Consider the following 140,377-nt stretch of genomic DNA (forward strand, 5'->3'; position numbering starts at 1 on the left):
CACAGTCCTCACACAGCCATGGTGGGCCCGCTGAGCACACGCTCCCACCATCCTCTGGACAGATGACCAGGCCCGTTCCCTGTCGTGGCCAGACCAAGGGCCAGAATGGCTCTCTTGGCGGTGGGTGCCTGGTGGCCACGCCCCTTCGTGCCTGCGGTTGTTTCCAGCGGTGTGAGGGTGTAGCGGACACTTCCGAGACCGTGAGGCCAGGCTCGGGTTCTTCCTTTCCCAGCAGAGAAAAGGGGAGATCAGTGGGTGCACTTGAGGGCTCCACACAATTCAAGCCCAAGAGTCACAGCCTGGGCAACCCCAACCTCCCTGGTCATGCCCCAACCTGCAGGCAGCCTGGAGGGTGGGGCTCACTGTCCAGTGACCTGGCCACTGCCACTTACTTGTCATGAGCCTCACTGCACCACAGACAGGCCCAGTCCAGATGTGGAGGCTGGCTGTGGGGAGGGAGGGCCGTTGGCAGGGAGACTGGGTGCCTACGTATGGACCCTCTGTTTCTTTCCTGGGGGTGGATCCCACAGGGTGGCCACCCCCCCCCCCCAGGCTGGCCTCCCTTTCTGGTCTGTCCAGCCAGACCTCGATCCACCATCCCTTTGTCTTTGTGCCCCTCCCCCCATTTTGTCCATCCCAACGGGTGAGGCCTGGGCCTGCCCCCACATAGTGGTCAGGGTAGAGTGACCGCAGGGCCCCTCCTGCATGCTGCCGTGGCATTGGGCTTCTGGCCCCCAGGGCCTCTCTAGAATGGTTGGTAGCCAGTGGTTCCTTCTCCCTTTGTCCCCTCCCTGCATGTGTCCTGCAGTGACTGTTAAGACAGAGGGATTGTATTTGGTAGCACTAAATCTTCTGTTTTGAGGTTTACATTTCTGGTATAATTTGATTTAACAAGTGTAATTTAGCTTGGGACTTTTGGAAAGCTTTTTTCCTTCTTTCCTTTCCCTCCTTTCAACCGTTACTGGTTCTGCTTCCTATATAACTACTATGCAGACCAGTTTCAATGTTTCTATTTACTTCTGCCCCAGTGCTGGCCCTGTGACTTGGGAAAGGCTTTGCATCTGTGTGGGATCCACTCCTGACTCCAGGTTAAATTTACATAACATATGCCAAGGTGGCCATAACCGCTTAACTGTGCTTTCCCCCACACCAACTGACAAAGCCGAACTGTAGAAAATTCCATTACAGGCTTAAAAAATTTACATCCTGACTAGAAAATATAAAACTAAAGATGAAACAAAGATTCAGGGCATTAGTTTTCAGCAGACTCTGCCAAGCCGACTCTCCTCTTACTTTAATAAATCTTCTCTATTTCTATCCGACGTGAATTCTTTCACTGCCTGCCAGTGAACAGCCACCACAGAATGGGTAATGCATTCTGAGGCCTGCACCTGCTTCTCTCCCCATTGGCTTTCCTTGCTGGGAGGCCGGGTAGCTAGACCCCCCTCCCTTCACCCCGATTCCTCAGCTTCCTGCCTCCTTGCACAGAGCCTGGCTGGCTCATGCTCAGTCCTAGGAGGGGACAGGGAACGCGGGGAAGCACCAGTGAGGCCCAGGCACTGGGCGCATGTGCAGTGGGGGGTTTGCTGTCCATGACCCCAAGAGCAGGCGTCTGTGCCTGGTTGGAGTCCCGAGGCAGCCACCTGACCCACCAGACCAAATGTGGGTCTGCTGCTGCCTGGGGGAGGGCAACTCCGACAAACCCCAACAGTTCTGTCCTGCCTGGCACAGTGGCCAGTGTCCCTGGCTTGAGCTTGGGGGTAAGCCAGGAATGGAACGTTTTAAAATGAGACTAAAAGAAAAGCACACGAACTTCTTGCTCAGGATGGTAGGCGCGGCAGGGGCTGGCACTCGTCCAAGGTGCGTCACAGGTGGGGTGGGGGCGGGGAGTGCCTCTCTCCAAATCGGTCCGGGAGGGTTCCTGGACGTCCACGAGCTGTGACCAGGGCGTCGCGTGGGTAGGCGCGAGGGGACTGCGGTGGGGGGGGGCGGTTCAGTGGGAGCTGCAGCCGGCTGCGGGGTGGTCCACTGGGGGATGGGGCAAGGCGCTGGGGTCGTGGTCCAGGGCTGCGGTCCGAGGGAGGGTTGGTCCCGCGGGGGCTTGGGACGGGGCTCCGGGAGAGTGGTCCAGTGGGGGCTGCAGTTGGATCCGGGGGACGCACCGGGGTGAGCCAGGCACCCCGTGCTGCGCCTAGGCCTGCGCCACGAGGGGGCCGCGTGACCTGGAGGGTGACGAGGGCGGGCCGGTAGAGACTGCGACACGAGACGCGACGGCATGCGTGTGTGACCCCACGAGATGGCCTATCCGACCGCAGGAGCGCTGTCACCAGCGTGCTTGCCGCGGAGATGTGACCAGCGACTGCGACTCCGCCTATTTCTCGGGCAGCGGCGCGGCTGCAGAGCATTGTGGGTGTTGTGGTGCGCGCCCTGGCGGGAGCACCCGGCGCAGCAGGGTCCGGGGCTCCGCTACCAAGGTAATTGGCCTGCAGGCCCGGGGTGTGGGGGCGCGGGCCCGGGGCTGCATGTGTCTGGGGGACCCTGGAGTGAATGCGTGGGGCGCGGGTTCTGTGTCTCAGGGGTGAATGCAGAGGGGTGCAGGCCTTGGGGAATGGAGCGGGCGCGGGTTCTGGGTCTTCGGAGTGAATGCAGAGGAATAAGGGCCAGGGGAGCGGGGTGAATGCAGGGGCGCGGGTCAAGGGGCTGTGTGCAGGGCGCCCTGGGCGCATGGTGACACGGACCCGTTCCCGCCAGCGGTGGCCGGGGCCCCACGTGCAGCCCCCGCCTCTGCCCACGTGGGGACCCAGGGCTTGCCCAGCCGCGCCTGCTGCCGCATTTCTGCCCTGTGCTTTGGGCGCCCACGCTCTGAACCTCGTGACAGGGCGGGCTCATCTCCCTACCGGGTCTGGCAGAGAAAAAAAGGGTGAGGGTGAGAAAAATTCAAGCTTTAGCAGTGGTGTTATAGGCGGTCCTTGCTACCCTGGCTGATCATACCTTCCCACGGGGAGGTGGGATTCCCGCGTTCTTACTCAACCCTTGTCCGAACTGTCATGGCGATTGGGGGTGGAGATTTCTCCTGCAATACTAATACTGTTACAGTCCTTTACAATGAGCTGTAGCTGCACCTTTTCTTAAGAATGATCTCAGCTCCTCTCCTTGTCTCCCCCCCTCACGTCCTCCTTCCTTCCCTCCCTCCCTCCACTCTCTCCCTGTAGCCCTATTCTTTCTGCCTACGGTAACAGGGTAACACGGCTAGTTGGTGCTGAGTGTCGCCCCTAGCCGTGAGTGTTGCCTGGACCCTTCTCTGGCCCAGCGGACCTCCGGGTGCCTCCTCGGGTTGGGGCAGAACAGCTTGGACACCGCACGCGCTCTGGCACGTTGCTGCGATGGAGCCTGCTGGAGCTCTGCGAATGCGTCGTTTGGGCAGGAAATGGGGGGCGGGGAACCCCGCCCACCCATGCGCCTGTGTGGTCCCTGACGCCCTGCCTGTCCTATGCCGGCTCTTGTTCGCCTCCTGCGCGCCTAAAGCTCTGTAAGTGCCGAAGAATTTCCCCATGGAGCAGCTCTGGGCGCGGGTGGCACTGAGCGCGCTGTGCTCGAGTGCCTGCAGCCCTTTCCCTAGTGGGTCCTTCCAACCCCTGTACTGTCCCCGAGGGTACTGGCTGCTTCCCTGTGTGAAGCGCTTGTTCTGGAAAATCCAGAGGAGTGGCTCAGACGCACGCTATGCATTCATGTAACGGGGTGTCTAGCCCCAGCCTGCCTGGTCTCAGGATACCGGTTAGAATCTGAGCTGGCTCAGAAATCTAGAATGCATCTAAAAGCTGTTTTCGAGGCTGCCCAAAGAGCAGGTGGGATACAGTTTTTGCGGCCGGCTGCTGGGTGCCCTGCAAAGCAGTGACCAGGCACCCCTGCCCTAACGCAGACTGGAGCACCCCCTGCAGCCCAGGTTGAATTTGCAAAACCAGTGTCTCTGGCCCAGCCCAATGGCCTCCCTCTGCAGGTCTGGGAGCCCAGTGCCCAGGCCCCAGGGTTCCCCGATGGCGTGTCTCCTGCTGCCTCAGCCGGACTGCACCCCTTCACCTTTGGGCCCACCTGCGCTGGCACTGCTATCGCTCCCTTTGAAAGTGCTTGGTGCTGGGTAGAGATTACCAATGCCTCCGGGTGTCTTACACTTGTGAGTTGGGTGTCTACAGCAGTGGTGGCCAGAGGGCTTAATTTTACTCTTTGGAACACAACTCTGCCATGTGATTTGGGGCGAGGGTGCAAAGGTTTTTTCTTTTTCACTGTCAGTTGTTTTTAAAATGTAAGGAACCTCCCTGGTTAACTTGCAAGAGTAGTAGCTGGTGTAAAACGAAATGAGAGAGGTGCCATTTGCTTTTGTTGCGATCCTGGGTCCCAGGTGCTGCTGGGAGGAGAACTAGGAGAGCAGCCCCACACGCCCCCAGGGCAGGTGCAGATGGGGGTGGTGGTGCCGTGAGAGCCTTCTGAAGGCAGGCATGCAGGTACATGGGGCTGGGCTGCGGTCAGCACATGTGGGGTCCAGGCCAGGCCTGCCACCCGCTGGCCCTGAGTTCAGGCACCTCACTAGCCTTCTGTGCCCGTTTCTGTGCTGTGAGTATGAGAGTCCCCCCACCTCACCTTCCTGGAGCAGAAGGCTGGGAGGGCCTGTGTGTTCAGAAGAGCCGTCTGCTTTCCAAGCAGAGGACTTTGGGGCTTAGCTGGGGCAGCTGACTGCCTACCAATGTTGGCGATTATGCTTACGTGAGTTGCATAAACAGCCAGAATAGTCTCAAGGCAGACGAACACCACCGTGAATGGGCAGGGCCCAGCCTGGCTCCTGTGTCAGTGCTTTTCTTTGGACTTCAGTCCCCACACAGGTGGCCGTCCTCCTGGAGATGCTGAGTCATTACTAAGCATGGCTTGAGGCCATCCGCGGTGCCCGGCTGGAGTCTGCTCTGTAAACACCCTTTGGTCCTGAGGTGCTCCACATGTTTTTCATAATGGCCAGTGTTAAAAATGGATTTCAGATAAAACCCTGGAATTTTGGCCCCTGCTCCTGCGTGGTCACCAGTGCTCCTAGAATACGGTCCTGCCTTCCCCCGTAATCCCATTCTGCGGGGCCACCCTGTCATCCAGCCCTCAGCGTGTTTCATAAGTTTCTGAAGGGGTGTGTACAACAGTGCCAGCATAGTACAGGAAATGCACACGGGAGAGAGGCACATTCCAGAGCGGACACAAGCCTTGAGTCCCCAGGACATCCCTTTAATTCAAAGAAGTGTAATCACTGGCGCCCCATGTGGCGGTCTTGCCCAGGCCTGCAGGGCTAGCTCGTCATGGGGGACTGTGGTGTTTATGTGGCCCAGCAGGTTGAGCCCTGCCTGCACTGGGCAGTGTTCCAGGTTGCAGGATTGGAGTGGGAGGAGTGGCCTGTGAGGCCAGGCACTTGATGGGATCAGCCCTGAGGGGGCTGAGAGGGAGGGGGGCAGAGCTTATAGGACTGAGGAGGCAGCTTGGGGAGCCATCAGGAGAGTCCCATGTGAGCTCCCAGCCCTCCTGCCCAGGTCCTTGACATCTGCAGATAGTCCCCCCACTCTCTGAGCTCCACCCATATTAGGGGCTCCCTGGCCATCACCTGGGGTGGCTCCTTGCATGTCCAGCCTTCTGGGGAGTGAGGCTGGTCCACCTGCATTGTCACCCTGGAGAACTCGGGGCCCATCTGAGTGGCAGTTGGGGGTCGGGATTTTCCTGCAGCCTGGATTCTGAGTGTCCAGGTGGCACACTCGTCCAGACCAGCCAGGACTCCTGAGGCAGTGTCTTCCAGGTTTGTTTGGAGCCTGCGCGATCACCCTCCAGGCGTGCCTGAGGTAAGGTGCAGACTCCTGGGCCACACCCCAGACATTCAGACAGCCACCTGGGGTGGGGCCCTGAGCCCATTTCCAGTTCTCACTAGTTTGAGAAGCAGCAGCTGTGGGTTTCAGAAGCTACAGGAATGCAGGATGTAGAAATGAAACCATGTGTGCTTGGCACTGGTGCCTGAGACCTGTGCCATTGCCCCAGGATGTTGTGGCACAGAGTAGGGGAAGTTCCCATCGCTTCTGGAGACGACGCTTTCTGGAGAGTCAAGTATGCAGGGCTCCCGGAGACCCTGGGGGATGGGGACGGTGGGGCCCTGCTTCTGGGGACCTTGGACCTAGTTAAGTTCTTTGTTGTTTGTCATGGCCAGGTAGGTGAACCTGGATGACCGTTCCGTTGCTCTGACATCGGGGAACAGTGCACTAGGAGTGGGAAAGTGAACAGAGTGGGCGTCTTTGGGCTGGAAAGGGGTGTCGGGAGTGTGTGTACCCAAGGTGCTCTTCGTGTGTGCACCCTGAGGCGGGGGAGGGGTTGCCCCACTGCCCCAACCCCCATTGTCGAAGGGGCCAAGGCTTTCCCAGCTGTTTGTACAAACTCCAGGGGGTTTGGAAAAGCAGCTGGGGGGGGGGGGGGGGTCTGTGAGCTCTGGGAGGCCACCTCTTTCTTGGGTGCCTCTGGGTGCCTGGGGAGAGGGCCGAGTTTGTGCTCCCTGCCTGGCTAATTGTTTCATTTGGCTCGATGAAATGGTGGGGAGCCGTCCCACAACCCTGTAACTACTGGGACTCCTATGGCTGCCCCTTGCCCCCACGCTGCCTTTCCTTGTGGCCCCACAAACCCATCAGGCCTGGCTTCTTGAGGGGTTTCACTATCACCCCTTCCCCCTGAGTCACAGAAATAAACACAGGGGCTTAAAAGGTGAGGGAATTTCGCTCATCGGGACACAGTCCCTTTGCTGAGGCCCTGGGCCTGGCAGCATAATCAGCCTGAGGGCGAGGGCTCACTCTGCCCTTGGTGGCCCCTGGGGTGTGCTGTCACCTGGCTTCTCGGCCTCATCCTGGGAGGACTGTGGGAGCACCTCCTGCTCAGGTGATCTCTGAGCCACATGTGTTAAGTGCAGAGGACCGGGGGCTTTTCCAGAGCACCCAGGCTGGTCCCACATCGGAGGGAGTTTTTATGCCCCAAGAACCCGGCCGTCTGCGGTGGTCCTCTGGACAGGCTGTGCAGGACGGAGCACTGAGCTTTGCCAGCATCTTGCAGCCCAGCCCCTCTCTGCACCCAGGCTCTCCCCACCACGTCTTAGCCACGGGGAGTAGGCTCCTCCTCACGCTCTGTGTCTGCTTAGCGTGGTGCCCTTCTTTGCCTGACACGGTTTCCATGGCAGCGTGGTTTTTGACTCACTTAAAAGGAGCTTTATATCAGTGCCTTAATGGGCAACCAGGTCATGTGGCATATAGACAAAAATAAACAGCAGGTAAGTATTGGGATGAACAAGCACGTTAACAGCCCCTCTGTCAGCAGGAGTGATGGGTGACCCCAGGAAAGGGGCTTTCAGGCCTGCTCCAAACGGAGGCTTCTGGAAAGAACCAGAAAGCCCTCTAGCTGGCGCTGCTTCTGGCGCCACCCCAAGTGCCCCCGGGCGAGGCTGCCCTGCTTCCAGGCTCAGGTCTGGGCCTCTGTCCCCTGCGGCCCCTTCCTGTCATGGGCCCGCCCCTCATGGGCTCCTGCCTTCCCTTTGCGCCCTTGTCTGCTCTGGACTCTATCTGCAAAGCCCATCCGTCACCCAGTCTTGTTCATGAAGCCCCCTGGGGCCAACAGGAAGGCCAGATCAGGCTGTCCCTGAGCCCTCCCTGGGGGGACGTGGGCCCACCCCAGCAGCCACAGCAACCTGCTGTGAGCACTTGAAATGAGTCTGCTATGCCCAGGAACCCATTTTTAAATTACATTGAGTTTTAGTTAACATTTAGTTAACCACAAGGCTGGTGGCTGTCATGTGGGACTGCAGCTTTGGGGACTCCTAGAGGTGGGGACAGCCTGGTCTGGGTAGACCTGGCATCGGATTGTTACCAGCTCCAGGTTGAGAGCTCAGCATGGGGCTGAGGTCTCCATGTAGGGTCCTGATTGAGTGAGAAGTGGGTTCCCTTTCAGCCAAGGTCTGGGGCGCAGAGGAGGTGTCTGCGGGTTGCTGGCTGAGCTGCCCTGACTCTCGGCTTTTCTTTGCAGAGGCCATGGGGGGCCTGGACAGCATGGTGCCCTCTGGCCAGGTGGTGGAGAAGCCAGTGGCTCTGGAGGCCGGGCCGGGCCGCGAGCTGAAGTCCCAGTGGTTCCTGGCGTCCTTCCTCTGCTTCTATGGATTTGTGACCCAGATGCGGCCCGGGGAGAGCTTCATCACGCCCTACCTCCTCAGCCCCGACAAGAACTTCACACAGAAGCAGGCACGTGTGTGCAGTAGGGCCAGGACTTACCTGGGGACCAGGGGACCGGCAGGCAGTGCTCCCCGGATGGGGAACAGCCGAGGCTGCAGAACGTAGGCAGCCATGTGGTGTCCTGGGCCCTGCCCCGTCCCCCCGGGGTGCTGAGGGGCCCCTCACTTAGTGACCAGGCCACTTGAAGAGTGGCAGTGGCCATAGAGGCTCCGCGTAGCTGTGGGTCTGAAGGAAGAGTGTGGGCTGACGCCCACCTGCCCAACACCAGCTCCCAGCAGAGGCCTAGCAGCCATTTGACTAAAGAGTTTATGAGGGGGACCCACAAGGGGACAGAGGACCTATTGGAACCTGACTGGTAAACTTACCGCAGAGGTAAGTCCTGGGGAGAGGAAAACGGGGCAGGCAGGCTCCAGCCCAGGGTTTGCTTCTCCATAAAATAAAACAACAAAGGAGGCTGGGGCTGATCACGCAGTCAGGGCTTCTGTCCGAGCCCATCTACCTGCAGACCAAGCGCTGCCCCAGAGCTGGTCCCGGGCTGCCCACCCCAGGCCCTCAGCCTCCATCTGCTCCTCCAGCATAACCAACAGCCTCTGTACCCTATGTTGCTGTCGCTGGACACTGCTGTGCCCCTTGATTTCTTTGGGAAGCTCCTGCCTCTCCCTTGCCCAGAGCTCGGCCCCTACCCCTTGTAGACCCACGAATTGTTTAAGTCAAATGGAGCGGCCGTGCAAACAAGGCCTGTCTCCTCAAGGCAGCCATCTTTAAGATGGAAATGCCCACGTAACTGGCCCACACGAATTCAGAGTCCTGCCAGTGTGTGACTGCATCTGATCCCATGGCCAGTGCTAACCTCCCAGCTGAGGCCAGGGGTGGGGGGCTTGGATATCTGTGCCCCCCCGACCCTCCCGGTGCTCCTCTGAGTAGCCAGTCCCTCACACCCCTCGCTCTGATCAGGAGAGGGCTCTCCTTCCTTAGAACAGTGTCCTGACCTTACAGGCGGCCGTCATCTGCTGTGCAGATTCCTTAGGGGGCTCACCATATGTGTGGCTGTCTGTTAAGAAACAGTAGGAAGAGCTCCATAGCAGACAAGTTGTAAGTCCCATCCGCCTGCCTCTGGGTGCAAATTAACTGATTACATAGTAGGTGCCAGAAATTAAGCCGTTCCACCAATCTTGGATGCCATTGGAGGGACAGCAGGCTTGTTTCCGGGAAGTAAGGGCACGTGAGCAGGGCTGCTGGGCCTGGCTTGGGACATTACCCCCATGGGCTAAGGACGTAGGGGATCAAACCAGAGGTCACCCAGTGTCTCTGCTCCAGTTTGTCACCCCTCCGGGAAGGCTGCTGTCACTTTCCACCCATCTGATAGCTGCTAGATTTGCATTTCCTCGATTTGTGCCGCGGTGTTTCCTGGCCTCCCTGAGCCGTGCCCTCTCATGCCGTGGGGTGCCCTGGTGCTTGTGTGGGTCACATGTTGCTTCCTGCAGGCCAGTGTTGTCCTCGGCTGGAGCTTCCAGCTTCCTCTCAGCCACATTTCCCTCCTGGTGCTTTACTGGTGCTGCCTCACGTGCCCTCCCTGATGCGTGACACCCAGGGTCTGCACCTGAGCTGCGGGTCAAGTCCCGCAGTCCCGCCCCACAGGCAGTCCTTCCCGACCCGTGCCCGATACCTCCAATCACTGGCGGGATCCTTGGCATCCTCTCCACGTGGTCCCTGTCCTGTCCCTCCAGTCAGGGGGCTCAACGCCTCTCCAAGTGCTGATAGGTGTCAGCTACTGATGCCTCCTCTTGGATTGCCAGTCATCTGTGGCCTGGCCCTGCCCTGTTCCCTTCATCCCACTGGTCCTCAGAACCCATCCTGGCACCTCTCCCTCCCCACGGCCCTGGCCCCACCCCCTGCCTGTCCTGGCAGCCTTGGTCTCCAACCGAGCCTCCCCCCTTCAGAGAACCGGCCCTGAAGCCCCCTGGATTTAGATCTGGGCACAGCTCCCATGCTCTCCTGCGCTCTGCCCAGCAGCCTCGGCCTTGCCATCCAAACACTCAGGTGCTGGGAATGCATGCAGGAGACTCGGCGTGGGCCAGTAGGAGGAGGCTGACTTGGTACAGATGCAGGGTCACTTGACAGACACCACCTGCCCCAGGGACTTCATGGGCGCCCACTCCCCAGCGCCTTCCAAGTTTGATGTGGTTGGCCTCCCTGTCCGTTTGCCAGAGGGAGGACACAGAGCTGCAGTGGGGAAAGGGAGGAGATGGAGTTGGGGGAGGTGGGGAGGGGAAACACCAGCTGATCCTCTGCTCTGAACCCACCCTGCCCCTTGGGCTCTGACAGCAAGCCCCCCACCCCCCCACTTCCGAGCAAGTGCTCTGCCAAGAAGTCTCATTGAGGGGCTGTTTGATGTTCCCAAAGTTTTATAAAACCACGGTCTATGGCTCTCTGTGACCCAGCGCAGGTTATTCAGCTCCCCCAGGGGATGGACCAACATTCAGAATGTTCCAGAATTCCCAGGCTTTCCGTGCTCCATGTTGTAGGAACCACAGCCTTTGGGGTCAGCCTTGGTTTCCCATGGGCATGTGGGTTCAAAGCTTCCAGGCAGGGAGCTTTGGTCGGGGTCTTCCCCTAGCCTCCCTCTAAACCTGTGGAGGATTGGCGTGCATGTCACTTGGAGTCCTGGGCACAGACTTTGACGTGCTGCACCAGCCGGCTGGTCAGGCAGGTGCCCAGGCTGTAGAAACCATGGGTGAACTGGCTGGAATGTGGGGGTCCAACCAGCCTCCCAGCAGCTGGTAAGCAGTGGGTGGGGCAGGGTCCCACGTGCTGACCGGCGCTTGACTCTGGCCCTCAGTTTCCATCTGTGCAGTGGGGCCTGGGGACCTGCTGGCCTTGCGGGGCCAAGGGCCACCTGCGCTGGTGTTATGGGTTACCAGGCCTGAGGGAGGAGGGTTAGGGCCCTGGGTCAGGTGGCAGGAGGGAGGCCACATCTTCATGCTCATCAAGGCCAGCACCTCATCTGGTGCCCACCTGGACGGATCTGAGCCATGGCTGGGGCCCCTGGGTGGGGTCTGGTGGAGCCACCTGCTAAAAGCCACCAGGCCTGGGCCTCGGCTTCGGGAGATGCTTCAAGCACAGGCACCTTTCATGGCCACCCCAGGAAGCGGGCAAGGCCAGGGACCTGGGCCTCATGAGGCTGGGGCCGCCTCTTCCAGAGCAGGCCAGGTGGGCCCAGGACAGCCCCTCCCTGGGCAGCTAGGGGGACGTTTGGCTCTCGCTCTGGGTGAGCCTGCAGTCGTGCCCTGCACCCCTCTTCCCGTCTCACTGTGCTTTTCTCTGTTCCTTGCCTTCATGTTGTCCATAACCCCTCACATGAAGTCGCCCGTTATCTTTCTGCTGTCCTTATCTGAGTCTCATTTCTGCCTGTCCTTCCACAACTGAGGCAGCTTGTGTTAGTGAGTGTATGTTGGTTACAGCTCTGTTTCCCTTGTTGTTAGATTTAATGTGAAATCATGTCTTTATTCTATTAATAACAGGTAAGCCTAGAGCAGCATGACCCAGCATGCCATTGATTATTTTCGTGGTCATCACCAGTTTGGACAGGCAGACGTGTCTTCACTAGGCTAACGTGTCAGTGCCCTGCCGCTGTGACAAGCACGCCTGTGGGCCAGGGTGCCGTCGGGGTGGAGGGAGGTTTGGGGACCCGGCTGTCTCTCTCTCTCCCCCAGCAGCCCTGGACAGTCCTGACAGCTGAAAGGCCTGCGCTGGCGCTCTTGCGCGGGCCCGGTGGGGCTGCCCAGGAGCATGGCAGCGGCTGCAGCGCCCAGCCACCCGGCGTCAGCAGCCCGCTCTCCCGCAGATCACCAACGAGATCACGCCGGTGCTGTCCTACTCCTACATGGCGGTGCTGGTGCCCATCTTCCTGCTGACCGACTACCTGCGCTACAAGCCGGTGCTGGTGCTGCAGGGCCTGAGCTACGTGTCCGTGTGGCTGCTGCTTCTGCTGGGCACGACGGTCCTGCACATGCAGTTCCTGGAGTTCTTCTATAGCATCACCATGGCTGCGCGCATCGCCTACGCCCCCTACATCTTCTCGCTCGTGCAGCCGGTGCACTACCAGCGCATGGCCGGCTACTCGCGGGCGGCCGTGCTGCTGGGCGTCTTCAGCAGCTCGGTGCTGGGCCAGCTGCTCGTCACCGTGGGCGGAGTCGACTTCACCAATCTCAACTACATCTCGCTGGGCTTCCTCGTCTTCAGCCTGCTCCTTGCGCTCTTCCTGAAGCGCCCGAAGCGCAGCCTCTTCTTCAACCGCAGCGAGCCTGTGCGCGGCGCGGCCTGGCCCTCCGAGGTGGACCACATGCACCCGGGCCCCGGGCCGCCCTCCCGCAGGAAGCTCGGCCCGCTGCGGGCGGCCTGGCGGGACTGCGTCCTCGTGCGCATGCTCCGCGAGCTGGGGACCAGCCTGCAGGTGCCGCAGCTGCGCCTCTGGAGCCTCTGGTGGGTCTTTAACTCGACTGGCTACTACCTCATCACGTACTACGCGCACATCCTGTGGGCCGTGGTCCACTTCACCCCAGACTCCAAGGCGGTCTACAACGGCGCGGTGGACGCCGCCGCCACGTTGCTAAGTAGGCCCGCAGCCCCGCCCCGCCCCGCCCCGCGCCCCGCCTCCCGCCCCGGAGACGCAGCAGTGACGCGCCCTGTCTCCCCAGGTGCCCTCACCTCCTTTGCCGCTGGCTTTGTGGAGATCCGCTGGGCCCTGTGGGCGAAGCTGGTCATCGGGGTCGTGACGGCGGTGCAGGCCGGGCTGGTCTTCCTCTTGTCCAGCACGAGCAACATCTGGCTGTGCTATGCGGCCATCGTGCTCTTCCGTGGCTTTTACCAGTTCCTCGTGCCCATCGCCACGTGAGTTGGGCGGTGCGGGGTGGACGCTGGCCCCTGGCCCAGTCCCTGGTGGACAGCAGGTCCCTGGAGGGCCACGCACTGCTGTTCTGTGGGGTGTGGACTGGCGGGCGTCTGTGTGTTCTCTCCGTTCCAGAACCTTGGGAGGAGAAGGGCTGTATGCCAGGCAGTGCCACGCAGATTTGGTGGTGGGAGGAGCCGTGAACCCTGGACACCTTTGGCCAGGGGCCGTTGCCCCCTTGTCCATAGTGTGACCACCCAGGCTGTCTGCCGTGACCTTGAGGCTCAGCAAGGAGCCCTCCCTGTGTGGCATAGCCTCTTCCTCCTACCGAGGCCACTTGGCACCCACAGGACTGGTCCTTAAGAGGTCATTTCCCAGGCCCCAGGCCCTGCTGCAGTCCCATCTTGGGGAGCCCCACGGCCTTTCTCATACTCCCTGCTCCCACTGTGGCAATGGCGGCTCACGGCCAGCGTGACCAGCTGTCCCAGCTCACCTTCTGCCCAGGGCTCTCCTCACCCTGGGGACCCTCCTGTACCTGCCCAAGGACGTCCTGAGAGCTGCCCATTGGCCTACCTGTGCTTTCCAGGACCTTCCCCCACCCTGCTTGCTCTTAAGACCCTCTATGTTCCTTTGAACTGATCTTCCCACAAAGCTGCACGGTCACCACACACGCTCATGCCACACAGGCACCCAGGAGCCTGCCTCCCACCCCTAGCAGTTGTGTCTGTCACCATCGCACCCCCCGCCCCCCTGGCATCTCCAGTCCTGTCCTCCCAGTAACACCTGTTTCAGGACATCGTATGCTCCTTGTCTTGTGCCCAAACAGTGTCCTCAGCCTCCTGGCTCAGTGCAGCCAACCTCCATGGTGTGGTGGCCTGTCCCCTGTGCCAGCTCCCAGAAGCACCCAGCACCCACATTTCCCTCTCCCCTTAGGCCCGCACCTCCCCTGTCTGAGAGCCTGTAGCAAACCCTGCTCCCTCGCAGCTCAGGCTGATCTCGGTCTGCTTTCCCCTTCAGTTTTCAGATCGCGTCTTCTCTCTCCAAAGAGCTCTGTGCCCTGGTCTTTGGAATCAACACGTTGCTTGCCACCATCCTGAATACCATCATCACCCTCATCGTCTCCGACAAGCGGGGCCTGGGCCTCTCAGTCCACTCACAGGTCAGTTCCCATGTCAGGCCTGCTGCCTCAGGGAGGGAGGCCTCTGGTGCCCACCCAAACCGCAGTGTTGCCCCCTCTGTGGGACCCAGACCACAGATCCACCAAGGGCAGGGGGCATGCCAGGGTGGCCTGGGCACCTCCAGCTGGATGCGCTAGACTTAGTGGATCAGAGCAGAAGCAGGAAGTGAGAGGCCCCAAGCAGGGAGGCGAGGGTCAGAGGGCAGGGTGCCAGGAAGCCACGATCTGGCCACCGCTGTGCCCACCTGCTCTGCTCCCTCCTGGGGCCCAAGTTAAGGCTGTAACGTTCCCCAGGTCTGGCCAAGTATGGCGTCCGAGTGTGGTCTGGGTGCAGGTCACTTCTGGAGGTCTTCCTGGCCCTGGGTGTCCCCACACTGGCTGACATCACGGGAAGGATGGAGGTGTGCTGTGAGCCATTTCCCTGTGCTGTCATAGCTCATTGCCCTCATTTCAGGTCTCTGCCTATGATGTTAAGACCTGTTAGACCTGGGCCCTGGGTCACGTGGCACCTGTTTGTCTTCTTTACAGAGGACTGGTGAAAGCAGGGCCGGTGGGCTTGGCATTGGTGTGTGCGGGGTCCTCTCCAGCTCCCCTCCCTTTGCCCAAACCTAGTCAGGTTCTTGGTGCTCCTGAGAAGAGCTTGAGAACGCCTGTCCTCTGTGAGGTGGGGACACGCACACGTGGGATTCCTGGTGTCCTCAGCCAAGGCACGACCTCTCTGAGCGAGCTGGTTAGCAGAGGACGGCCAACACGAGGGTCGTACCTGGGTCCTCAGTAACTGGCCTGTGGGGGACACAGGTTCCACCTGCTTGGAGCCTGGGCCTCACTGGTGGGACGTCTGTTGAGCTTGGTGGGCCCACGAGATGTCCTGACCCTCAGTCAGCACTGCCTCAGGGACCCTGTAGCCGATCAGGAAGGAGGCAGGTGGGGCAGACACTCCTGACTGGAAACAGGCTTTTTAGATGGCGGAGTTTGGAAATGCCCTTTAGGTGAAAAACATCAGAACCTCTCGCGCCCCGTGTCCACGCAGGCAGGCGGGTCTCTGCTTGTACAGGGCCCTCCAGGCACCTGCCCCAGCCTCCCCGGCTGAGTGCGGGCACTGATCACCCCAAGCGGGCTGTCCAAGCTGGAGTCCACAGGTGTGTGCAGCTGCACCTTTGGGATGGCGTGAGCCCTGTGCCCAGGAGAGAGCTGGCCAGTCGGGGCCTCCTTCACAGATGCTATTCCTCACCACCACCCCACCTCCCCAAAAGGGGCAGAACCCTTGGCCTGGGCCTTTCCATGGAGCCTTGCCTGGCAGCCATCCAGCTGGCCTGGGAGAGGCCCCAGCACCTGTCCTCACAGCCCCTTCCCTTCTGTGGAGCCCCCAGTTGTCCCTGCTTGGCAGTGGAGCTTCCGGGGGGAGGGGGCCCATGGCTGGGTGAGAAGGGCCTAGAGAGTCTTCCCCAAGGGCTAGGCCTTCCTCAAGTGCGCTGGTCGCAGCCCCTCCCACATGGCGGCTCAACGTTGGGTCAAATCGAGAACAAGATGTTGGTTTTTCTCTGTCTGGTTTCATGTCTGAGTTAAAAAGTAGCTCTAGAAGTGGGGCAGTTATTTCATAATCAGCAATACTGATGGGGTCCAGGAGGTCAGTCCTCCAGCTCACCCTGCACTTCCTTCCTGTTCAGAGCTCTGTGTGTCCCTTCACTTCATCCTGAATACTGAGAACAGAGGCAGGTGTTCAGGCTTAGAGGGGCCACAGCGCGTGGGGTCGGTGGCCTGGGGCTGGCCTGGCGTGCTTGTCTTTTAAAGTAAACTTTTTAGTTTTGGATAACTGTTCATTCACACGCAGTGTAAGAGGGAATGCAGAGATCCACATACCCTGTTCCCAGGGTCCCCACTGGTCACAACCTGCAGTTCTCTGGTGCAATATCACTACCAGGATATTGACCGTATGAGGTCAAGAGACAGAAGGTTCCCTCCCCTCAGGGTCCCTCAGGCTGCCCTTTCACGGCCATACTACCTGACCCCCATTCCATCTCCTCCCCAACCCCTGGCAACCACAGGCTACCGCTATTTCTATAATTTTCTCATGTCCAGAGTGTTATTTAAATGGAATCACATAGTACGTAACCTTTGGGGACTGGTTTTTTGCACTCAGCCTAGTTGCCGTGAGATGGATCCAGGTCCTGTGTGCATCTAATTCATTCCTGTTCAGTGATGCTCCGTGGTGTGAGTGGCCACAGCTTGCTTATGCCATGAAGGACTCTGGGTGTGTCTGGCTCTTGGCTGTTATGAATAAACCTGCTACAAAACAAACTTGTTACAGGTTTTCTGTGAACGTAGTTCTTCATTTCTCTGGATAAATGTCCAGAAGTGCAGTTGCTGAGTTCTATGGTAGTTGCATGTTTTTTTAGAAACTGCCAACCTGTTTTCCACAGCTGCACCATTTTACGTTCCCACAAGTCGTGTGTGAGAAAGCCAGTTTCTCTACATCCTTGTCAGCTTTTGGTGGTGTCACTTTTTTGCTTAGCCATTCTGATAGGTATGCAGTGATAGTTCTGTGGTTTTAATTTGCCTTTCTCTGATGGCAAGTGATGTTTCTCTCCCCGTGCTGGTTTGCCATCTGTACATCCTCTTTGGTGACATGTTTCTGCACCCGCCTTTTCAGTATGCCTTTTATTTCCTTTTCTTGCCTTATCGCACTGGCTGGAACTTTGCTTTTATAACTTACTTTCTTCTGCTTGCTTTGGGTTTATTTTGCTCTTTTTCTGGGTTGGGAGCTTAGATAATGATCTGAGACTTCTTTTCCAGTGTTTGCATTTAGTGCTATACATTTCCCTCAGCACTGCTTTAGCTGCATCCCACAGATTTTGATTTGTTTTATTTTCATTTTCATTCACTTCTTTGTATTTTTGAAATCCCTGAGACTTTCTTTTTGACCTATGATTATTTCAAAGTGTATTGTGTAGTTTGCAAGTGTTTTGGTATTTTTCTGTTATTTTTCTGTTACTGATTTCTATTCTGATTCTGCTTTGTGGTCAGTCTATGTGATTTCAATCATTTTAAATTTGTTCAGGTTTGTTTTATGGCCTAGGATGTGGTCTATCTTGTTACATGTTCCATGGACACTTGTCATTGCGCAGAGTGCTCTGTAAGTGCCAGTTAGATCCTTTTGTTGATTTCTTCTCCATCCTTGTGTATTTTCTGTCAGGTTCTATTGTTGAGAGAGGGGTGTTGATATCTCCATCTATAATTATGGATTTGTCAATTTCGTCTTTTAGTTCCATCATGATTTTGCTTCACCTTTGCAGCTCTTTGATTTGTTGCGTATAAATTTGGGATTGTTGTGTGTCTTGGTGGACTGAGCCTTTTATCAGCATACAATGTCCTTCTGTCTCTGGTCATTTTCTTTTCTCTGAATTCTACTTTACCTGATTAATAAACAGGGTACTTCTGCTTTCCTTTGATAAATATTCACATTATATATCCTTCTCCATACTTTTTTTTAAATCTGACTATATTATGTATTTCTGAATTGAGTTTCTTGTAGACAGTATATAGCTGTCATTTTTTAAAATCTACTTGGCTAATCTCTGTCTTATAATTGGGGTACTTAGGTCATTTATATTTAGTGTCATTGTTGATCTGTTAGAGCTTATGTCTGCCATTTCATTTTTTGTTTTCCCTTTATTCTGTTTTTTGTTTGTTTTCTTTTTTGTGCATTCCTATGTGCTGACTGCACATTCTTTAGGGTTTTATTTTGGTTTATCAGTTGTGTTTTTGAGTGTCTCTCTTGTTAGAGCATTTTTTGATGATGGCTTTATGTATTGAATGGCCAGTTTGAGTGAAGTGTAGAAATCTTACCTCCTTTTAAGTCACCTTTCCCCCACTGTTTTATAGTACAGCTGTCCTGTTGTAAGTCTTGCTTTAACCATTAAATTCAGGAAACGAGAGGAGGAAGGTATTCTATTTACCCCTGATTTTGCCCACTGTGGTCTTTCCCCTTCCTGTTGCTCCAAGGCTGCTTCTTTATCATTTCTTTTCAGCTTAGAAAACCTCCTTTAGCCATTATTTTCATTTCAGGGTAGGTGTGCTTGTGACAAACTCCTTGCTTTGTTTTTTTCATCTGGGAAAGTCTTGATTTCATCCTTAAGGATGCTGTCATTGGATATAGGCTTTGGGGCTGAGAGTTTTCTTCAGCTTATGAAAAATGTGTCACTTCCTTGTGGCCTTCATGGTTTGTTGTGAAAAATTCTGTCATCCTAATTGTTTTCCCCGTAAGGTATCATTTGTTTTTTTCATAGCTACTTTCAAGATTTTTTTTCTCTTTGTCTTTAGTTTCCAGAAGCTCGAATATGGGGTAGGCTATCCTCACTACTGCTGGGTGAGTCCACAGGGGTGGGGTTGGGGGTCATTACCACCTGGTAGGAATGAAAGGCCAGACTTTCCATGTGGTCTCTGCAGACTGACCGTTCCAGGTCCCCACTGGCCCTTGAGCAACCTCACCACCCTCCTTACAGCCTGGGGAACGAGAGTGGGGTCTGGGATCAGGGCAGTTCCTGTCACTTCCTGTCCTGCTGAGCTGTCCCTGTCCTGGTCCGTTGACAGAAATAACAGCTTCTTTTGGGCTTTTTTCTGCGTTTGTTGGCATTTCTGTGTTGCTGGCTTCTTTGGTCCCAAAATACCTACTGCAAAAAGGAAAGAAAGCCTGGGACCTGTAACACGTCATCATACTGCGCCTCAGGCTCTGGGGGTCTCTGACTGGGCTGCCTCCACCTTCAGAGTCTTATATGTGCTCTGCAGCATCTAAGGTTTTGGTCACACTGGGAAGAATAAGGGAAACCCATCGACTCCATCTTCCTGGAGCAAAGACCTCCAGTTCCCGTCTTGGTTTTGTTGTGAGACAAGCAGTTTTCCTAAAAGAGCTGAGGACACTGGTGCTGGGAAGGGTTTGGGGTGGGACTTGAGCCTGATCTGGCCCACAGACACTCCACCCCCACCCCGACCTGTCTCCTCATGGTCGTGACAATCAGGAGGGACATTTCCACGGGCTGAGCATGCATCCCTTTGCGTTCCTACTGTGCAGCTTGACCCGTCACCAGGGTGGCCACTGGCTCCGCGCACAGGGGCTGCCTAGGTCTCAGGCTGCCTGTCCTCGACCGGGCTCCAAGGCACGCATGGATATCCACAGCCCTTAGCAGTGTGGGAACTCTGCCGATGGAATGAAGTGCACGGTTGTAGTCACGCAAAATGAGCAAAGTGCCTGGGGGGGACCACAGAGGCCACATGGGGGCAGCAAAGTGCTGGGGGTCTCCGTGAAAGCAGTGGGAGCCCCTCAGGGCGGTGTCCCATGTGGCAGGAGCAAGGCAGAGGGCAGGCCTTGTGCACTATGGGAGCTGCTCCTGGGCTGGCCTGACCACTGGGCGCCCACACCACCCCTGCAGGGGTCCCCTGGCTGGTGTCCTGGCCTCTGAGCGGGAGGAGGGAGAGGGAGGGCGGGATCCGCAGGGCCTGGCCCCAACTGTTCCTCCCCTTTCCCATGGCCCCTGCCCCCGGGGCCGTGTCACGCTGCCCTTCACCCACCACCCTGCACCTCTTTCTTACAGTTCCTTGTCTACTTCGTGTACTTCCTGGTGCTGTCTGTTGCCTACTTGGGGGCTGCGCTCAGGAGCCTGTGGCACTTCCAGCGGGGCCGCCACCAGTCCTTGCCCGTGTCCCAGGAGCTGGGGAGCCCCTTGGAGAAGAAGGCTACCCAGGCGCTGAGCATACAGGACGGGGACCTCCACAGTTTGCCACCCGAAGCCCCGCCACTGATCCCCAAGGACAGGACGCAGCCCTTAGGACCAGCCTCCAGGGAGCAGAGCCAGCAGCCTGAGGCCGAGGCATGACCCGCCTGACACCAGAGGCAACCTGCCATTGGTCCTCCAGCATCCCCCTCACTGAGCTTGGGGTCTTCACATCTCAGGTGACATCTCAGACTGTCACGTCCCTGGCAAGCTGCCCGTCGTCTTGGAGTCAGCAAGCTAGGTTGAACGGCATTGTTGGAATTCCACTGTTCAGATTATGGACCTGATGACCAGTGGGGCAGGCCCCTGTGTGGTCTGTCCCCGTGCCACACACCTCGGGGGACACACACGTCAGCCCGAGCCCTGTGGCCCTCAGGCTTCATGTTCTGACAGTACCTGTACCCCGCTGGGGCCACTCCAGCAGCTGCTGGGCCACTGTGTCCCCTGCCTACACGTGTCCACCAGGCCTTCACCCCCCCTTGGAAGGCAGATCCTACTTGTCCTTGGGGACCGGTGAGGTGGCTCCAGATGCCAACCCAGGGAACATCAGCCTCTGCAGAGTGTCATGGGCCCTGTAGGGAGGGTGGAGGTGGGAGCCCAGATTCCAGGGGCCTACGGCTAAACTGACACTTCTGGTGTCTAGGTACTCGCATTTTAAACACCGCTGCCTTCCTTTGTAGTCTTAAGTGACATAAATGAGAATCCTCATTGGGCTTCTGTTTCTGTGGGAGAAGCTGGGTGCGGAGTCTTAGTCCCCCCCCTTCCTGAAGTGGGTTAACACTCACCTCCCTCATGGGTGACAGGGCCGCGTGGGGCTGCTCTCAATGCCAGCCTGGAGGACATGCCACCTGGATGGAGCTCTGTAAACCAGCCTTGCTCTGAAATGTGAGACCTGAAACATTAAACAAACCACACCACCCGAGAGTGGGAGGGGCGCGCATTCTGTGCCGGCCTGCGGGGAGAGGGGGCGGTCCATTGGGCGGCCAAGAAAGGGCCCAGGCCCAAGCAGGGACCCACACCCACCCCTGTGCCTGAGCAGGGCAGGGCTGCTGAGGGGCTCCTACTCCGCCTAGGTCTGAAGTCAGGGCTGCTGCTTCCTATGCAGCCACTCTGCACTGGCCTGCTGTCCTGCCTCTGCCTCCAGGTCCCAGCCCCTCCGGGTCAGACCCTGGAGCCTGGCGGGCTGCAGCAGCTGTGGGGGTACACAGCGGGTTCCATCCCAGGGCAGATACCTGCACGGCCGGGAAGTAAGCCTGAGGGCTGCTGCCCCCCAGGGAGACCCAAGCGAAGGTCATCCACGCACATTGGGTACATCGTGTGCACCCATGGTCTTACACACACACCCACAAATGGCCATATCACTCTGCACCCGTGCACCACTGTGCTCTGCCACCTCGGTGTTGTAAGGGTGGTTCCAAGGACTCGGCTCATAATGGCTGCTTGCAAACCAGTGTCTGTGGAAATGGTCATTTTTCTTGGGAGCCTATTTGGAACCATGTCAGCCACCAGGATGGCCCCTTCGGTCCAGATGGTTGGGCTCTGACCCACCACCCCTCCCGGTGCGGCTACCAACAGTGACCCCTGCCAGCTCCCCCAGAGATACCCATATGCACCCCAAATGTCTAAGTCTTCCCACAAGGATGAGAACATGGGTCTGAAGTGCAGACAGTGGTGAGCTGGGGCTGAGTACATGTGGCCTGCTCACGGACATGGCCCAGTTGCATCCTGCACCAGCCACAACCCCTCCACACAGCCTCTGTCCGGGGCTCCACGGGGTAGGCCGCATGCTGGCTGTGCTGTGTCCTTGTGGGGAGGAGGGGCACACGTGGCTGTCCCCTTTGCTTCTGTGGTTTCTGAGCGCCATGGCCTACAGTGACAGCTCCCCAGGTGCTGCCTCAGAAGGAGGCAGTTTGACCAGGGACCTGGGGGGGTCCCCAGATATGCTCCTGGGAAGAGCTGGGCAAGCGCGGGCATTGGGGATCCTTACCCTGCAAAAGGAGTGCTGGGTGTGGGGTTGGGGCCTGGGGACAGGATGCTGCCACACCCTGGTTCATGGACCCCGCACAACACCCCGCACAGCCTTGGCTCTGCGCTGGGCTTGACCTCATAGACCACCTCGGAAGCCAGCATGGGACAGAGACCCCTAGGGACAAGGCTGGCTCCAGGAGAAGGATGCACCAGCCACCTGTGCATAAAACATCCAGGGGCAAGGGATCCCCCAGGAGCCGGGGTCAGCAGGGGGCGCTGAGCCTGGAAACTGCTCCAGCCAGGGGGTTGCTGCAAGGGGCCAGGAGAACGGGTCTGCTGGTGTAGCTCCTGGGCCAGGCCGGGAGGGAGGAGAGAGGCCGTGGCTGGACTGCAAGCAGGTCTGGGCTTTGTGCACAAGAAGGGCTTCCAGGCAGGAAACAGCCACCTCCCCAGGGTAGTGAGTGAGTGAGTTGGCCTCTTGCTGTAACGGAGCTGGGTGTACCCCCTGGTCTGATACGAGCCAAGATGGCTCCACGGGCACCGAGGACAGCACCCTGCATGACCAGGCCAGGCCAGCTGGGGCTTGTGGCAGAGGGTGGGACAGGAGAAAAAGTCTTGGCACCAGGCTTTCGGTTTTAGACTTTTTAAAAAATACTCTTTGGCTTCCTTTTATTTCTGGAGGATTACATGAAATGTGAGCCACACAGGAATGTGTCCCAGCCGGGTCCCCACCCTGGGGTGCCCGCCGACACTCCCTCCCGGCACTGGGGGCTTCTCCACTGCCCCGCCACCTGGCCTCCTCCCCGGCCGTCTGTCTATCCATCCATCCAGCTGTCCAAGCGCGCTGGCACAAGCCCTACTTGGAGGAGGAGGTCGTAAAGCTGTTCTCCACGCAGAGGACGATGAAGGCATTGTGGCAGCTCACGGCTTTCTGTCCCAGCAGCTTGCCCTCCAGCAGCGAGGACGCCTGGCCTGTGGCCGTGCCAGCCTCAGTCCGCCAGGTCTCACAATAGCTGTCGGTCAGCCGGCGCCCACTGGGATCTGAGCCATGCCACACGCTCTTCTGGGGCCTAGAGGGTACAGCAGCCCTCAGTCACCTGGGCCCTGCTCCTCCCCGGGCAGAAAGGGCGGAGGTGGTGGCAGGCTGTAGGGGTCGCTGGGAGGGACGTGCCCAGCCACGGGGGCACCGCCTCCCAGACGGCACTCGTGCTGCCACTGCTTTTGGAGGCACAGCCTGGGGCGCAAGACCGCTAACCTTGAGGGCTGGTCCTTGGGGGCTGGACACTTCTCAGTGAGGGTGGGGCCATGCACTAGTCTGACACCCAAGCCACCCTTTTGAGAGCATGAATGTTGGGGGAACAGGCACCTCACACCTGGCCAGAGGAGGGACGACAGGTGTGGGCAACCAGCACTTCTGCCAGCATTTGAGGTGCACATGTCCTGATGTGAAAATTCCATGTTGGGGGATTTACAGTAGAAATGACTGGGTGTGAGGTCCAGGTGACAGACAGGGGAGCCGGGTGGCCATGCAGGCCGGGTGCTGTCAGTCTCGCCGGGCTCCCCTACAGGAGGGGTGGAGCCTGCCTGAGAGCAGCTGGCGAGGCTGTTTTGTACACCACCACAAAGAACGCTTTTTATTATTCCTGCTCTTCAGGATTTTGTGAGCTTTAAACAGCAATCACAGGTCAGGTGTAAGGTCAGACCAGACCCGGGGGCCCCCACTGCTGTGCTCCCTCGGGGGGCTCCTACCAGGTAGGGTGCTGCAGGACGTCTCTGCCATCAAAGGAGAAGATGCGGGCCCCGGGCTTCAGCTGGCCCTGCGAGCCGGAGAACAGGGCCCCCCAGCTGGGAAACAACTCCTCGTCCTGTGGAGACAAGTGGGGCGTGCTCATTCTGACCCCAGCCATCCCCGCCACAGCACGTGGCTAGGCACCTGTCCGAGGGTGGGCAGCTACCAGCACTGTCCCCAGCCTGGACCCCAGATCTGGGGCAACCCCACCGCCTACAGCCTGAAACGGTCGTGCTCCACAGCACCCAATAGGCAAATGATGGTGCAGAGCCACGGGATGAGGCCACGTGCAGGGCAGGGGCACGGGACTCCGGCAGTGGCCGTGGCACTACACATGAGTGAGGGCAGCCCAAGGACATTTCCTGACCCCGATGTCTTCCCCGAAGCCCAGGCCCCTCCTGCAACTCGGGGTGTCCCACGCACCCTGAGGTTGACGATGGGCACGGAGGAGCGGTCGGCACGGCGCACGATGCTGTAGAGGTCCTGCAGGCGCGAGGATAGGAAGGCGCGGAAGGTGCCGGCCAGCCCCGCGGCTCGCGCCTGCTGGAAGCACTGCAGGTCGGCACCACGGATGCCGCGGAGGCCGCCAGGCTGCGGCCCGTTGAGCGCGGCCAGGTGCAGCTGTGGGGGAGCTGTGGTCAGTGTGCTCAGGCCTGGGCGCCGCCCCCACTCCGAATGGACGGTAGGGGTCAGTCGGAGCGGAGGCCAGGCCCCGGACACCCTGCCCGAGGTCCCTCGGCACAGGCGGCAGATGTGCACTGGGGGCCAGGGAGCAGGCAGCGGTCTGCGTGGAGTGGACACCCTCCCTGGTCCACCTCCTGAGCAAGGCTCTGCAGGGTCCATGTGCCCAATGCTGCCACCTCCACTGGCCAGGCTTCTCCAGGACATAAGCAGGGACTGACGTCGGCGAAGGAGGCAGGCAGCAGAGGGCAGTCCCAGGCCAGGAGAACCCACCCTGTGAGTTCGGGCTGGTGGGCACACAGCCCCTGGGGCCACTCACCACAGGCTGGAAGTCCTGGTGGGTGTGGGCAGGAGCGCCAGTGGGGCGGGCTGGCCGGGGGTGCACGTAGGCGCCGTGGTGTGGGACTCCAGGGTAGGGCTGGGGCTTCGGCAGGCGCGGGGGGCTGGCCAGGATGTCGTCTGCCCGCCAGGACCGCACTGTGGAAGGAGGTGGCTCCCACCGGGGGTGTGGGTTGCCCTCGTGCAGCTGCACCAGAGGTGGCTGCAAGGCGGCCACTTCATTGTCCTGTAGACCGAGGGGTGGACAGCACATGGGCTCCTGCACATGTCAGCCCCAGTGAGGCCCTGCGCTGCTCTCGGCCTCCACTCTCCTGCCTGGGCCCAGGGCAGCCCTTCACCTGCACTCCACTCGTGCTCTTGGTGGGGAGAGGGCTGCACTGCTGTGGGGAGCCGGGGGTGCCGGGCGGGGGAGCCGGGGGTGCCGGGCGGGGGAGCCGGGGGTGCCAGGCGGAGGAGCCAGGGGTGCCGGGCGGGGGAGCCGGGGGTGCCGGGCGGGGGAGCCGGGGGTGCCGGGCGGGGGAGCCGGGGGTGTCGGGCGGGGGAGCCGGGGGTGCCGGGCGGGGGTGCCGGGCGGGGGTGCCGGGGGTGCCGGGCGGAGGAGCCGGGGGTGCCGGGCGGGGGAGCCGGGGGTGCCGGGCGGAGGAGCCGGGGGTGCCGGGCGGGGGAGCCGGGGGTGCCGGGCGGGGGAGCCGGGGGTGCCGGGCGGGGGAGCCGGGGGTGCCGGGCGGAGGAGCCAGGGGTGCCGGGCGGGGGAGCCGGGGGTGCCGGGCGGGGGAGCCGGGGGTGCCGGGTGGGGGAATCCCAGCCAGCCTGTTCACACTGATGGCCCCCTGCTCATGAACCCCCGGCTCCACTGCTCTTGGAAGCCACCTCCTTGTGACGGCCTGGGGCCCTTGGGCGACCACACGCCCTGACCTCGAGGCTTCCTGGCCACAGCGCAGACACTGGGCTGGGACGCCCGCGGGAGCCTGGGCTCCACTCCCACTGCAGAGGCCACCTCCACCTTATAGTCCCAACCCTGGGCTCCCACCTGAGCCCCAACTGTCTTTCTCCCCACAGCACTGAAAGCCAGACACGCCACATAACTCATTCCTATTACCTACATACCTATTAGGCACCTATCACCTGTTTATAATACGATTATAGTTCATACAATACACTTACACATATTTATATAAAATACATTTATATAATTATGCATCATGCTTCATGTAACAAAATGACAAAGCTATTATCTTTACTGCCCATTTCCCCTGCACAATGTTGGCGGGGGATGGGAGGTGAGGGAAGGGGCTTTGCCTGGTTCGTGCACAGCTGGACCCTGTGTCCAGAACAGCGCCCTGCATGTGGGAGGGGCCCAACTGCGCTGAATGAATGAACAGCAAATGGATGAACCAGAGGGAATGGACTTGCCACTGGCTCACACAGAACCCCTAACTCGCTACTTGACACGGCCTTGTCCTGGGCCATTTGAGTTGTGACTTCTACTCAAAGACCCCACAGTAGTGGGACGAAAAGTGACTCAGCCCATCCATCTACCCTGCCCCCTCCCCTCTGGCCACCCTAGAAGGGTCTGTCCCTGCGCCCTGCACTCTGGATGAGGGACAACAAACACAGATGGCCAGTGTGGGTTGAAGGGAGCCCCTCATGGTCTGTGCAGGCCCCTCTCCAGCCAGGGTGACCCCAGGGCCCCAAAGCGCCATGTGGCTCTGGCCGAGCCCCCAGGCCGGGCACCCAGGCCTGCCCCTCAGGCTTGGAGACACGCACGGCTCGGCTGGAGCTGTGGAGAAGAGCTTACCATCCGACGTGGGAGGGGCGTCCGGGCCTCCAGCTGGAAGAAGACACAGACAGGGTCAGTTCAGCCCAGCGAGCTGAGTGCCAGCACCCCAGCCGGCGGCCCCCTCCCACGGGAGGCCTGCCTGTGGCGCCCACCCACTGCCTGGCAGCCCCACATCTACTGCGTCCTTGTAAACAGTGTGAGAGAGGGTCACTGATCCACACACCTGGAACTGCTCAGAAGAGTCTACTGATGTAATGAAAGCCTGTGAGGAGTGCTGGCTGTCACCTGTCACCTGCCCCCGCGTGGGCGTGGTGCCCACCCAACAGGATGGGTCTGAGGGTCCTGGGGCGTGGGGCCCACCTCCTCTACCAGGCCCTCCCCACCTTGCCCTCCCCTTCTCCCACGTCCTCCCCCAAAACATGAGGGCGGAGGCCACTGCCCCTTCCATGTGCAGGGAAGGCCGTCCACAGAACTCACCAGCACCTTCCGGAACCCGTTCCGGACGCGGACGTACAGCTCCTCCCTCTCGGCCACGAACATGAGCCAGCCCTCCGGCACCTCAGGGACCTTGTCCAGCATGGCCTGGTACGTGGGCCACATCCTGACCTGCGGGAGGCCCAGTCCGTGGGGACCCACTGACACCCAGGCAGGATGGGCTCACAGGTGGGGGGGGGGTCGGGGGCTGAGTTTGCACATTTCAGGGTGCAAGGCCGGGGACGCAGACGCCCTGACAAGGGACAGTGCTTAAGACTTAAGTGGGCACCGTGTCGTCAGGCTGGCCCCTGAGAACGCCCTGCAAAGGCCGGGTGGCGGAGGCCGTCCTCGGGAAGATGAGGGCTTGGCACCAAGTCCACAGTTACCCATGAGCACCGCGAGCCCCTGGGCCACCAGCCTCTACACAGTGGCCCAGGGACGGTCCTCCCCCTGCATCTCAGTCCCAGCTTGTACCCCACTTCTGCTTCCGAAACCACAGCTCAGGGCTTCTGTGTGCCTGTCCAGGGCAAAGCAGCCTCGTGTTGGGGTCCCTATGGGGTCCACCCAGGGCTCCGCTGAGGCAGTCCCACCCACAGTGAGGGTCTAACGGGGAGAGGCACTTACCCCTGAGGAGGTGCCCATGGTTCCAGGGGGGCCTGGGGGGCCAGGTGGACCCGGGGGACCAGGAACGCTGATAGCTATGAGAGAGAACCAGAGGTGGGAACATGGCAGCCCCAGCTGGACCACGCTGGAGCCCAGGCCCACTGCCCACTGGACTTACTCTGCCTGTAAGGGCCAGGGAAGGAAGGAGGTCCTGGGGGCCCTGGGGGGCCTGGGGGCCCAGGAGGCCCCTGGCGCCCCTCGTAGCCGATGCCAGGGGGTCCCTGAGGTCCAGGTGGGCCGGGCTGGCCCCTGATGCTCTCTCCTTTAGGACCCTAGGGTGGACAAAACACATGGCACTGTCACCTAGGTCCCCTCAGCAGGGATACAGAAGTCTGCGGGGCTGGGTTGTACCTGCAGGGGGCATGGTCTCTGAGCCGCTTCAGCCCCCTGCCCAGGCCTGAGTCTGGGACGCCCGGCCCCACCCAACCCACACCCCTTTGTTGGGCTTCGATCGCAGCACACAGACCATAGCAGCCCCAAAGCAGAGGCACTCAGGCCCCCTCCATCCCCCAGGAAGAGTTGGGCCTGCTGTCCCCTGGAGTCTTTCAGTGCAATGGTCCCCGACGGACCTCCATGGGTCCTTCTCTGGAAGAACAGTGCCAGCAGGTAAGGCACGAGGACCCTGTCCCCCCACTGCCTCCACTGCTGGAGGCACCCCGGTCAGTGTGCCTACCCTGACAGGCCGTGGCTGTGTCCCCACTGGGCCTGCCACCTGCCCCCACAGGGGCAGGGAACACGGATGGGGTATTTGGGGGCGAGCTTGTGGGACTCAGCGGCCGTCCAGGCCGGGTTGGCCCTGCCCTGGGCTCCTGGTCCCAGGGATGTCCAGTGACTTGGGCTCTGGCACAGGGCTGGCCTGTGTGTGGGCACCTGCGGGGCAGCCTGGGGCCCAGACTTACCGGGATCCCAGGGTAGCCTGGCGGGCCGGGGGGTCCAGGTACGCTGGAGCCAAAGAAGCCACCCCCTCCGGGCTCTCCCCTCTCTCCTTTCTGCCCGGCATCGCCTCGGTCGCCCTTCTCCCCCTGTGGGTGGAAACGCTCGTCTGCGACAGCCCAGCTCTCCGTGCTGGCGTGGGGAGGGGCGGGGGCTGAGCTCCCGAGCTGTGGGGGCAGCACGAGGCAGCGGGAGCTCCTGGAGCCCAGGCCTCCTGCTGCCCCTCATGGGGTGGGCAGAGGGTCGTGCTGGGGGATGCGGTCTGAGGGCTGAGCACAGGGACCGGCCGTGTCACCTACCTTCAGTTCAGCCCCCAGCTGGAGCATGTCCAACAGGAACTGCCCTACAGAGGAGATTGGAGGGGCTCAGCGAGATGTCTGTGCAGGCAGGTCTGTGCACCCCCAGCCCAGCCCTACCTACGGCTTCTTTCTCTAATCTCTGTGGTGACCGATACTGATTTTGTTACATTTACTCCCAGTTAGCTGAGTTTTGGGGTGTTCTCGTTAACGGTGCCTTTTTTATTTCAGGTTTATTGACACCACTGTAAGTTACGGTGTGCGGCTGAACGGCTTGACTTAGCGCACTAAGTGATCGGCACAGTTTAGCGAACTTCGTCCTCTCGTGCGGGTCAAAGAGAAAAAGTGTTTCTTTCCCTTGTGAGAGAACTTGAAGGCTCCACTCTCCTAGCAGCGAACACACCACACAGAAGTGTAACTGTAGCCCACGCCATGTGTCACCCCCCAGGACTCATTCATCTTAGAACTGGAAGCTGCCACCTGTTGCCCCTTTCATCCGATCCCATCCCCCCGCTTCTGGTAACCACCGAGCTGATCTCTTCTTTTCCTAAAAGGTGCCCTTTAAAAATTTCAGTGTTTACGGCTGGTCATGACTCTATAAATGGCTCTGTGACCTTGGTAAATTTTTAACAGTTTATCTGTAGCTCCTTTTGGGTTGATGTTGGGTTGATATTCAAAAACGTCACCTGTGAAAATGGTAGGTTTATTTCTTCCCTTCCCAAAACGCACACCACATATTTCCCACCCCTGCCTCTGTCCTGGGGCCCGACCACCTGCAGTGATGGTCAGACACCCACTTCACGCCCGGTGACATGTCACCAAACCATCCACGGAGCTGTCTCCCCCATCACTTGCTGCCTCTCTTTCCTTTGTCAGTCTGCAAGGGCATGTTAGTATCATTAGTCTTTTCAAAGGGCTCACTTTTGATGTTTTCACTTGTTGATGCTTCCTGTTACATATTTTTTCATTCACTTCTGATCTTTACTATTTCTTCCCATCTGTTTGCTTCAATTTAAATTTGCTATTTGTTTTCTAACTTCTTGATCTGGATACTTAGAAAGGTGATTTTGTGAATAGTTAACAAAGTGACCTTGGGTTAACCTTCTCCCACGGCCTTCCCCCTGGACACCTAACAGAGCTGGAAGGCGGGACCACTGGGTGACAGCGCAGGGCCTGGGAGGGCTGGTGGGAGCCCCAGCTGTTCTGTGCTCATCTCAGCTGTTACGCGCTAGTCCATGCCCACACAGGGAGCCAGCTGACATGCTGTCACCGGCTCCGGTTCTGGGTCCTCCCCACTGTGTGGGGGGGTCCCGCTACGCCAGGGCCACTGCGGGCACACAGCGAGGGCTGAGAGCCCCTGCGTGCTAGCGTCCTCTCCTTCAGTGCAGGGTGTTCAGCTTCTGCTTGGTTCTGCAGTGTCTGTCTGGAAGGTACCACACCGTGGGCACTTTCCAGTTATGTCCCTGGTGTGACCTCCTGCTTTGTCCACTGCTCAGAGAACAGAATCTGCATGATGTCACCTCTTCACAACTTGTAGACTTGCTCCCGCCTGGTGTGGGCCCCTATGGTGAGCATGCCATGTCCCCTGTGTTGGTGCCAGGGTGTCACCTCCATCTCCCGACTGACCTGTCCTGTATCTCCTGGTCCTATCACTTAACTGAGAGCCGGGTTAAAATTTCCCTTATAATGGTTGGTTTGTGTGTTTTCCTTTTAGTTCTGTTGTTCTTGCTTTTTATATCTTGAACCTGTTGTGAAGTGCACACAGATTTGGACTGGCTGTATTCCCCCTTTTCGCTGGGTTTTCCTGTGCCATTGGAACGTTTTATTTCTGGCAATGTTTCTGCCTTAAGATACTCACGTCTGAGTCTTGCACTTGCAATACACACTCGCGTCCTCCCACTTCGGGAGTGTCTGGTCAGCAGCAGAGTTTCGTTTGCAGCTTACTGATTCTCGTCTGCTAATAGGCACAGTCAGCCTATTCAGGTTTCGTGCACTTACTGGTAACTTTGGGTTAAATCAACGTTTACTTCCCATTTCCTACGTGTTCCACCTGCTCTGTGCTCCTTTTTCCTTTTTTCTTGCCATCCTTTGGGACAAGCCTTCTGTGCTGCTCTTCCTTTCTGCTCGGCTATGAGCTGCATGTTCCTTTTCCACTCTTGGCTCGCCCCAGGGGATGGCACATCCCCGACATGGGGTCCCGTGTACATGAGGGCAGGGTCGGTCTCAGAGCCTTGCACACCCACTGCCGTGCCTTGAATGTGCCGGCAGCCACCTGGCTTCATCCCGCATCTCAGCAGCACGCTGCCTCCTCCCAGGGGCCCCTCACCATCACGGCTGGTATCCCGGACGGCCTCGCCGCCTCCTTCATGCTCCTTATGAAGTCAAGTCAGCAGTTACTTTCTCGGCACATTTGAAACCTTTTATCATCTCTGGCTTGTCTCATTTTGTTGGGAACTCCTGTTGGTCTTGTCAAGCCTTTGTGTAAAGTGCTCCTTGAATCTGTCCTCAGTTTGGGGAAACTTGGCCGTTTTGCCTTCACATGCTCTTGTGCTAGTGGCCATCCATTCCTGGCCCGCCGGCCGCGTGTCCTTCCTCCCTCAGGACTGTCCATCCCGAGCATGTGCCGGATGGTGCTGACCTCCGGGCCACTCTGTTCCACCCCGTGTCATCTGCACAAACTCAGCAGAGCCCTCAGGTCTGGGGGCACAGTTTCAGTTCCAGAACTAGACCTGATTTGTTGCTGCGGGTCATAGCTCTCTGCCCACGTGTCATCTTCTGTTGACCTTGTACATCATTTCAGGGAAGCCCAGGTCTGGAAACGCTGTTAGCTGTGGTCTGTCTGTCATCTGCTTTCCCTCTTGAATTCTGGCCCATCCTGGCCGCGCTGTGTGCCTGCTTGGTCCCACCCTGCTCTGTGCTGCAGTCCCTCGTCACCGGGCCACCTTGTAGTCGGCAGTGCCGGGGGTCAGGAGGGCCTGCTTCCCCCCAACATCACACATTTGTTTCTTGTATTTTATCCAGCAGCAGATTCTCACCATCTGAGGGAACGTCACCCATGGACGGCCTGCTCCAACGAAGCCCTGTACAGCCCATAAGAAAGGGGCACCCCAGGACCCTGATGCTCAGGGGGTGCCCTGCTCCTCAGTGGGTGGGGTGACAGGACACCCTGCCTGGCCACTACCTTGGCTCCACTGTCCTTGCAATGCCCCGCCCCCTGGGCCGTGGGGGCTGTGGGGCCAGCCCAGCCGGGAATCCCCGAGTCCAGCCCCAGCCCGAGGTCCTGTTAGGGCTCCGGGCGCCCACAGGGGGCTTCCTTCCTCCAGGAGGGAGGGACAGGTAAGCACACGTGCAGCCCCTCGGCCTGAGGCTGCCCAGACCACTCACCTGGTGAGCCAGGCGGGCCCACTTCTCCTTTGTCACCCTTTGGTCCTGAAGGCCCCGGCAGCCCTGTAGGGACAGACACCCCAGTGCCCATTACTGACTGTGTGACAGGGACATACCCTTTTCCCTGGTGGGCACTGAGTGCATGGGGAAGGGTCTGGACCCAGGAACGGGACAGTATGGGGACTTGGGGACCATCAGAGCAAGATGAGCAGAGGCACTCTGCAGTGGCGCCCAGAGGCCACTCCTATGGGGCAGACACAGGCTGGGTGTCTCCACCCCAGCTTGGCAGCGAGCGAATCTAAATTGTGGACAGCACGGGGTGGCTGCTTAGTGTCCCCTCCTGCCCACAGTCAGGCCCTGGGGAATCCACGCTGCCTCAGAGCTGGGGGAGCAGGACGCGCCATGTCCTAGAGCCTCTAGCACCCCAGCTGTCCCCAGGCCCCCAGAGCCCTCACCTGGCAATCCCGGAGGTCCAGCGGGGCGAGACTCCACAAACGCCTGCAAACAAGGCCAAAGATGGCCACTGAGGAAGACGCTCTGGAACCGAGGTCACGACCCTCCTGGGGGGTCTCTGAGCCCAGAAGTCCCAGCACCCTCTGGGAGGCCACACAGACACCCCACCCCTCAGCCACCCCCACACAAGACAGGGTTCAGAGAAGGGAAGGGAGGACATGGAGTTTGTAATCAGGAGTTCTGGCTGTGACATGACACGCTCCTCAGGGTCACTTCACGTCTGAGCCTTGTGAAACGGGGAGGTCGCCCTCCTAAGGACCACGGGGCTCGGGGCTCAGCAGTCCAGGGCCAGGCAGCCCTCCCTGCCCCCACCTTGCACTTCCCCAGGGGTTTGTCTTCTGTGACAACCATGAGACGGGCGGCTTGGGTCCCACCACCCAGCTCCCTCCCAGAAGCCCCCCACCCCCCACGGTTTGGGCTGTCCCTTCCTGGAGGTTGGCGGTGGCAGTGGGAAGGCAGGCAGCAGCCACAGAGGTCTCTGTACGAGGAGCACGGGGGTGGGGCGGTGGGAAGGGTGAGTGCTGAGTGACTTACATTGCTGTCATACACAGGGGTCCCCGGGAGGCCTGGGGGCCCAGGAGGTCCTGGGGGGCCAGGTGGACCCTGAATGGGGGGAACAGAAAGCTGTGGTCAGCCATGCTCACAGCCAGGCCATCAACATTGGCCAGCGTGGCCGATGTGGGCAGCGGCGGTCTGACAATCAGTGGTCACTCCCTGAGCCATTGTCGGAGCGGCCAAGGAGGGAGGGACAGGCAGCAGGACGGGAGTGGGACCACCTGCAGGAGCAGGTGCATGAACAGCCACGTCATGTCTGCCTCCGAGACTCAAGCCAAAGAGAATTCTAGAGTCTGTGTTCCTGACGACAAATGTGGCCTAGGGTTCTGCTGCTGCCTCAGAACCTGCAAAATGTCACCTCTGCTCCTGATTTCTCACGGATGACAGCTGAGTTTCAGTCCACAAGAAGGAAGGACGCCTCGGTGGAGAACTAGCCACAAAGGAAAAACCAGAAGAGTGGACTGCCTGAAACCCTGAGCTCAGGACCCCGGTCCCCGGCCCAGGCTGAGCTCACAGGAGTGTGTGTGGGGGCCTGGGCCAAGGTGGGGAGCGGGTTCACAGACCCGGGCTGGACCTCCAGGAGAGAGCACAAGTGTGGCAGGCAGGGTGCCAGCATGTCACAAGCATGCTGAGTCTCGGGTAGACACAGCTACAAGTGCCTTTCACTGCCGACATTACTGAAATAAAACCCGTGGCTCAAAGGGCGGCAGAGTCACTGCGAGTTATAACGTGGTGTTGAGTGATGAGAACCCACAGCTCAGACTCACAGCCGCCTGGATGCCCTTGTGAGAAAACCACGCTGGTTATCTGTTCCCTGTGTGCTGTGTGCGTGGGCATGGCGTCCACCTGTGTGTGGCAGAGGACCAGCACACAGCGGTCATCACGGGGTCGCTCAGAAGCACCCTCCTGAGGACGAGCCTGGGAACCCAAGGCCGTTCCCACCAGGCCGTTCCCACCAGGCCATTCGGGTCCTGGGCGTCCCAGGCGTGCCCGCCCACCACTTAACGGGACACTCACCCTCACACCAAATCCGACACTGGCTTCTCCCGGCTCCCCTTTCTCCCCTTTGAATCCGTTCATCCCGGGGCGACCCTGGGGAGAGCATGGTGGAGGGCTGCTGGGATCTGGCCAGCGCTGCGTCCTCAGCTGGCATCTCGGACCCCACCGGGTGTCTGGCCCACACCCAGCCTTGCACACCCCAGCCCTCGGCCCAGCAGCTCCTGTCTACACACAGGGCCTCTGGGGGTGTCAGCCCCTCGGGGCCCGAGCTGCCCATGAGCAGGGCCAGGCCTCCTGGCCCACGCCCCAGAGAGCTGTGCGCACTCAGACAGGGCCGCCCGGGGCAGGACAATGGGCAGGGCACAGGCCACCCCCCCGGGCCTGGGCCGCCCCCTGCCTGCCTCCCCCACAGGAGGCCCCGGTCCTTACCGGCCGCCCGGGGAAGCCGATCTCGCCCTTGTTTCCAGGCCGTCCGTACGGACCCTGTGGACAGGAAGCGCCCGGTGAGGGGAGCAGACACGACCTGTTGCTTTCCCGCCAACACCCGTCCCGAGCTTTAAAGGTGCAGCTGGGATGTGAAGTCCAGCCACTCAGCAGTCTGGCGGTAATGGGCGCCTTTCTGACACGTGTGACATTGGGGGGGGGGGGTGGCCTACTCACCGGGGGTCCTCGGGAGCCAGGCTCTCCCTGAATAGAAGGAACCAGAAGCAGTGTTAGGTGGCTGCAGGCCATCCTGCCCCAGGCAGCCCCCGAGAGGTCACTGTGCCCATCTGGAGGGCCCCAGGCTGCACCCAAAGTGCTGACCACCAGGGATGGACGGAAACGGCAGAGAGCCTTGTGTGGGGTGCAGGCGCACGGATGAGGTGCACCCTGGGCCCTGAAGCTTGGGAGGGTTGCCCTGCAGTGCCCTGGCTGCGTAAGCACAGCATCAACCTCACCTATGCTGCCAGGTGGGGCTGGCAGTTCTCTCGGCCTGGGGTCCAAGGTCCCATTGTCCTTCCCAGCAATCCTGGGGGGCCTTGGGGCCCCAGCAAGCTTATACCCACAGCCACCCCCAGCTGCTCCCCAGGACCGCATGCCTGAGGGTCAGATGCTGGGGGCAAGGCACCCAGGGCATGTGCCCCTCAAGTAGCCCACTTCTGGCCCGTCATGCTTGGCTCCTGCTGGAGGAAGGAGGGCTCCTGCCCCCCACAGTAGTCCCCAGAGGCCGAGGGGCAGCTCCCGGTGGGCAAAACTGGGGGCTCCAGCTCCTGCAGGCGACGCCAGGCCGAGGAGTGAGCCCAGAGCTGTGGCCCCGAGTTCCCCAGTCCCTCTGCAGGGCGGGCTCAGCCTACAGGGGCAGGGGACGACCAGGGGCTGGCCGGGCCTTGGCCACCTGAGCATGCAGGCTTGGGGGCCTTGAGGGCCCTCCCAATGCGGTTGTGTGAGAGGAACAGACAGGGAAGGGCAAGGGGCCCAGGCTGCGGAAGGTTCCGGAATCCTGCCTAGGAGAGGCTCCTGTGCATGGCATGAGCTGTCCCCTCTCAGGAAGATAACTCCCCATGCTGTCTCTACAGCTCCTGGAAACCCCGCCTGCCGCCTCCCCCTTCCCCGGCTTGGACAAGGGGTGAAACGCCAGGTAGCTGCCTCACCTTGGCTCCTTTCTGGGCAGGGGCCAGCACTCTGCCGTCGGGGCCAAAGACCACGCCCGGTTCACCCTTCTCACCCTGGAACATCAGGTGGCAGGGTCAGGGAGGGGCTCTCACACCCACCGCAGCGAAGCCTCAACTCGGCGTCCACACCAACACCCAGAACAGGCAGTGAGCAAGCCTCCCCTTCTGGGGGCTCTGTGGTCGGGCATCTTGGCAGGTCCTCCATGGGTCACAGTGAAGTGACCGAGAGGAGAACCCATGTCAGAATCGTCACAGGCTTTGTCTGGGTTGGCTACGGGGGCTGCCGGGTCCCCACCACAGAGAGTGGTCACGTGTGCAGACTGAGACTGCCCCTCAGGGTCACAAAGGGGGCCCTGAGGTGATGGCGCCGAGCCCCTCACCTTGGGTCCTGGGGGTCCCTGCTGGCCTCTGGACCCCACATCTCCCATTGGCCCGGCCGGTCCCTGCAGAGAGACAGGCAGGAATGAGGGGCTGCGCCAGTGACCCCATCCCTGCGATGGCCACTCTCTCTCCCAGGAGTGCCTGCCTCTCGGTCCTGACCAGTTACAGGCAGAGGAGGACGTGCTCCACCTGGCCCGACACCCCCACACTGGACCCGGGGGCTTCTGCTCAGGGACCAGAAGGGTCTTCAGCCTTGCAGGCACCCACCGGGCGCTGGGCTCCCTCACCACATGGAGAGCCCCTCTCCGCCGGGGCAGAGCGGGGGCTGAGGCTACTTACGGGGAGACCCGCATACCCCGGCTGGCCCTGTGGGAGACAGTGACAGCGTCAGTGGGCGACATGAGACGCCGACAGCGGCTGCACCCCCGGTCAACCGCACTCCAGACGGGACGGCACGTACCTTGGCTCCATGGGTGAGCGCCACGGCTCTCTGTCAGCACAGCAGCAGAAACACAGGATAACAGGAAAGGAAAGCCACATTTACAACTCAGATTCCACTCTCGTTATATCACCGCCACAAGACCCAAGAACACCACCAGAAATTAAATGTGGGACACAATCTTGCTTTCAATAGTCTCTCTGGCTTTTGCCTCAAAGTCCCTCGGACGAAAAGTGAAACCATTCTTGGGAGGCCACCTCCTGTACCGTCCATGACCTGGGACCAGGGGACCAGTGCCCTGCCTCCCATGCTGTGTGTGGGGGGTTAGAGGGGACACATCAACGTCTGGAGGGGTGATACTTGGACAAACGGGATGCGCTGCCAACAGGGCAGCTCAGGAAGGCCCTGCTTCGATGGCCGAGAAGCCCCCTTAGAACCATAGACTGGACAGCACGGTGCTTTGGGGGCCGCCCTATGGGGGGAGGGCTGATGGCTCAACTGACATCCTCTTAGCCCCCATTGGAGTCAGAGCGTGGTCCCTGGGGGTCCGGGCAGAACACGTGCCCACCCATGCTGTGTCCTTACGTCCTGCTCTGGCAGGTAGATGATGGGGCCTGGAGCTCCGGGTGGTCCGGGGGGGCCTGGCTTCCCCACCCCATCCTTCCCTGGGTCGCCCTGGAAAAGGAAGCCCACGTTCAGCTGGGAACCCACAGTCCACCCAAGACTTGGGAGGGGTTCCCAGTGCCCCGTTCCCAGGCTGTGAGGAGGTCCTCTGAGAGGCCCCCAGCCTTGAGGGGCCCCAGAGGGTCCTCAGGTGCTGTGGGACAGAGGGCAGCCCCCAAGGCCCCGCCTGCGCACCCTGAGCCCCCACTCACTTTCTCTCCCTGGGTCCCCTTTTCTCCTTTTGGACCCTGCAGACAGGAAGGAAATGTTTCATCATAAACAGAACATGAGCCCTCTTCCCAGAGACCCAGACCGAACGCAGTGGGAGGGAGGCAGGCGGCTGCAGAAAATCCCCTCGGGCAGCCTGGACCTCTCACTCAACCCACCGAGTGGGGTCTCTGGGCCCCTTGGGGGTGCAGAGAACTGGGTTGGGGGACCCTATGAGACACTGGGGTGCCAGATCTCATCTTCAGGGTGTCACACCCCCCCTAGCAGCCCTGGGCAGTCGCCTACCTGGGCTCCGGCCACGCCCTCTCTTCCAGGGAGGCCAGGGAATCCAGGGGGCCCGTCTGCACCAACCTCTCCCTGCAGAAGACACGAGGAGAGGGCCGTGTGTCAGGCACTGCCCGTGACCTGGCCTTGGGGAGGTGACAGGCCGGGGCTTCTGTGGGTCACTAGCTCACACCCAAGGGTGATTCAACCTGGTTGGACTCCTCGGAGCACGTGCGGGCTGGGGACGTGGGGTGTCAGAGGACTGGTGTGGCTCCCACAGCGCTGGGAGCCAGAAGAAGCTGGTCCAGGACTTGGGAAAACCTGGGGTGGGTGCCCTTGGCACAGGCATGTGTTCAATTCTAAGGACTGAGTCAGGGCCCAGGTGACACAAGGATGAGCCAGGGGACAGGGGGAGAACGACGCTGAGCCCGGCTCGAGGGGGGCCCTGTGTAGACTCACCCATTACTGAGGCTCCGAGGGGGCCCAGACCAGATCGGGCTTCAGGCCCAAGCCTGGGGACCCCTCCCTGCCCCAGACCAGGGCTGGGAAAGAGCCGATTTCGTGAACCCAAAAAGAGGTTCTTACCTTGGGCCCTGTTGGCCCAGCTATTCCAGGATCCCCCTACAGTGGAAAAGGGGCTGTGTGAGTGCAGTGCTGGGCTGGCCCCCCACAGCGGTGCCCACCCGTCCTCCAAAGGAAAGCAGGAGAGGGTTAGTCAGGGGGCCTCTCACACTGCTCCCCTCCCCCAGCTCAGGGCTGCGGGTCCCCGGGACACTGAGCAGCGTGTGCAGGAACCCCTGCATGGCTGGGGGTCGGCCACACTCTAAGGGCACACGGACCGATCTGGAGCCCATGCCGTCATCTCTTTCTAGATGACTTCATTTTGTACAATTTAAGAAAGCTACCAAGTACATCCTTCTAAAAACTCAACTTTCAAAATGTCCCAAAGTTTTGTGCCAATCAAAGCAAAACATTCTAAAAGAAAGGGGTGTGAGAGCAGGGGTTGGTCTGACAGTGGGCCCTGCAGCCTTGAACCCATGCGGGTGGCAGAAGCACAGAGTGGCCTGAGGGGGGCCCCTCCCACTCTCACCACCCGCGGGAGGGGCACCTGCCAGGGAGAAGGGCTGGTGTCTTCAGGGCAGGTGGAGGAGCAGAGAGCAAGCAGGCAGGAGGAAACATGGGGGGCAGCGCAGAGGAGCCCCCAGGGTCTCGGGGTGCCATCTGCTCTCCTGGAGGCTGTGGGGGTTCCTTCCCAAAGCCCCTCTGCTCCCCAAGCCAGCGAACACTTCAGATGTATGAAGCCAGGGGTCTTGAGTCACGCAGGTTTAGAAAGATAGACCAGACACCCCCCAACATGCAAGCTCTGAGACGGGGGAGTGTGACGGCCGTCCCCCCTTGGGCTTTTCTGAAATCTGCCATTTCCCACGTAACTCCTAGCGGGGGCAGTGCGGCAGGGGAGGCAGCTAACTAATCTCGCACTGACCTTGATTCCAGGCAGGCCGGGGGGTCCCTGCGGGCAGGAAAGGAAGAGGCCTCAGTGTAGCCTGGAGGACCCTTCTCCCACAAGCCCAGGCCTTCCCAGTGCCACCGGCTCCCAGTGGACGCGGGGAACACAGACTGAGTCACCAGGCGCCAGCACCCATCCCCAAAACACCACAAGAGGGTGGCCTGTCCTCAGCACCACCTATAGCCAGCTGTTCCGATTCCTGACCGTGTCCAGGTCAGGGCAGAACAAGGCGGCACATCCACAGGAGCGCCCCATTTATTTAATTAAAAGTCTACTCAGATTGAAAACGTGTTACCTCCCCAAGTTAGAACCATAGGAGAACTCGGTAGCTGAGACGTCACAGGAGCCAACTCTCGGGGATCACTGTGCCCGTTTCTCAGCTTGGCCACTAGGCCGTTTCCCACGCGGGACAGGTGGCCTCGCCAGCTGTGCAAGGCCACTCCTGGTCCCCACTCCAGCCGGTCCCAGGGATGCCCCTGCCCCAGGTGTGCCCACCCCGAGCTGACCAGGCCAGTGGTCAGTGAGGCAGTACCTGCAGCCCGTCAGCGCCTCGGGCTGGCGACCAGAAGGGTCCCCCGGAGCCTTCCATGTCGTCCTGGAGGAACGCACAGGAGGGACACAAGGGTTTGCATCTCCTCTTATAGGAAGATGCCCTCCCCAAGGCCGGCCGCTGGCCCAAGGCAGAGACCCAGCCACAGCTCAGCAGGGCAGGCCCCAAGGGCCGGGTGGCCTGACAGCAGCCAGCCGTCCTCGTCCTCGGATGAGAAGCGCCTGCCCGCGGACAGGGGCTGCTGGGTGGGCACCGGTCCAGCCTCTCCTGGGTTTAGGTTTTTATTCCTGGTGTGCCGGGGGTCTGGCTGTGCGATGATGTTTAGTTTATGCTTTTGTCCCTTCGAGCAGCCTTTCAGCATCACACAGGACATGGTCCTGCTCCCAGCCACTGCCCAAGGCTCCACCACCGGGCAGGAGGCACCCGCACACCCACTGCACCCTGAGACCAACCAGCCTGTCCTGCTGAGCCCTCACAGCGGCTCACAGGCCACATGTGAGGACTCTACGCGGGGCCAGGGGGCAACATGCGTTTGGCTAATGCCCAGAAGTGCCAGTCAGAATGGGATGCCAAGAGGGAGCTATGGGGTGCAGACCCACTTCCTGGGGGCCAGGAGCAGCTGGTACTCACAAACCCTGCAGCCAGTCCTGGTCCTGGGGGCCCGGGGGGGCCGGGGGGCCCTGGTGGTCCTGTTGGTCCAGGAGGTCCTGTCAAGCCGTTCTCCCCAGGAGCACCAATGGGGCCGGGGTCCCCCTTGGTTCCCTGCACAGGTGGGAAGGAGAATGTCATCACTGTCAGCCATCAGGGTGTCAGCTGAACCCCGAGTCAGCCACTGCGCCCCCAACACACCTACGTTCCGTACAGAGCCTTCTATAAATCTGCAGAACCAGATATACACAAAATGCCTTGAAGCAAGCAGACCTCATAGCACGAGGTGCTGTGGCAGGTAAATGGGGAGGGCGCTGCTGGGAGGAGCCAGGGAGGAGGCAGGAGGGGGGGCTGGGACCCCAAAACCACTGCGAGGTTGGGGCTGGGGTGTGGGGGACACGAGGCACAGACTCAGGGAAGAGCAAGAGCCAGAGGCACGTTTGACATGAGGCTCAAGCCTGACGCAGACTTGCCACTCAGAGCATGAAGGTCCCAAGGGCCAGGCTCGGAAGCAGGGTGGGGATGCTGGGACACGAGGCAGGGACACCCTCATGACAAGTCGTCAGCAAGGCACAGCCCCACCCCTATGGCCACCTAACTCCTCAGCATGTTTCCTCATCTGTAAATGGTGATAAGGGATGAACCGAGCGCACTGGCCCACAGCAAGGGCATGAGCGTGACCCCTGGCTACCGTCCCAAGGCCCGGGCAGTGCCAAACCTCCATGGCCTGACCGCCAAGGTCCTCCCAGAACCCCTCCCCATGCGCTGCCTGGTCAGCTCCACTTCCTCCACTGGCCCCACAGTGAGGAGGGGGCCCCTCACCGCTTCCTCTGCAGGGGCCCCATGGGCGGGCCTGGCTCTCGCCTGCTGCTCTGCCCCCCAGCTTCGCCCATCAGCACCGTCAGTCCCCACCTCCTCGGCCTTGTCCGGCTACATCTTAGCCCCGCTCAATGTCTGTTTCTATTTTAACAGATATTTAATATTTTTGGCTTTTTACCACCCACTTTACCTAAGGGCTAATTTTATTAGAATCTCTAATTATATCGCCTCATCCTATATTTAAAAATCTCATCGAATTTTTGATCTTTAAAAGAATCCCATTAAAAAGGTTGTTCTTTGAAACCTCTGTGTAGTCCAATGCTTCCCCCCACCCGTTTCCCACGCAGGTTGCAGGGACCTAGAATTGCCTTTCCCACTGCTCAAGGTTTTTCTCTGCTGTCTTCGTATCTGAACATCACTTTGGTGTTCAGGGCCCTCAGGCATAAGTACAGCGGGATCTGGTCTCGGGCTGCAGCCTCACCTCTGCTCCCAGCTGCAGCCTCCACCCTGGCATAACCCTCAGCATCCAAGGCCTGTAGTTGCGTGTGTGCACACGTCTACACATGCACACGTGCACACACATCTATGCACACACACGTCTACTCTGACGCTCCTCCTGACCTCTAACCCGCTGTTCCGATGCCACCCTCCTCCTCACATTGGGCAGCTTCCCCGGGTGACGGCCCCTTGGATGAGCTGGGGAAGTTTCCGGTTAGGCCCATCGGGTCTGGCCCACAGAGGGGTGGGATCCTCGAGGGGACCTCAGGGCTGGCTGTGGGGGTGGCATGGGTGCAGCAGTGGGGCCTCTGCTGGAGTGGCCTCCCTTGTGAGAACATCAGGGACCCACTCTGGACCAAGCAAGGCAAGCGTGGGGCCCACCTCCAGGGCAGTTCCCAGCCCCTCGGCCGGTGCTGGGGCTCATGGGCCAGACCCCACGACCAGCACCACGGAGAGCACCCACAGCCACCTGCCCCGCCCCGGCGCCCTCAGGGAGGCACTTCCTCCAAGGGGCCAGTCCCGACCTGGAAGACTCTGTACCTTAGGTCCTGGGGTGCCCGCTTTGCCCTGTGGGGAAAAGAGAACAATTACTACAAATCAGGCCAGTGTGCAGCCAGCAAGAGAAAAGCACGAGCGCTGCGCTCACTCATGCCGGCCACGAGGCCCGTTTCCCACCTACGCGGAGTTCATTGCTTCTGAGTTTCCTCTCCTGGTCCTGGGAGCTGCTGCCTGAGCGCCGCTCCCGGAACACGTGCGCCTGAAACCCCAAGTGCACCTATCGGTGCTGGCACCTCGGGCTGTTCACGCCATCGCCTCGTGTCAGGGGGAGGGTCGGCATGGGGGGGGCAGGACTGACCCACTGCCATGAGCGTGCCCCCCTGTCACCCCGAGACTGGGTGCTGAGCTGCAGATGCTTCCCCAGGACGCGAGCCCTTCCAGCTCAGTTGCTGCCAAAACAAAAGCATTGGCCAGATAGGGTTCACTTAAAATGCGTCCCCTTGGCTCAGTGCAAAGCAGCTAGGTGCCAACGGAAGGTTCCACATGAAGTGTCTCCAAATGGCTGCAGGTCGGCACCTCAACCCACCCCCCACCCCAGTTTCATCACCGGAAACCACAGCAATGGTTCGAAGTTTATGCAGCCTCATAAGTGTCTCTGTTATCAATGCAACCAGAATTGAAACTTGAAATAAAATTTCCAAATCAAGTGAAGCATCAATATTTTTTAAAAAACCACTAGTCCAACTCTCATGAAGAAGCAGTGACAATGCGGTCTTAGTTTCCACACGAGCCCCAGCTAGCCGCAGCTCTAAGCAAACTTTGGAAGCCCCAGGCCCCCAGCTGCTGCACCATGATGGCAGTAGCGGGCAGCAGTTATATGTTGAAGTGAAGCCACCCACAGCATTGGGTGACCTTATGGCATTTCTCCCCCACGAGGTTACCATGGCCTCACCCCCACACGCCCAGGGTTTGGTCACTCTCTGGCTCCACTATGTGGCTCTAGGTCACATCCACCCTGGACACCCAAGGAAGTGACTTACGAGGCTGCCTTTCTGGCCGGCTTCTCCTGGTCGCCCATCTTTTCCTGGAATACCCGGGGGTCCCTGGTGGGGAGAAAGCAGAGTGTGGGCCCTGATGAATTCAGCCACTGAGAAAGAGAGGTGGGTTAGCCGGTGACCTGGGCGTCCACAGAGCTCCTGGGAATTGCAGCCACGTCACAGAGTCCAGTGGCTACAGGAGACCCCACAGTAACACGGGTTAGTGTACTCATGCCACTCTCTGCTCAGTTTTTAAATTTCTAAATTTCTTTCTTTTTTTTTTTTTTTTGAGTTGCTGACCAAACTGTGGGGAGGATGGAAAGGGCTGCCAGCCCCACGGAGCGGGGCTGCCTCACCCGTGATGTCAGGAGGACTCTCACTAAGGTGGAATCGTGGCCCGAGTACAGTGTCGAGTGGAAACCAGGCTGCGCACACCTGGTTCCGTGACCCGATTGCAACAGTGACATCCGTGGGCACCCCCAGGCCACTGTGTCCCCAGTGCTGGGAGCAGGGGGTCGGCCAGGCTCTGAGGTCCCCGTGAACAGTGAGTTGGCCAAAGGCGGGCTTCCACGGCCCCCATGCTCGGGCAGTGGGGCCCACCCTGACCCATGGGAAACACTCCCAGCGATGGCTTCTGTGAGGCCAGCTGAGCCATGAAGGCCGGAGAGGTGAGCAGCATTGCATGCGGTCACCCAGCGGGTCAGGCTCAGCCCCACACTGGGGCCCAGAGGTGGGAGCAGTGGAAAGGGCTGTGGAGTAGATGTGGTGAGTGGGGCTTATGCCCAGACAGGAAGAGAACCCCACCCTGGCGTTCACCCCTATTCCCAGTCGACCTTGATGGGGAAAAGGGCAGCTGAGGGAGGCAGGCCTTACCTGGGGGCCAGGGATCCCAGGGCGCCCGTCCCGCCCAGGCACACCGGGGAGGCCTGCGGGTCCTGAGATGACCGAGCTGTTCATCCCAAAGCGGCCTGGCTCTCCGGGCATGCCGGGGACGCCGGGGGGCCCTGGGGGGCCGGGGAAGCCTCTTGGGCCCTGGACAGGGAGAAACAGGGAACAGGCATGCAGGCAGCACGCGCCAAGGGGTGACCCCAGCCCGATCAGGCCCCTGCCATCCCCACGGGGTCCACTTGTGCACGGACATGGCGGGGCAGCAGCCACCAGGCTGAAGGGCACTCACTCGGAGGCTCTCCAGGTCACCGCCGAAGCCGGACCCCTCCATGTCAATGAAGGTCTGCGGGAAAGAGCCCAGAGACGCGTCACCCAGGCCCAAATCCAGCCACCTGTCCACCCGCCCTGCACACAGCGCTGTCCCATGTCTCCAACAGGTCAAGACGTTTACAACGGGAAGCAAAGAGTGAGCGAACACGGGCTCCTCACCAAGTGAAAGAGGCCCACCTGAGGCCCAGATGGCCCAGAGGGCTCTGGCACACCTGAGGCCACGCCTGGGCGCTGGGGAGCCCCACACACAGGCGCCAACTCCCCTGGGCCAGGACACCTGGGGAGGCCGGTTATGGATTTGAGGGGCGAGGCACTGAGAAGCTAAGCAGGGGACGGGAGGGTCCCTCCTCTAGGACAGCAGGCCAACCTCCAGGGAGAAAAAGGACAGACTCACCAGCTTGTCAGGTCTGAAAGAGGGTCCTGGTGGCCCTGGAGGCCCTCGGGGCCCTGGGGGTCCTCTGGCCCCAACTCCAGGATCCCCCTGAGAACAGAAGACACCCGTCACACCAGGAAGCATAGCCCTACAGTGGGTCGGGGGGGTCGAGACAGTAACACGCTCCCCCCTTGGCCCCAGCCAGGGTGCTTGCTCACCTTCTCACCCTTGGGGCCCATGTCTCCTGGGGTTCCCGGGAAGCCCTGTGGCCCAGTGTCACCCTGGAAGACAGGCAGGCAGCCCCGTCAGGGAGAAGGCACCTCTGCCACCACCATCCAAGCACCAGACACGTGGCTTTGTACCCTGAATGCCCACTGCCCCACAGAGCACCTGGGAGAGGCTGCAGAGCTCACTGCGGCGTCCTGTGGACGACCTCAGCAGAGAGCAGGGCTCTGCCAGTTATGTGTGCAAGCGCGTGTGTGTGTGCCGTGGGCAAGTGGGCAACAGGCCTTCACGGCCTAACTGACCGTCAATGTGTTTGAATGTCCATGTGCACTGGGAGCGGACTGTTCAGGGTTTGTGAGTGTGAAGTGTTAACACTCTGCTAGAGCGAGCCAGTTATCTGAGTCATTTGGGTCCTGAGCTGCACGCACACCGGCACCACACGCATGCTCATGCACAGGCACGCACACACACGCTCACGCCCGCACTGTCAAAGCCCCCACAACAGCACTGGCCACTCTCCTTGCACACCTTAGAGGTCTCGTTGCAAAGCTTTGCCGTCAGTTGTGAAGTCAGGAAGGGTCATTTGGGTGTCAACATGAAACAGCCCTTCTTGTTCGGAATGTTGTTAAACTCGAGTTTTGCACGTCCAGGGCTGCTTGTGCAATGTGCTTTCCTGCCTTCTCTGCCCATTTGCTGATCTGTTGCTTCTCAGAACCTTTAGTTGTGACCTTTTTGTGTCATTTTATTGTGTTTCTTGGAAATAGCATTTGTTGGTTTTTAAAAATGCAAACTAAGTGTTTTAAGATAGAAAGTCTCACATCGACTGTGACGGCTAAGTCTGCTCTGACGCTTGCAGATGTGTGTTCTGTTCATTGAGCTGTGCTCCCCTCGCCCCACAACGGGCAGCCTTGCTACCTCTGTTATGTGTGTTTTCCCTCTGAAAACCTGGAAGCTGTACTTCTTAGTTCTTTCCTTGTCTTGTTTTCTGGTAGTTAGCCTAAACATCTCAATTTTTCTATCAACAGTTACATTTGTTTTTTAACACAGTAAAGTTGCATTTGCAGAATGGCTTCATTGCAAAATCTCTTCACTGCACTGTTTTAAGTGTCACAGGATGAAATAGGTCTTATACAAACGTCACAGAAAACATCTGGCTCTGAGAGAAGAGCAAACTTACAGGTTTTCCGTCTTCCCCAGGATCACCCTGAAATGTGTAGGAGAAACCATTAGTGATGGAATTCCAGGCTCCATTCCCCCACGTGATCTGACATGGAAATGTGTCCGGGGCTCCAAAGCCTCTGCAGACCTGAGTCCCACGGGAGAGCTGTCTGTGGGTTTGAGAACCTTCCAGCTAACATCTGACTGCCATCGTCCGCAGTGGGCTGGCCTGAGCTGGCTCTGCCTCCTGCCTGCCCGACACCCTCCAGCTCTCCCACAGCAGGGGAGCAGCCAGCGCAGGACGTGCCATCTTGGGGTCTCCAGGGTCCTCAGAGCCGAGCTGTTCTGCCACACTCTCTCCCCCTCCAGTCAAGCCTCCTGCCCCAGCTGAACCGAGGGGAGATGTGTACTCACCGGCTCACCGTCCCTTCCAGGGGCGCCATCCTTCCCTGGTGGCCCTGGGGGTCCCGGGGGTCCCTGTGGCCCGGGGACAGGCTGTGCACCAGGCCTCTGCACCACTGGGCCTACAGGACCCTGGGAGGAGCAGAGGGCACAGGCTGGGGGGCCCAGCTTCCCGGGCTGGGCTCAGGGACACACAGAGTAGACACGCATGGGCGAGGCTGGTGGCACTGACACCAACAGGGGTCTGCCCTACCCCTGCCCACATGCTCCTCGTGCTCGGGCCCAAGCCTCCCCAGCCACACCCACTGGTGCCAGGCATGGGTGGAGGTGGGGACAGAGAAGAAGGGTGTGAGCCCAGGGCTTTGTTAGGTCGCCAGGGACCAGAGGCACCGACTGCTCTGGGGCCCCTCGGTTCTGAGTCAGGGAGGTGGCCTCACCTCTTCCATGCTGTCCCCAGGGCTCCGGACACTCTCGTCCCAGGAGGTGACTGCATTTGAGCCAGGGAGTGTCTGAGCTGAGGGGGTGGGGGGGCGCGAAGAGGTCAGACCCCGAGCGGTGGCCCTGCTCTCGGCTCTGTCCTGCCCGGAGCCCAGCGCCCCTTAGCACACACTTCAGCTCTCGCTCACACTCACACACACGCACACTCATACTCTCTCACTCACTTGCACACTTGGCCACTTCTTGCTGTGCCACCCAAGAGTCCCTTGCATTTATCACCACCCTTCCCATCTGAAAGTCACATGTCTCCTGAGAGCGAGGACGTTTTCTGTCAACCTGATGGTCACATTACAGAAACTCAGCGTTGTCACATACAGTGACCTAACAGCCCAGCAGTGTCCTTTGTAGGTTCTTTTTGGTGGATGATGACAGTGGGGGAACCAGGGCCTCACCGAGGGTCCTGCCTGGGGGCCAACTCCAGCCAAATCAGCCCCCTGAGGGGCGTATATCTCCAGAGAGATGACGACACCGCCAGCAGAGGGGAAGAGCCAGGTCCGAGATGCCAGCAGCAGTGTTTGGGCCTGGCCCCACCCTCCCTCGGCCCTGCCCCTTCCTGTCCCCAGTTCCTCCATTTCTTCATTGGGGGCAGTGTTGACATCTTCCTCTCTGTGACTGACAAGTAATTTGTGGAGTGAAATTTGAAGCCGTTTCCCCAAACTTTTCACCTAGCAGCGTCAGCACCACTGAGTCACGGGAAAAACACAGGCCTCCTACCACACTGACAGGCCGCGGGCTCCTGGGGCTGGTGGACACCCCATCTGCCAAGGGCGGTTTGCAAGAGTGTCTGCCCTGCCCAGAGTCCGATCAGCACGCTGGGGACAGAGCTCACGGAGTGAACAGGATTTGAGGCCTTTCAGCCCAAGTGGACCAGATGACTCCCAAGGAAGCACGCTGGTGGAGCTGCACCAGCGTCTCCATGAGTTCAGCTCTGAGGGCACCTGCCCCATTTCCAGCTATACCCATGTGTAGCCTCTGCGCTTGCTCCACAGTGGGGGGCGGCAACCCCCCTGCGACCAGCACATTACCCTCTCACTCTGCTCAGAGCCCCGCCTCCTGGCCCTGGCTGAGGCCTCAACCAGCACGAAGCCCCCGCCCCAGGACCCAGCATGAGTCACAAGCCGGCCAGGGAAGCAGCCCAGCCCCTTCCCCATGGATGGCGTGAGGCTGAAACCGCCCTGGCGGTTTCTAAGTATTGGCATGATTTCAGGCAAACTTAAACCCCTGCCGGGAGGAACTGCAAGACGTCACTAAGAGAAGAAGAGATAGCCAAGACCTGAGGACACAGGGAGATGGTGCGTGTTCCTGGGTCTGGAGATTCAATCGTCTTGAAACGTCCGCGCCCCTCTCCCAGCCCTGATTTACGGATTCAACGACATCCAACCCAAACCCCAGCAGGCTGCTTTTGTAGAAAGTGACAAACTGATTCAAAGCTTCCTACAAACATGCCAAGGACACAGAACTCTGTGAAGGGCGGGCAAATGCACAGGACGCAGCAACATGGCAGCGTGTCTTGTCGTCACGACAAGTAGTCGTGGCCATAGTAGAGTCCAGAAACAGGCTTCCGATACAGGAGCTGGAACAAGTGGACGTGTGGATGCGAAAGAGAAGAGCTTAGACCCAGCCCTTCCACCTGGACGGCCCTGAGCTGGGACCGCAGGCTGCACAGCACAGCAGGGCAGGGGCTGGGTGCCCCTCACTCAGGACTCCGAGGGGCTGGACACTTCACCCCCCTCCCCAGCCTGTTGTGCCCGTGGGAAGTATGTCCGTGACAAATGCCACAGGCACCACGTCCTCGGGGGCTGACGGCTGGCTCTGTCTCGTGCATTGTCTTCCGCTCCTAAGCTGGCTGCACTGAACATGTTTTATTGCTGTAATTTAAAAAGCAGTCAGTGCTCTTATTGAAAACAAAAACAAGTCTATATAAGTGTCTAAAACCTTGACATCAGTGCGCCGGCAGCAGTGTATGATGTGTGTGTGTGTGTTAATGTGTGGCACGTGGGAGTCTGTGCCGGCAACAGTGTATTGTGTGTGTGTGTGTTAATATGTGGTACGTGGGAGTCTGTGCCGGCAGAAGTGTACACATGTCTCGAGATCTCTGTCCCCGCTTATGCAGTGGGACACCAGCCTAGGCTCTGCTGAGAAGGGACTTTGCAGATGTAATTGGCTACTAACTAGCTGACTTTAAGACAGGGCGATTATCCTGGATTATCAGGGTGCAACCCAGTAATCGCATGAGGCCCCAACACAGAAGGGGAAGGCGGGAGAGGTGAGGCGGGAGAGGAGGTCCTGAGGAGGGGGAGCCGGAAGAGGGGACAGGAGCTGAGGAAGGTGGGACCTGAGAACGGTCCCTGGCAGAGCAGCAGGAACCTGGACCTCATCCTACAGCCGTGGAGACCGACCCTCCCTGGGGCCCCCAGCAGGTCTGCGCTGCTGCCCCCTTGGGCCAGCCCACCTCCAAGGCCACGGGGGGAATCCCTGCCCCCAAATGGTGACCCATGCGGGCCCATTTCACAGAGGTCCTGGGCAGAGCCGTCTGTGCTCCCAGGCCACCTCCACCATCACCACCCCCTCTCATGTCCTCCTTTCGCCCCGCTGGCCCCAGGCTGGGAAGAGGCATGTCACTGCAGCAGCACCCTCAAGACGGTGCCACAGGTCCTCCGAAACAAGAAACAAACCAGGAATCCACGCAGCCGCTCTACCCTGACGTCTCCTGGGGCAGCTTGTGCTGTGGACGACCCCACAGCCAGGGCGGCGAGGGAACCAGGCAGGTGCTGACCACCCCCAGGCTGGGGTGTGTTGTGATGGGAGCCCTTCACTTGGCCACACACAGCACACGGCACACGGCACATACCACACGGCACACGGCACACAGCACACAGCACACAGCACACAGCACACCCAGAAGTGAGCTTTACCTCCTAATGAAGACACTGTGGTATTCTCCTCGATTTCTTCAGTTCTGGAATCTTCTGAGTTGCTGCCTCCGGCCATGGGTGGAGATGTGACTGGGAGAGCGGCGGGGAGGCTGGGTTTTAGGGACGTGCCCTGGAGGGGGAGAGAGGGACAACAGCTTTGCTACTCAGCAAAGGCAATGACCTATGAACACATGTGCTGGCAAATGTCAGGTTTAGGCTTGTTTGCAAAATAAGTGTTTTCCAGATTTTAGGAAAAATAAGAAGCCATGAGGACTTCATCTGAGGCAGGAATAAGTTTCAGGTCATCTGACCCTGGAGGGCTGTCATGGGTCACCACCCACTGACCTGGGTCTCGGGACCTTCCAGGCACCAGACCCTACACGCACGTGGGCGTGCATCCTGGCACTGCTTCCCAAAGAGGGGCAGGCCCCCCTCCACCGGACAAGACCAAGGGTCCCCACGCCATGCTTGGGGGTCCGCCCGCCATCCAGCCCATTTTGGTGCCAAGCCCTGGGAAGAAACGTGAGACACATGGCGGGAGCAAAGGGGCTGGCCCCTTTCACATCCCTGACACACCCCTTCTGCTGTCACCGCCTCCTGTTGTCTCCGCCTCCTGTGTCATTTCGGGTGGCATGAGCTGGGGACACTCACTGATCGGGCCTTGCCTGCTGCCCACACAGCTTTCCCCTCCTGACTTACCGACCCACTAGTACCTTGGGGCCCTACCAGCTATTGGGATCCCATTCAGAATGTCAAGGTCACCTCAGAGACCCAAGGAACATTTAGAATCAGAAACCAACTTTCAAAGAGCATTCCTGTGCCAAGATGAGAGGAAGCCAGCCCAGGCTGGGATGGGCCTGGAGACCCTGCCGGGTGCTAGCAGGGTGGTTTGGCTTCAGCACTCACCACTTCCTCCCTGAGCAGCTCCTGGTTCTCCGCCTGCCCGCTTCCGAAGTCTCCTGACACCTGAAAGGTTCACAAGGACAGGAAGCAGCTGCTGATTGAAGCCCTTGCCCCAGCAGGGCCTAGAGAGCAAACCAGCCCAGCTGGTGGGAGGCGGAGGGAGTGGGGTCCTTGAGTGGCTGTGGGGGGGGGGGAGTGCAGCCCTCCCCTGCGTGGTGTCAGCTGGTCATCAATGAGGCACAACCAATCAGACCAATTAGAACGACCCTTTGGAAATCAGTTTGGCTCCTGGCCAGACATTCAGAGAACCGTGAAAAACATGTTCCTTTCTTTCCACTTGCGATCCTACTCCTGGGACACTGTCCTAGGAAACGGCCCAGAGGAGAGGCCCAGCCAAGGGGTGCTTGGGCACGCGTCTGTCCACGTGTAGGACGCACAGTGGGCACGGAACAGAAAGCAGGCGGCCCTGGGGCTGCGACTGGACGACCTCACTCTAGTCACAGCTGTGTCCCCGGGTGATGTGTTTTGTGATCTGAAGCCTCCCTGGGGACACATCTGTCCTCCGGTCCTGACCTGCACACCCGGGAACAGGTGGACTTACTTTTCCTCAGATCCCATGGGACTGTGTGCATGCACACTATCAGGCACACTCACACACACTCCACACACACTCTCAGGCACACACACACTCTCAGGCACACTCACACACACACCCAGGCACACTCACACACACTCAGGCACACTCACACTCCACACACACTCTCAGGCACACTCACACACACCCTCAGGCACACTCACACACACACTCTCAGGCACACTCACACACACACACTCAGGCACACACACACTCTCAGGCACACTCACACACTCCACACACACACTCTCAGGCACACTCACACACACTCTCAGGCACACTCACACACACTCTCAGGCACACTCACACACTCCACACACTCTCAGGCACACTCTCAGGCACACACACTCTCAGGCACACTCACACACACACACACACTCTCAGGCACACACACACACACTCCACAGTCTGTGATAAACACACTCACACTCATTCTGATAAAAAACATTCCCTCACACTCACAACCGGTGATAAACACTCACTCATGCACACTCAGTCTGTGACAAACATCCTCACACACACAGTCTCCAATAAACACACTTGCACTCACTCCTTTGCCAGGTGACTGCTATCGCCTGTGCCACCCACTGGCATGCTGGGGCAGTTTCCCACATTTGCTTTACATTCTGTGTGTTCTGCAGGGAAGGGGAGGCTCTTTCTGACGCTACAGGTAATTAAAAATGTCACCATGGTCCTGTACCCAAAATGGCATCTTTCAAAGAGACCATTCTGGTCCCATCACTTCGGGTTCCTGGGGAAAGGCCAGCCCCTCTGCCTTGGTCACCTTCCACGGGGTGGAGGGAGGGGAAGAGAGACTCACCCCGTCGTCATCGTCATCATCGTCATCGTCCAGGCAGTGCTGGGGGCCCACGTGGGGGTCCCCACGCACCCTCAGCTCTGCGATCCTGCCCTGGACACAGAGGGACAGAGAAGTCACTGGCAGCCAGCTTGGAGCCTGGCACCATTCGAGGTCAAGATTTCAGCAGGTGATATAAACCGGAATGAGAGGGGCCCCTGAATGGGTCCGACCTCAGACGCACCAGGAAACAGCGTCAGATTAACTGGGCGGAATCCTGACGCCACCTTCTTGTAAAACGAAAGTCAGATACCGAGGAGAAAACTGAGCCCACAGCACTGGGAACACAGCTCTGGGTTCTCCAAGCGCACGCGTCACTGTCACTCACTCACTCGCTCGCTCGCCCTCTCTACCCCTCCGCACATGCTCTCTCACGTGAGGCACCAGGCCGCGGCAGGGACAGGGCCCTGGGTGAGGAGAAGAGGGGAGCAGCCCAGGCAGGGGTCAGAGCGGGACGAGGCATGTTGGTAGATGTGCTGCCCTGAGGGGTGTGAGGCGCTGCGCGGGGAGGGCAGCAGGGAAGCAGACGCAGCCAGACGACGTCCTCAAGTGTGAGTGCAGAGGGTCCAGCGTACATACGGAGAGGACACAGGACCCCCGCCTCAGCAGGAGGCCCCCAGCCTGAGTCAGGGAGCAGGGGACAGCCACTGGCGAGGGCAGCGTGGGTGACGAGGACCTGAATCACTGCACCAGGGCCTTCTCCGCGAGGCTCCGTGGTCCCTAAAGGGCAGGGATGACGGGCCTGCAGGCGAGGCTGTGGACCCTGCAGTCCCCCAGCACCCTCAGGGCTCCCACAAAGCGAGGTGGACCCTGCGCCTTTGGCAGGTGACGTCCCCAGGACACAGAAAATAGGCCAAGCTGCTCATGATTTTGTCTCGGATGCCACTTGCTGAAAGGTTCTCCCCACTGGGAAATTATGAATGTGTTCACATGCTTTTTCTGCATTTTCTGTTTTTCACTTAACTTTTTCATCCACTGGGATTGACTTCAGTGCATTGTTTCCTAACAGCGAGCATGTTTCGCCAACTGTAAGGTGCACATTTTAACCACCCTTACAGCAGAAAGGCCTGGGTCAGAGGGCAGCAAACACTCTCTGTGAAGGGCAGACGGTCAGCACGTCCAGGCCTCTGTCACAAGGACTGTGTTGTACCCAGTGATCGATGAGGATAATAAGTAAAAGACGGGAGTGGCTGTCAGTCAAACTGTAGGGACACTGAAATTCTTATTTCATACAATTTTCACCTGTCACAAAACATTCTTTTTTCCCAACCACTTAAACATGTGAAGGCTTTCCATCGCACAGGCTGTGTGGAAACAGGCAGCCGGCTGGATGTGTCCTCGGGCCCTGTGCTGATAACCACCTAGGTCATTCTGTTTATTCCTCCAAATGCCCTTTATCAGCTGACCTTCAACCTCACGACCTTCCTGCTCCACACCAAGAAACATGTGACAACAAAACAAACAAACACCCCCGAGTGTCCCTAGCTGAGCCCTCGCTTGAAGGCTCCACTGTCTCTGGTCTCTCAGCTTGGCTCAGGCTGCCTCCTCCAGGAAGCATTCCTGGACTCCCTCCTGCGGAGGGTTAGGCCCTCTGGGGGCCAGTTCTCCCTGATTCCACAGCGCCCACTCCACCCCCACTGCTCACGGTGAGGCCTGTGGGACGGCAGGAGGGGCCAGATGCTAAAATTCTAGAAAACCACACTTCTAAACATTCCTTAGAGACACTCTGTATGTGGGAAGAGGGCAGGGGCACTCTGGCAGGTGGGGGGTCAGGGTGCTGGATGTCCCACTACGGCCTTCCCCACCCCGACACCATTTGTGAGGCTCTGAACCTCCGACAGACCAGGCTCACCGCAGCCTGAGTGAAGAGGGCAGAAGAGCGTGGTGGGTCCCAGCTACCTGTCTGGGGGTAGGTGCTTCCCCAAGGACACGGTTAGTTGGGGAAGACGTAACTAGTGCAAAAGCCACGAGACCCACTGAAAATATTGAACGGACTTAGAACCTAATGTTAGGAAATCCAGAGGTTTTGTTAATAAAGACCATTTAAAAAGCTTGTCACTGCCACACCACAGGTCTTACAGTTGTGTGTAGATGGTCAGAACCACACTCTGTGCAAGCATGTCATTGGAGGATGTGGGGGCTGCCTCCCTGGGACCCCGACCTCAGGGTTCCCCAGTATCCCCTGGGGGTGACCTCTGACCTGGAAAGCCATGTCCTGGCTGGCGCAGAGGGGCTGGGGAGCCTGTAGGGGAACACAGCACTCCTAGGCCTGCCTCCCCTCCACCTCCTGGCCCCTCCTTCCTCTGCTGCTGACCCCTTAAATGGGCCTGATCCCTTGTCACCCATCACAGCTGTAGCTGTGACCGGGCCACGCCCCCACTGTCCCATTTCCTGAACTTGGGACCACCTGGCCGGCATCCTGCCCAGATTCCTCCTTGACTGTCTGCATAGCAGCATCTGGCCGCCTTGCGGTTTCCTCCCATGGGGTCACGCCCAGGCACATCCCTCCATTACAAACACACTTTCTTCTACTTCTCCATTCCGTGGAGTCAGGTCATCGTGTGACTGCTGCACAGTGTCTCGGTTATGCCACCGAATGTCACTTCTGATGAATGACAGGGTTCCAAGTGTTTGTTGTAAGAGGGGTCTGTCAAGAGTGGCGGGTCTGGTGCGGCTAGGCTTGGGGGCCACTTTCCCTCTTGCTCCCCCCCACCGTCAGCGTCAAGCCTGTCCCGGGGGCCCAAGCCTAGGTGGCCGGTGGGCAAGCTCTTGTCTTCAGTGGCCAGGCGCTCATTTTTATGTAACAAGGCCAACAGAGCCCCGTGTGAAGCAGTGACAATCCACGCGCCTCGCTGAACACAGAAGTGAACGTGGAAGGTGCTGGGAATGGGGGCAGGCCCAGCCCTGCCCGCCTGGAGGCTACAGACGAGGGTCCAAGGCAATTCGTGGGCGGTTCGTCTGCTAACAGATGACTGAGGCCAAGAGAAGCACAAAGAAACTCCAGGCAAAGAGGAGGTGGCTCCCCAGACAGGCAAACAGCGAACGGGGAAACGGGACACTATCCACAGAGAAGCAAGTTGAGGGAAGAGTGACTGCAGAACCTTTGAAATGGCACAAAAAGGAAAGGCACCGAAACACTGCCAGGAGCTGCAAGTGACGTATCAAAACACTGCAGCAACGGGTGGGACGGACATGTCCCCGGAACACTAGTTACCAAACCTGACTGCAGGATACGCCAGAAGAGCCCAGTGAGGTGCCAGGACCTTCTCAACAAGACAGTTAAGGGTTCTGCAAGGACCCGTGGGGTCAGCACCGGGCAGGGCGTGCGGACACCATCAAGGGGGCACCCACTTCCCTCCCAGCACTCTGAGCTTCTGTTTCTGCCAAATCTTATAAATCACACGACCTGAGTGAATCTTTCCCAAGAATTTCAATTCGGAAAGTCAGAAAAACCCTGTACTAGGTTGATTTGGTCTTCAGTTCCACCAGACAATGTGCTCTCTTCCCACCTAACTGGAATCTGATCAGACACCTACACGGAAAATTCCTGAAGTTTCTAGTCTGTGGGGACACAGGAGCCAGACCACGCTTGACTCAGCTGGATGTGACAGTGAAATCAATGGGAAGAGGCCACAGGACCCCCAGGAGGCAGGACCACAGCCCAGAGCCAAACACAGGGCCGTCCACGAACATGTCTGCATCTTCCTACCCTTCGAACACGCTGATGGGACGGTCAGTGCCATGGGGGTCTTCTCCAGGCCAGATTTAACCATATAAACACTTTATCCCAAAGGTTTAAAAAAAATGACAAGATAAATAGACAAATGACAAACTGGGAAATAAAATTTGCAGCATACAGAACAAAGGATTGGTTTCTTTCATGTGTAAAAAGCTTGTATAAACCAAGAAGAGATGGTAGAAGCCATCAAAACCAAGAATTATAAACAAGCCAATCACAAAGAGGAAAGACAGATAGCAGCAGCAAACATGTGAAAAAATTAGTCTGTCTTCGCTCACAACCAAGAAATGCCAATGAAAACACCATCAGTCGCCTATGTGTCCAACTGGCAAGCACTGGTGACGAGGTCTGATGAGGCATGGGGGGGCACACTGCACGTTAGCACCCTGAGCTCTTGGCAGCCCCTGTCCCCATTGGCACATGGGCAGCTTTTTGTTGAAGTGTCAAAGGCAGAGGGAACTATGGCATACTTTTCCATCTAGAAATGCCTGGGAGATCACACAGTAAATTGCCAGTAAACACAGCCCCTCCCTGGCTGGGATGACTTTCTCTGACTTATTCCAGTTAATCATGTTTGAGGATCAAAAGGAAAACACAAAGAGGCCCAGTTTGGTAGCAAGGTCCCGCTAGCTCCCAGACCCCACTGGTGCAAGTTTCTGTCAAAGGTGAAAGGCCAGCTTTCAGAACCTGAGTCACCAGGCCTTAGAACAACTCTCATCAAGCAGCTTTTGTCTGGGCAATAATTAACTTTCTGTCCTCTGGGGACACATCTCCCGTTAGCAGACACAGGGACCCCTGTCTGGACCACTGGGTAGGGGTGTGCCAGCTGCAGACTGTATCAGCACCCCTGGAGGGGGTCCACGCGGTGCATCTAGGAGGCCGTGGCTCCAGCTAGAGATTCTAAGAAGTGTAGGGACTGAGGGCCCAAGAGAAAGACCCCACTCCAGCTCTGGGATCTGTCTCCCCCCACATGGGCCAAGCCCGGGGGAGAAGGGGCTTCCCTGGGGACACAGTGGACAGCCATTTGCCCAGCACCACTGGGGAAGACCGACTGGGAGCTGCAGGCCGCTCAGCAGCGTGGTGAAAATAATAATAATCAGGACGACTAATGTTGGCTCTGGGCAGGAAGCCCAGGCCCGGCCCCACTTCTACCCTCCAATGTTGCCATCTTGAAATTCTTCATTTGGAATGAGGGTCCCTCACTTGTGCACAGACGGTGGCAGGGCAGGCATCCAGTTAGGAAGATGGTCCCGAAGGGGCCTCAGGGGCCAGTGAAGCCGGAGAGACACTTATTGGGGGTGGCCAAGGGGCCAGGATACCAGGGCATAAAAGGCAGGCTAGAGCCAGGAGGACCAAGGAGCAAGGCCCCCTGGGGACTACAACAAGTGGACACTGAGCACCACTGTGTTGTCCGAGTGGCCGGGCCCCACCCCCAGGGCCGACCCAGCCCTCCCCAAGCAGCCCCGGCGTTACCTGAAACTTGTCGGGGTCCGCTCCTCCAGCCTGAGCCACGAAGAGGCCAGAGCCGGGCTCCAGCGCCAAGCCCTGTGGGGACCGCTCCAAGCGTGCCGTCTGGAACTCCTCGCAGTGCACGAAGAGTGCCACGCTGTCGCCGTCCACGCTGAGTGCAAAGCGCCTCCACTGGCCAGCAAAGGCAGGCAGGCGGAACCTGGCGGCCGTGTGCGTCTTAGCCTCGCCAGGCTCAGTGTACAGCAGCTGCACCTCCTGGTGGCCGTCACTCACAGCCGACAGCTTCACGCCCACGGAGACCACCGCCTCCGCCGCATCCGTGATGGCGAACAGCACCCCTGCGCCCTCGGTGGCCGGCCGCACGTGGAAGAGCAGCGAGAAGTTGCGGAAGAACGGGCTGGGGAAGTGGGGCTGGGCCGCCCGGCCGCTGTCGGCGTCTGGGCCGAAGACGTAGGCCGGCCCCACGTCGGGGTCGTCGATCTGGGTGACCTGCTGCGGTAGGGGGTCCCCGAGCAGCTGCAGGAGCCCCACTTCTATGCCCACGCTCTCTGTGAAGAGAAGAAAGCCGCCGCATGAGGCTGCGCGCAAGAATTCGGAGTCTCAGGCCTGGCATCCGCCCAGCTCCTCTGCGTCCTGCTGGCCTGGACGTGGACCGCCACCGCGTGTCAGCCAGGCGCCTTGCTGGGCCAGGACACAGTGGCCACAGCCACAACACACTCCCATCAACCTGCTTGCAAGTCCAAGGTGGACACAGCAGGGACCACCCCAAACCAGCCTGGCAGAAGGGGGGCAGGGTGTTCCACCAGAGCACAGAGGCTCCTTCCAGGGGCAAGGACAACCCACTGCACCCCTGCCCTGCACCTGTCCTCACCCCACGCTGGGACCCGCCCCCACTCCTACCCCCAAGCTGGGACCCGCCCCTACTCCTCACCCCACGCTGGGACCCGCCCCCACTCCTACCCCCACGCTGGGACCCGCCCCCACCCTCACCCCACGCTGGGACCCGCCCCCACCCTCACCCCACGCTGGGACCCGCCCCCACTCCTACCCCCACGCTGGGACCCGCCCCCACTCCTACCCCCACGCTGGGACCCGCCCCCACTCCTACCCCCACGCTGGGACCCCACCCTCACCCCACACTGGGATCCCGCAGGAGCAATGCAGGGCAAGGCTGGCACGCCCATCGCAGGCGGTTACACCTTAATGACGTCACCCCTTACGAAAAAGGAAACTAAATCTGCACAGTGGAGAGTTCCCTGCAGCTTCACTGACATTAGGAACCAGCCTGAAAACGAATCTAACTCCTGGGAAGGTGGAAAACCAGAGGCTATACGTCCTCAAGGATGCCCCAAGCTCAGCCTGACACTCAATACAGCCAGTTGCTCCCAGGCCCCCGGTTGTTGTTGGTGGTGTGTGTGTGTGTGTGGGGGGGGTTACAGTGTGTGACAGCCCGGCCACGACTGGTAGTGGGACTCCTGGGAGGTGGGGGCTTTCCTCCCCTCCTGCCACGTCCACACTGGGATGACCTGAGAGCAACTGTGTCCTGGGGGAAGCACCAGTGGGAGGTCTGCTCTCTCCCTAACCCACTGACACTCACACTAGCGTGGCCACGCACGGGGCCATCCTGCCTCCTGAACGGCAGGCGGCTGTCCCGGCCCTTTTGCTCACTCTCCTCAGGAGCCCACAGTCAGACCAACCGGTGCGTCCTCCTCCTCGGCCATCAATGTCCCGGAGCATGAGTTCTTACCCACATGCCACCGTTTGGAGACCCCTCAGCAGTGTGAGCCCAGGCTGGGGATGGCAGCTGCAGTGCCCGGTTCTCTCCCCTCACTGCTTCTCCTTCCGGGAGGGACCAGAGGCTCTGCCGTCCATGCCTCTGGGGCAGGGCCAAATCTGACCGTGCACCTGGACCCACCTGAGCCCTGGGGCGCAGCACAGAGCAGACTGCTTCCTGGGCATGTGGGGGCCACTAGTGGCCTGACCCCACGCCCTGGGGACCAGTGGTGAGGAGCGCTGGGGCTGAGGGCAGGGCTTACCTCCCTGTCCAGAGAGTGTGGTCACTGCCGGACACAGGACAGGGACAGACACCAACTCAAGGAGAGGCCCGTTCATCAGTGACTTTCCCACATGCCCCCTTTGCCAGGTGGATTCTGGACTTTGGGGCCATGCTCTGGCCAAGAGTCCCAACCTAAGGCCTTTCCTCCCAATTGCAGTCTGGTGGGGCCTACCTCCAAAGTGTGTCACACGGCAAGCTGCTCCTCTGGGAGAGGGCTGTGACATGTGCGTGTCCTGAGGAGAGCTGCAGTGATCGAGCATGTGTGGGTGTGAATGTGTGTGAGTGTGTGTGAACATGACAGCATGAATGTGAGCGTGACTATGACAGTGTGTGTGAGAGTGTAACTGAGCGTGAACATGTGCATGTGTGACCGTGACAGTGAGCATGAATGCGTGTATGGGAGCGTGACTGAGCGTGAATGTGTGCGTGTGTGACAGTGAGTGTGAATGTGTGTGTCTGTGTGTGGGGGGGCACCTGCCTTTGGACCTCTGAGCAGGGCCAGGCTGACCCGGGACTTCCTGGGCCACACAGAGGGAAGAAATGCCGTACTCCAACTTCCTAAGACAGGTCTTTCAAGAGCTCCCTGAGAACAAAAACTGAAAACAAGGAAGAGACAACGGCCACCACCGGGACATGCACTGTGCCAGGGCTGGTTACCTGGGGTCACTCTGCACACCCCAACTTCCCGTTATGTGGGCAGCACTACATGCCATGGGGGTTCCCCTTGGCCTCCCCTGTCCCTTGCAGGTAAGTCCCTCATGCAGATGGGAAGTGGGGAACATAAGCACAGCACAGACAGCAGCCTTGGTGGAACAATGGCCTGGCCTCTGCGCCTGCCGAGGGCAGACGGCCCCTCACAGGAGCAGGGGGACCTTACAGGAAGACCCTGGGCTCTGGGAGGCGAGTGGTCACTTCCCACTCAAAGACAGACACTGCTGTCCACTAGGGTGGCAATTGCTATGACGGTCCCTTTGTATCAGAAGTACCCAGGGCCCAAGTGTCCACTCAGGGAAATGTTTGGAGACTGGGAAAGAGGACTCTCACCAGCGTGGGTGCCAGAAGCACTGGTGCCCTGACTCACTGTCCCCAAAGTTAAACATGGATATGCTCCACCACCCTTCCTTCTGGGAAGCTAGAACTTTTCCAAATTAAGACTACAAGATGCAGCAGCTGTCGACTTCCTGGGTTGGAAGACAGCAGCGTGCTACACGGGCAGTCCCAGGGTCCCAATATGCATGAGCGGTTCCTTCCCAAAGTTCTCCCATTTCCTCTGCACAAAATTCCTCAGGTTCCCGTTGGGAGCAAGGCTCCCAACACTGCGATCAGGCACCGTGAGCGGAGGCTATGGCCACCTCCCTGCAGACCTTTCGGCAGCTGCTGCGCTGGAGGCGTGGCCTGAAGTGCTGGCCTACTGTCCGGGGCAGGAAACCAACATCTCTCCAAAAAGCAAATGCCATGCCCTCAGAGCTCAGAGGAACACCTTCCCAGAACACGGTGGGCGACACCTCTGGCAAGCTGCAGCCCCTCTCATTGGCCCACATTCCCCTCAGATCAAGGAATTAGAGGACTTGCCTAGTTGAAGACAGTTTCCCTTTCAGCAAACAGGCCAGCCACGACCAAGTGGGATTTATCCCAGGCCTGCAAGGCTGGTTCAACATTCAAAAGTCAGTTAATGGAATTCATCACATCAACAGGCTAAAAAAGAAAACCACGATCTTATCAATAGATGCAGAAAGCATCCGATAAGTCCAGCACCCATTCATGATTAAATACCTCAGTAAACTAGGAATAGAACAGAGTTTCTTCCACTGATAAAGAACATCTACAAAAACCCTACAGCTGACATCACAATTCATGGTGAGAAACTAGGTTTGCCACTAAGATCAAGTACAGGGCAAGGATGCCCCCTTACCCCTCCTCCTCATCACACCGTACTGGAAGCGCTTGCTAATGCAATAAAGCAAGAAAAGGAAATAAAAGTACACAGACTGGGAAGAAATAAAACTGTCTGTTAGCAGATGTAATCTATGTAGAAAATCCAAAAGAATTCACACACACACACACACACACACACACACACACACCCCACCCTCCTGGAGCTAATAAGTGGTTACAGCAAGGTTGCAGGATACAAGGTTAATATACAAAAGTCAATCTCTTTCCTGTGTACCAGCAATTAACAAGTGGAATTTGAAATAAAAAGCACAACACTATTTATATTACCACCCCTCAAAATTAAATACTTAGGCATAAATCAAAGAAAACATGTACAAGATCCATATGAGAAAAACTATAAAACACGGATGAAAGAAATCAAGAACGAAATAAATGCAGAAATATTCTGTTTGTGGATAGGAAACTCAATACTGTCAAGACGTCAGTTCTTCCCAGCTCAATCTACAGACTCAATGCAATCCCAACCAGAACCCCAGCAAGGTATTTTGTGGCTATTGACAAACTGATTCTAAAATTTACGGGGAGAAGCAGAAGACTGGAATAGCCAACTCAGGACTGAAGGAGGAGAACAAAGTTGGGAGACTGACAACACCCGACTTCCAGACTTGCTCTATTGCTGTAGCAATCAGGACAGTGTGGTCTGTTGAAAGAACAGGCAAACAGGTCCATGGAACAAAGGAGAGAGTCTGGGAATAGACCGACTTGAACACAGTAACTGACCTTGACAAAGGAGCAACGGCAACACAGTGGAGCCAGAAGTTCTCTCCAACAAAGGGTGCTGGAACCACGGGCACCCACATGCAAAACGCGAACCCAGACACAGACCCTACACCCGTCACAGAAACGAACTCAAAGTGGATCACGGGCCTCAATGTAAAATGCAAACCTCTAAAACTCATAGAAGAAAACACAGGAGAAAACCTAGATGACCTTGGATTTGGTAATGATGATGTTTTAGGCACAACACCAAAGGCAGGACCCATGAAAGAAAGAACTGGCAAGGTGGGCTTCATTACAATGAAACACTTCTGCTCTGTGAAAGACAGGGTCAAGAGACTGAGAAGACAAACTACTGACAGAGAAAATATCTGCAAAAGATGCGTCTGATAAAGAACCGCTACCAAAATATACAAAACACGACACGATAAGAAAACAGACAACCCGATTAAAAACTGAGCCGCAGACCTTAACAGGCACCTCCCCGAAAAAAGCATGCAGGTGACAAACAAGCACGTGAAGATGCTCCCATCACGTCACCAGGAAAACGCGAGTACAAACGACGGGACAGCAGCACACACCCACCAGAATGGCCCCCACCCGGGACACTCACAGTACCAGGCGCGGCGAGGACGTGGCCCCACAGGAAGTCTCACTCACTGCCGGTGGGACGGCAGGTGGTGCAGCCACAGGAGGACAGTGGGTGGTTTCTTACCAAAGTGACGTCCCCTCACCTTAGGACCCAGCGATCACACTACTTGGTATTGACCCAAAGTTGCTGCAAACTTACGTCCACACAAAACCTGCCCATGGATGTTTACAGCAGCTTTATTCATGACGGCCAAACCTGGACCCACCCGGATGCCCGTCCGTGGGTGATGGATAAACTGGTCCATCCAGGCAATGGGCTGTTATTCAGTGAGAAAGAGAAATGAGCCACGAAGCCATGAACAGACACGGGGCACCTTAAGTGCATATTATTACTAAGTGAAAGAAGCCCATCTGAGAAGGCGTCCAGTTCTGCGACATTCTGGAAAAGGCAGAACTGCGGAGACAGTGGGAGGTCAGGGGTCGCCAGGGGACAGAGGGAGGGGTGAGGAGGAGGAGCACAGAGGGTGCTCAGGGCAGTGACACGCTCTGTATGACACTGTGACAGTGGGCACACGTCACTGTACATCTGTCCAAACCCACGGGAGGCACAGCACCAAGAGGGGCCCCTGGTGTAAAGTGTGGGCCCTGGGTGATGACGACGTGTGTGTCACTGTAGGTCCATCAGTTGTAACAGAGGCCCCACCCGGTGGGGACGCTGACGATGGGGGAAGCTGTGCCGGGGGGGGGGGGGGGGTTAGGGGGTAAATGGGAAATCCCTGTACTTCCCTCAATTTTGCTATGAACCTAAAACTGCTCTAAAAAAATAAAGTCTTTAAAAAAAATCAGGCAAATGATGAAAAGTAAGCAAATATTGCAACACTAACATCAGATAAAACAGAATTCAAGTAGAAAGCCTTTGAATGGGACGAGGGAGTGATACTTTTCACACTCCTGGCACATGATGGGCCCCGTACCACCCTGGTATCCCCAATACACATGGTGAGTGGGAGGGACCTCGTTCAGGTCTGAGCCTGAGACACCCGCCCACCCCCTCTCCTGTGAGCAGAGAGCAGACCACCTGTTAAGAGCTTCTGAGCAGACAGAGTGAAGGACGCTGTCGGCAGCAACTGCCAAGTCCAAGTGTCGGCAGTGCTGGGTGCAGAACCTGCCCTTGATGGCAGAGAAACAGACAGCATACACCTCAAGGAGCAGCGACAATGGTCACACTGGCTGAAGGACCAAGAAGCACGCTGAGCCAATGGAGGTGTCCCACGTCCCTGGGTAGATACCACGCAGGGAGACACATTTAGAATACCCCACCTGACCCCACCACAAAGGCCTCAGTGGGGTATTTTTGACCGTCCAGAAAATGCCCAAGGACATGCGATGGGTCTCTGAAGAAGCCGTGACTCACTGAGCGTGGGCCGCGGTGAGCAGGCTGCCACCCATTGCCCGCGTCAGGGCCACAGGGGCGCTCGGCCAGGGAGTGGGTAACAGACGTGAATGAGGGGACATGCAGGGTTATGGCATCCTGTGTTACCAGAGGAGCTGGAAACCCTGACAGGTCTGTCACTGAGGAGGACTGAAAGAAATACCAGAGCCGTGCAGAATGAGGGCGTCTGCCTGTAGTGACACAAGGAGATGTGTCAGACACAGAAGTGACCCCATTTGTGCAAAACAAGAGTCGCGAGTACACACACGTGCTGCACTAGGCAGGACGATGGCCCCAAAGATGTCTGAACCTGTGGCTGTCACTTTACACAGCCAACAGGACTTTGCAGATGTGACTGGCTATGGCCCTTGGACATTCTCCAAACCTAACCACACACATCCTTTCCAGCAGGGAAGCTCTCCAGCGGGGACACAGAGAGTTGTGACAAAGGAAGAGAACCGCCGAGATGGCAGCATGAGGACCTGGCCGACTTTGAAGATGGATGCAGGGCCAGGAGCCCATCGCCTCCAGGAGCTGGGAAGGGCAGGGACAGAGTGTTCTCAGGAGCCCCCGGGAGGAAACCCCTGGGGCCCCTTCAGTGACATGGTGTTGGACTTCTGACCTCCAGGAGTCACAGGAGCACACCTGCATGGTAGTCAGCCGCTAGGTGCGGTCATCGTCACAGCAGCCCCAGGTCACTCCTACACAGGCATCTATGGAAGGATGCCCCGTCCCGGCTGAGGGGCTTGGGAGCTGCCATCAGCCCTCTTGGTGACAGTGTGTCTGTGAGCTAGTTCTCAGATAAAAACCTCACACAGGACAGAAGCAGCTGAGGACAAGATGAGGGGCGGGTGGTCCTGAGGGTGACAGCGGCAGACAAAGGTGGTCCCCCCAGAGCCAGCATTTACCGCTCAGCACACTTCCCCCCACTCAGGACTGGGCCACACGTGGGCAGAATCTGCCCCTTCCAGGAGGGCTGCCTACAGCCACCTGGCCCCCAGACCCCCAGCCCCACCCCCTCCACCTCTGATTTGAGCTCCCTCAAGGCAGACAGTCCCCCTGCTGGCCCACTCAGCAGGGACACAGTGGTGACCTGGGAGCAGCTCTGGCCCTCCCCAGAGTGGGCCCTCACTCCCTTTTCTCTGGGCCCTGAGGGACACGCCCACAGGCCGCAAAGGCCTGTAGGGGTCCCCAACATGTGCTGAGCGACAGCCAGTTCCAGTCACAGCATGGAGCTCCCACGTAGCCCTCCCCTCCTGACCACCTGCCTGACCCCTCCCCCACTCCACTCTGCTTGTGGGGAAACTGAAGAAGCAGATACGGAGGAAGGCCTTTCAAGTGTCTAGACAGAGCTGTGGCTGGTGTGCAGGGACCAGGTGACCCATTCACACCTCACTGGCCCAGCATGAGGACCACGTCCCCAAGCCCATCACTGGGAGAGGGGCTGGCGCCTTCCTCAGTCTCTTCCGTCCCCATCAGGCTTTCCTCTACCTCAGCCTGCCCCCAGCATGCAGGGGTGGGAGGGCCAGGCGGGGGCTGAGGCCAGAGAAGGGGCATCACTCCCAGCCCCCAGCCCTGGCTCCCAGTGGGACCTCCCCAGCCAGGCCACACCCAGGAGCGTCCCTGGTGAGGTGAATGTCTGAAGCCCACCTTCAGTGAGCACTGGCGGAAGAACGCCAGGGCTTGGCTCAGAACACAGCCTCCCTCACAGGCCAGTGATGTGGGTGTCCAGTGGAAGTCCCCTGCAGGGCACGCAGCTGACCGGGCCAGCTGCGATGAGAGAGTCCACGTCCCACGCCCCGTGTGGCTGACATTCCCCCTCTGAAGGAGACCTGGGGCCTTGTGTGAGGCCCAACAGCAGGTCTGCTGTGTCCACCAGTGGCCCCTGGAGGACGAGCAGCAGGTGGGCTGTGGGGAGCTGGTGACCGGGGATGGGGGGGACAGACCAAGGAAGGGGTTCTCTGCTGCTAGCCCAATGTTTGGGTGTTCTAGGCACCAGTGTGTGTGGGATGTGGGAATATGCAGCTCCCAGTGGCCCCAAATCAGAGCCCACAGTGCCAATGGCTCTGGAGGCCACCCCTGCCCCCCAGCCCTGCCTCTACCCTCCCCCCCAGCTCACAGGGGCAGCCACAGGGCCCCTCTCTGCACATACCAGGCCTCCCAGAGCAGCCCCGCCTGACACCCTCCTGTCTATTCCTGCTCTTAAACGCATCCCTCCAGCCCAGCCCCCCTCCAGCTAAGCCCCTGCTGTGCCCCTTCCTTGGGGCCGGGCCACACCCATCATTGGCACTTTTTCCAGCTCTGGCCAGAGCCTGGGCACTGGCAGCTCCCCTCCCTTCACTCCGGGCCTGGCACAGTGTGCCAGGGAGTCACCCACACACATCCCTCAGGGGCCCAGCATGAGGACACTCCCTCTCGGGGGCCAATGCTGCCACCCCACCCCCACAGCCCAGTCCAAAGCCCAGTGACCGCAGGGTCGCAGGGTCGGAGGAGCGGCCAAGGCTGCTTGCTACGGGGGAAGGGAGGGGATACGCACAGCCCAACGTGGATGGGGCCGAGTCCTTGAAGGGCAATCGGGGAGCAGGCTCAGCTCTGGGCCCCCACCTTAGCGCAGAGGGGGCTGGTGGGGCCTGAAAGGCTGCAGCTGCCCTCCCCTCCCCCCCATCCGAGAGGCAGAGAGGCTGCGCTCTGGGGCTCACGGCCTGGGCTGGGGTGGCCCCATGTGAGCTCTGCACTCACTGACCACTGGCATGGTGGTGACCTCTCGACCTTCAGAGCAGCAAATGCCCCCACCCTGCAGCCCCCTCTGCCCACAGGCTGGGGCCACAGGAAGGACATCAGATACTATGATGTAGTGGCCAGAATTATGTCGGAATCCTGCCTGGTGCCACTGTACCTGTTTCCCCTCCATGACTGGGTGTGTAACGGGCTGTCTCAGAGCGTGGGGAGGACGAAATGACTTAAAATGCTTGGGCAGGGGTTGCTCTGCTAGGGGCTGGTGTAGGCCTCTCCAGAGCTCAGCCTCCCCTGCAGAGGAGGCATGGCACCCCCCTGCCCAAGGGTGTAATAGGCACTTAGAGGTGTGACAGCCATAAAGACCCAGCACTGGGGGTGGAGGGCTCTGTGCCAGGTTCACACCAGCCTGGGCCGAGCTTGCTTGGCAGGGCGCAAAGGAAAGGGTGGGTGGGCAGGCGGGCTGGCCATTACCTGCCGCCGGCCCAATGAACACACAGTACCCGTCCTCCTGGGCCGGGAGCGAGGCACAGGTAACCGGCAGCCTGCCCCCATCCAGGTGGCTCCAGCATGCGTCCTCCAGGGCCTCACAGAACTGGCGGCAGGGAGGTGGGGCGGGTGGGGGGCCAGCACCGCAGGGGGGGGCCAACAGCAGGCAGAAGAACCAGGAGAGGAAGCGGTGGCAGTGCGTCTGGAGGAGGCCCCCCCAGGCCCTCCAGGCCACCAGCACCTCCTCTCTGCTCACGTGGTGGAGGTGGTTGGGCAGCCAGGAGTGCCCGATGCCCAGGTGGCCGCAGACCGGCAGTGAGGGCGGCAGGGGCAGGCAGCGGCCCACGGCGGGGCGGAGAGGTTGCCCAGTGGGGGTCAGTGGCCTGGCCCCAAGCAGTGCAGAGTTATTAGCAAGACCAGGCCCCACAGAATTAGCCACGTGGGGAACCCAAGCACCACTGTCCCCAGGTAAAGCTGAGAGTGAGATTTGAGACAGCTGGGCGGAGGAGTCAGAGGAGAGAGCCGCAGGGGCAGTGTGCACACCCGGGGAGCCCGTCACCAGGCGAAGCAGAAGTAGCGCACGCCTTCGAGTGTCAGGGCGACGGTGCTGCTGGTGCGGATGGGCTGCCACCGGCCAGGCTCCTTTGTGGTCCAGATCCTGGGGCCACCCCGGAAACTGCCAGCTTCCCCAAGGAGGGGGCCCGCCCCGCACGGAGGAGAGCGCTCTACCTGGGGATGTTGGTGGCACCAAGGGCTCCCTGAGCAGTGCCTGGGGTCTGCCCGGGGAGGGAGGTGGCTGGGTGGGCACTGGCAGCATGCCAGCCTCTGTCCTCTGGGTGTCCGGAGAGCTTGGGGTCCCGCTGCTCAGCCAGAGAGTGGTGCCGTTCTCCTGGGAGGCGCTAGAGGGCCCAGGAAGAGTGAGGGGGAGCATGGGGGTCACCGTGAGGTTCGTGCTCTTGGTGGGGGTGATGTCACCCCACAGCTGGAGGACGCTCCGGATGCCCATAGCCACCTTCAGGATCTTGGCTGCGACGCCAGCAATGTTTTCTTCCTTCATGTCCGGGCTCGCGGTAGAGGCGTTGGGGGCAGCGGAGGCCTTGCCCTGGCCAGCCTCCAGCCTCTCCAGCGGCAGCTCAGGGCTGGCAGGGGCTGTCCCCTGCTCAGTGGGGCCATCCTGAGGGGCCACGTGTGTGCTGCTAACCTCAGTGGGCTGCGCGGGTGAGCTGCCCGGGGGCCCGGAGACCGGCGCGGCCGTGGGCTCCGCGTCCCTGGTGAAGGACCACAGCCCATCGGACCGGGCGGCACCCAGGCAGCAGGCGAGCAGCAGCAGCAGGCGGCAGCGGCCGCTGGGGTCCGGAGCCATCAGGGTTGCGCGCTGCGGAGGAGCGCGCGCCAGTGGGACAGCGGGACAGCGGGCAGGCGCATGCAGTCGGGGGTGGGGCCAGCCCGGCTCCGCCCTCCCCGCCCACGGCAGGCCCAGCGGCCCCATTCAGGTTTCCAAGCAGCTCTCTTCCACCTTCTCACTCTCACAGCAGGAAAAAGACGCAAGTCTCCATATCAAGGCGACAGTCACCCTCGGGAGTTATCACACCTCCTTAAAGCGGCCAGTCTCCAAGACGCCAAGAGGACATTTAAGCACATTCAATGGAATTCCCAACTCCTTGGGCTGTGAGCTAGAGGAGGCCTCAGCACACCAATGCGGATCCCTGCGTGGGGTGTGAGGGCTCCGCGCCAGCACCCCATCCCAGGGCAGCCCCTCCTGGCCCTGCAGCTTGGGCACCCTCCGCGGAGCCCCGCCCCAGGAGAAGGCGCCTGGCCCGTCCAGCAGGGCTGGGAACCCCAGGATACGGAGACATCCCCCCACACACACACTTGCCCACCACCTTCTGTGACTGGAGCCGCTCCAACTGAGAACAGCCTGGGAAGCCTGGCCTGGGGCAAAAACCACAACCTGAAAATGTTCAACTAGTTCCAAGCCCAATTCTACTGCAATTGTTGCTTGAGACATCCGACATGGGAGGGGCCATGAGGGACAAGGGCTCCCCACCTGCTTGGAGGCCCCCCTCCTCGGGCGCCCATCACCCCCACCCCATCACAGACGCCAGCCTGCCCTCACTCCATCTGACCAGAGACCATGCGCTGGGGCCAGCATTGGGGACACACCACCTTTTGTAACACCCTGGCCCCCTTTCTCCACTCCTCGAAGTCCTGCAGGTGGGGGGGGGGGTCTCAGTTAACCCCTGGGGACTGACTGCTTGAAGGGACAGAACACAGCAGCAGTTGGGCACAAGGGAAAAGGAGATTATGGGATGTATTGACTCATGTCACCATCGACGGCAGGTTCCACATGGACAGACATCTTCCCCTGCCACCACTGCCACTGCCGCCCCCAGAGCTCAGCCACCGGTGTGTAGAGCACCCCAGCTGCACGAGCCCTGCCCACAGCCCTGGTGCCAGCCCAGTGTGGGTCCCCGGAGCTACCTCCTCTCAGCTGTGTCTTTACCAGGCACCTCTTCCGGGCAGTGTCCCAGGAAGGGAGGGGACCTGGGCATTGCCACTGCTCCAGGGGGTGTTAGCCAGGTCAGCCTGCAGCTGGACAGTTCCCACTGTGTCCCACTTCCCTCCCTTTGTAAAACCTCAGATAGCACTTCCTTCTGTGCAAGACACTGGAAGGGTGCTGCCATGTGGCCATAGGTCCTGCCAGTGCCTGCACTGGGGTTGCTTGGGACCTACTACGTGCACTGGTGTCTGACTTTGATGATGGCTGTCACCCAGCCCACAGGGCCGGGCCGGCCCCAGTGCCCACCCAGCACCCACCCTCTATGCTGCCCTATGAATTCCCAGCCCGAATGGGGTCCCCAGCTCTGGGCAGTGGCTGGAGGAGTGTGCCTAGTAGACAGACACTGCCCCAAGCTCCCTGCCATGCTGCAGCTGCTACAAGGCTGTAAGGCAGGGTGGGCACAGCCCTAGTGCCTCCTCCATTCCGGGAACCAGAGCCCGGCATGGCCATCAGCCATTGTATGAATGTACAAATGAGAAAACTGAGGCACCAGGCCAGATTCCTGGCTCCAGAGGGTAGAGCCCAGGAGAGCCCAAGCCAGGATGGGATTAGCACGCACTCTCACCCTCATTCACATGCACACACATACACACACACACACACACACACACACACTGCTTTTAGCAGTACACTGCACACGAGGCCCCACGTGTGCTCTGCACGCCAGCTATCCATCTCTTCTGCCCAGGACCCCTCTCCAGGCTGTACTGGGGTCTTGGTCCACCCCCCAAAGCAGGGTTCAGCAGTGAGAGCAGCTCTGGTGACACAGCCCTGAAGACGTGTCCCCAACTCAGAACAGAGTATTCGATCAATTGCATTCCATCCAAAGGGCAGGGATTAGCTGTCTGGGATGAGAACTCACGTTTTTAGGACAGCTGAAACATGTCCCCTCTTGAAAGGTGGGGGCATCCCACATGCAAACACCTGTCTCAGCGAGGCCCTGTTCCCAACATTCATCCCCACAATGCTGAGAATTCTTAGAAATTCCCGCCACTAATGTGATTTTATGCCTAATGTGTCTGGAAAATCAGGACAAAAATTCCAAAGGTCTGGACGGAGAGGGGGCTGGGCTCTTTGTGGCAGCGCCCAATTCTCCGCTGGCTGTCCCGATGGCCCTGGGCACAGAGCCAGGAGTGAGGCGCGAGGCTCAGGAGGCACCTCCGCCACTGCCCTGCGCGGGGTGGGGAGGCTGTCCACACAGTGCCCCACACTCCAGAGCGTGCCCTTGCTGCGCACCCCACAAGCCACTGCCATCTCTGAGGGCTTCTGCACGTCCCACATCCAACGGCCTGCCTGCCCCGAGTCGGCAGAGCTGTCTCTGACTGCCATTAAATTCAGCGGGAGGGACACACCGGATCTCCGCCTCCGGGATGTTATCAGACAGCGAGGGAATTTTAAATTATGGAAGAGAGTCCTGGACCTGAGTGGAGACAGGTAAGTAGCACCGTGAGTCACTAGGGACGGCTGCCTCTTTCACAGGATTCTGAGAGCACCCTTGGAATGAACCAAAAATCACTCGCTGTGTCTATGGGAGCTGCTGACCCACAGCAGAGCGCCTTCCTCTCCCCTCACGCAGGGACCATCCCTCCCTCCCGAAACGCCCTCTCCTCATCTCCATCCATGACACACACAGCTCACGGCCCAAGTCAGATGGTCTCCCCACCCGTTTCCTGTTAATCCACGCCCAGGGCTTTCCACGTGTATGTGCGTGTGAGTGTCTAGGTGTGGATGTGTTTGTGTCTGTGAGCACGTGTGCACGCATGTGTCGGTGCATGTATCTGTCATGTACCTGTATCTGTGTGCACGTGTGTCTGTGTACATGCACATGAGGTGTGTGTGTGCACACACGTGTTGTCTGTGTCTGCACGCCTCCACTCGCTCGCATGCAGACGGATTCCTGGATGCATGGTAGGCTCTCGGCCGACATGGGAAGTCCTGCTGGCCCGCTGGACGGTCATCCCTGGGGTCTGCACAGCAGGAGCCCTGAGGAGGTGTGATCAGATAAGCACGTGGAAAGGGAAGGCGCTGAGCACACACCCCCATCTGCATGGCTGTCATTCTGAATGACCCCCCAGCTTCTAAGTGCTCCTAAGCCCTCTGCCACCCCCTGGCCATGTGGGCTGACCTTGCTCTTCCACATGCCTGCCTGGGGCCTGTAACAACCCAGGGCACAGGAACACCGTCCTTATGCATCCCAGAAGGGGCAGTGGGATAGGGGCACTGACAGAGAAAATCAGCTCTGAGCACCTGGAAGCAAGCCTGCCTCAGGAGCTCAGAGACCGGCGTTCAGTTTGCTCAGCTCTCAGAGACCCTTGTGTTGTGAGCTCCGACGTTGCCCCAACCCACCCCCAACCTACCACCCATGACCTGTCCCCTGCCCGTGGACACTCCCCGAGCCAGGCGTTTCCTCCAAAGACCCCTCTTTGGTGCCGTGGGTCCTCTCTTTTACTTCACTTGGAGACCAGAGATTGTCCAAGACACGTGGGCCTGAGAGGAGCTGGTCAGCCCTGGCACAGGTCCCTGTCCCCTGCCTGATGACCAGCCCTGGCCTGGCAGGTGTCCCTGAGCGTCCATGGAGCAGACCCAGGAACCATGTTCCCAGCACCCACTGCCCGGGGACACTCCCCTGGGTGGCGACATGTCCCATGAAGGTCTGTACACTGTGTGCAATATCCAGCTCGTCCGAAATGCAAACATGACCTCATCTTTCTGAGGTGCAATTAGCTTACAATCATCTTAAGTGTGCAAATGCTCTGCCTGAACTCCGCATTATGTGGTGAATTTTTCAAGCCACAGTGATAAAGGACCCAGCTCCTGAGATGCCCCATGGAGGTGCTGTGGCTGGGGGCACGGGGGCTGCTGGGTGAGCTCTCAGCAGCCTCTGGACGGTCACTGCACAGCCAGGCACCTCCCCCACCTCCCCTTCCAGCAGCCACTGAGCCTCAGGGTTGCAGTGACGAGTAGGTGTTCACGCAGCAGGACGCCATGGGCACCTCCCCTCCCTGGTGGGTGCTCAGTCACCGAGGAACCCTCCTGGTCCCACTGCCAAGTGACAGCCGAAAGATCTAAGGTGGCAGCGGGAATGTTGCAACGCCATCTATTAATAATTTCTAACCAGCAGGCTGCTCTGTGCCTCAGTTCTCAGTGAGGTCCAAACCCATGCCCTCCCCAGTGGGGCAAGCAGACCCCATGCGCACAGTGAGCTCTTTCTTACGTCTGCCAGACAACACGTCACTCAGCTTAGCCCCCAGTGTTTGGGGCGGCGGTGCTGCCTGCTGGGAAGAAGCGTCTCCCAGCCCCCAGCCCCCAATTTCTCTGTGGGATAACGGCGGAACCAAAAGAACCCTACCTTTCAGCTCCTAAATAAACACCGGTCACTGCCCAGGCCTCCGCTGGGTGGGCCACTCCAAGAACCCCACCACTGGCCTAAGGCTTACCCTGGGCCTCCCCAGTGCCCCGGAGCTGGCCCTTGAGAAGCCACCAGGGCAGATGGGAGACCAACTGCTAGGAAAAGTCACCATGGAGGTGAAAGGCGGTAGAGAGCAGACATTCTCGGACGTTAAGTGTCTTGGGGAAAGCATACCGTCTAGCACAGCCTGGTAGCCACCGTAACACCTGCGCCCTCCGCCTGCCCGACGGAATGTCATGGGGAGGACATGTGGTCACCTGTGCAGGACGCTCACCAAACACCTGAATGCAACTGTGAGGAAGCAGCTGGACAAGGCAAGAGGCCGAGCGGTCACGACCACCAGAGCAGAGTTCGCACCGGGATGGCGCCAGGGCCACCGAGCTGAGCTGCCAGCCAGCCTCATGCAGGACGTTCCTGGGACCATGGATGACACTGCAGTAGGGCCCATATGTCGGAGGGCAGGACAGACTTGGCACGAGCGTCCTTGCTTTAGGAGGTACATATGGAAGAGCGAGGGCGAGGGGTCAGGACGGGTCAGGGTGTTGCCACTCCCATTGCCAAGATAACGTGCGTGTCCTCACACATGGGTGCCTGTGCATGTGTGTCTACAGGTATGCACGCACACAGACACACTCATGCATGGGTACAGACACGGATATGGACACAGACAGGTGAAGAGAGTGGCTGGAAAGTGTGGCGAGTGTTAACACTGCTGAGCCGAGGTGAAGGACATCTGTGAGCAAACATTGCAGGGTCCTTTCAACTGTTCTGTAGGTTTGAGGTGTTCTGATGTGAAAAGTTCCTAGGGAACTTCATAGATTTCTTCCCTTCAGCTCTTGGAAGACCCTCTCAAGAGCTTTATCTCCAGAAACGCAGGTGGCTCAGCAGAGGTGGTAAGAGCTGCTTTCCAGGCACCAGCCCACATCCCCAACCCCACGGGTGTCAATCCCACCCGCAAAACCCCTCGCAGGTTGCCAGGAGGGGCTGGAGGCACAGGCCTCCTTGTCTGCCACTGAAACCACAGGGGCCAGTGAATCACCAACTGCCCTGGATGTTGTCATTTAAGTTCATGTACACAAAACAAAAGACCTAAAGTACCTTCTCAGACTCAAGTTTTAGAATCCACAGGAGTCCTTCAAGCCCCTACCCAAAACAAAGCAGAAATTTTTACTGACGTTAGTACCTCCTTTAAGAACCAAGGGTTCCCCCTACTTTGCTGCTCTTTTTTCAAGATTGTTTGGCTATTCAGGGTACCTTGAAATTCCATATGAATGTTAGGGTTGGTTTGGCAACTCCTACAAAGATATCAGCAGGGATTCTGATGGGGGGGGTGGCATGCCATCTTAACGTCAAGTCTTCTGATTTATGAACAAGGGAGGTTTATACATTTCTTTAGCTCTTCCTCAATTTTCCTCTAAATTGCTTTTTAGTTTTCAGTTTATAAGTTTTGCACTTCTTTTGTTGAATTTACTCCTAAGTATTTTATTCTTTTTGAGACTTACAAAAATGGATTTTTTTAAATTTTTGGATTGTTCAAAATGTGTATAGAAACAGTTGATTTTTTTTATTGATCTTGTATCCTGCAATCTTACTGAATTTATTTATTAGTTTTAATAGGTTTTTAGTGGATTCCTTAGGGCTTATACATGTAGGACGTCATCTGAGAACAGAGCACAATGTGTGAGGGGACGTCCTTGTCTGTTTCGAGATCTTGTGGGAAGCACCAGCCTTTCACCAGTGAGTCTGATGTTAGGTGTGGGCTTTTCAGAGATGCCTTTTAGAGGGTTGAGGAAGTTCCCTTCTACTCCTACTTTGTTGAATGTCTTTATCATGAGAGGGTGTTGAACTTTGTCATATGCCTTTTCAGTGTCTATTGAGATGATCACGTGATCTGCGTTTTTTGTTCTATTGCTATGATGAATTACCTAGATTTTCAGACATTAAACCAGCCTTGCAATCCTGGGATACAGCCTACTTGGTCATGGGGTAGAACTGTTTTTCTATGTTGCTAGTATTTAAGCATTTCTGTGTCCACATTCATACAAGATATTGATCTGTAGTTTTCCTGTTGTGTGTATGATGTCTTTCTTTGTCTGGTTCTGGAATCCAGGTAATACTGGCCTCACAAAATGAGTTAGGAAGTGTTTCACCCTCGTTTATTTTTTTTTAATTGAACTGGCAACCTTGTTGAGAGCTCGCGTTCTAACCAACTGAGCCAGCCGGCCGCCCCAAGAACTGGTTTTAATTCTTCTCTAAATCTTTGGTAGAATTCAGCAGTGAAGCCGGGCTTCTCTTTATGGTTAGTTTTTGGATTGTTAAATCGATTTCTTCACTTGTTAAAATCTATTTAAGTTGTCTATTTCTTATTAAGGTTCAGTAGTTTGTATCTTTCTACAAATTTGTCAATTCCATCTAGGTTATCTAATTTGTTGACCTACTGTTGTTGATAGTATTGGGTTAGAACGTTGAGGTTGGAACAAAGCTGGAGGACTCACACTTACAAATTTCAAAACTTACTTCAAAGCTAAGAAACCAAGACAGCGTGGTATCAGCCACGGATAGACACAGAGGTCAGTGGAACAGAACTGAGAGTTCTGAAAGAAACTCATACACCCACGGTAATGGATTTTTGACAAGTGTGCCCTCACCATTCAGTGGGGAAAGAAAAGTATTTCAACAAATAGTGCTGGAAAAACAAAAGACCTACAAGCAAAAGAATGAAATCAGACCCCTATCTCACACCACACACAAATTTAAAATGGATCAAAGACTTAAATGGAAGACCTGAAACTATAAAACTCTTAGAAGAAAACACAGAAATAAATCTTCATGACCTTGGGTTTGGCAAAGGATTCTTACATGACACCAAACGCCTAAGTGACACAAGAAAAAAACAGATAAGTTGAACTTCATCAAAACTTAAAACATTTGTGCTTCAAAGGACACCATCAAGAAAGTGAAAATAAAACCCACAGTTGGGAGAAAATATTTGCAAATCATATCTGATAAAGGATTTGTATCTAAAATATATAATGAACACATACAACCCCACAATAAAACGATAGACAACGCAGTTAAAAGGTGTGCAAAGCCTCGAGTAGACACACTGTGTTGCCCCGAAAATAAGACCTAGCCGTACTATCAGCTCTAATGCGTCTGTTGGAGCAAAAATTCATATAAGACCCGGTCTTATTTTAATACAAGACCGGGTCTTATAATATAATATAATGTCTGGTCTTATGTAACATAACATAACATAACATAATAACTCGGTCTTATATAACATAAAAATTATATTAATTTTTGCTCCAAAAGACGCATTAGAGCTGATGGTCTGGCTGGGTCTTATTTTCGGGAAACGCAGTAGCTCAGAGGAAGACACGCAAGTGACCAAGCAGCACAGGAAAAGGTGCTCACTGTTTTCGGTCGTCAGGGAGATGCAAAGCAACACCACAGCGAGAGCCCACCTCACACCCACTGGCACGACTAGGATCAAAGAGACAGACAATAAATCACAAGTGCTGGCAAGGACGTGGCGAAGTCACAACACTCACGCTGCTGGTGGGGATGTGAAACGAAGCCACTTCGGGAATCGGTCTGGCGGCTCCTCAAACTATCAAACATAGAGCCATCCTATGTGCCAGAAATGCCACTCTAGATGTGAACACAAGAGAAATGAAAATATGCCACACAAACTCCTGTGCATGAGTGCCCATGCAGCATTATTCACAACAACCACAAGGTGGAAACGTCCCAAACGTCCATCAACTGCTGAGTGAATAAAGAAAACATGGCCCATCCACACACACGAGTGCCACTCGGCCATCAAAAGGAGTGAGACCCTGACACTTGCTACAACGTGCTGACGCAGAAGGCCACAACGGTATGACCCCATGTCCATGAAAAGCCCAGAACAAGCAAGTCCATACCAGGTAGGCTCATGATGGCTCACGGCTGGGGATGAAAACGAAAGGGCTTCTTTCTGAAATTCTGAAATAATGGGAATGTTCTAAATTGGCTGTGATGAAGTCACACCTTGTCTTTGAATTCACAAAAGCACTGACCTGCAGACGGTGAGCTAGCAGGTTGCATGGTGTGTGAATTCATGTTGACAGAGCCATTTACAAAAAGAACCCAGGGAGACTGCGTCAGAGTTTTGAAGCCACACAACCCTGAACACTGCTTAATTTGCATTTATTTGACTGTTGGTGCAATAGATTTTTTAAAATATATTTGACGTAAGCATTTCTTTCCTTTACAAATTCCTGTGCACTTGTATTCATTTTCTAAAGGAGTATCTGCCATCTTTTAAAAACTGGGGAGTGGACACGCATCATCTTTGCTGCTAATGATGTTTGGCAAGCTCGTCGCGGTCCTTTCAGGAAATGCGGTTTTCCTTTTCCCTCCCCGCTCAGTCCGCACACAGTTGTGTGTTCACTCCTACGCGCTGGAGGCTGACGCTTAGTGGGCACTGTGTATAAGGCGCATCAGAACGACACTCCACATCCCCGAGGATGTAAACCTCACAACCCACCACCGGAGCTCAGGGCAGGAGGTGGCAGGTCCTACGGTGAGTACAGGGCAGTGAGGACCCCCCCGCTCTGGGCCCCACACAAACTGCATGGCTATGTGTTAATTCTTCACCTTGCAGGGACATACTTTCCTTCTTTCATTCAACAAATACTGGCTTCTGTGTGCCCAGCCCTGCTCTGGGCACTCAGTTATAGGGCAGGGAAAGCACCACGAGTGCACAGGAAGGAGATAAAGCAGGCAAGAGACAGGAGAGGACACAAGGTGACGACCCCAGACGAGGATGTGGGACAAAAGACGATGGAAAGAAGCAACGCATCCCTCACCCCACCCCCAGGAGGCAGGCTCCCCACAGAGGGACACCAAATTCTTATGCAGTAATGTGGTCTCCCCCTTGGAAGGGCCAGACACCTGCTCAGCCTCTCAGGAGAGGGACAGGCAGCCACTCGGCCAGCAGGGAGAGCGGCTCCCTTTGTAGGACCAGTGTCATTCCAGTGTCCTCATGAGTCCTGCTTAATGGATTCTTTACCAGGAACAAAGTTCAAGTGTCCTGTCTATGAATCCAGCCACGCGACGGGGCACACAGGGCTGGTGTTTCTTCCAATAGAGGCTCTTGACCCAGGAAGTTAATACTTGACTAATGTTTCCACCAGAGTGTCTGGGAAACCTGGTGTGGGGACAGAGCCAGGAGTGCAGTTTCCAGGCTCTCGGCCTCATGTGGAAAGGTGCTGGCTCGGGTAGTAAATGGCCATCAACTGTGATTGATGGCCATCAGCTGTGGCTGTAACCATTGGCCACTAAGTGAGCCATTGGCCACTAAGATAACTGCCGTGGCTACACTAGCAGTGGATGGGGGCTGAGCTAGCAAGCGCGGATTGCAGCTAGTAAATGGGGTTGGTTGGTTGGCAGAGAAGCGGATGGCGGATTGCGTTCGTGTGGCTCCTGCTTCCTGTGTCTCCAACCAGCCGCCAGTGAGAATATAGCGGTGTGACTCCCCTACCTATGGCTCCATGGGTGTTCCTGTTTGGCCTCACCCTATCCTGCGTTCTTGAGCGGGGAGCGGGAGCTGAGACCCCGCATGACACATGGCATTGCAGTGTCACATTGCTGCTTCATCCTCCAGATGTGGGGGAAAAGTGAGTGCTAAATGTGGGCTCATCCCCACAACCTCCAAATACGGGCACAGCATAGCCCCAGCCCGTGACCCTCTAGAACTCATGAAGACATGGAAGGACAGGAGGCCTTGGCCACGGGGGCAGGTGGCCCAAGCACCGCAAGGGCCCCCCCAGAACTCAGCTCCACTTGTGAGCTGGGCTCCCGAGGGCAGGGCTGAGGAGCAACCAGCAGAGACAACGGGGACCAGCAGAGACAGTCAGCAGTGAACGGGTCTGGTCAGGTTTTAAGGGTTTCACAGGTTGTTCATTAACTGGGTTTAATGGAGACTGGAGGGCAGTCTCATGTGCCAGGTTCCCACAGGGAGGGTGTGGGGCAGCTGATCTGCTCAGCCCCCACCTGTGACGGCCGATGCAGTCAGGTAGGGATGACAAGTCAAGCACCTCCACGTGCCAACACCCCAAGTCCACCAACACCCCCAGGTCGCACACCATAACCACTGGGCCTGACCAGGGCCATACGGCTGACAAGAGCAACTGGGGGTCCCCGAGCCCCGCTCTGAGTACAGACCACCACACGGGCAGCACGCAGGTCTCCTCCTCACCCATTCCCAGGCACACAGCAGGAACTCAGAAATAGCCACTTGACCGTGGAACACCCAGCACGCAACAGGTGTCTCCCCCAGAGACAGAGGGGGGGTACCCACAGTGACTGCCTCAGCACAGCCACCCAGACGGCTGGCAAGCCCCCAGTGCCCCTGAGGATTCCAGGGCAGTGCCACCCCCCTGCGCCACCCTCCGGGGCCCGCACCACGGCCAGTCAGGGCAGGAGCACGGCGCCTGAAGCTGCAGCTGCCTTTGCAACTTCACATCCACCCGAGTCCTCAGATGCCTCACGGCATGTCGCCAACAGCAGGGCCCTCACTCACTCCACAGGCCTGTGCCTTCAGGGGAGGGGATGCAGAGTCCACAGGGGAGGGTACGCAGAGTCCGCAGGGGAGGGATTTGGAGGGCCGGGGTGAGTGTGCATCTCTGGGTTCAGACATAGCAGGAACCCGCTTTGGGCTGGGTGCCCCCAGGCCTGAATGCCAGCCCACAGGGCTGCACAGGGCACAGACAGGAGAGGGCAGTGCCAAGGCCAGGCACTGTGGAGCCCCAAGCTGCCCTGGCAGAGTGTACTTTTTCCCTCCTGCCCTCCTGGGTCACTGGGTGGCGTGACCCAAAGGCTGACCACATGCGTGTCCACGCCATGTCACACGGGCCTGGGGGCTCACGGGTGGTGGGAGACAAAAAGTGTTGGAGATGCTGCAGCAGGTTGAATGGTGGCCCCAAAAAGATATGCCTAAACCCCACCGTACCTGTGAATAAGACCTTATCAGGAAAAAGGGTCTTTGCTGATGCAACTAGTTAAGGATCTCAAGATGACATCATCCAGAGTGGGCCCTGAATCCAATGACAAGTGTCCTTATAAGAGAGATAAGGAAAGAGTCACATGCAGAGCAGAAGCCACGTGATGATGGAGCTGAGACTGGAGTGATGCAGCCACAAGCCAGAGACGCCTGGAGCCCCAGAAGCTACAAGAGGCGGGAAGGACCCTCCCCTGGGGCCCCTGGAGGGAGCAGGCCCTGTGACACCTGGACCTCAGACTCCTGGCCCCTGAACTGGGAGAGAATCTGTTTCTGCTGTCTTAGGCCCCTGAGTGAGGTAATGGCGATGGCAACCCCAGGGGCTCCCAGGGACTGCTAGGACAGGTGGGAGCAGTGGGAGGCCGAGGGGAATGGGCAAGGGGAGGGCAGCAGCAGAGCCCACTGGGGCCCGATGGCTTTGTTGAGCAGGCAGGGCCACGACCCTGAGACCTGCCCACTGCCAGTGCTGGCACCCTCGTCTGTAGTGGAAACAGACCCTGTCCAGGCACCAGGCATACTGGGTACATGACCAGCTGTCTGTGTGAAGTGAGGCCGTCTGGAGCAGAGCAAAGGCCCAGTGGCCACCAAAGCCCACCTGGCCCTCCCAAGGACGACCACAGCTCAGCACTGGGTCAGTGCCTATGGCACTCCCAGGCAGGAGGATCGTACAGGTCACCTCTTGGAGTCAACCCAGGCTCCTCGATGCGGTGGCCTCTACTGGGAGGCGGCCTCTACTGGGAGGTGGTCTCAGTCTTTGCTGACTCTCCTTGCAAGAACGTGATCTCACCTTCATGGAGCTCGGCCATCAGCTTGGGGTGAGTGCAGTGCGCCCTTCAGCTTGCTCAGGTCAGGAAGCAGAGGGAAGCCTGTGCCCTGCCCCTGCCCGCCGGCCACATACTCCGCAGAGGCAGGCTGCAACAAGTTCTGTTTTCTCCTCGCTGTGAAATCTTCACAGCAAGAATGCGGGCAAATCCAGGGATGAGAAACAACTAAAGAGCTCGGGGGACCTCCTGGTTATGGTTTGGATTGTAGGGAATGGGACGTAAGATGTGGGAGTGCGCAGACACCCGGGCTCAATGTTTTTGTTTGAAAACAGCAAAATGCCCAAATGCCCACTCCACCCCCTGCGCACCAGCAGCTGTCTCCAGGCTGCTCCACAGGACCCCATTTGATGGGCTACTCCGGCCCCGTGGGCACCCCCCTCACCTGCCATAGTCACCTGCACTCACGTGCATCCCGGGAGCTTCATTTGTTCTCAGCCCCTTTTCTCTGTTTACTCACCATCTTCACTCAGAGACGCTGCTGTGTTTTACTTTGGGAAGGGAAGAGAGTAACAGACTCCCAGGCAGGTGAGGGGGAGGGTCCCTGCCTGCACTGGCATTGCAGTAAAATATGACAATGTGTTTCCCAAATTTTAGCCTCTCGCCCTTCATCACTGGGCTTGGGGCATGTGGCCTGGGTCCCAGTGCCAAGCGCGGCCTCCTCACCTGGCTCCCTTGAAACACCCATCCCACTGCTGGGAAACTATTTCCAGGAGCAATTGTCCTATTTTCTTAAAGGGATGAAGCAAACGTAGTTGTCTCCGTAAGGGAAGACCAGCCTCCCCCACCTCCAGAAGAGGACTCATCAGGGAGTGGGCTCTGCCCTTCCTACACCATGGCCAGACCCCCTCAACATGCTGGGGCAGCTCTGCCAGGATCTGCAGTCGGGGACAGACCACCTTCTGCTGACACAGCCCCCCACCAGAGAAAAATAAAACCAAGTTTGTTCCACGTAATAAGCCAAGGGGGTGGCAAGAAGGGAAATGTGTCCAAGGATACAAAGGGGGTGGGGCATTCAATGGTCCCACCCCCTGAAAATGACAAAGGGGGACTTCTAATGAAGATGGGGGAGAGTCCCGAGGGTCTGGGCAGATTCTGCCCAAAGAACGGCGCCGGAGAGGTGGGCTCCCGCGAGGCCCGCCTGTGTAACCCCCGGGGCCTGGCCGGCAGGACGGCAGGAGGTGCCAGTGTCCACGGCAGCATGGCGGCCTCTCCTCCAAATGCGCATCTGCACTGGATTCCACAGGAGAAGGCGCGTTCCCACCAGGGCCGCAGCCCTGCTCCTACCTCGTCACCGTCACCGGGGGGCTTAGACACCACAGCAGCCTGGGCGCGGCCAGAGGTCTCTGCACTGGACTGGGGGTGGGTCTGGCCTCCACATTTTGAAAAGCTCCCAGGTGACTCCCACGGGCAGGTGGGCATGAAATAAAATCACACAGGCCCTGCTGCCTCCAGGCCTGTGGAACAGAGAGGCTGGCTCTGGTCCGGAGCTCAGCCACTCACTTGGGGGCCCTCTCCATAGGTCAAGAAGCCAGGGGAGTGTCATAACCCAGGTGACTTTAATGACCCGCTGCCCGGAGGAATGGTGCACGCTGGGAAAAGGTAATTCCTCTAGGAATCCTGGGAATGCAATCAGGGCGGTAAGTTGGTGCCAGGAGTCCAGAAAACCTGGAATGGCCGTGCCAGCGCCACCCCACGTGGGTCCCTGCTCCCAGCCCTCTCACAGCTGCTGGCGACACAGAAGGGGTGGAAGGAACAGCGTGGCAGAGCCACCGGCTGGCCCAGGATTTCTGTTTGCTTTCACAGGAAGTCACCCAGACACACTCCAGTCTGCCCCACTCCAATTTTCACTTCTGGCTGAACACACACCGGCGGCCGTATCACTTGGCAGACTCGTACCCAGGGCCCAGGGTGTCCAGTTTACATGCAGGGAGCCGGCATCAAACGCCAGCCTGGGGGTCACCGCAGATAAAGCTGTCCCTCCAAATCCCGAGCCACAATCGCTTCACGCGTCCAAATCTGTCCAAAGTGGCAGCAACTCGAGGAAAACCTTGCTGAATGTGAAGAGGAGTGCAAATGCTGAGGCTATATGTGCACGGATGGAAGACGCCCTGGGTCCCGCGGAGGCGACAGGCTGGCACGCCTGCGACTGACCACCAGGGGGCGCCCCAGACCCGGGATTTCTCATCCAGGTAGAGGTCGGGACGGGAGAGCTGAACCCAAAGGTCACTTGGTTCTTCACTTGGCCGGATTTTCAAAGTATAAAAGCAGTGTACATGTTGTGCTACATAAAGGCCGAGGAAGTACAAGTTAATAACCCCCGGGTCCCACGGCCAGGTGACCTCTTCTCTGCCACAGGCACAGGGAGGAACCCCGCCCCCTGCACATGCTGAACCTTGTGTCACTCAGGACTCCCCAGGCTGACCAAGGCATACGCATGCGTTGTTAGGAAGGAGCGCAACGCGGGCGGCCCATTCACCAGACCCTCCCGCAGTGCAGGCGCGCTTGCTTCCTCCCCTCCCCCCTCCCCGGGTCGGGCTGGTGACAAAGTGATGCTGAGCTCATGTCCTGACAGGTGAATGCTTTGCTTTGTGGAGTAGATTCCCAAAATGGGGTCACCTGGTTAACGGGATGAAGATCCCAGAATTTAACAGAGAGGGTGGAGTCTCTTCCAAGGATGACACCCCATTATGTACACGCCCCTGTGCACGAAGCAGCCCCTGGGTAGTGCCAACAGGTGCTGGGAACTGGTGCATTTGTTTCCTCTGTGGGCATGCAGGCCCGGGATGGGTGTGTTTACATGTGGGACGGGCATGAATGTTTGGGGGCCAGAGGGCAGAATAATGCCCGCACCCCCAGTGAATAGGTTACATTACCCAGCAAAGGAGAACTGAGGCTGCAGGTGGACTAAGGTTGCTGCTCATCAGCTGACCTTAAATAAAGAGATTCTTCTGGATCATCAGATGGGCCCACTGTCCTCACAAGGGTCCTACAGTGGGGAAGCGGGAGGCCGAAGAGCCAGAACCAAAGAGACGGCACCACCAAGACGACTGAACTGGTCACTGCTGGTTTTAAAGATGGAGGAGGAGCCACAAGCCAAGGAAAGTGGAGCCTCTAGAAGCCGGAAAAGGCAGGAAACAGATTCTCCCCAGAGGCTGCAGGGGGAACCAGCCCTGCTGACACCCAGATTTCAGCCCAAGGAGACCCACCCCAGACTCCGACCCTGAGAACGCTAAGAGAAGACGTTTGTGCTGTGTTAAGGCACTAAACTTGTGGTCATTTGCTACAGCGGCCCCAGGACACGCATCCACCTGGCACTTCCCATCTGCTCTGAGGTGAGGCCCTTCGCCTATGATCACCAGCACCTGCATCTCCTCGTTCAGGGGCCCCTTCTCCATCCTCGCCCCAATATTCCAGGGGCTTCTCTGGCCACTCATGTCACAGGCACCCTGTTTTCAGGGCACATGCTTCCTTCCAGTTTGTCCTGGTTTTTCTCCTGCACTTACTCACACTGACCCTCCATCCTCATCTTCTGAGGGTCCTGTCATGTCTGCCCTCACCCCCACCATACGGCCACTGGAATGTCCCCCTAAATGGCACCCTAATGTTGACCTTCAAGTCAGTGCTTCTCAAACGATGGTCAAGGACCAGTTTTTCCCCTCAATCTGTTGTGGCAAATACTTTTGTAAAATACAGTAAAAAGGTCACGGTGATGCTGAACGGCTATAAATTTCTCTAAGTAGCTGCTCTGGCTCTGCCCACCTCAGAACAGCTGGAAATGGATGCTGCATGGCCCCTAGCCTCACCCGCTCTCAGGGGCACTGACTGGGTCAGCATCTGGAATTCATCTTTGTCCTGTCACAGCGGGGTCTAATCTGTGTTCTTCCAGCGCACGGACAACGCTGCTCTCGCCCATTAACCAGGAAACTGTTCTTCCCAGGAGAACGACAGCTCCAGCATCCCAGGTAATACACACCGCTGTGTCCTCAACGGCCAGTAAACAAGCGGCCATCGGAAAGCTCGAACCCTGAGGACCACCCTCCCTTTCCTGGGGGGAAGCTGCCCATGCAAACCAGACCCACCAGCCATACAGGTGGGCCCCAGCCCCGGGTAAGGCGGAGGGCCGTCTGGCAAGGCTGGAGGAAGAAGAAGGAGATGTCGGCAAGAGCTCTGAGAGGAGGAGGCCGGAGACAGGCGCCCATCCCCACTGGGAGCCCCACCTGGGTGGTGGTGCACGCGCACGCGTGTGTATATGCATGTGTGTGTGAGACAGTGTGCATGACTGAGTGTGACTATGAGTTTGTGTGAGTGTAAGTATGAGAGGGAGTGAGTGTGAGAGTGGATGCCCTAATGTCGGGCACTCGAACCAGCCGAAATGTCGGAGGGGACGGTGCCTCCCACTGCATACTCAGGGGACACTCCATCAGTCCTAATGGCCCCTTCCTGTCTGCAGCCTGGGCAGCTCTGTCCATCGCCTCAGCCCCGCTGGCGTCCAACAAAGTCGACCTTTTCACCTAATGAAAAGCCCCTCTCATTCCAGATAAAAGCTGGAAATGGATATTTCACTAAACTTTAAAATCACAAGAAATGTGGTCTGTAGGAAGTTATAAAAAAGCATTGAGGGCGACCGGTGGCTCAGGTGGTTGGAGCGCGAGCTCTCAACAACAAGGTTGCCGGTTCAATTCCCACATGGGATGGTGGGCTGCGCCCCCTGCAACTAAAGATTGAAAACAGCAACTGGGCTTGGAGCTGAGCTGCACCCTCCACAACTAGACTGAAGGACAACGACTTGGAGCTGATGGGCCCTGGAGAAACACACTGTTCCCCAATATTCCCCAATTTAAAAAAAAAAAAAAGAGCATTGATTCATCTGTAGACAGGCTGGTTTTACTGGGCCACCAGGCACAGCCCCTCTTCACATCCACCCCGGCTCGTGGGGGCCGGCCCCGTCTCAGTACAGCTGGAGGGGGCCCCAGACAGAGACTGCCACATCCCACAGAGAGAAAGATGCAGTGTGCATGAGGGCCTTCCCAACGGGCCCGCTTCTCAAACAAGGTTCCCACCTTACGGCCCAAGCAAATAAATGTTAAAGTCAGTGTCACCCAGGTGCAGGTGGACGTTTCACTGAAGAGATGACAGAGGGACTAAACAGGCACTGAAGGCAGGATTTTAGATGGATTCCTGTTCTTTCTCAGAGGGAACATTGTCGACAAGGGCCCCAAATTGTCCTGGCTTTATAGAACGGCCCCAGAAGAGCCGGAGACCCCAACACACCCTCGCTGGGCCACGTTGCAGTTCCGGTGTAAAGGGTGGGAGACCTAGCCACCCCAGTGCTTGTGCCAGGCTCACATGCCAGGAGGGGTGCTGTGGGTTATGGAAGGAAGCACGTTCCCGGCAGGACCCCAGGCTTTCTTGCCCCCGGGCAGCGCCCCACCCAACTCAGCATCTCCATCTCCCAAAAAGGACCAGACTGTCCCAGTCACACACACAGGGGGTGGCACTGACCTCCTATTTGAAAGCCTTTTAGGAATGTACCTATAAAAATAAAGAATTCTTTTCATTTTAAAAAATCGAACGAAATGTTCCCTCTCATCGCCCAAATTGCGTCCGCACATCTGAACAAACTTGATGTGTCTCTGTCTCCTTACTCTTCTATAATACTTACAGGTCAGGAGAAATGAAACATGAAAGAGAGCTGTGACCCCTTTCAAAACGAAACTGTTATTATTTTCTTTGGCTAAACTATTAAGTAATTTCAAAGAGGATTAACATCTGTGCAATCGCTGGTTTCCTCTAGAACCTAGCTGGAATTTTCCCAGACGGTCATTATAGGAAAAGGGGACAACAGAGGTGCCCTCTAGGGGGCAATTCTCGGGCTGAACTTAAGGGCACATTTGATGTAACTCCGGAAGTCTGAAGGGGGGACGAGGGGGCAGTGAGCGAGCTTCGGGCAGGAGGGGAGCCTAGGGCCCTTCCCAGCAGGCGCCTCAAGCAGGTCCCAAGTCACAAGATGCGTGTTCAGAGCGCGGAGCCCTCAGGGGTATGACAGGGGTTTCAGTGGGGTGACCTGCTCCAGAGCCCTGAAGGGTGAGGTGCAGGAAGAGATGTCCCATATGCAGAACCTCAGGGGAGATGGGGGGTGCCCAGCCAGGGAGGCCCACTGCTCCATGCCCCCACTGGGCTGGTCCTGGGCCCCAGGCTCCCAGGCGCCCCGACCTGCAGGACGCCCTCCCACCCTAGGCGGCGCCCCTCAGCAGGCAGGTCCGGATGCAGAAGAGACATGGCCCTCAGTGAGTGCACCATTTACACCTGACCACAACTGGTTGGACCAGGTGTCCCACAGACATGAAGGCTGGGCCCCGAAGCCATCTGGAAATGCCTCCCACCACAGACCCACAAGCCAGCTGGCCTCTCTGGGGCGCTCTCACACCCTGCTTTACTCCAAGGCCCATCTCTGCCCCAGCCCCAGCCTCCCAGTCCTTACCAGCCCCCTGCACTAGTCCCGGCCCAGGCCTGAAACTACCTCAAGGAACAGACATTGAAAGCCAGAGAGAGCAGCTGGGGTTCCCCTGGGGGGCCTCAGGAGCTTTCGGTGGGGCCTGGACATGTACCCAGCATGACTGGAGCCTTCAGAATGTCACCATGTTCTGGAGGCATCAGGAACCACTGCGAGAATGAGTCTCCTCTCCCCCCCCCCCCCCCCAGCCATCAGGCCCACCAGGAACACCCTTCCCATTGTAAGCAATGGGAGGTGAGGTCGGAGGTCTCTGCAAACCCCGGGGGTGGGGCAGAGGAGAGGCCAGGCCTCAAGGGCTCTGTTCTGCCTCAGGCCCCTCCCAGGCCTGCCTGACAGCCCAGATAAGCTGCTATGAGTGGAATGTGACCTCCTGGGATGTCAGCCCCCAGCCTGGCAAATAAATCACCTGGAAGACAAATGACCAGGCGCCTGCTGGACAGCGGGCTATGCAGGCCTGCATTTCCGCTGGTTCCCTCAGATTCCCGCCCCCTGCCTTGGTCCCGAGCTGCCGCTGCCCACAGACACCGTGTGTGGGGTGAGCATGGGGTGAGGGGTGACCGTGCTGATGGAGCTTCGTGGTCCTGGCTTCCTGGGCCGCCTGTCCCCACTGAGGGCCGGCCTGATTACAGGGCTGGCTGGGCCATCTGCCGGAAGTCTGCCCAGCCATGGAAGGCCACGCCGTGTGGTCTCTGCCTAGAAATGAAAGCAAACTCGCCCCAGGAACCACGAGACCTGAGGCCAGGACGAGCCCTCTCCACGTTCTTGGACGTCCAGAGGCTTAGAAAGCAAGCCACCCAGGTGCTCCACCCGCCTTTGTAACCAGACGCAGGGTCACCAGGAGTGACCCTGGGCCTGCCCTGGTGGACCCAGCCCCTCCTCTGGGCAGAGGCCAGAGCACCCCACCTGGAACCCCCTCCCGGGCAACCAGGCAGGTGGCTGAGGGCCTCGGGTGGCAGGAGGCCCCCTTCCTGCCATGTTGACCCTTTCATACAGCCTGCCCTATGGGAAGGCACAGCGACGTATATTGACACCAAGACCCCCGGGTCCCACCCCCCCACACCATGGGCTCTGCACTCCTGGCCCCTGCACCGTGATGAGTACAGAAATAACAAGCAAGGCAGCCAGCCCAGGTGCATATGGCCCAGGGACCAGCAGCTGAGGGTCCCATAGCAGCCGTGACCAGCTTACCAAAGCTGCTGAGGCGGGAGCTAAGGACACTGGTGATGGGGACACGGACGGCAGGAAGAAGACATGCCCACAGTCTGTCTGTCTGTGCAGAGCCACCCTAGACACTAGATAGCCACCGATGGGAGCTGCACAGAAGAGCCCCCAGCCCTAGGGGCACCTGCTTTCTGCCCCCCCCCACCTGCACCCCCCAGCCTGGGGTCCCGTATGTCCAGGGACATTTCGTTACATAAAAACTGGTTTAAAAGGTAAGGATTCTGTGCTGGAGTGCCCTCGGCCATGAAAAGGAACGGGGCAGTGCCACAGGCTGCGTGGATGGACCTGGGAACGCGCTGCTCAGTGACAGAGGCCAGGCCCTGAAGGCCAGTCCTGTAGGACCCCAGTTATGTGACATGTCCAGACACGGAAGCAGGTATTAGCTGCCAGCCACTGGGGGCAGGGACAGGGAGGGGGGCTCACGGATCCAGGGCAACATTTCAGAGGTGAGAATATTCTGGAACTAGAGATGATGATGGTGACATCACGTAGTGAAGGCACTAAAGGTCACTGAGTCGTTCACTGTAACATGGTTAATTTTCTGCTGTGTGAATTTTACCCCAATAAAAAGAGGGAGCTGACTATTCCCCAGCTGACAGAAGAGGGAGCAGGAATGAGTGGACACTGCCCCCTCGTGTCCTGGAGTCTCCTGACCTCCAGGCTGGCCCCTGGCCTCGCCTGGCCGGTCACCACTTGCACCCTGGGCTGAGAGTGGTCAACCCTACACAGCACATTTGAGGTGAACGGTCTTGCTCACCCCAGACCCCCGCACAGCACAACCAGGCTGTTCATGGAGGGACAGGAGGAGGCAGTTGGGACGGCTGCATGGGGGAGGTGCCGTGAGCACATCCGTCCACCTCGCCCCGACCAGGAGTCTGGAGGCTGCTGGGAGCAGCTAGAGCCACTGGAGGCACCGGGGCCATGAGTCACCGCACCTCACCCGTTAGTCAAACCTGAGCTGGTAGCCCAGGTGCCAGCCCGCATTCCTGAGGCCTCGCCCCTCCCTGTCCTGCCAGCCCCACATCACCAGCAACAGGCCCAGCGCTCCCCCAGCTGACTGGAAACAAGTCACAGCAAACTATCTACTGAGCACGGAAATCAGAACCTAGAGCCTGGGGAAACCCAGAACGGCGGCCAGCACTGGGTGCTCAGGGCCGTGGGACCCCAAGATCCAGGAGAGCTGATGCACCGAGCAGGGGTCAGGAGAGGGAAAGGCCACATGGTCCACACCCAGTCACAGAGCCCAGCCTCAGTGCAGAGCCTCCCAGAGCTCCTGCCTGCCGAGGACGGCAGTGTCCCGACACGCAGGCAGACGGTGAGGTCAGGGCCAATGGGCCACGGGCAGGAGGGGGCCTGCCCAAGAGGAGGCAGCGCCCGGCCCACAGGCTCAGCGCCCTCCCCATGCAGCATCCCAGCCAGCGCCTGGGCGGGAAAACACTCCCTTGGGGCTGCCAGTGACTGGAGAGAGGCTCTACACCTGCCTCCTGGGGCCCACGCCCAGAAGTGACTGGGGATGACAGCAGAGAAGGGCCCAGGGCACCGGTCCTCTCTGAGAACCTTGTGCTCACGTAGGAAAGAGGGACAGTGGGAGGGGGAAGGTGACGTGATGTAGAAGCTCTGTTGTGATGAGACGGGAGAAAACACGAAAATGTAAACAGCAGCTCGCCCCTCCCCCTCTCAGGGCCACTGCACCATCACACAAGCCCAAGTGCTGCAGCTGACCTGGCCCCGTGTAAATGCTCCAAAGGAGGCCCGGTTCCACACACACACACACACACACACACACGTGCGCGCACACACGCTCATGCACACACCACACATGTACACACACAGCTACAAACACCACAATGCACCCACATGCATGTACACACCACACCATACACATGCCACACCACACACAGACCACACATGCACACACATACATATATATACACACATCACACCACACATGCACATATATACAAGTACACACCACACATGCAGACACACCGTACATTCACACACGTATATACCACACACATGCACGCAGACACCACACACGTACACACATGTATACACACTCACATGCACGCACGTGCACACAGAACACATGCACATACACAGTCTCTGCAAGGAGGGACCTCTCTTCTCTCAGGGCTGTCCACCTTGCGTTCTGGAGAACACCTGGGGCACAGTGGCCATCCCCTCCTATACACACACCACTGCTCAGCCCAGCTGCGCACAGCTGCTCGGCAGCAACTTCCACCACCAGCGTCCTGAGGGAGTCTCAGCCACCTCCCAAGGTCTGGGGTCCTGCCCTCTCCCAGCAGCCAGCAGCCCTGGGACCACTGGACACTGCAGGGAGGAAGGGCAGTGGTGGGCCCCCATGGGGATGTGTGTGCTGGCAGCAGGGTGGCTTCCACGCCAGGGAACAAGGCTTCACACCAACAAACCACTGCCAAACCCTAAGCCCAGAGGTACCCAAGTCACTACCCAAAGGGCATGGCCTCTGTGGCCAGCAGGCACAGCCCAGCCGACACAGGGAGGGACGCGCACACACCACAGAAGCCAGAGCCAGAGGCCCTGCTGCTCCAGACAGCCCTGCTCTCAGACACACGTCTCAGCTCCAGACTTTTAATGGACCTGGCATGCTCCTAACCGCCCAGGAAAATGCTTGGCATGGAGGTGGGTGCCGTGCCCTGTCTCCCTCCAGGAAGAACTTGCAGGAGGTGGCAGGCAGATGTCCACTCAGCAGCTGGGTCCCCCTCAAGCTCCCCCACATGGAGGATCCCTCAGAGGAAACATTCATGCTTTCTGGTCTCCACGGGTCACAGCCGCCCCACCCTGGCCCAGAGTCATCACAACCTCAACCACGGCCGCTGAGCTGAGCCGCTGTCAGCCTGGTTCCAGCACGTCAGCTAACACACAGTCCACCGGGATGGCCCCTAAAAGGAGGATCGGCCTCTCTGAGAGTGAGGCAAATGCTTTGGAGAGACTTGGTTAAAGATAAAAAACTTAAAACAATTGCTGTCAGTTTACACGTAGGCAAGGTGACAGGAAAGACGGGAAAATCAGGAAGGGTTCTCATGCAGGCCCTCCGAGTTCTTGCCCCGTGTTAAAGAGGCCAACAGGAGCCATGGGCCACATGCTTGGCATTCAGACAAGAAAGACCCTGAGAGCAGGTCCACTACCCCACGCGGGAGTCTGTGAACACAATTGTGCTATTTGCACTTTTCAGTTGATGAGTATGAACCTGACTGAACATCGGGTGCTCAGTGTGCCTTCTTTTCTCTCTACCTGCCCCATCTCCATCTCTCTCCAGCTCCGTCTCCATCTCCATCATCTCCGTCTCCATCATCTCCGTCTCCAACATCTCCGTCTCCATCATCTCCATCTCCATCTCCATCTCTCTCAATTTTATGAGGGTTTAACAGACAGCGCTCAGTTCCCATGAAGGTGCAGCCACTCCTGTCAGGACCCTGGGAAGAGCCCTCAGCTTCTGGGTCTATTTTTAAAACCATGTGCTCTCCCGGTCAGTTGGGGGGACATGGGGGTCCCACAGGCCCTCATAATCACCTCCACACCAAGCCATCAGGGAGGGTGTTCCTTCTGGCACCCCACATCTGGAGCTCCCGAGCTCTACACCTTCCCCCCTCCCAACAATGAACCATCGGGAAAGGTAGGGAGGCAGGATATGCTGAGGAGACCTTTGGGCTTCAGAAACCAGAGTCCCCATGGGCGGCCCTGGGGGCAGTCTGAGCCCCCACATGTCAGCCCATCCTGCCCAGGCTCCCTCCCTTCTGCGGGCATCCCCGGGCACCGCGAGGCATTAAACACAAAGATAGTGCAGGACTGACCCTGACGAGAGAAGGAGGTTCAGAAAGTGAGAAGTCATAGACGGACCAGGATCACACACCCAGAAGAGGGCCTGAACCAAAGGTGTGTGGGCCAGAAGTTACACAGTTTAAAATCCTTCCCAAAGTAACAATAAAGCTGCCAGCTTCCAGCCCCACCGCAGGAAAGTCTGTTTCTGTGGTCGTCACTGCTCAGTCAGCACGGAGCCTGCTGACCTGCCTGGCAGGCACCCCCGGCCCAGCCCAGGCTGCTACCAGGGGCTGTGGGCCCTGCCCCATGGCCCTCAGGGACACCCGTGAACTGGACAGTGTGCCGAGCCTGGGCTGGCACCCGCCTTCTCCTCCTCGAGGTCCCACTGTGACATGGGGGTTTTCAGGGGGCCCCAGGGTGGGGCCGCGGCTGTGACTCTCCAGGGGATGCACTGTGCTGCCCAAGGCAATCACAGAGGATGGTCATGAGGCAGGAAGGGGGGACAGACAGATGACTTTGGGCCTCCGTTTGCAGACCCACGGGGACGATCAGGGTCCAGGAGTAGTGGCCCCAGCAGAAACTTTAGGACCAAAAGCCACCCAGAGGGAGGGGCTTCTCAGGAGCTGTGGGAGGAGGTTGGCACCTTCCTCCCAAACTGCAGGGCGAAAACCACAGAATGTGGCCCAGTGCCCCTATGCCCTGAATTCAGGGGCATGGCCCACACCTCGGACCAGGTTTCGGCGGCTGGCCTTGGAGACGGACCCCCCTCCGTCACCATCATCTTCCTGAGTTCTCCTGCCCAGAGCAGCTCGAGACACAGAGGCCACTCAGTCGCTCGAGGTGACATTCTCTGCAGTGGCCTCCAGGCCAGCAGCAGGCTGCCTGTGTGGTCACCCTCCCAAGCACTCCGAGTACCCAGACCATCCCTCTGACCTCCCAGCCTGAGCCCTGTCCTCCGGCGGCACCAGGAGTGCTCACACTGCAGTCCATACAGAAGGCGCTCAGGAAACAGTAAACCTTCATTTGCTCTGCGAGTAAGTGTTCCTTAGCAGGGACATCAGATCAGGTGCCCGGCAGGGAGGCGGTCTGCTGGGTCCTCAAGCCCGAGACCCTCTCCTGACCCCATGGTGCCAGCGCCCAACTCCCTCGGGACTGTCCCACCAGGCCTGGCAGTGGCTGCCCAGCTTCCCCAGGCCGAGTCTGCCAGCCAGCCAGCCCTGTGGGAGCAGATGTTCCGCCTTAGATTCCAAATCAAAATGCCAGGCAGGGGTCACCAGCACAGGGGAGCTGGCTGTACCCAGCCACTGCCCACAGGGACAACACTGCAGAGACAGCCCCAAACTGACCAGTGACGGCTCCACCCCACAACCTTGGAGCCAGTGCAAAGTCACCATCAGCACCGGACAATCATCAGGGTGAAAATGAAGTCATCCTTTCAAAAAAGGGGGGACGCTCTGGACAGCTGGTGTGTTAATGTTTGGCCAAGCCTGGGCTCACTCGCTCAGCGTTCACCTGGGTGACTCGTGCAGGCCCACGGCGGGGCGGGGAGAAGGTACTGACCTGGGTTGACCCTTTGGAGACAAGGACTCAGGAAAGGACGCTGACCCACTCTCCTGAAGGAAGTCAAATGACCACACTCAGCCCAGCGGAGGCAGTCGTCCAGGCCAGTCTTTGGACTTGCACTTGAATGCCGGGGGCTCAGCAGGACGGGCCCCTGCACAGGGGTTGGGCTCAAGTGCCTGCAGATCCCGGAGGCGCACTTACCCCAAGGGCCCTGCAGAGCACACTCATGGGGTGCACTTGCTGTCTCCTGTAAAGCTGGTCCCAGGGCCTGCGTGCCTCCAGCTCTGCCATATATCTGTCTGGCTGCCTAATTCCTGGGAGCTGGCAGGAGAGAAGGTGTCTGTACAAGGAAGACACCACCGTACAGGGCCGACCTTGAAATGACCTGAGCCTCATTCCCCTGCTGACCCCCACAGCCCATGCAAGCCAGAGCTGTGGGCGACCACCTGGAAGACGAGATTTTCCAGTCAAACGAACAGCAGGACAAGCAGATAGAGAGCCCAGCTTCTCGTTCTGAGCAACTTTCAGATTTGCCCACTCCCAGTGATGCCCACCCTTAAGGACCAGGGCCTGGCAGAGGCAGGCGAAGCTGTGCCCAGAGGACGGGGGAGCCCATGCCCTCAGCTACATCCGGCGCCCCCACCTCCAGCCTGCCCTGGACTGCACCGGGGACCACGTGATGGAGCCGGGACAAGTCATGGACTGATGTCCCCAAGAGTCAGAGGAGGGCCCTGTGGACCGCCAGGAGCTGTGTGCCCCACTAGTGAGAAGTGGGGAGCACTTGTTACTGGTCAGCTCCCACTTGCTGGGGCCCGCTTCCCACCCCTTCTAATCACTACAGCCACGCTGATCGTCACTTTACAGCTGCCCGCCACGTCCCGCTGCTCCCCCCTCCTGGAATCGCATGCACAGGCCCCGAATCTTTGGCACAGGGTATTTGCAGGGGGCTAAGCACTTGGCACAGGATTTAAATTTAAAATCTCAGCAGGGGCAGCAAATGTTTCCCGGGCACAGTCTAGTGTTGCCTAGAGCCCATCTGTCTGTCTGTCTGTCCTCCAAGAGCCCAGAGGTACTGAGCAGGATATGCACGGGTACCAACCAACATAAACACAGTGGGACCCAGTGCAGATTCCACTAGGGAACACTCTGGAGCCTCTGGAGAGAGGGGCCAGTTTTCAGCTTTGGGGGCACACGGGCGAGGAGCAGAGAGGGGCTTCAGCTACAGTGCCCATCCCGGTGAAAGGCAGGACCCATGGCATGGGGCTGGGGGCGCATACAGCTCCCAGCCAAGGCCGAGCCTCCCCGAGTCTCTCCACCACCGCGTGGCCTTCCCGCAGCCCCAGGGTCCCAGCAGCTCTGGCTCCTTCTCACCGCTGTCTCTTGGTGGCCAGCCTGAGGGCAGCTGGCCTTCTCTGTGCAGTCTTTCCTGCCAATACCCCACTGCTGGCCCCGGAAGGCTCCTGAGAGCAGGAGGATTCGCAGGGCCTTGGGAATGCCGGTCCCCACCAGCCAGAGTCCTGTTGCCAGGATACAGGCCAAGGAAGAAACGCAATCGTGCTGGGTTAGAGTCTAGACAGCGCGACCTTTCCCCTCCTTCTCCAGATATAATTGGACCCAAATCATCCAGCATCATGAGCTGATAGCACGAATAAAGGAGGAAGTTGTTTGCGGTGCCTCGTGGGGACATTCCTGCAGCGAGGGCCATCCATTACCTGCTCCTGAGGTGCCGTGCGAGCAGAGCCCAGGGCTGTCAGCCGAGCCCAGGCTGGGCACAAAAGGGCTTTCATCCCAGGGGACCTCACATCGTCAATTAGCGATGAAAGAACTCACAGATCCTGGCACCCGTGGAGGCGCCCCATTAACTCTGTGTTGTCCACGGTCCCCGCAGGCCGGACACATCCGACCGGGGCCACCAGTGGCTCCCTCCATCGCCTCCTGACCCCAAGGGCTGCTGTGTGGCTCACATGGACCCTGGGGGCCCATGGGGAGCCCTGCGCACCTAAGAGCCTGTTGTCAGCACGAGGCCTGGCCTGGGATCGTGCCATCTGTCCAACTGCGGTTTTTCCCAGAAGCTGGCCTTTCATTCTTCTTCATGCCCTTAAAAGCATCTCGGGCCGGCCCGGTGGCGCAGGCGGTGGGAGCCCCATGCTCCTAACTCCGAAGGCTGCCGGTTCGATTCCCACATGGGCCAGTGGGCTCTCAACCACAAGGTTGCCAGTTCAACTCCTCGAGTCCCGCAAGGGATGGTGGGCTCTGCCCCCTGCAACTAAGATTGAACACGGCACCTTGAGCTGAGCTGCCTCCCAGATGGCTCAGTTGGTTGGAGCGCGTCCTCTCAACCACAAGGTTGCCAGTTCGACTCCCGCAAGGGATGGTGGGCTGTGCCCCCTGCAACTAGCAACGGCAACTGGACCTGAGCTGAGCTGCGCCCTCCAAAACTAAGACTGAAAGGACAACAACTTGAAGCTGAACGGCACCCTCCACAACTAAGATTAAAAGGACAACAACTTGACTTGGAGAAAAGGCCTGGAAGTACACACTGTTCCCCAATAAAGTCCTGTTCCCCTTCCCCAATAAAAAAAAACCAACAAAAAAAAAACTGCATCTAAACAACTTCCCATTTTGACTCAGAATCACATGGGCCTAGCCCCTCCCACCACCCACCAAAGACCCAGGCCACTGTCTCATTTAACAATTCAAATTACCATATTTGAAAAGTGAAGCTGTGAGCAGGGTTGGCAGGGTGACCTAGGGGAGGGAGCCTGTCACCGTGTATCCTGTGTCCTGTATTGTTTGGGGTTCAAATAGTAAGTGCGCATTCCTATTTGACTTGCATAATTTTACAAAGGGAAATCATTTTAAAAATCATGAAAACTGCACAATACGACCAGGTGGCCCCAGATCCCTTCCCTCAGGTTGGAGCCCAGCAAAGGCTCTGGGAGTCTGGCCCACCGTCCCCAGGCCGGCTGCCTGACTGACACCCACCCGCTGAGCCAGCGCACACGAGGGACTCAGGACTGAGAGATGAACTTCCCGAGTCACCTTCTCACGTTAAATGTTCTACTTCAAGTTCTGGAGATGATGGTGGTGATGACGGCACAGCCATATGAAGGTACTTAGGGCCGCTGAAGAATGGACACTTAAAAATGGGTCAGATGGCAAATCTGATGTTATAGATACTTTTCCACAATAAAGAAAAACGTTTCTAAGGAAATTTTTAAAAACCCCATGACACCTGGATTGTGCAAATGTTTCCAAGAAGTGCATTCTCTAAGACGGGCTCTGCGGGGAGAGTGGACACCAGTCCCATCAGGAGGCCAGCGGCCAGGCCTCGAAGCACAAGGACACACGGACGTGTAGGACCTCCAAACAAGCGTTTGGATCCTAACGGTCATCTGTCCAGCTGCCCACAGAGATGACAGAGCTGAGGCGGCCCTAACCGGCCACCTGACTTATAGGTGCTTGAGGCCAGTGGCCAGGTCCATGGCTGGTAAAGAACCGGACATGAGGTCCCTGAGATCCCCGTCTTACGATGCTTCATGTGCCAGGTCTCTCAATTGCTGCACAGATGCCACTGAAACACTTAATTTACTTTTTTAGAAAAGAAAGTGGACACAGACGACGGTTTCTACGAGGGAACTCTTACGGGAGGGGAGGGCGGCCGGGCCAAGTGCCTGGCAGGACCCTAGCTCTATGGCCCTTGGCGCAGTGCGAGGGCACACGTAGCCCAGGAGATGGCAGACGCGCAGTGATGAGCCCACGAGTGATGGCTCCAGCAGCTGAGGGGGACCCAGGTGACCCCGAAGCCCTGGCACAGGAACAGGCATGGTGAGGCCCCCCCAGACCACCATAACCACCACAGGAAAGGAAGGCGGAGCCCCAGGCTCGGCCAGCAGCAAGCCCAGCGACAGGCACCACGGCTGCGAGACACAGGCAGCCCTGTCTCCACATGAGGACGACAGGTCTGCGTCAGAAGAACAGGAGTGAGGAGGGTCTCCTGCGGGCCCGCCATCTCTGCGCTCGGGGCTTCCGGACAGACTGAGCCCGGGTAGAGAAGCTGGCGTTCCCTCCAAGTTCCAGTGTCAACTGTTAAGGAGTGAGTCCTGAGCTCTGACCACCACGGAGTCGCTCAGCGCAGCCCTTGGGTGAAAGCGCCACGAGGAAGAAGAACTGTTTCTGCTAAAGAGAGGGAGCAAAGATCAACTGAGATGCTCCCTAAACTGGAAGTTCCAAGCGAGGACACACAGGAGCATGTTTGAGTCCTAGACCTTCCGTCCATCTGACTCACTACCAGAAGGGATGCTCCCCAGGCACCCCAGACAATGGGGGCAAAATGGGGAAACTGAGGCAAGAGATCATTGGCCGGGGGAAGGACAAGCGTGGGTCCTGAGGACGCCCCGCAAAGGAGGGGGGGGGCTGAATCCACAGTCATCAGGGCCTGGATTTCCGAATATGAGAAAAAAATGACCTGCCCCTCCCCCAAGGTCCCTTCAGGTCCGAAGGCCTATTTCACAGAGGACACGGAGGTTGCCCGCAGCTCCAGTCCTCTGGCCAAGAAGTAACCTGTCCTGCTGGGCCAGCCCTGGCTGCTGCTGACCCATGGAAGGGCCCAGGGAGGCCTATCCGCTCCCAAGTGAGGGGGGAGAATGAGAGTTAACTGTGCCCACAAAGCGGCTGGGCAGCCCCCCAGCCCCCATGCCTCCCCCAGCAGCCCCTGCACTGCAGTCTCTCCTTGCTGTCTTCAGGACACAAAGCCAGCCCGGGGACCAGGCAGCTCTTGGCCACGCGCCCAGCCTGGATGTCCACTGCTTTTGCTAAATGCGTGAACTCTCAGAAAAGGCCCATGCACCGAAGATAGGTGAAAACTGTCCAATCTATGGAGGAAATGACAGATGTAACTTAAAAGTCTCAAGAGTCCAGTCTCAGGCATGTGGCCACCTTGGCTATTTTCCTAAGTAAGCCCCGTCTGGTCCCCAGGTCCCATGCGCCATCCCAGATAACTGGAGGCCCATCGCGGCATGTGGACGACCAAGGGCTCCCACACGCTTGTCCGCGTGGCAGGCACCGAGCACTCCACACACCTGCTCAGCTCTGCTACGAACGCCTACATGGCGGGTGCCCTGGGCAGAATGGGCGTTCTGGGAGCCTGCTTTGTACCATTTGCCTCACTCTCCAAAAATACAACAGAGGGGGTCACTGTCTGACCTTGTGGAGGATGGCACACGCCCGCCACCATGTGAAGGCTGTGGGGCCCAGGACAGCCCCCAATGGGGCCTGAGTAACAGTCAGCACTGCACCCCAGCAGGGAGAGCACCCAGGCTTCTCGCACTGTCCATTGTCATTCACCCGATCCCCTCATCTGCTCTCAGTCCACCCACCTCCCTCCCTGGTTTAAGCCGCCCATTCCTCCAAGGTCACTGGGCCCCAGACAGCCCTTCGGTCAGCTGTTCTTGAGGTCGTCCCAGGGCCTGGGACAGGAGGTTCCACTGTGTCCTGAAAGGTTCCGAGGCTGGGCCCTCACCTGTCACTTCTCTCTGCCCACAGCCTGGGGTGCTCGTGTGCAGGACGGAGGAGCTGACCTTCCGGTCTCAGCGGTCAGAAGGGCATTCCAGGGGTCCTGCACAGGCGGGGGGGGGGGGGGGGATGTCCCAAGGCCTTAGGACATATCAGGGGTTCACACCAAACTGAAGCCACACTTGACCAATGACAGGCTTTGCAGGTACTATCATTCTACCCCTTGAAATGACCTAATGATATGCTGTCCACTGCTAGTGGCTTAAAACCCCACACGTTAGTTCTCCCACAGATGGTTCTGGAGCCAGAAGTGTGAAGTGCAGACGTCGGCAGGACTACGTTCCTTCCAGAGGCTCCGGGGAGGACCCAGCCTCTGGAAGCCACCTGCAGCCTTAGCTCGTGGCCACCTCCTGCAGCCTCAAAGCCAGCGGGGGTCTGTCTTCCAGTCTCTCCGCCAGCTCCGCCTCCATCACTGCACCTCCTTTTCCTGACCGACCCTCCTGCCCTGTCCCCTGTGGCCCCTGGATGACAGGTAGGGCATACCTGGATAATGCAGGGCCACCTCCCCAGCTCACGGCCTCACTCACAGCTGCACAGCCCTTCCTACCACGTGAGCAGTGCTCACAGGCTCTGTGGGTTAGGACACGGTCTGCGGGGACTGTCATTCAGCCGCCCACGTGTGCCGTGGAACGGGAAGTACGAACGGGGGTCTTTGTCTTCATCTGTAATGTGGGGATGCTGGATGTCAGAACCTGCTTGTCGTGGGCCCTCTCACTGGCAGGCGGGGCTGTTGTGACACGGCTGCTGTTGGGGCCCTCATGCTTTGGCATCCAGAGAGGGGGTGTCCACAGGCCTGGCTGGGGTAGGAGCCCCAGGAGATGGCCTGGAGCTAAGATGTCTAGATTTCCCCCACAGCGACAGAAAAGGTTGTGTTAGGATGGGTGCTTTTCCTTTTCTGGTTTCCAAACCTTCTGTGCCAATCCTAAGTATTGTCACAATGTAAACTTATGAATGACACCTGGTACTGAGACAGAGCACAGGCTGGGCCCCAGGTCCCCTGGGGCTGAAGGCTCATTTTAACCAGAAGACAGGAAGATTCTGGCTGCCCGAGGGCACTGGTGACCCTGGATGAAGGTGGGTCACTCCCAGGGCCACTGCAACTCGGTGAGGGTCAGCCTAGAGACCCAGAGAAGGGAGCAAAGTGACAGCCAGATCATTGAAGAGGGGGCAGGAGGGCTTGGGGCCCTGGACAGGCATCTGGACTCAGAAAGGGCCTTCCTCCTCCCCCAGGGACGGGGGGCGCGGGGCAATGGCTCAGCGCCGGCCAGGTGCACACATGCTGGGGGCGATGGAAGGCTGTTTAGCTGGAATAATTCTTTTAGAAAAAGCCTCTCCCAGCTGCAGCGACGGGCTGGTTGCACAGGATGCTGGCACCTGCCCGCCTGGAACAGGAGATTCCTCAACCCCATCCTAGGGGACGGCCTAGGGCATCTGCCTTTTTGAAACCCTCAGGCTGCACACGAGGGGAGGAAGGTGTCTAAGTTGGGCGTAGAGGTGGTGTCTGAGGACCCTGGGGTGGAGGCAGCAGTTTGGCCAGCTGGAGGGGACCCCACAGGTGAGCACAGATGGGGACTGATGCCACCTTTCTTCTGGTTGGAAGGCTGATGTGACAGGTGACAGAAAGGAAGCTGTGCCTCTGAGCTCTGTGGCGGCACCACATCAGGCTGCATCCAGATTTACGAAGCAGACGGGGCCTCCAACCAGGTGCAGGCCAGTTTGCCAGACGCCCCACCGTTCACAGAGAACACGAGGCCCACCGTCTCAGGCGTCTCCTGACAGCCTCGCGGCATCTCAGTGGGAGATTTCTTAAAAACACAGCAGCCGGGAACGAGATCCAACAAGCAGAGGCAGGAGTGTGCTCCCTGGATCCCTGCAGCGTGTGGTGGGCGTGGCCCAGACTCTTGGACGACTCGGGTGGTAGGAGCGAGTGGGTTGCTCCATCTAAAACGTGATATTTTCAGTAGGCAAGGCCCACGGCCACCTGCCGGTCACATGGACCCACTTGTGGCTCGCGGTGCACACCAGGCCCCATGGCTGGGTCAGAGCCTTCCCCATCGTGGTGTCCCCAGAGCCTAGGAGGAATGACCAGGACACGTCCCAGGAAGCTGACATGCGATGGGGGCCCTGCATGGATGTGCTAGTCAGTCTCCCGCTGCTAACTGTGGAACCACTGTCACCCTCCCCATTTCACAGGTCAGAGACAGGGTAAGGAGCCTGCCCAAGTCAGGGGCACTGTTGGAGTTAACGCCTGGAGCCTGGACAAGTGACCACAGACACGTCCCATCCATGAACACAGAGTGAACACCCAGGCACCTTCCGGCTGCGATAGGCCACAATTCAGCGACTCCAGCGTCATTTCCGCAAGGACCAGCTCCAGCTCCACACTCATCAAGGCAGAGGCCCACAGCTGACATGCACTGCGCCCCCGGCCCCCACGGGCACAAACCAGCCTCGCACAACTTCACTCACGGAATCCTCACTGCCCCCATCACCCAGGTGCTGCGATGAGCTCGGCAGTGGTCCCCGAGCCGCGCTGCCACCTATGTCCCACCTCTAACGGAATAGGCCATGAAAATTAGAGAAAAAAACTACTCCATGCTTCAAGAAACACCACATCCCCAATTAAAGGCTGACTGACCACAAATGAGAAAAATATCCCAAATATGCCATTGCAGGGCTGACCCCAAAAGCAACAAATCCATGAGGAAAGACGGCGCACCTAGAGTGGACGGTGGGACCAGGACAAACTCAGTGGCCAATTAACGCTTTAGAACCCTCACCCGTCATTAAGAACTCACAAGACATGACACTGAAATGGTGTCTTTCCATTTGTCAAATTAGCAAGAGTTTCAGTGATAGTGCCCAGCCAGAGCGACCTGGGCTGGAAAGCTGCTGTAAATTAACGCTGTCCAACTGGACAGATGGCCCTGGAGGTCCCCAGCCACAGCCTCCACACTCAGCCCCAACGCTGGCCGAGGGGGTGCCAAGGCAGAAAGCGTGAGAACACGAAGTGGTCAGTGGAAGCCAGACCCCGCAGTGCATGTGCTCTCCCGCCCGCCGGGGAACGGACTGCCCCCGTATCATCCTTCACTCACCAGGGGCCCCAGGGGAGACTCTGCCAGTCACTTCCCCATCTTTGGGGGCAGTCAGGGTGCCTGCACACAGAAGGGGCTCAGTCATGCACGCAGGGGACAGGAAGTCAATGACCAGGCGGACAAAGAGGTCGGGTGGCTGGACTCGCCCAAGGGACGCGGCAGAGACCAGCCAGGGGTGAGAGCGAGGTCTTCTGAAGTTGTCCAGTCATGCCAGCCCCGAACCCCAGCCTCTTCAGGCCTAGCTTGGAAGACGTCAGACGCTAGCTCCATGGGGTCAACAGGACAAGTGACCTCAGAGGAAGGGAGGGCCATCTCAGGTGGTCTCCTTCCACCCCCAAGCCCACCATGCATCAGCCCATTGGGTGGGCTGGGTCTCTGCCAGCTGACCGGCCCCCCAGGGGTCCTGGGTCGTCTCCGACTCTCCTCCCAGGTCCCCTGCAGTCCCCGGCAGGACCACTCTGCCCCCGGCACTGAATCATGTGATTTCTTCCAACACGCAGTCCCCTGGTGTCTAAATGTTCCCATGGAGTAAAGCTCCCCCTTCACCCTGGAGGCCCTGGGCACCTGGATTCAGGCCCCTGCAGAGGCAGCCCGGCTTCTGGCTCCCAAACAGCTGAACCGGCCACTCTTCCCGACCCCTTCACGCTCTGGACGGCAGGCCTCAAGATGTGGTTAACCGTGGCTGAGACGCACCCTCCCAACACTCATTTCGCACCAGCTCAAGTCACCCCAAAATAGCAGGGCGCCTCTCATTCACGGAGAGCAGCCCAGGCTAGCAGGTTCTCTGCAGACGGAGGGGACCCGGCTGCCAAAACCTGGTACTATCGCACAGATTTCTAAACTTGGTTTCAAAACGGAGGAGGCCTAACTGTGGCTAATTCTGAACCTACTCAAAGGAAGAGTGTAAAATGTAAAAACGAGTATTTCAGAACACAATTAAATGAAAGACTGAATGAATAAAAAAATAGTGTGTGACGTCTGCAGATTTGCAGTTCAGGCTCCTCCACAACCAGTTAGTGGATCCGACAGTAACACATGGTGTGTGCGGTTCAGACCCAGGCCCTGCCAGGCTCGTTCATCACAGCCCCCACCCCATCGTCCCCGAGCCTTTGGCTCTGGTCTGATAGCCTTCCCTAGGAAACACCCTGTAAAGGTCAGTCCTGACCCACGGCCAGCGCCTGGGCCACTGGACGCAGCCGTGGTTCGTGCTCAGCACAGGGCCTCCTGGTCTGCCAGAAACTGGGGGTGGCCAGAGCCTCACCAGTCACTCCGGCCCAGTGTGAGGTGCCCCTACCCTATACTGCCTCGTCACCGGTCAGCCTGGGAGTGACCCCGTCTGCCGGCACAGGATTCCAGAACAAGGAAGAGGCCTGCACACAGGTTCTCCTTCTGGGGCTCTTGCTGAGGACAGCCAGGAGGGCCGAGCTGAAGCCCCTGCAGCAGGAGCCAGGCAGGCAGGACACACCCCTGCAGACACGGGGCAGACACGGCCCTGCAGCCTCCAAGCTGAACCTGACTCAACACATCCACAATCAATGGCTCCTGACAGCCATTCTGCAGTGGCCCAGACCCACCCACCTCAAGCCTTATGCCATCAGCCAACTGGCATCACTACCCCACCCCCGGCTCCCACTGGGCAGTGCCAAGGAACAGAACAGGACCCCCTCTGCCTCCCTGAGGCTTCTGGCCTCCCTGAGAGTGACTACCTGGTGTGTGGAGATACATTGTGTGGTCCAGATACATCGTATGATGGAAAGATACAGTGTGGGGTGTAAAGTACAATGTACCCCATATACATTGTGTGGCTTTGCAAAATGACCACTGCTGCGTCCAGCACCCCCAAGGAGGAACTATTTCTACCCAGCTCGGGGAGGGATCCGCCACGGAGCAGGTCAGGCACAGCTGGCCCAGGTCTCTGCTGCCCTGGGAGGATCCAGGCCTGCGCCAACCACCCCTAGTGCCGGCTCCTTCCAGGACGGGCAGGAGAGCAGGGAAGGGGCGCAGGGGCCCAGTAGGGCCTGGCAGAGGGCTAGGCCCACATCCTAAACCATCAAGGATGGCAGGCGTGGAGTCCAGAGAAGCCATGTGACCTGGCGAGGTGGGCAGCTTTGGAGGCCCCAGAACACACGGGAGCAGCCCCATCTGTTCTCATTGTGTTTCTGGACAACTGTCAAAATGTACCAACTCTAATCTTATAAACACACCAAACAAAAATTTTAATTTTCTCAATATTTTACTTCTCCCCCCACCATCTGTATCAAGTTTCAAGGAGTTTTATGTCTCAGGTCCTGGTTAGATCCTGTGATGTCCACTTTCTCCCAGGCTGACAGCTGGGGCTCTGGACAGCTGCTGCTTAGCCAGCTGTGTTCTCAGGGAGGGGCCACTGGCTCCTCCTTGGGGTGTCATCTGCTTCCCTTACAGACACCAGCTAACCCAGAGCCTCTGGGGAGAGGAGTGTGACATCTGTGACCAGGCTTCCCTTGAAGGCACCTGGGTGGACCACCCCCACCAGGGCTGCAGGTGGGCCTGTGGGGGAGGGCCTGTGGACAGAGCCCCACACCCTCATCTGATCCCTGAGGCTGGTGGGGCTGCTGGGAGGTCCACCCAGCCCGGAGGCCACCTCCTCATCTGACTGGCCCTTCCCAGCAGGCCTCAGACCCAGCAGGAGGAGGCTCCCTGGATGTTGAATCAGAAGACTGGGTTTTGCCCCACTGCGAGGATCTAGGGAGCCCTGGGCCTCACTAGCAAAGTGTCAGGGTGGACAAGTGTCTTCGACACATGCTCCAACCCCAGGCACTGACCTCAGCAGCGTGGACAGCCTGACAGGGTCCTCTATAGGGCTGGGTGGACTGCATCTTCCTAGAAAGTAGCTGGGCCACCCCGGACCCTGGATGGACAGCTGAGCAGTGGGGTGTCATGGGGACTCCTGCCTCTGGGCTGCACATGGGCTGTGGTGTCCCCTGCCAGTTCCACCTCCAGTCAGTCCCTGCGACCTAGTGCCACCGCCCACCCAGAGAGGGAGGGACTAACCCCCACACAGGGTCCGTCCAGCTCTCCCAGGGGCCGAGAACCAAGCCTTTTCAACAAACTGGATGAAGAGAGAACCAAGCACTTTGGTGCAGAGAGCAAGTCTGTGTGCATGCAGGTGTGTATGTGCATGAACACGTGTGCACGTGGATGTGTGTGCATGTGTGTTCATGTAGGTGCATGTGTGTATATGTGTGTGCATGCATGCGCTGTGCACATGTGTGCGTATGTACATGTGTGTGCTGCAAGTGCACGTGTGTGTGCGTGTGTGTGCATATGCACGTGTGCGTGTGTGCGCATGTGCATGTATGTGCACGTGTGCGTGCACACGTGTGCATGTGCACACTGATGTGTGTGCATGTGTGCAGTGCATGTATGCATGCACTGATGCGTGCGTGTGCATATGTGTGCTTTTTAAGGTGGACGAAACTCTTCCATCTCCTCACACTCTGCCTGGAGTCAGTTTCGCTCCTTCAAGGTTCCCCTGCCCAGGACTTCCCCCCTCTCCTTCTTTTAAAGGGAAACAGGAGTACCCTGAAAAACAGGTTTTGCTGAAATTCAAAACTGTCTTAGAGGTCCCACAGCTGAACCCTGAAGACTCCCCGGTGGGTAAGGTGACAGCTTCACTGGGAACAGACCGGAGGGGACAAGATCAGACCGCTTTCCCATCAGCTGAGGTCCATCAGCCCAGGGTGACAGCACCAACAGGGCCCGCAGGACCTTGGCTGTGTCTTGTTCAAGCCCAATCCTGGCAACCACGCTCCCACCAAGGAATGGGGGGGGCAGGGACCCGTGCTTGGCCATGGGTGGCCCAGACACAGAGGGCCTAGGGTGGGGGAGCTGACAGAGCCTGTTGTAGAGGTCACACGTGGAAGGCAGGAGACAGGACACTGCAGAGACCAGTGGACACTGTCCTTCCCCAGACTCTGAGGTCTCTATAGACAAACGCCTCCCAGGGCTGACAGCGCTCCAGCACTGCTGAGCCACAGGGCCCGCCCACCGGGCGCCGGTTACGGGGGATTGTGCAAAACACCGCTCCGAGCATCAGGACCACAGCAATCCATCCTTGCATGAAACAGCAAGACTATTTATTTATTTATTTGGGTCAAGTGCAGCACAGATGGAATCATGGAAAAATGCATCATTTTTGGTCAGAAAAAACGTGCAAATCAGCAAAGTGGGCCTCAAGAATTTGCTTCCCAAGGGTGATTTTTAAGGGTTTCCAGGAACAAATTAAGCCACTGCTAAGTCAGGATTTCACACACATTAGTTCCTCTGGTAACACCCACAGGTGGGAATGATCCCATTTCCAGGAGACTTGTCCCGGTGGGGAATGGAACCTGTGTCCTCCCTATCAGGAGAGGGTGGGGATGGGGTGGAGGAGGGGCAGCACACCGCCCCCACGGAGCCTGCTTCCTGCTTTAACCTCCAGGTACAGAAAGAGCCTCATCCATTAGGCACCTGGGAAGGGGCTTTCCGTCCTTCTGCCGCGACCCCCCCAGGGCAGCCCCAGTGCTGGGACAGAGATAAAAGTCACCCCCACCCAATTAATGCCAACACCCTACATCTCACCAAAACTGGCTGACATGACATTTTACTTTCTCTGCTAAAAGCCCTGTTTCCTCTCCTTGATTCCAATGTTCCCTCAGCTGGGGACGGGACTCCACGGTGTCTTTACTCGTTTTGCTCTTAATTATAAACAAGGCTCAGGCTTACAAGTTCCTGCTCAAACAGCCTGGGCCTGGGCCTGTGGGTGTCCCTGTCCTTGCTGAGCTGAGGGGACGGCCCCTCAAGCCATGATTAGCGGCTCCAAGTGGCCCTGGGGCCGGTCCACCCTGGTCCACCATCGTCCTAGAATGCTGGGGGCGGGGGCAGAGGGTGGGGGGCCGGCCTTCGGTCAGCAGCCAGTGGTCCTCCCAGAATGCCGGCATTTTTAATAAACCGGCTTTTCTTTCCACCAACCTAGCCTCTGGAGTTTGGCTTTCGTGGGGCCAGCAGCCGGACCTTTAACACGGTAACAAATTGGCAATCACGTCATTAGGAACCCAGGGGCCCACAGAACCGTGGAAGGACAAGCAGGTTCCCTAAGTCCCCCTGAGAGTTAACACAAATGAATGAGGAATTACCTGCCACCCCAAGGACAGGTGCTTTCAGCAGATGTTTATGACTAGTTACTTTTACAAAGCTCTGAACTGCTGTTTAACCTTGTGACTAAGCCGACTGGAAACAATGAAACAAATGACCACTTCTCTCTCCCCGGAGTGACCTCCCTCTGGTGGGTCCCTCCTCCCGGGCCAGCTGTGGCCAGCAGGTGTGCTGTTGCTGTGCTGACCACAGTGCCGGCCTCCTGCTTTCGCGGGAACCTCGAGCAGACAGCTGACGAATGTCACTGCGCTGCACGGCATCCTAGTTCTACCAGGGATGAAACACACAGGACTATTTGAGGCGTGCCCCCCTCCCCAGCCTGGCATCCCCCCCATCCCCCCAGCGGCCTCTTCCCGGGTCACTGTTGGGCGTGACTGGAAGAAGCCCAGACGGCTGCATGGTCAGGAACGGGGTCCCCAAAACGGTGGCAGAAGGAGGGCTCCCCCGCAGTTCGCGGCGCACGCGGGAAAAGCAGCGGTACGGCCAAACAACGGACTTCTGCGCATTGTTCTCCTGAGGCGGTGCTCCGCGGTCGGCCGCATCAAAAGGGAGCGCGCGCAACCCGACACCGAGGCGACCGCGAGGACAGAGGCCTGGCGCCCGGCGGGGCACAAAGGCTGGCCCTGGGGAACCCGGGCAGTTCTGCCTCAACAGGTTGGACGCTACGTGGCTTTGCTCCGCGATGCACCGCCTTCCCCGGAGACCTGCCGGACCCGCAGTCGCCACTCACTGCGGCCGCTCAGGAGCTGGGAGGGACGAGGCCCGTGACCGTGACACAGGCTGGGTGGGCGGGCGGTGGGTACGCAGGCGTCTCCGGAGCCTCTGCGCCTGGAACAACCCCCACCACGACCACAGCCCCGGCCCCTCGCTGGCCCTCAACCGACAGCTCGGACCACCGAGCGCACCAACTTCCCAGCAGAGTCGCCGAAGTTTGGTCACCATGTGTGGGACTCACGGCGCGGACGGCCCGCAACCCCCAGCCCAGCACACTCCCCGAATCCTGCGGTGCGGCGGCGTGGCGCGAACCCCCGCAGCCAAAGAATGAATGGCCGGCGCAAGACACTCGGGACACAGGACTCCGGCCCCACCCCTTTCCCCCTCCACCCTCCGCTCGCGGGCCACCTGCGTGCGTGGGTAGTGCTGGGGCCGCCTCTCGGGACCCAAGCGGAGATGGACTGAGGGTGAGGAAGCTACCGCCGCCGGGACCCGCTGCCGGACACCCGCACAAAGTGCCGGGGGGCGGGCGGCCTGGCGCGAGAAGTTTCGTGTCTCCGCGAGTATTACCTGGCTCCGCCGAGGCAGCGCGGACCCCAAGTAGCAAGACAAGGGGCGCCAGCACGTCCAGGAGGTGCCGCCGCAGCGGCCGCAGCCACCTGCGGACAACAGGCTACAGGTTAGGGCGCCACAGGCGTCCCCCGCCCGCCCGTTCGACCCCGCTGCCCCCGCCCGCCCCGCGGCCCGGGCGGCCCGTACCTCGGCGCCATGCTTGGCTGGCCCGACTGTCTGCGCCTCGGATGCTGCGCCCTCCGCCGCGGTGCGCCCGCTCGGCCCCAGCTCTCCGGCCGCCGCCCGGACGGGCAGGGGGCGGGACGCGGGGCGGGGCGGGGCGGAGCGCGGGGGACGGACCACGAGGGGCCAGGAAGCAGGGCCTGGGGCGCCTGGCTGGACCTGGACAGTGGGCGGGGTGGGGGGTGGGGAACGCTGGGACAAACCCGTGCACAGTGGAGGGACCCGGAGCCCGGTGACCTTCCGCTCGCCCAGGTCCGAGCACCCTAGAGGGGCAGCCAGGGGTGCTCCCCACCCCCGTCCCCAGCTCACGTGGCCCGCCCCCGGAGGACGTGCTCCTGTAGCTGCCCGAGGTGGCACGTGGGGTCCCCGCTCCAAGTGCGGGGCAAGGTCCGGGCACACGCATCGTGTCCAGCCGGTGTTTATTCGGGAAGGTGCCCCCCGCACCCCCCAGGGGAGTCGTCCTCAGGCCCTGAGTCCGGTGGGGGCAGCGGGAAGGCGGGCGATTTAAACAAAGACGTTTATCGCCGGCGGACAATGGATGGAGGGGGAGGAAGCTGGGCTCCAGCCCAGCCTCGTGGGCGCATTAGCCGCTTGGTGATGGCGCATCCAGCCTGGCCGCCTCCGCGGGCTCGAGCCCAGGACCGCGCTGCTCCTCGGCCCTGCTGCTCAGGCTGCGGCCAGCTGCGGCCACCGTCGTCTCCTGCGGGAGGATGTGCCCTGCGCCCCACTAAGCCTCCGAGGGCCGCCCCCACGAGCGCCTGCGCCCCGGAGGGGTCCTGCCCCCAGCTTGTAGAGAGACGGGAGGGCTCCCGGAGGGACTCTGAGAAGGCCAGCATGCACTGCCCCTTGGGCTCTGCCACCAGGACCTGTCCCAGGAGGCCCCTCTCATTCCTGGAGGTCCAGTTGCCCCTCACCAGAACCTTCCCAGCTTTCCGCCCCCAGTTAAGTTCACTCTGCTTCCGTTTCCACAGGCTAGTGCTACTGGCCCAGTTCTCAGCTCCTTCCTCCAGGCAGCTAGCTGTACACGGGGTCCTGTCCTGAAGTCCACCCAACAGCCTCCCCACGCAGATGGACTTCTTACAGTAAACTCGCATTTCCATGAACTTGGTCACCTCGGGGTTTGCAGGAACCAGTCCTCAGCACGGGCCGGCACATGGCTTCCGGCTCCCGCTCCGGGCTTAGTGACTGTGCTGCATCTTCTGGGTTATTACCGAGTGCCTTTCTGCTTTCCTCATGCCCTTCCTGGCCAGCGTCCCCTGCCTGGGCCCTGAGCAGGGTCTGCAGGTAGACTCCTGCCTGCCCAGCCCCTCTGTGGCTCTCTAGGCCTCTACAGCAACCCCCACACCCCACCCCGGTACATCCTGCTGGACGCCCCCTGACTTCCGTCTCCAACCAGCCTAGAGGACTAGTCCCTGGCCAGGCCCAAGACACAGGCCCTCCACGCTGAAGGCAGCCTCACCCACGTTTCCCTTCCACCACACCTCCCTGTGCTGGACCAACCTGACAGCTGCCCTCAGCGCCTCCCTCCAGCCCAGCTGCTCCCCACACTGCCACAGAGGGGCCTGCCAGGACCCCCACCCAGTCCATCATTCCCCCCCACCACCCTGCTGCTATGGTCTTCAAAGGCCGAGTGCTGCCCTGGACCCCAGGCCCTGCTGGTCCACCCGCCCCACACCTCCATCAGCTCTGCCCTGGGACCTGGAGTCCTCTGGCTTATTTGACAAGGGCACTCGTGGTCCAGGGCAGGGAGATATCCACTTAGAGGGTTGTGACCCACGTCTTTCAAAAAATGAAAGAGAACATGATAAGAGTAGAAAGGATTAGAATCTACTCTTGTTTCCTATGTAGGTGGAGGTGTTGGGTGGGGACCCGGGGGTGTGTAAGTCTGTGTCCCACGGGTACTTGTGCAGTGGGGGGGGGGGGGGTGAGTCTGTGACTTTGTGTGGTGTGTGCACAGGCACGTGTGTGGTTAGCATGCCCTGGGTCCTGACGCACCCTTCCCTGTGGCTCCAGTCTGTCTGCCTGTCCGTGGATCCATCTGTCCCTGGGCCAAAGTCCTGCTCCAGGAAAGAATCTGAAGTGCAGGGGCCCTTCTGTCACTTCCATCTCGCCTGTCCTCAGGCCCATGCTGCTTCCACCCAACCCCACCCACTCTTGAATCTGCAGTCAGCGGACGTGCCTCCACATGTGAGGCACTGGCCCCAGGCCTGTCTGCAGCTCCAGGAGGGTGAGGCTGGAGCAGGACCAGCAGGGGCTGGGGGTCAGTGCCCCGCTGTCCACTGTCCTCCGGTCACCACCTCTCGCCTCTCTCCTCCCTGGTTGGAGGCCCCAGAGCAGGGTGAGCACACCTTTGTGGGCTTTGGTGGAAGGCCAGCTTCCAAGGGAGCTGTGTCATGAAAAGTGCTGCCAACAACACAAAGGACAAAAGGTTTTTTACTCTGAAACGCTTGAGTTCTCAACTCACAGCTCTAAAAAAATTAATTTCAGGCTCATTCTTTTCACTTTGTATCTTACCACCGAGTCATCACTGGATGTCCTCACAGTTCCCATGGCGTTCACACCTTTTTCTTATTCAAGTTTTAGTTTTTCCTTTATTTACTGTAGGGGTTCAGAACGAGTGACCCCAAAACATACCTGGGTAGTATGCAGATTATTTGGAGCTGAAAGCAACCCAGACTCCGTGGGCTCAAGAGAAACTTCTGCCCCTTAACTACCTAGAAGAATTTAAAGTGGGGCCTTGCCCATAAAAAGGCCTATCACCAGAAATCACCTTCTGGCCCTACCTGCAGGGCGGGGAAAACTAGTAATGACTGGACATCTGCTCTTATCGTCCTGCATTGACCTTCCTCCCCTCTGAAGCCCCAGGTGCCTTACCTCGTCCTTAGCTCACAATGTCACATACACCTTATTTCCCATCTGCCCCTAAACATGTCATAGATTGTGGGGTTTCCATACATATATACATATATATGTGTTAAATTTGGTTGTTTTCTCCTGTTAATCTCTCATGTAAATTTAATTATTAGACCAGCTGGAAGAATCTTGAGAGTAGAGGGAAGTTTCTCCCTCCCCCACAGCACACAAGTAACGTGTGACCACTGTAGGAAAAATAGAAAATATAGGAATGCACTTGGAAAGAGACCCCAGACCCCCTCGGCTGACACTGTGCTGTGTGTCCCCCCGCCCTTGTGCACAAAGTCCCCCTTGCCTCAGGAGGGGTGGACATGGTCAACCCACCCCAAAGACGCTGAAGTCCCAGCATACCCAGTGCTGGGGGTTGGGGATCCCAGCACAGCCTGGGGGGTCGGGCAACAGGGGGTGTGATGTGGGGGCTCTTCAACCGGGTGGAGGAGATGGATGGAGACACCCGCGTGGGAGCGAGGTCCGAGCAGAGGCCTCAGAGAGGCCCAGTCCCCGCGCTGACCCTCGGGTGCGGTGGGACTATGGAGGGTGGAAGGGCCTGGGCGCTGGCTCCCGCCACACTCTCATCGTTCCTTGTGTTGATTTCCTGTTTGCTCCAATGCTGTGGGTCTCACATGTCCTTACAAGGGAGAAATGATAGAAATGACAGAAGTGCTGTCCCCAGCCCTGCTTCTGAAACAGACCCTGGGCCAGCAGTGGTGGGCCAGCGTTGCCCCCAGGCTTCACTGAGGGGCCCTCCCTCCCCCGCCCCCCAAGGCTATGGGGCCATTCATACCCAACCTGCGCTTGTTTTTGACATTGTTTTCAAATTGGCTTTTGTTTTAAGTTGACAGGGATTTCCAAATGACAGTGGATTTCCTCAAGTCCAGGGCCTGTGCTTGGGTGTCTTTCCTGTTCCATGGGCTCCGGTCCCAGGTGGGAGCTGTGGGTTTATGAGGAGACAGAGGTAGGACAACAGGAAAAGGGCCGCAGGGAGAGCTGAGCAAGGTTAGGGACATGGACAGGGCAGGACATGTGCCCTCTACCCAGGCCATCACGCCCCTGTGTCCGGAGGTGCCAGGGAGCTTGCCATCTGCTGCCAGTCACTTTTCTTCAGGATAGGAGGGCATGTGCAGGCTGCAGAAAACGCAGAGTACCCACCTGTCTCCACATCAGGTCACACACTTCAGTCCTCAGGCCCTGGTCACACGGTCCATACGAGATGCAACTGGGGCCCCTCCCATCTGGCCTCTGTCACCCCACACGCACCTCTCACACTCCCATCACTTGGCTCCAGGGCCCTGGCTCGTTCTCCCCACCACACTTTTCACTGTGAGTGACAGTTCATGCTCAGTGGCCTTGGTGCCTGCTGCCCGCTCAGCCGTTCCCTCTCGGCACTCAGGCAGCACTGTGGCCCCTGGGGTGACGCCGGCCTCTGGTATTGGTAAATACCTGCCAAGTAAAAGACCTCGCCTGTGGTGGTGGCTCGGCTGGACAGCAGCCTCCAGCCAGCCGAGGTGGATGCCGGGTGCTGGGCAGGATGGCTGGGAGGTCCGCGTTTGTGGAGGTTTAGTCTATGGAGGTTTAGTCTAGCAGAACTTGGAAAGTGAATGAACAGATGTCCATACAACGGAATCTTACACAGCCGTGGAGAAATCTGTGAAATGTTCACGTGGAAAAGCTTGCCCGACAGCAGGCGGTGAACACCCCTGGGAGAAGGGCTGGGATGACAGGCGAGATTTGTCTCTTTCCCTTTCTTTCCACATTCTCAAAGGTTCATAATAAACATCTTTATAACTGTCGGAGCATGCCATTGCCTCGTGTCACTGCAGCAAGGAGATGCCCGGGTTCACACTGAGTCATCCAGGGGGAGGCGGGGCCCCGATTCTCAAGTGCATCACTGAGCGACCTGTCCTGTTTCTCAGGACAGCCTCATCCCCATGGAGACCGCACTGAGGTGCATCCATTCCAAGGGAAACACCAGCTTTTGTGTTTTGCATGGTGTTGCCAACACACGTGGGTGGGAGCGAGAGGTCCAGGTGATTCCTTCCTGCCAGCCTGGCAACCTTCCAGCACAGCAGCCCAGGCCAGCCCCTTTCCTTCCTGAAAGGTGGCCACGTCACAGCCTCTACAGACAAGTTAACCTGAGTGTGGCCTCACTCCACGCCTGTTCCCTAGCCGTGAGCTGGGACGATTCCCCCCAACCCTTCCTCTCCCCACACACACAACCTGTTCACACTCAGTATTGAAACATTTCCAACCCTAGTGTGGGAACAGAGCCAGGACTGCAGTTTCCAGGCTCTCAGCCTCACAAGGAAAGGTGCTGGCTCAAGTAGTAAATGGCCATCAACTGTTTTTGGATGGCCATCAGCTGTGGCTACTTGGCCGTCAGCTGTAACCAGTGAGCCATTGGCCACTAATATAACTGCCGCAGCTACGCTAGCAGAAAATGGGGGGCTAGCAAGAAGATAGTGGCTAAGCTAGCAGGCGTGGATTGCAGTTAGCTTGGTGGATTGCAGCTAGCAAGTGAGGTTGGTTGACAGAGAAAAGGGACGGCAGATTTCAGATGGTGTGGCTCCTGCTTCCTGTGTCTCCAACCCAGCCGCCAGCAAGAATATAGTGGTATGACTCCCCTATCTATGGCTCCGTGGGTGTTCCTTTTTGGCCTCACCATATCCTGCATTCTTACATGGGGAGCGGGACTAAGACCCCACATGACACCCTGCATGACACCTAGTCAGTTCCTGACCACCCTCAATGAGGTGTGTGGCCTTCGGCCCTCTGGTCCCTGTGTCCCTCACTGTCTGAGCACCTTCACTCAGAGCTCAGCTTGACCCCCCGGGCTCATGCAGGACCTAGCATCCGCCACCACGCCGCCTCAATCACTTTTCTGCAGGGCACTCACTGCTGTCCAACATGCTCATTCCTTTATTTGTTCATTTGCTCATTTATTTGCTTATGGGCCTCCCACTTCCCTCCGCTGGAATTCAGGCCCCCACACACAGCATCCTTGCTTTGTTCACACTGAACAAAAGGAAGGCAGGGAAGGAGAGAGGCAGGCAGGCAGACAGAGACACAGGCGTGTCAAAGTGCCCCTTCTCAGGAGTGGCACTAGAGCCCCCTGTGAGACCTTCAGGGCTGCACGGTTTGTACGCCCCTCCCCCATTCACTCTCCCCAGCCTAATTCTGAGCCCTTTCAAGATACACAACTGACACGATTATAACTCACTGTGAAAGTTCCGAATGTTAGTAATAAGGCTGAAGTCCCACTTGACCGGCCTCCGCATCTCAGCCTCCTGCCAAGTATAGTACCCACTATTATCCCTCTGCTGGTTTTTAGAAAAAGCATTTTATAGATATTGGTAGAAAGCTGTTTTGTGAAATTTTAAAAACATACATGAGATAATACGGTTCTCAAACTTGCTTTATTAACACAAGACATGTTGTCACTCTGTCCGTGTCAGTATACGCCCATTTCCTTACATGATGACACGTGTTCCACGGTATGGAAATAGCATACTGAGTGGTCCCACCATAATGAGACTTGCGTTGGTTTCCATTGTTTTTGCTTAAAGTAATGTACTGCCTGGAAAAGAGATGGAAGCAGTGGAAAGAATGAAACGGAAATGGTAAAGATGAAAAGCACAGTAAATAGGATGAAGAGTGGTTTTGACAGGCTCATCAGCAAACTTAACTTACCCAAGGAAAGACTTGGTGAATCTAAAAATAGCACTACAGAAATTATACAAATTGAAACAAAGAAAAAAGAATAGAAAAAAATCAAGGTGTGCGTCCAAGAGCTGTGGGACAATATCTAACAGCCTAATGTACATATAATTGGAATCACAGAAGGAAAGGAGAGAGGGTGGGGGGCAGAGCAAATATTTGAAGCAAAATGGCTGAAAATTTCCAAGATTAATGACAGACACCAAACCATGGCTTAAAGAAGCAAAAAGAACATGCAGCAGGATAAATGCCCCCCCAAAGGTAAAACAAACAAACAAAACCAAACAAAAAATCCATATGAGTAGCATATTCAAACTGCAAGGAAAAAGAGACAGAAACGTCTTGAAGGCAAGCAGAGTAACAGATACATGCAGAGAAATAAAGTGAAGAATTACAGCAGAATTCTCTTCAAAAACCATGCAAGCTAGATGGCAATGAAGTGGTATCTTTATAGGCCTGAGAGGGGAAAAAAAAAAAAAAAAAAAAAAAATATATATATATATATATATATATATATATATATATATATATATATATATGTATGTATATATTTTGACTCAGAATTCTATATCAGTGAAAATGTCTTCTAAAAAAATAAGGATTAAAAAAAGAAATGATCTCAGAGAAACAAGAATGATGGGAATTTATTGCTGGCATACCTAGTCTTCAAGGAGTGATAAATGACGTTCAGCCATCAGAAAGAATATGATAGGAGTCTGCCAACTGGGTCTTCACAAAGAAATGAAGAATATATGAGATGGAAGAAATGAAGATAAAATTCTTTTCTCCCTTATTTTTAATTGCTATCAATGGTAGGTTCTATCTAAAGGAAAAATAGTAACGTATTGTGTTGCTAGCATACATACAAGTGAAAAAAGCAAGAATGGGAGGGTGGAATTGGGAAAATATTGTTGTAAGGTTCTTACACTACATATGAAGTGGTTTAATACTATCTGAATATAAATTCTGATTAATTTAGGATTTCTATTTTAAACCCTAGGGCAACTAAAGTTTTTTTCAAAGAGGTATGAGTAATAAGTCAAGAGAACATAAAGCAGAAAGATAAAAAATACTCAACCAAGGGAAAGCAAAAGATAGTAAAAGAGAAACAAAAAATAGATGAAACAAATAAAAGACATCTACCAAAATTATAATTTTAATCCAATCTTATCAATAATCACATTAAGTGTGAATGGTCTAAACACAGCAGTTAAAAGGTAGAGATGGTCAGATTGGATGAAAACCCCAACTATATTATGTCTACAAAAAATCCACGTTAAATACAAAGACATATGTAGATTTAATGCCTAAGGATGAGAAAAGATACACCCTTCAGTCACTAGCCAAAAGAAAGCTAGAATAGCTATCCTGGTATCAGACAGACTTCAGAAAAAGGACTATTATCCCAGAGGGGTGTTCCAGAATGAGGAAGGAGTCAGTTTTCTGAGGACATAACAATTATAATAAGCATGCCTGTTTCTAAACAATAGGCTTCAAAATATATGAAGCAAAAACTGGTTAGACTAGAAGGAGAAATGGACAGACTCCCAATTATAGTTGAAGATGTCAACTCTATTCTCAGTAATTGCTAGAACAAGTTGACAGAAAATCCAGTAAGGATGTAGGAGATGTGAACGACACTTGTCAACACCTAGACCTCACTGATATTTATAGGACACACCACCCAACAACAGTTCTTGAAAAGAACATATTCTTCTCAAGGGTACATGCACATTCACCAAGATGGACCATATTCTGGGCCACAAAATATACCTTCACAAATTTAAAAGAATGTAAGTCACATAAAGTATGCTATCAGGGCATAGAACAAGAAACCAAGAATATATACCTATAAAGTCCCAAAATATTTGGAAACTTTAAACATTTCTAAATGCCATAAGTCAGAACAGAATCTCAGGGAATATATTTTTAATTAATTGGAAATGAAAACACAACAGGTCAAAATCTGGGGGAAGAAGCTAAAGCAGTGCTTAGTGGGAAATTTATAGCACCAAATGTTCATGTTAGAAAAGAAGAAAGATCTCAAAATTACCTTAGCTTCCAGCTTACAAAACTAGGGGAAAAAGAGCCAATTAAACCCAAAGGAAGTAGAAGAAAGGAAATAATACACATCAGGACAGAAACCAATAAAACAGAAAGCAGACAACAGAAAATTATTGAAATCAAGAGCTGGCTGTTTTTTGGCTCTTTTGTTTGTTTTAGAAACAATAGCTGGACTAATCAAGAAAGAAAGAGTGCTAGGATAGATTGCCAATATCCAGAACGAAAGAGTGGACATCACTACAGATCCTGCACCTTTTCAAAAGATAATTTAAAAATATTATAAAGAATTTTATTCTATGCTAATATATTGTGTAGCTTACATGAAGTATGCAAATTCCTTGAAAGACACAGATTATCCATATTGATACAAGAAGGAAATTTAAAAATCCAAATAGCTCTATATCTGTTGAAGAAATTGAAATCATAACTAAAAACCTTCTTAGAAAAAAAACCCCTAACCCAAAGAGCTTCATTGATAACTATTATAAAATGTTTATTGAGGAAATAATTGCAAACCTATACAAGCTCTTACAGAAAATAGAAGAGGGGACACTTCCCTATTCATTTCATAAGGCCCGTATTACCCTGGTACCAGACAAAGACACTGCAAGAAAAGAAAACTATAGACCGATATCCTTCATGAACATACATGCAAAAATCCCTAACAAAATGTTAATAAATAAAGCCCAGTATTGTATAAAAAGTATAGTACATCACAACCATGTAGGATTTATTTTAGGAATGCAAGGTTGGCTTAGCATTCAAAAACCAATGTAATTCAGTATGCAATATATTATAATAATAATAGTTATTATTATAGATAACATCATACTTCATGTTGAAAAAAATGAATGATTTCTCCCTAAGACAAAGAATAAAACAAAATACTGTTCTCGTCATTTCCATTCAATATTGTTCTGGAGATCTTAGACAAGAAAGGTCTTTAGTCAAAAATGAAAGAAAGAAAGAAAGAAAGAAAGGAAGGAAGGAAGGAAGGAAGGAAGGAAGGAAGGAAGGAAGGAAGGAAGGAAGGAAGAGAGAAAGGGATTATAGAGTGGATAGGAAGAAATAAAAGTGTCTATTCACACATGAGATGGGTCATGTCAAAAATCCTAAGGATCTACATATAAGCTATTAGAATTAATAAGTGAGTTGAGCAAGGCTGCAGGATATAAGAGCAATGCAAAAACAATTGATTGTATTTCTACATACCAGCAATGAACAATTGGAAATTAAAAGTTAAAACAATATATATAGAAATATATATACACATGTATATATATACACATACATATACATATATGTATGTGTGTGTATATATACATACATATATATACATACATACATACATATATATACATACATACATATATATATATATCACAATACCAAGCTAAGCCCAGCAGGCTTTTTGGTAATATTCATAAGCTAATTATAAATTTTATATAAAAATGCAAAAAAAACCCCAAGAATTGTCGAAGCAATGCTGAAACAAAAAAGTTGGAAAATGTACCTATCTGACTTCAATAATTTATTATGAAACTACAGTAATCAAAACACTGCAATATTGGTGACAGAATAGATCTATAGATCAACAGAACTGAATAGAGAATCAAGAAATAGATCTATCTGTATATGGTCAACTGATTTTCAGCAAAGGTGCCTAGCTGTCTTTTATGTCCCCCTCTCCAACTAGGTGACAGCTCAGATGTGAGAGAATGAATGAAGCCACCCAGCTTCAAAGCCCCATGTCCCAAACACAGCTCAAGAGGGATTGGCACAACTTCCATCAAGAAATATGCCCAGTGACAGGTCATACTCTGAGGGGACTTCAATGGATGGCAAGCCCACCAGGCATCCCCAGTGCCTGCAGACACCTACCAGCCCAGCTGGACCATGTCAAGAGGGCCATTTTTCTCATTCATATTGTTCCTGCGTAATGTTCCACTTTCATCAGATTCCCAGGGGAACAGAGCTAGAAAGTTAAACCAATATGAAACCCATCCAAGGAGAGGATAAAGGGTCATGCTAATCCTTTACTCACCCACTAGAATTGGCTAGCCAGAACAAGACAGCAATGGCAGGTTTCAGAGAGCTCATGGAGTTTGTCACCTTCCTCTCTCCGCTGCATGTCCCCCCGCCCCAGCTGTACCTCCTTTGTCTCCTGGGCTCCTTCTAGTCCATCACACCTCAGTCTGTGCCACTGCTACCCCACTCTGAACTCGGGGCTCCCTATCTAAACTGTCTTCCACCTTGGAGCCAAAGGACAGCTTCAACACTGCTGAATGCAAGGTTGATGGCTCTGTCACTCTTCAAGCTCGGTGTCGCAGCAGGCAGACCACGGCTGCTGGCCCTGCCTCTTTCCAGCTCCCCCTTCAGCCTCCCTCCATCTGGCCATGCTCCCTCCTGCTCTGAGCTTTGCTCATGCTGTTCCCTGTGCCAGGATGTCTACCCCCTCTCTTCACGAGGTCACTGTGCCGGCTCCTCAGGTCTCAGCCATGGAGCCCCTCCGTCCCCCTCATGGCACCATATTCTCATCCTGACTATGATATGGACCCCCATAGCCTCAGCACGGGGCACATGCTGGCCTTCCTCGGCTGTCCTCTGGCGGGATGTCATTCTTAGCTTCTCTCTGCTCATGGATGGGTTTTCCTAAAGTTCTTTCACGTTTGACAATGTATGCTGGTTGCCTTAATATCTGAGTGACAACCTGGCTTAGTGTTGAGTGTGGATTGAGTGCAATGTGTTTAAAACCTGTCTTTCCTGGTGCATTTGCTTGTTAGTGAATGTGTTTCAATGTGCCAGTGTCCAGAGGCTCCCGGATAGTTCCAGAAGCACGGCTTCTTGTTGAGAGTTTCACTGCTGAGATGGTATCACCACATTCCTGCACACTCACCCACATCATTTCTTCTCAGATGGTGCAGACAAATGGTTCACAGCCCGATGCGCTCACCAGGCTCCTCTTCCAGGAGCACCCTCCCCTTGGCAGCTGGCTGGCTCGCTCAGAAGCACCCACACCCATGCTTGCTAAATCAGTCTGGGCTCAGGCAGCATGCGTGGGGAGGAAGACATTGCCTGGGGTCATGAGAAATGGGCGCTGACTCACCCTGCCCGAGGGCCTGGCCGTCTGGTGGACAGCTTTGTGCAACAAGTGATAACTGGGGAGTGTGTGCAAGGAAGGAACCAACACGAGCGGGAACCATGGCCCCCGTTCTTCTAATCTAATCCCATGTCTGAATACCATGTCCTCTGGACCTCATGGGCTTCTTTCCTCAAGAATTAAAGCAAACACGAGCGTGACTGCATCCCCTGTTGGCAGAGCTGAGCAAAGCCCCGACAAGACACTGAGCAGCAGAGCACCCAGTGCATCTCAGGGCGGGGTCACACCTCCTCCCCAGCTCTGCGGCCCCTCACCCAGCTGCTCACATGATCTCCTCTGTTGCAGACAGCCCTGCCTGGATGCAGGGGCTCTGGCTCCGCAGGGGCAGCTCAGATGCCACGTGTGATGTGGACATCTCTGTCCAGTGAGGACCAGTGGGCAGCAGCTTCTGGGAAAGGTTGTAGGTCCTTCTGAAGCTGCTGTTGGGGACACGAACACTTTCCAGCTGACACAAGGGGCCAACGCTCACCAGCTCAGCTTTTGTCTCAGAGGACCTTTGGTTCTAGCACTTACTAGGTCTGTGACCTGGGAAAGTTTCTTAACCTCTCTCTGAATTTCCTCATGCCAGGGCCCTGGGAAGACCAGTGACACTGTAGGGCGAATGGTGGCCTGTGACAACGCAGAGAGGTGCCATCTGTGCTGCCTGAACCTGAGGAGATGCTGCGCACCATTAGTCATTAATTAGGGCGACACAGCTAAGAGCCAGCAGTGAGATACCCGACACTCCCGTTAGAACGGCCAAAATTAGCAGACCGACTATCCTGAGTGTTAGCGAGGCTGTGGGGGAACTGAACGCTCGCCACCGGTCAGGGAATGCAAGGGGAGCAACCACTTCGGAAAAGAGTTTCCCAGTTTCTCCAAAGTTAGACATACAGTGCCTATATGGTCCCCACATCCACGGGCAGGCGCTCACTCCCGAGACCGGAAGGACACGTCCACACTGAGACTTGCACCGACACGCACAGGGCTTTACTTGTCACAGCTCCAAACTGGAAATAAACATCTATCCAGCAGTGAGTGGATGAGCTACTGGAATTCCTCTACCATAAAAAGCGCTTGACGACAGAAGGGAATTCATCCCTGCCTCGCAGCACAGCGCAGGAAATGTCAGAGCGCTGTGCGGACGGAGAGGAGCCGGACCAGACTGCGCACTGAGCCCATTCGGGTAACAGCCTAGGAGACGCAGACTAACCTGTGCGACCGAGAGCAGGTGGGACAGGAAGGACAGGGGACCAGGGGCACAGGCAGCTTTCGCAAATCCCGGAGTGGTTTGTCCGCTGTGCGGGCGGTGGTGAGGGAGCCCCAGATGTCAACCACGTGAAACAGCGCCTTGCGTGCAGTTTATCGTGTGCCGATTACACGTCAGTAAAGCTGTTTAAAGACACTGCCTCTGAGCGGGTTCAGCTGCTGGTTATTTTAATCAGCCCGCTTGAGGTTGGAGCACATGGTACGTGATAGCTGGCTGGGGTTGGAACCAACACCACCCTGTGTTGGTGGTGGTGGCGGTGGTCAAAACCCATGAACTTTATTTAAACTTCAGAAGGTAAAACAGCACCTAAAGACCAGCTTGAGATTTGTTTCTTTCTGAGGACAGACGTAAGGACCCAGAGCAGGAGCTTCCCTACAAAGCTCAAGCCCCCAGTCAAGCCTCAGGCCAGGTGAGGCGACTGGGTGGTGAGGTAGGAGGGAGACACCACAGCGCAGCCATGGGCTCTGGGATGACACAGGTGGAGGACAGGACAGAAAGCCCTTCGGAAATGGGGTGCAGAACTTCCTCGCAAGGAGCAGGAGAGCTGGGCTGGGCCCCACCTGTGACATTCAGTCTCTGCTCCGGTTTCTGGACAATAGCTTCTAAAACCCTTGGAATTCCCTGGGTGATAGGAACGAGCCCTTTTTCAACCTGAGTTTATACTAATGAGGTGACTCTTGGAGGATGGGGGCTGGTCCCCAAAAGAACCAGCCACGTGATTACAGGTTTGGCTGCAGGAGAAGCCAAATGCCTTTCCTCTCTCCTCACATGGGCGTGAGCAGAGGTCTTTCATCCCCACCCCAGGACTGCTAGCCTTCTCGAACAATCCTTAACCATGCTGGACACAATGACAAGGTCCCGGCCAGTGCGTGGCTTCTCATGCTGCCCCTGAGAGTCCACAAGTTCCTGCCACACTGTCTCTCTTTCCCGCTTTCTCTGCAGCAAGTGCAGGCTGGTGGCCCATCTTACTATGTGACCACAGAAGGTCCAGGTCTGGGCCCCGCACGGTACCGAAGACAGATCAGCTCAGGTGAGAGACAGCCGTCGCAGCTATGTGTGTCCTGCGGCTGTCATGACTACACACAGAAATCTATTGTCTCAGCCTGAAGGCCAGCATCCGAGATCAAGGTGTGGGCAGGGCTGCTTCCTTCTGAGGCTCAGGGGAATTCCAGAGGTCTCCCAGCTCCTGGGGGCTGCTGGCAACCCCTGGCACTCCCTGGCTTGTGGACATATCACCCCAATATGTCTTCCCCTTTCTTATAAGGACACCAGTCTTTGGATTGGGGGCCTGCCCTTCAACAGCCTGACTTCATCGCCACTTAGCTAATTATATCTGCAGTGGCCCTGTTTCCATATAAGTCCACGTAGTGAGCTGCTGGGAAGGGCACGGGTTTTGTGGGCACACTACGTGACTCAGTACACCAAGCACTGCAGTGACATGGCAACAGTGGGGCAGATGAAAAGGCCACTGTTTCCTAGAAGGCCACTCTGAAATGTGACAGATGGAATGCTTGATTTGTGTCTGCATCTGAAGTAATTAAGCTCTCATTGCAGCAAATGATGGGCTGTGAACAAAGGGATTTTTCTTGCAGTTGCAGGAATGACTTTTGAAAATCTTGCTCCTTGCAGATGGCAGATGCTGTGCTGTCCCAGCTCTGACTGCCACCCCGTCCCCCAGGCATTCAGCAAAGACCACTGCAGTCTGTTGCCGGCATCTGCATCTCTTAGCCCGAGGCACCCTCCAGCCAGAGCCAGGCTGGAAGTACAGAATGTCAGTCAAAATTCCCAGAAAGATACAAAAGGGACAAAGTCTATCTCAGAGAAGGTTTGCAAACCAGGGAGACACAGCCTCCAGTGGAAACTGAAAGTGCGCTCTCCTGAGATAGAGGAGAGAGTCCGTCTTTTATAGAGAAAGTTCCCTCCCAGGTTCCGGTTCAAGTCTGTTTATGCAAACGAGGACCTCAAGTCTGACTGGTTCTGTGTGGTCAGTATAGATGCAAATGAGGGTACAATTTGCGCAGTTCTGATTAGTCAGGGCAGGTCACAGTCTATTAGTTAAGTGGTATTAAGGAACTTCCCTACATGGTTGCAGCAGGAGTGGCAAACAGGCAGGGCACAGAGTGGGAGGCTGAGGTTCAGGCTGTGTCTTCCCAGAATGCAGACTACGGGAGTGGCCTCCATCAGCAAACAGCCTCTAGACTCCAGTGTGGAATTTAGGCCCAGTTAACCGCAGGGTGTCCATCTCGAAAGACAGATTCTTTCCCGGGGTTCACAAGAGGAATTCATACCATCCTCACCCCACCCCACGAGCAGCTCTCAAGCCATTGAAGAAACGCAGCAGACCTCTTCCCCGGGACCTTCATTAAAGAAGACATCTCTAAGTGGGCAGACAAGCCAGGCTCATGAATCAGAAGACCAGATCTCTGTAAAGATGTCCAGTCTCTCTAAACTGATGTTCAGACTCAGTGCAGTTCAAATAAAATACCAGAGAAGTTTTATGGAATTTCACAAATCAGATCTAAGATTTATATGACAGAACAAAAGCCCAAGAATTTTTAAGACATTCTAGAAGAAGAACCAGCTGGGGAATTAGCACTGCTGGGTATCAAGATGGCTTAAAAGACAGAGTAATCAGGATAGTCTCATGTCGGCAAAGGGACAGACAAAGCGATTAACCAAACAGGATAGAAAGACCCAAAACACAGCCTCACAGATATAGAACAAACCAGGCACTTAGGGCTCAGTGGGCAGGGACAGGCCTTACAAATGGCACAGGATGGTGAGTATCCATGTGGCTAAGAAGGAAACTGAATCTGTCAGATCATGACCCTAAAATAATAATAAATTCCAAATAGATGGAAAAGGAAAGATTTTAAACTGTATATATAGAAGAGTGTTTTATGATCACAAGGGGAGGAAGGATTTCTTAAAGAAAACACAAAACATTCATTCATCAACAAGATCGATACATTCAACTACATTAAAGAACTATTCATAAAAAGACACAAAAATAGAAGTGAGAAGACCAGTTGCAAAGTGAGAAAAGACACTTGTCACAAAGGTTTAGCATCCTGAATCTACAAAGAACTTCTACAAAGTAAAAAGAGAAAAAAACCCAACCATGCAAAAGAAAGATGGTGTTAAGAACAAATGTCACAGAGAAGATGTAGGACTGGCTCATAGAGAAATGAACTAGTTCTCCCTCGTTAGGAAACAATGCAAATCAAACCCACAATAAGCTTCCCGTGGGTACACGCCCATGTTGGTGAGGCTGGGCAGAGACTGGAACACTTCCACTTTGCTGGTGGGTATGTGGGGTGGCACTGCCTTGGACAACTACTTGACATTTCCCAGTAAAATTAAAAACATGCATACTCAATGCTGCTACAACGCCATTCTTAGATACATACCCTAGAACAGTGTTTTTCAAACTTCAGACCCATTAGTGAGTGATCAAATCAACTTAGTGGGATACAGCAGTAATGGTGATGATGATGGTGATGATGGTGGTGGTGATGGTGGTGGTGATGATGATGATGGTGGTGATGGTGATGGTGGTGGTGGTGATGATGGTGGTGATGATGGTGGTGGTGATGATGATGATGGTGGTGGTGATGGTGGTGATGGTGATGATGGTGATGGTGATGGTGGTGATGGTGATGGTGGTGATGGTGATGGTGGTGGTGATGGTGATGGTGGTGGTGGTGATGGTGGTGGTGATGGTGATGATGGTGATGGTGATGGTGGTGATGGTGATGGTGGTGATGGTGATGGTGGTGGTGGTGGTGGTGGTGGTGACGGTGATGATGGTGGTGGTGATGGTGATGTGGTGGTGGTGATGGTGATGATGGTGGTGGTGATGGTGATGGTGATGATGGTGATGGTGGTGGTGGTGGTGGTGGTGGTGATGGTGATGATGGTGATGGTGATGGTGGTGATGGTGATGGTGGTGATGGTGATGGTGATGATGGTGGTGGTGATGGTGATGGTGATGATGGTGGTGGTGATGGTGATGGTGGTGGTGGTGATGGTGATGATGGTGATGGTGATGGTGGTGATGGTGATGGTGGTGATGGTGATGGTGATGATGGTGGTGGTGATGGTGATGGTGATGATGGTGGTGGTGATGGTGATGGTGATGATGGTGATGGTGGTGGTGGTGGTGGTGGTGGTGATGGTGATGATGGTGGTGGTAATGGTGATGGTGATGATGGTGGTGGTGATGGTGATGGTGATGATGGTGATGGTGATGGTGATGGTGATGATGGTGGTGGTGATGGTGATGATGGTGGTGGTGATGGTGATGGTGATGGTGATGATGGTGGTGGTGATGGTGGTGGTGATGGTGATGAGGGCGATGATGGTGGTGGTGATGATGATGATGGTGATGATGGTGATGGTGATAGTGGTGGTGGTGGTGATGGTGGTGATGGTAATAACAACAATAGCAATAATGAAAAACAGAACAGAAAGTATCAGCAAATACTGCACATTCTAAGGGCAAGTATTGTTCTGCAACCATTGGTTTCAGTTGTGTGTGTATGCATGGATCACCATGACAATATTGCAGTCAGAAAGTATGGAAAACACCATCTTAGAGAAACATTTATACACATGTGTACCAGGTGACATGCACAAAAGGGCTTATAGGAAAAACAAGCTGGGACCAACCAGGGTCCTTCAGACACGGACAACTATACAGACACGAACATGAGCTACAGACAAGGGCCTGCTTGTGCTCGGATCCATTCACCACCCTTTCCCTGCTCCACTCCGTTCTGTACCTGAACACTACATTTCCCAGGCTCCCTTGTCAACTGGTTGTCATAGAGTTTCAGCCAATGGGAGAGGCTGGCAAGAGACTGGAAGGTGGGAGGAAGGGAGAAGCCAGGGTCTTTCTCTGTCTGTTTTATCTCAAGGGGGCATGTCCACCAGTGGCGTATTTCCTCCATGGTCCCAAATCCCACCTGGCAGTCTGCCTTGGTTCCTGGCAGGTGGACTGGCTCCTAGCTCCGGTAACACTACCTCCTCGCTTCTCCCTCCAGCTCGGGGACAGTAGTGGTCCTGCTGTTGCTAGATTCTGGCTGCCTCACAGCACCCGCTTCATTTTCCAGCGCTTTGCATGGCTCTGTGTCTGGAGCCCCATATTAAACTCCCTCTGTTGACCTACTTGGTGTGGGTTGTCTTCCTGACATTTCATAGCCTGAGTAACACAGGAACGTGCACCAACACGAATAGGCCTCAGAAATATAACCTGGAGGGGGAAGTTAGTAGAAGACATACAGCATGATTCTTTATAAAGCTCAAAGAGCAAAACTGAATGATTTATAAGTGTCCATGCTGATGGGGTGAAACTAATGAACAGTCATGGGGAGGGGCTCATGGAGCTGGAATGTTCTTGAGGTGACTGGCAACCGACACCTTTGAGGCCCCACCCAAACTCCAGGGCCCTCCAAGTTCAGGGCGCACCCTGGATGACAGCCCCGCCAACATCTGCCCTCGCCTGAGGGCTTCCTCCCATGCACGCAGCTAGCCGGAGTGACTGCTCCCTTGCCCGTCACCCATCCAGTGGACAGACTGAGCCCTGGGGTCTACCAGATGTCTACAGACCCCGGGCAGCTGGTTTGGTCACATGCCCACTGCCCTGCCTGTGTCTCCAGGGATCACCTCCTTCCCAGGAACTCAGGTCTCAGAACCAGCTTCTGGAGCAACCTGAAGACACAGTGGTGTGTTTGGGGGCAATTATTGTTGTTATTCTTTAAACTCCACGTACGCATTATAAACACACGTCTGGTGCATAGTGCCTCTTACACTAAGAAAAGTAAATTAAAAACAAAAAACAAAAATGTAAGACCAGAATTACAAATATGAATAAATATTTCTGATAAACGTGAACTCTCCAGGAAAATTCTTAGTTGAAGAGGGGCCATCCACACCAGGCCCCCCTCCTGTGCCACTGGGAGCTGTGATGGGGGCATGTGAACACTCCTGACCCTGACACATGGAAGAACTGGGGTGCTGGCAGGGGCCGCAGAGAAAAACCAGGGGCTGTGATGTCCAACATGGGGCAAGGGCTGGTGAGGACTGAGCCCAGGAGGGCTGGGCCCAGATGCCTTTGCCGCTCCCCAAGCCTCCCCCAAGGCCCCCCCAGCCCGCTCTTCCCTTCCTCCCCTCCTCTCTCTATTGTACCCCTTCCTCTGAGCCCGGGCGGCTCCCCCATCTGCTTCCCCTTTTCCTGTTTTTTGTCCGCCCTTCTCTTCTCTCCACCTCAGCCTCCCTCCAGGGCTTTCTGTCTATGAAGGAAAAGGAAAGGGCAGGCACGAGGCCAGGCAGAAGAGGGGGGACCCATGGCCTGTGGGATGCCCGGACTTGGCACTTCCTTCCAGTCACCTTTGCTTTGGGGCTCTGTCTGCATCGGGATGGAGGTTCTAGAAGAGTTCTTAGATTGTGCTCACGCTCCCTGTCTGCCCTGAAGCTGTTCCAGCAGCAGAACCTTTTCTCTGTGCAGTTGACAAGTCAGTGCAAAGATCCCTGTAGAGATGCCTTTAGCTTGTCTTAGTTTTATTTATGGCAAAAGGAAAAGGGAACCAGCCTGGGAAGGCCGCCAGCCCGGAGTCACAGGCTGTAAGCTATAGAAATACGGTGACAGGGAGTCAGCCTTGGTGGCGCCTGCACCCACCTGCCTCCCTGCCCCATGGCCCCGCCCCGCTGTGTGTGGAAGGTCTGAGTTCCAGTCCTTCCCAGCTGTTCCAGTGTCTGGGCACCACCCCTCATACTGGTGATACTATTTCCACTCACAAGAAATTTAAATGATCAACTGTTGGAAATTCCTTGGGTAAGTCCGGGTACATCAACAAATGGAATATTATGCAGTGTTGAAAATGACTATAATAAAGTCTGTACAATATGTGCGACATATCCTCTGCATTAAATAAAAAGGATCACAGGGGACATCCCCATTTGGGAACCCCTTCCACTCGGGAGTTTTGACTCTTTGCTTTCAATAAACTATCCTTTTAAAAAAAACAGCGGATCACAAACGTGAACACATGGTGTAGCCCAAACTACAGCAGAACGCATACAGAAAACTGTGATACAGAAAACTGTGGGGGGGACAAAGAAAAGTACACACACGCTACAGTGTGTGAAACAGGTGGGATCTCCCTGCCCCGATCTCTCTCGGTTTCCTGCCCCACTTCCCCCACCTGTTTGTACACCTCCTCCACCCTCCCCTTTACAAGGAGGAATGGAGATATACTTTAAAAAACTAGATCTAGCATTTCAGCCATTCTTTAACTGGTATTTATTGATTCTTACTGTATTTACACCACCAGGTTCGGGAGTAAAACAATAGAAAATAAACCCCCATCTCTAGTTTGGGGACAGCGCCAGGAGTGCAGTTTCCAGACTCTCACCCTCACGTGGAAAGGTGCTGGCTCAGGTAGTAAATGGCCATCAACTGTGATGGGATGGCCATCAGCTGTGGCTACTTGGCCGTCAGCTGTAACCAGTGAGCCATTGGCCACTAATATAACTGCCGTGGCTACGCTAGCAGCAAATGGGGGCTAGCAAGTAGATGGTGGCTGAGCTAGCAAGAGCGGATTGCAGTTAGCACACGGATTGCAACTACCAAGTGAGGTTGGTTGGCAGAGAGAGAAGCGGACGGCAGGTTGCGGATCGTGTGGCTCCTGCTTCCTGTGTCTCCAACCCAGCCTCCAGCAAGATTATAGTGGTATGATTCCCCTATCTATGGCTCCGTGGGTGTTCCTTTTTGGCCTCACCATGTCCTGCGTTCTTATGTGGGGAGCGGGAGCAGAGACCCTGCATGACACCCTGCATGACATCTAGGAACGTATATTCTGTTAGAAGAGAGCCATATACAATTTCAAAATAGGACAACAAGTGTTACAATAATGTCATAATTAGATAGGCTGACCATGTCATTTACTATGTAAACCGGGACACTCATGAGAGAGTGAAGCTACACCAGGAAAATATGCATGACTATGCCTGGAAAGCCGGGCCACGGGCCACTGCTGTGTCCATAGGCTGCTCAGGAGGCAGCAACTAACCCGCTGGGGACGGCCCCAACCAAGAGGCCATGCTTGATCTAGGAGAACTCTCTTTGCTGTGGTGACTGTTTGGTAGGAAGAACGGTGTCTGGAAAGGACAGAAGCAGGAGGCGTTGAGGACACACAGCTTTGTGCAGCTCAGGCCAGTGCTGACATTAAGCCGCCCACCACCTGGTCTGTACGTCACTGGTGCCCCAGAGTGGGGCAGGATATCCCCTGTGCGTGTGCCCTGCGAGCGTCTTTATTTTCTGTGTTCTCTCGCTCGGACACCTGGGCCTTCAGGACCCTGGAGGGCTGTCCTAGAGTCAGTCACTTCCTAGAGAGAGGATAAACGATGCCCCCCTCTGGGAGGGGGCTCCTTTCACATGCAAACCTACCAATTGGAGCCCACAGCCCACCCCCCTCCTCTATGGGCCCTAGCTCTGGGCCACTGTCCCCCTGGCCCGTCACACAGGGCCAGGAATCAATCAGGGACAGCCCCTCTGTCCCAGAGCCTGCCCATCCAAACCTGCTGACCCACAAGTAACCTCTTGTCCCCAGAAGCTCAGCCCTCCTCTGCCTCCTGACCCACCCCGGTGCTTCCCATGCGGCAGCAAGGGAGGGGGGCCTGCCTTCTCTTTCTAGGGACCTGTGAGGACACACTTCTTCCTTCAGGACAGGCCTTTCCCTGTGTGCCGGTCTCACCGTTCCTGATTAAATCAAGCCCTAGGTACCCTTAAAATGGATCCCTGACCATGAGGTGGTCAGTCTGAAGCCCAGTCGGGACCGTGGGGAGTCCTGCTTTCCCAGGATTTCACGGCACCTGCCAAGAAGTTGGGTGGCAACAGGGACCTGCTGAGGCTCTGAACATCTGTATGTTAGAAAGGCCATTTCAGGGGCAGTGAGGAGGACGTGCGGAAGAGGACGCATGGCGACAGCAAGATGAGATGGGTAGTTTGCCAGTTGTGGGTGAGAAATTATAAGGGCCCAAACTCTTCCTTTTAATTACTTCCTCTTACTTTCCTTAGGTTTATTTGGTTCCTCTTTTAGAAACTTCTAGTACTGAGAGCTTACACAATTTATTTTCACTCTTTCTTATTTAATAATAAAAGCATTTAATGCATGAATTTCTCTCTGAGCATCGCTGGGGCACATACGTAAGTTGTGATATGGAATGTTCTTATTTTAGTGACCTTATATGTAACTTGTTCAAAAGTAAACTTTTTATTGAAGCTCTCGTGCATATGACAAGTCCACAAATTATAAGTGCCTAGCTCCATGACTTTTCACAGAAAACACACCCATGTAACTGAGATCAAGAGATGGAATGTTACAGGGCCCTGGAAGCCCCTCATGTCCCTTGTAGTTATTGCCCTGCCTAGGTGACCGCGTGCTATCACCATACTTGCTCTTGGACGTCATGTAACCTATCCCTGTGCACTGTTGGGCTTTGCTTGATGCCTGTGTTATGTTGGAATAAAAGTGCAGCTGAGTGTGGCTGGCAGCCCTCTGGAGACTTCCAGTCTGGATGTCAGGGTGTGACCGAAGACCAGGTGGCAACCAGGGCTTCCTTAAGCCAACAGATGTGGCCACCCCAGCTGTTGGCTGCAGACCCTGGGTCCCGCAGCAGTGTACGGGAAAGGGGCAGTGGAGTGAGTGAGTCAGCTGTGCCGCCAGGGAATGACTGCCTCTCCTACATCCCTGGAGCCAGCCTGGAATCCTGTCCCAGTTCTCCAGAAATCTCCTTCTCACAGGCAGGTGGGGCCACACTTCTACCATTGGCCCAAAGTAGCAAATTCTCCTCTGCAGTCTAGTGGGTGGGAGGTTCACCCAGAGCCCGTCAGCTCTCCACGGGTGGTCCCAGGGCTGATCCCACGGGTGGTTTCAGGGTGGTCCCACGGGTGGTCCCTAGCAGGGGTCTGGTCCTGATGGTCAGAGTCACCTTCAAGTACTGCTTTTAGAAATACCGATTCCAGGGCTCTGCCCAAGACCCTACAGGGTCAGAATCCACAGAGGTGAGGCACAGCTGGGGGATCTCGTGCAGTTCTGATGATGGGTCAGTCTGGGGAACCGCCCAAGGGCAGGGCAGGTCAGTGTGGGACACTGTCCACATTAAAACCCAAGAGGTCACAGACATGTCGTTATAAGTAATAGGGGAGCTTGGCGAAGTCACAGAGGTAAGATGCATATACACGAGTCAGTGGACTTTCTGGGCCCCATAGCAAAGGTGTGGGCAAGGTTGAAGAAACCCAATATGGGATATGTGGCCCCCGGGGCAGTGACACCAGGAAGCAGGGAGGGACATTGGCCAGAACCCAGAGGGAGCTTTGGAGAGTGGCTCCTTCAGGAGCTGTGGCCTTTGGTGGCAGGACCCTCAGTGACCCAATGGGGGGTCCTGGGGCGTCTGTCCCTGACCTTGTGCCAGTCTCCACTCTTGCTGGTGCCCCCTGGAGTTGAACCCACCACAAGCCAAAGGGCAGCAGCCTGTGCAGGCCCTCCTCACACCGTGGCCGGAGCAGTTGGGAGGAGACAGGGAGCTGGACAGGCAGATGGGAGCCACGTGCCCACCTGGAGAGGAAGGCTCAGCGCGTGCGTGATTGTGTGGCGTGAAGAACGGTGGTGCGCAGAGGGAATCCCGAGGAACTGGAAGACGAGCCGTGCTGGAGAGAAGATGTTTACAGTGCACACAGCTGGAAACGGGCAGGCAGGGCATCCCTGAATTGGCAGTGAGATCACTGTCGTCAGTAAAGAAACAGGGAAACACGCACACAGCGCCCAGAATGGGAAGCTCGTGGCAGGAATCGCAAGCTCAGTGGCGCGGTGGGCGGGACAAGCGAAGCAGGCATGCACTGGACGATGGTTTACACCCATGTGTTTGGAGAAAAACTAAAAATCTGGTAATACCAAGGGTCAGAGAGAATAACCATCTTCGATGTCTCCTGTCACTGCTGGGGGCATTCAGTGTGGCCACTGTGGGAAATACTCTGATACTGTCCTGAGTCTGAGCCCGTGGCCCTGCACTTGCACTTCTGGGAGTGACAGGAGCCCATGAACGTGTGCTCACAGCAGTAAAGCCTGAGAAGCACCCGGGCGAGAAGCACGGAGGTGCCCAGCCACGGATGAGAAGCAGCAGCCCCACCCATGCGTCACAGCTCCACACATGGAAGGAAAGGAAAGCTTACAGGTCGCATGCAGCATGGTTAGAAGCAACTGAAACAGAAAATATCTTTTTAAAAAAAGGCACAACATGCAATCGAACCAAGTTAAGACAGAAAGCAAAGGAGTGGGGCCAGTGGGACGCAGTGGTCTTCCTGGTGGGGCAGGAAATGGAGGGGTGTTGGGGTAGCAGGGAGGTCCTGCAGGGTCCCCACTGTTCCCTGGGGTGAACCCTTGCTTCAGGTAACAAAGTAACAACAACATGCTAGCAGGGTCCTGTGGACCAGTGGGGAGGGGGTGTCTCTGGTCAAGTTTGGTGATGACCAGCTCTGCAGGCCGAGGCCCACAGGGGAGGGCAGGCAGGCACCCTCATGCCTTTCACTCTTTCTGAGTGAGTGGTTCCCAGCTTCAGTGCCTGCTCCACTCCCCATGGCTGCAAGGTGGCATGTACAGAGCGCTCGAATGTGCTGGAACAATCCTGCCTGTCTCAGCCAGCCACTCTGGGGAGCATCCAGAATTCCTCAGACCCAGAGAGCCGTGACCTTGGGCAAGAAGACCTCTGAGGACAGAGGCTCCAACTCCCGCTTGGGAGTCCTAAGATGGGGTCACAGGGAGCTCCTTTTAAGGGCAGTGCCCAGGCCAGCTGAGACCACCTTGGAGGAGGGGCCTGCCTGGAACAAATGCGCACACAAGGCTGGCGGGCTGATTCACAAGTGGGGGTCAGGGGGCTTGCACACGGGCCCCTGGGGACCAGAGACAGTGTCCAGCAGACATGGGAAGGGTAGAAGTGCTCAGAAGCAGTCATCAGCCTCTGTCACTGCCCACAGCTGGCCCCATCACTGTTCTCAGGGAGTTCATGGGCTCAGAGGCACCACGGTTTTCAGAAAACACCCGGATTCCTGAGAGCTACATGTGACGTGTAAACTTCCTTTGGGCCCCAAAGGAGGGGCAGAGGGTAACGGTCACTTCTATTCTTTCCCTCTGTGCCCAGTTTGAACTGGTGAGCCCATCCGGCACAGACAGGAGCCCACGCGTGCCAGGAGGTGCCTGCGGCACCCTCCCCGGTGTTTGTGTCACCTGAGAACAACCCTTCGCTACCTCACATCCACAGCGGCTCCCTTCGCATTGCACGTCCCCATTCTAGTCCCAGCCAGGCCTCTGGCTTCAGGACGGACACCTTGATGTTGACAGTGAGGTAGAACATGAAACGGTCAAATCTGATGGGAGACTGAAATCTGTGAGTTTCACAGACGTTCTCAGCATGGCCTACGAAGTTATTTGTGGGGGTCATGTTCTATGAAATCGTCTTAAAAACCAAATAGCGAGCACTGGACTGTCGCCAGGGGAAATGCAGGGTTAGCCTCTGGTCATGTTTGTATCACCCCACCGGTGGATAAGCTCCCTAACATGTGTTTCTGCTGGAAGACACCTTATCTGATACACACACCAAGGGCCCGTGAAGGCGGGACTCGTGATGGCACACCGCTCAGGCCTGAGGGCGCCTAGCAAACTGCGTCCTCTGCGAGGATGGTCACGGGCTTCCTGTGCTTCAGACACTGGATAGCACTTTGGCATGGCTTGGGGCAAAAACGGCAAAAACGCAGCACTAAGCAGCCCGGAAAGGTCATGTTCACATTCTGAGGGCCGCACCAGGACAGCAGAGCACGGCCGTCAGCCTGGGAACGCGCTGTGACCCAGCCTGTTCACAGCTCTGTGGGCGTCCGCCTGTGACCACGAAAGCGCACACACGTTAATTTTGTGATTACAGATAAATTTTAGCGAGTGGCGAGTTTGCAGACGTGGAACTTGTGAATAACAAGTGAATTTTCCTTAAAGGAGAACTTGGATTAGAAGTAACAGGGAAATAGTGTTAGGACACCCGCCATCCAAGGTCCGCCCTGAATGGGTGCTGTGTGGAGCCCGCAGCCTACAGGCTGGCCCTGTGCCAGGTGCCTGAGGTGCGAGTTCCCAGCGACACTGCCACCTCCCATCAGCTGCTCCAGGAGACACTCCGGCTGCCTTGCCGCAGGAGCCCCGGGGTACCTGGCACAGCCTGGCGGGGTGACGCCATCGCTGCGTCTCCTTCCGGGTCAGCCTTATGATGCCACTTACGAAGAGAATTCTCTCCCCACCCCCCGTGTGAAGCTTAGTCCGTGGCACTAAGTTCAAGCTCCGTGGAGCCTCCTGTGAGGCTGTGTGACCAGGGATGGTGGGTTTAAGAGGAACATAAAGGCCAGATTTGTCACGGATGAATCATCTGTGCTGTCCCTTGGGACAGCTGATGTAAAAATAGTCGGAACTTTTGCAAGGTCACGGTGACACTCGTGGTCTATTCTACTGTGAAGTTAGATCTGAGAGCTAGTGAGCAGATGGGCCCCTGCAGGGCTGGCCAGGGCGTACGGTGGACCCCGCTTTCTGGGCTCACTAGATATTTAGCTTCGCTTCCGGCCTTCCCCACCCTCAGAACAGCTCCTTTTATCTGCACAGCACTCAGCGGACCTGCCACGTGGAAACACGATCAAACCTTGAAGTTCTTTCTGTGAAAACACCCAAGAAAGCAGCGCAGGCGTGTCCCCCACTGGCACCGCAGGCCTGATGCAGCAGGCGAGGGCCAATGCAGGTGGCCGCCCAGGCCATGAGCCTGCCTGGAAGGCCTGGCCGCTGGCCGGGGAATTCCTAATGAAAGGGATGCACCCGACCCGACCCCACCATGCAGTTCCCAGGGACAGCCAGACTATTCGTGTGGGGGCTGCCGGGACAGGATTCCTCACATAGCCGAGGATCCCCAGGAGGGGGGAGCCCAGAGCAGGGCCACGCTTGGAATTTGCTTCCGCAGAGAAAGGGCTCCTCGGAGAACACGCCTGTGCATTTCAAACTGGCTCCTGTGCCCCAGGTCACCTCAGGGCAGCGTCATGGTCCAAGGGGACTGAGATGCAGGAATTGCTACAATTCCTCTATGTAGGAAGTAGTCCCTCAAGTATGGTTTCCGTTTTTTAAAAAATAAAATCGCCCCTTCCCATTGATAAAGTCACATCTGTGTGCACGAGTCAGGAGCACAGTGAGGCCGCCCTGCCCCAGCAGGCTCTGCTGCCCCATGGAGCGTCTGGCATGTCTGCCAGGCCCCAGCAAGGCATCGAGGGGCACCCACAGGCACCTCTGGAGAAGGCAGGGCACATCTGAAGGGGGTTCCCTCAAGAGCATGGTCTGAGTGGCCCTGCGCCCCACTGGGCCTTAAAGCAGCTACTAAGTGGAGGGAGGGGGTCAAAGCCTACTCACTCTAACCTATATGGGCTCCTGGCTAGGACACCTGCCTGACAGCACCCCTCACCAACAAGAAGGGCCCTGCCTTGGGCAGCACAGAGGCGGGATCTCACTTCCCCTTCTCTGAGCCCTCCCCACGGGGACTCCCACAGTCCTCTGGGCATGGATCTGCCCCTGTCTCCACCACACCCCACCCCAATCCCTCTCCCTCTCTCCACCTCCATCTTTACTCCTATACCTATGTCCGTCTCTATTCCAATCTCATTCTGTCTCATCTCTTATCATTCCATCTCATCGCATCTTCATCTTGTCATCTTATCTCTTCTCACCTCATCTCATCTCATCTCACCTCATCTCATCTCATCTCACCTCATCTCATCTCTGTCTCACCTCATCTCATCTCACCTCATCTCACCTGATCTCATCTCACCTGATCTCACCTGATCTCACCTCATCTCATCTCTGTCTCACCTCATCTCATCTCACCTCATCTCACCTGATCTCATCTCACCTCATCTCACCTGATCTCATCTCATCTCACCTCATCTCACCTCACCTCATCTCACCTCATCTCACCTCATCTCACCTCATCTCACCTCATCTCATCTCATCTCACCTCATCTCATCTCACCTCATCTCACCTCACCTCATCTCACCTCATCTCACCTCATCTCACCTCACCTCATCTCACCTCATCTCACCTCATCTCATCTCATCTCACCTCGTCTAGTCTCATCTCGTCTCATCTCACCTCATCTCACCTCATCTCACCTCATCTCACCTTATCTCATCTCATCTCATCTCATCTCATCTCATCTCATCTCATCTCACCTCGTCTCGTCTCATCTCACCTCATCTCACCTCATCTCACCTCATCTCACCTCATCTCACCTCATCTCATCTCATCTCATCTCACCTCGTCTCATCTCGTCTCATCTCACCTCATCTCATCTCACCTCATCTCACCTCACCTCACCTCATCTCACCTCATCTCACCTCACCTCATCTCACCTCACCTCATCTCACCTCACCTCACCTCACCTCATCTCACCTCACCTCACCTCACCTCATCTCACCTCATCTCACCTCACCTCATCTCACCTCACCTCACCTCACCTCATCTCACCTCACCTCATCTCACCTCACCTCACCTCATCTCACCTTATCTCATCTCACCTCATCTCACCTCATCTCACCTCACCTCACCTCACCTTATCTCATCTCACCTCATCTCACCTCATCTCACCTCACCTCACCTCACCTCATCTCACCTCACCTCATCTCACCTCATCTCACCTCATCTCACCTCACCTCATCTCACCTCACTTCATCTCACCTCACCTCACCTTGTCTCCATCTCACCTCATCTCACCTCACCTCACCTCATCTCATTTCCACATCATCTCCAACTTCATCTTTTTCTCCATCTCTATCCCTAAGTGTAGCTCCACCTATCTGTATCAATAAATGAGTAGCCTCCAAGGGGGCCACAAACCCTTTGCGGCTGAAAGCCCCTGGAAATGGTTATGGTGACCAACCCAGGCTGTACACAAGGGACCTGAGATCCTATCACCATGAGCACAGGCCAGTCCCAGGGCTCCCAACTACTGAGCTTCTCATGCTGACTTTTGTGGTTTCATCCTTGGCTCTGGTGGCAGAGGACAGGGAGCGAGAATTGGCAGTGGCTCCAGTGAAGGCCTCTGGTGAGGAATAATGAACGTGGGGACAGAGTTTCCTGCAGGAGTTGGAAATTGTTGATGGCAGTGTGTCTGCCCGGTTCTGCAGGTCTGAGCCCAGGGTGAACAGAAGTTTTCTTTTACCCCCAGTCCAACCACCCCAAAGTAAGGCCGGGCCCCAAAGCACACTTCCTTCACCGCCGAGCGTTTCGGGGCTCTCTACTATTGACATCACTAACCGCGTTTCTATTGGCACTGCTGTTAACTGAGTTAGAGAAATCAGACGCCTCTATTTCTGACCCGTGTGGTTTTCTTATTGTAGTTCATCTAAAAAATTTACCTCCTAGGCATGAAACCAGCTGCTTTGATTTTTGGAGCTTCTGGCTTGTGCTGGGTGTAGGCTGCCCCTCACTGACTCTCCTGGGAGGTCTGAGAGGACTTAGCTGCCTTCACACGAAGAAAGGATGCAGGAGGCTGGGGCCGCTATCCAGGCAATGACATTGTGGGCTGCGTGCCCTCTGCAGTTGTGTCCCTGCCACACCAGGGTCCTTGTCTGATTCGGGTTGACAAAGTCCCTCTCCACTGAAGCTGGGAGCAGCGTGGCCATATTGCTCAGGCCTGGAAATCAGTGGAAAGTCACCTGGGAGCTGACCCCCACCCCATCCCGATGCCAGGCCCCACCTGTAGGGACCAGGGACCGGGTGTTGGGTGGCGGGGCTGGGCATCAGCGTGTTTGACAAGCTGCTATGATGCAAATGTGTGACCAGGGCTGAGGACCCTGGACCAGAGGGCGTGTGCCTAAAGATGGCAC

At 56.8% G+C, this 140,377-nt stretch overlaps 2 protein-coding genes across 10 annotated transcripts; one reads left to right on the top strand and one right to left on the bottom strand.

Annotated features, from left to right (window-relative positions):
- Nucleotides 1–1,907: 1,907 nt before the first annotated feature.
- On the top strand, nt 1,908–21,028 carry SLC19A1 (solute carrier family 19 member 1). 7 transcript variants are annotated; one of them, XM_074322906.2, is made up of 7 exons: nt 2,336–2,474; nt 3,213–3,529; nt 8,071–8,282; nt 12,118–12,755; nt 12,971–13,163; nt 14,179–14,320; nt 19,927–21,028. In XM_074322906.2, exons 3-7 carry the CDS (start codon nt 8,076–8,078, stop codon nt 20,193–20,195), a joined length of 1,449 nt encoding a protein of 482 aa, XP_074179007.2. In that variant the 5' UTR covers nt 2,336–2,474; nt 3,213–3,529; nt 8,071–8,075; the 3' UTR covers nt 20,196–21,028. The 7 variants fall into 7 exon arrangements, with proteins under 7 accessions (XP_019571292.3, XP_019571287.3, XP_019571286.3 ...); XM_019715733.3 differs by lacking the exons at nt 2,336–2,474; nt 3,213–3,529 and adding an exon at nt 1,908–1,958 and having other exon boundaries at nt 12,118–12,886; XM_019715728.3 differs by lacking the exon at nt 3,213–3,529 and having other exon boundaries at nt 2,180–2,474.
- Nucleotides 21,029–22,726: 1,698 nt separating this feature from the next.
- COL18A1 (collagen type XVIII alpha 1 chain) lies at nt 22,727–110,444 on the bottom strand. Of its 3 annotated transcripts, XM_088793757.1 has the most exons (42): nt 110,287–110,444; nt 110,098–110,186; nt 58,059–58,603; nt 52,811–52,900; nt 51,360–51,419; nt 50,454–50,583; nt 47,478–47,554; nt 47,053–47,172; nt 46,658–46,684; nt 45,474–45,536; nt 45,277–45,363; nt 44,842–44,895; nt 44,538–44,696; nt 43,668–43,730; nt 42,670–42,696; nt 40,795–40,926; nt 40,147–40,209; nt 39,591–39,617; nt 38,693–38,728; nt 38,129–38,200; nt 37,828–37,863; nt 37,538–37,627; nt 36,974–37,003; nt 36,853–36,879; nt 36,513–36,575; nt 36,112–36,186; nt 35,141–35,167; nt 34,910–34,963; nt 34,499–34,573; nt 33,461–33,529; nt 32,869–32,911; nt 32,414–32,476; nt 29,033–29,076; nt 28,700–28,822; nt 27,919–28,072; nt 27,762–27,835; nt 27,141–27,269; nt 26,682–26,714; nt 24,864–25,109; nt 24,287–24,484; nt 23,824–23,939; nt 22,727–23,144 (listed from the first exon to the last, which is right to left on the bottom strand). In XM_088793757.1, the coding sequence occupies exons 1-42, from the start codon at nt 110,295–110,297 to the stop codon at nt 22,931–22,933; spliced, it is 3,915 nt and encodes a 1,304-aa protein (XP_088649883.1). In that variant the 5' UTR covers nt 110,298–110,444; the 3' UTR covers nt 22,727–22,930. The 3 variants fall into 3 exon arrangements, with proteins under 3 accessions (XP_088649883.1, XP_019571284.3, XP_074178725.2); XM_019715725.3 differs by lacking the exons at nt 110,098–110,186; nt 110,287–110,444 and adding an exon at nt 68,759–69,407; XM_074322624.2 differs by lacking the exons at nt 110,098–110,186; nt 110,287–110,444 and adding an exon at nt 60,284–60,386.
- Nucleotides 110,445–140,377: the final 29,933 nt, after the last annotated feature.

This window comes from Rhinolophus sinicus, chromosome 17 (genome assembly GCF_057876585.1).
Source record: "Rhinolophus sinicus isolate RSI-liver-muscle chromosome 17, RSI-T2T, whole genome shotgun sequence".
Taxonomy (NCBI): Eukaryota; Metazoa; Chordata; class Mammalia; order Chiroptera; family Rhinolophidae; genus Rhinolophus; species Rhinolophus sinicus.

What these genes read in the sequence shown, in the direction of transcription:
- SLC19A1 (XM_019715727.3), top strand. Translation starts at nt 2,297, where the DNA reads ATGGCCTATCCGACCGCAGGAGCGCTGTCACCAGCGTGCTTGCCGCGG. An exon ending in AGAACTTCACACAGAAGCAG is followed by an intron (nt 8,283 to 12,117) that starts GCACGTGTGTGC and finishes GCTCTCCCGCAG; the next exon opens with ATCACCAACGAGATCACGCC. An exon ending in GCCTCTCAGTCCACTCACAG is followed by an intron (nt 14,321 to 19,926) that starts GTCAGTTCCCAT and finishes TCTTTCTTACAG; the next exon opens with TTCCTTGTCTACTTCGTGTA.
- COL18A1 (XM_019715725.3), bottom strand. Translation starts at nt 69,392, where the DNA reads ATGGCTCCGGACCCCAGCGGCCGCTGCCGCCTGCTGCTGCTGCTCGCC. An exon ending in ACCAGGACTTCCAGCCTGTG is followed by an intron (nt 24,485 to 24,863) that starts GTGAGTGGCCCC and finishes GCTCCCCCACAG; the next exon opens with CTGCACCTGGCCGCGCTCAA. An exon ending in GTCCTGCAGCACCCTACCTG is followed by an intron (nt 23,145 to 23,823) that starts GTAGGAGCCCCC and finishes TGTACCCTCTAG; the next exon opens with GCCCCAGAAGAGCGTGTGGC.